Source organism: Camelus bactrianus, chromosome 11 (genome assembly GCF_048773025.1).
Source record: "Camelus bactrianus isolate YW-2024 breed Bactrian camel chromosome 11, ASM4877302v1, whole genome shotgun sequence".
In the NCBI taxonomy this organism is placed as follows: domain Eukaryota; kingdom Metazoa; phylum Chordata; class Mammalia; order Artiodactyla; family Camelidae; genus Camelus; species Camelus bactrianus.
Genome location: NC_133549.1, coordinates 24,305,097 through 24,434,436, shown reverse-complemented (window position 1 = coordinate 24,434,436; position 129,340 = coordinate 24,305,097). Strand labels below are relative to the sequence as shown.

The window sequence follows — 129,340 nt, the reverse complement described above, 5'->3', positions numbered from 1 at the left end:
ATTTGTCCTGGCAGGGCGTCCTCCTGTTGGCCCCTGGCCTTGGAGAAAGGAGGACGGCATCGGTGCAGCCGTGGCTGCAGAGTAGCGGACGTGCGGGGGGTCCACGGATTCCACGGGCTTCCACCTGCTTTGACCCCATCGTCTGGCTCCCGCACTCATTCCATAGCCCGGGAGCTGAGAAACAAGTGGCCTCAAGAACAGCCACCTCACAGGCTCTGACTTCTTGCCCTTGGCGTTCACATGGTCTGACCCCCTGGAGCTCAGCAAACCCACAAAACCTGCCCCCCATCCTCCTCCAACCTCTCCCACAAGCTCCCTTCTTGGGTTTGTTATGCAGGTACCCCTTTGAGACCCTCCAATCTTTTTTTTTTTTTGAAAGACATTTTTAATATTGTACTGTAACATAAACCATATGTGGTGACTTTTTTCCCTTCTAATTTTTTTTTTTTTTTTGCGTTTTTTTGAGACCCAGTCTTATTCACCAGACTCTGGTAAAAGTCCTACAATCTATCAAGAAGGTTTCCTGTTGTTTATTTTTTATCAAAACTTTCTTGGTGGTCAGTAACTCTTGGTTAGAAGCACAGGGCTTTGCAGGACTTGCCTGTTATCCTGGCCTGAGTGAGCCCCTAAGGCTGAGAGAAGACACCTTGATTTCCTCGCCTCGAGCTGTTAACCCCTAGGCTCCTGCTGCTTCATTCTGGAAGAAAACCAGGAACACAGGCCTTATATCAGCCACAAGGAGGATTCAGCGCGGAACACCTGCATTTGGCTTCATCCAGATGAAAGTTACTTTCGACCTTGGATTTCTTCGTTAATCCCACAGCTCTTCCTGTTGTTCCCAAGTTCCTCTTCTCCCCTTGATGAGAATAAGCAGACTTCCAAGCACACAGCCTCGCTATTTTTCGTTCTCCTTCTGTCAGTCCAGCAGTTGATGATGCAGGTGACTAGGCACCCGCCCGGGATGCTAGAGGCCAGACAGCACGTTGGATTCCTCTTACAGGGGTGATGATTGTTTGGATCCTGAAGTGCTGGGCTGAGAATGATTGTGATGCTGGCCTTGGGATCATCCAAAAAAGTATATATATATATATATATATATATATTGTGATTGGTTAGTAATGCCTGCCCTGAGCACAGCCGAGAAAAATAGAGGCCAGAGTACAAAATATCGACGGTGGAGGAGCAGGCAAAGGGCGTCCCTGCCCCACAGAAGCACGCGGTCTGGTCTTGGGGACAGACCTGCCTGGTGACAGTTACAAGGAGTGAGCACTGGCGCACGTTGCTACGGGAACATACACGGGGGAAATGTAAGTCAGACGGCAGAGGCAGTTTCCCACAGGTGAGACTTGACATGTAAACAGGAGTCATCGGGCGCCCAGAGTGGGAGGACCACATGAGGAAGAGCAGCGGCCCCCAGGAGGAGGGAGGTGGGGCGGGGGTGACCAGGCAGGAGACGGCGGAGGAAGCCCAATCGATGGCTCGGCTCAGACCAGGAAGAACAGCACCACTTCCTCATTGTTGTCATTTTGGGGACTCTGTCCTTCCCCCTGTGGTTAGCGGTGAAGAGCCTAACACAGAAATGTTTGTGAGCTTCTGGATCAGATGTTACCAGGAAGGAGGAAGTGGGGGGACCTGCCTGTCATTTCAACAGGAGAGGTCCCAGGTGGGAAAGTGGGTGATGTCAGTGGAGCAGGAAGAACACAAGGGGACCACAGGCCACCTGCCACCACTGTGTGGGTCCTTCAGCACCAACACCCCCACCCGGTCCCAAGGCCCTTGTGTCCCTGGCCCTTTATGAGACCCTGTTCAGGGTGGGCTCTGTCCTGTGCAGAGGGTGGGGGACCCACCCCTCTAACAGCATCTGCTCCCCCTCAGAGGGTGCACTTCCCCACCCACTGGCTAGAAGCACCTGTGTGAACAGCATGTCTGGGTGCAAGACCAGAGCTACAGACCCCCAATTCCTAAAAAAACTGCCATTAAGAACAACAGGAAGAAAGGGAAGCCCTCAGCACTGTGCCCTCTCCTCCTCCAGAGCAGCCAAGGGCAGACTTGGGAATTCCCTGATGGAGGCCAGCCCCTCCCTTTAAGGGACCAACCTGGAGACTGAGCCAGGCTCCTGGGGAGCCTGGGGTTCTACTGCATACTGACCTGGGGTACCAGGTGGACCCCCCCAGAGCAGATACCTGCCTTCAGCTTCTGTCCTCTAAGCCCCTTTCCCCAGAGGTTGGCTCAACTCACAGACACACAACCTGCCTGCTACCCTGGGCCCTCCCATCTCTGTGGGGTCTCTGACCTCTGAGCCCAGGAGCCCCATGACCTGGGACAGACGTGAGGGGCCAAGAGAGAGGACTGAGGGCCTGAGTGGGAACAGCTTGGGAGCTGTGGCCTCCCCACCATCGCCATTGGCTTCTGGGCATCAGGTCCCAGAAGTCCCGGTGACCATGTTCCCCCTACAGGTGTCAGACTGACCCCTAAAATCTAATTTTACTGTTACTGAGTAACACGACATGATTGTTAGCCATTGTTACCATTGTAATAGCCCTTTGGGCACTGGGTATATGATACTTAGCAACGTCACAGTGTCACTCAGCTCTGCTCTCTGAAAACCTGTCTTCCCAGCCAGGTTACAAGGCTCCCCGCCCCACCCCAGCCCCGCCACACTTGAGGACCCGGGCGAGTCTTGTCCTTTCCTGCAGCTCCTCTGTACCTGCAGAGCCTCAAGCAGAACAGGTGCTCAGAAGGGACTGGCTGTTGAAGGTGGATATCAAGACAGCCCCCCACCCGTCTTTCCAGGGTCACCGACATCCTCAAGTTGGGGACACTGAGGTCCAGAGATGGGAACTGACACACAGAGCCAGGCCAGTGTCCAGGGCAGTAGAAACTGCCTCCCTTCAGAAGGATGCAGACCAGGAGGGCTGATACAGCTTTCTGCTCATCAGTGTGCCGTCCAACTGCAGAATCTTCTAGCAGCAAACACAGTCCTCTAATGACCCTTATAATAGAAGTCTGATCGCAGTCCTCTCATCTTTTTTCAGAGTAATGCTGAAATCCCTCCCCATGGTTTACAAGGCCCCACTCAATGGGCCCCCATGGCCTTGCTCCCCCCAGAGCACTCTAGCAATCATCCAGCCCCACGGCCTTTGCACTTGCTGTTTTCTCTGCCTGGGAGAATTTCCCCCAGAGATCTAAGAGTTCATTCCCTGCCCTCCTTCACACCTTTTCTGGAGTATCATCTCCCTCTGTGCTGCCTTCTTGACCACCCCAATCCCCAGCAACCCCTCACCTCTTCCTGGTTTTACCTTCTCCACAACACTTCTCACCGTCTGACCTCCTCAAACTTTACTTCTTTATTCTTTGCCTGTCTGCTCCCACTAAAACCCAAGCTCCAAGAGGCAGGGATTTTTTTGTCTCTTTTGTTTATGGCTGTATCCCTAGAATCTAGAACAATGCTTAGCACATAATAGTTGCTCAAGAAATATTTGCAGAATGAGTTGACTGAATGCGTGTGAGCAGATCCGGAAGAGGAGCACCAGGACTTCTCACCCAGACGGTTCAGGTGAAGTTGACAGTAACTGGGCGCCAACCACATGCTGGGGATGAGGCTACCCATTCATCTGTTCACTCAGCAAATGTGTGCTGAGCGCTTACAATGTTCTGGGCGCTGCTCTAGGTAATAGGGCTACAGTCCAAAGTCAGATAGACTTGACCCCTGTCCTCCTAGGCTTTCTGGGCTAGGACAACACAGACACTAGGCAAGAGTGTAACTATCTGGGGAGAAATGTTTCAGGTTGGGATAAGAATTATGAAGGAAATGAACAGGGTGATAGAGCAGGGAGTACCTGGGGTGGGAAAGGCCATTTGGACAGGGTGCTCCGATATCTCACACTAGCTCAAAACTGCTTCAGGGGCTCCTCGTCTGAAGCTCAGAGAGGTTAAGTCACTTACTCAAAGTCACACAGCTAGAAAGGAGCAGAGCCAGAGCTTGAACGGAAGTCTGAGTCCAGCGCCTGGTATTTTTCCACTAGACCCCAGAGCCTTCTCTTTCTTCGCAAAAGACCGTGTTTCCATTCAAATGGCAGGCTTGTGCCTTAGTGCCCTCCACCAAAGGATGCCTTGCTATTCAGAAACATTGAAAAGAACGGGGAGAGACGGAGAACTGGCTCAGGTCGTCAGAGGAGTGTAGGATTTCTGGACGGACGCCCTGTGAAAGATGCGAGGTGGCTTGTCCCCAGAAGGGTGGAGGGAGGGCATTTCTAAAGGCAGCACTAGCTCTAGACCAACGCGGCTGGACGTCGTCCAGGCGGCTGGCACCGCGCAGTCGGATCACAGCGATGCGGGGAAACGCAAACCGGAGCTGTGGTCGTTTCCCAGCGCTGCTTACTCCTTAACTCCTTCCCGTTAAGGCGCACGAGCGCTGCCTCTCCAAGGGAGCTATTGCAACTGAGCAGGGAACCCTCGAGAACGAACGTCCAACGACCAAGTGAAGGAAGCTCAGGGCGGTGGGGGACAGTGGGGGGGGGGCTGTTTCAAGGGGAGCCTCACTCGGGGTGGCAGCATCATACAACGTTAGCTTTTCAAGTTCAATTCGCCCCTGTGCGATCAGGTTCTAGGAAATTCAGTTACACTAATTACAAATAGGTAAGCCAGGAAGCCGAGTCATTCACTTGCAATAGGGGTATACTTTGACTCAAGAATTATTCTGCTTGAGAGATCAAATTATACACCAGGAATTTGCTTGGGGAACAAAGAATGAGAACAAGGAAACTGGATGGTGTCCCAAAGAAACTCTTATCAAGATAATAGAGCCTGTCATTGTCCCTTCTTGGGAAGTGTCTGTGTAAGGAACTGTTCTGGGCACCTCTAAATGCTTGTTTCTCATCACGACTGCCCTCCCAAGTCCCAGCCATGGGGCTCCGGGAACATAGGGGACACAGGAGACTCAAGTAGGCCACCTCCAACCGGAGCACGTGTGACCTTGGGCCACAGTCAAGTTGGTTTGATTCATAGTTGTTCATGTTCAATTCAACTGCTTCAGAAGGTGGCCTATGACAGCATTTTTGTTAAATTCAGGGACTGGAGCTCAGTTACTTTAGGAGAGTCCTGTGATCCAAAGGGGCTGGTGATGGGTGAGTGTCTACCTGGCGGTGTCCTGGGCTGTAGGAGAGCCCTCGTCCCCGCCTCCTTCAACACCTTTACCAGGACTGGGGAGCGACACAGAGGGAGGCACGGAACAGAGACAGAAGACACCACCAGTACGCATGGCAATCTAGAAACACTGAACAGCTGGCCAAGCCACACATGGCTGCTTGGGATGATGTCATGTGGTCACTTCCCCCAGAGGCCCTTCCCTGGGCACGGATGGCCCCTGCTCACTGACCTCCAGCCTCGCTGGCTCCCTTCCCATCCACCAGGCCCGAGCTACGGAGTCCTGGAGATGCCTCTCCTCTCTAGCCTCTCATTCTGCCACTGAGGGCAGAGGCAGTGGCTCCAAACTGTAACCAAGGGGACCACGCAGAGTAGCCCAAGGGACTCCCATCACCCAAAAGGAAAGGTCACCTGCTGCCCACATTGGCTGAAGAGCCCGCTGTAGTCCCAAAGTAAACTCAGGTGGCAGCTGTGACCTGGAAGCCATCACCATGGCCCCTCGGCTCCTGAGAGCTGGGTCACATCGAGTTCAAGGCAGTGGTTCAAGTCCAGTGCTTTGTTCACCAAATCAGTCTTCGTTGTATCCTTGACAGGTGGTGTTGACGTAACACATAGTATAACTCCAAGGAAACTGGAACCAAAAAAAAGAGTCTCAGATAGGTACAAGCGTGTAACACGGAGCCAAACCAAAGAAAACAGAAGTGCGTTGAGAGCAGCGTGGCCATAATGGAGTCTTGTGAGCAGCCAGCGAGGAAGGAACATGATTGATGGCGTTCACGAACGTGTCACTGACTCTCATGCTAGTTCCTTGAGTGAAAATGTTTTGTTCATTATTTCCTTATTCCTTGTTACAATATGGGACCCAGAGAGCCAGTGCCTGTGTATGTGTATGTGTGTGTCCTGCACACACATGTACGGGCAGTATCCCCCAGGAGATGCCTGACCAACCATGTGGGTGGATTTAATTGGATGAACACACTTTTTCCACAGCCTTTGATCAGGCTGAGAACTTAGCACCAGGGGTTCCAGCCCAGCAGGGAGCTGGCCTCAGGTCAGGAGAGCCAGCCTGGCTCCTTCCCAAGGCTGGGGCGGAGCTGCCGAGCCCTCCACCACCTCTGGGGTCACTCCCCAGACATTGGAGTCTTGGGGACCTCAGAGAGGCTCTAGACTGGGAGGCGAGCCAGCACCTAATTCTTTCCCCTTCCAGACAGTGGCAGGGCCTGGGGACAGCTTTACCCCTTTCTCGCTCAGCCAGAAGAGATTTATTCAGAATTCTCCCCACTCCTCTGTTGTTGCCTCACACATTCTCAGAAAACTGGATTAATCCCCTTTGTCTCCCTCCACGGAGCCTTTTCTCTCCACACCCATGAAGTCATAGCCCCGCTCACTCTCCGTCTTCCCCCAGTTCACATGCCGTGTTGCGCTGGGCTCTCACTGTCCCCTGCGCCACCATTGTGGGTCCTCTTTGTGAAGTCAGGGGCCGCAGCTCCTACTGCCCCAGCTCAGCACACCCAGCAAGCTCTCAACAGCCCTGGAGGACGTATTGCAAGTCTCTCACGCTCTCGGCACCTTGTACTTGACATCAAAGCCTCACAGACACTCTTCAGGCAAGACTCAGCCCACTTCACAGATGAAGAAAACTGAGGCTCGCAGAGGTGAAGTACTTACTCCCACGGTCACGGCTAATAAGTGTGCGGAGTAGGGAGAGCTCAGGACACAAACCCATGACTGCCTGACTCGGCTCCTATCAGCTCCCAGATGACACTCACTGCTCTTGGCTGTGACATTTCTGTCATAGTTTGTTTGCACCCTGCCTTGCTGCAAAACAATTTGATGCAATTTCCAAAACCACATACAGTGCCACAGCAAAGAAAGAAATGTTTAACTAGACCATGAAAAACTAATGGTAAGCTAGGAAAATAAAGTCCAGGAAAAATTACAACACAAAATTGAGAAGTACCATAAGGCCCTCCGCTAGAGGAACTCAGTTGCTAGAGAGCAACTGGAATTGTAGCTCTAAGCTTCCTAGCAGCCAAAGCAAAGAAGGAAACAAGATCAGTATAAGATTGAATCCATCTGTTGTTCTTAGATGTGGGAGCCCATGATTGGGTTAATAAATTGTAACAGATCCCAGCCACTTATCTCCTTAAAGAAGATGTGCTTAGTAACTGCCTTGAGGTTTTAGCAATGACCCAGGCCCCCGGCTATAAATGCTGAGTGTGCCTGCTGTTAGTCTTCTATCCCCAAAACAGCCTTGGGCTGGAATGGTAAAAAGCTGCAGCCTCAGAGGTGAGAAGGCTGGTTAGCCAATGACGGGTAAGATCCCCTGAGGGGGCAACCTGAGACTGGCACAGCCGCCTGAGTCCAAGAAAAATCTTGTTAAGCAGCTGATTCTCATATGTTCCGCCCTGATAAGCTGAAAGGCTCAACACGATTATGATTCACCAAAAAGGGTCTTCTGACCTTGAGCCAAACACCAACAATAAACAGAGCCTTTGTACTCATTGTGATCCCACCCTGTCCTTCCCTAAATTCCTGCTTCAACTGTACTCGGTAAACATGAGAGATTTGAGAGGCTCGTGGAGTTGGCTCCCGACTCCCTCTCGCTCTCTTGACTTTTCCCCAGAGTCTTGAGTAATTCGTTCCATCTTGGTGGGACTTCTGCTGGCCAGAACCCACAACTGGTGACGAACCCACACTTAGAGGCATTAGTTTTCTTGTTCCCAAGGTCTGAAAAAATGACTCTCAAATGGCCTCATGGGCAGACTGCCTGGGTGAAGGACAGCAGTTTTCAAACCATATTCCCACATCCCTGAGGTGCCACAGGTGTGACGAAGAGGAGGTGAGGGGCTTGGCTCCGTACCCTCCTCCTCCCCACCAACCTCAGCTCCAGAGGAGCTGCTCCCCTTCTCTGGGTGACACTTAGAACGCTCTGGTGGCCTGTGAAGTCCAGGGAGAGGCAGCTCCTGCGTGTCACTTCATGGCCGACTGGAATTTCAGCTTTGACTTCATTAAAATCTTCCATCCTGTCCTCTTTTCTGGCACCCAATACTCCCAGGAGGTTTTCACTTTTCGCTGCAACAGACATGCAAGGGTTTCAATCACACACAAGAAGCCCCACATCTGGGCCCCCATCCCTTCCTCCCCTTCCCCCTCCTCCTCACTGCTAGCAGCCCGGGGGGAGGTTTCTAACCTTCCTGGGCTGACAGACCTCGCTGGAGGTGGTTTTCCCCTAACGTTGTTATTCTCTCCAGATTCTCCTGTAGAGCTTTTGTCCCTTCTCAGAGGGCAGGGAAACGGCGGAAAATGCTGCACTTGCCACAGGGAGAGAAAGGCTGTGTCCCCCACAGAAAACATGCAGAGTCCTTGATTATAGCATGGCGTGGACTACATACAAGTCTGGGTTATCAGTCGACCTGATGGATAACCGCACTGAGAGAGAAAGAAGAAACAGCGCAGTGAAAGTGTCTCAGCTGAGAGACAGTTCCCAACTGCGGAAATGTTAAAAACAGAAGCCAAAACGTGTACGTTTGAGTCAACAAAATAGTTTGATTAGAAAGGATCATTTCCTGATATTTCTTCCCAACACAGAATGAGAATGTAGAGGTCACCTACTCAATGTCCCTGAAGGTAACGTATCTTCCCCGAGGCTCCTGACCCTCCCTAGTCCAAGGTCCTTCCAGTCTTTCTGCCGCCTCCTTCCTGTCCCTCTGCCGCCTCCTTCCTGATTTCTGATGGAAGGTAGAACCTTGTAACAATTTGATAGCAGCTGCCTCTCCAGTAGCAGACTGCAAACACAGCTCCTAGTAGAGATAAGAGAGACAGATTTTTGGAACTTGGCTTCCTGGTTGAACCTGAACTCACCTTGCTTTCAATGCCCTGTGGCCCAAAGGTGAGGAGGGCCCTCCCTGGGGATGGAGACACCGGAAGCTGCTTTCTCCTGGCTTTACTGGAAGCTGTCCTAATTGACCCATAGAAACTTACCCAGGGTGAGGTTCATTCAATTTCTGGGGGTTTTTTATTAACTAATTAATTAAAATATAGTTGATTTACAATACTGTGTTAGTTTCAAGTGTACAGCAAAGTGACTCAGTTGTACACGTGTGTGTGTGTATATGTGTGTGTGTATCTATTCTTTTTCAGACGCTTTTCCATTACAGGTTATTACAAGATATTGAATATAGTTTCCTGTTGTTTTTCAGTAGAGCATCACGCACTGGCAGGCTGATGGTTGCTCTGGACTGATTCCAAAATCAGAGTCCACTGAGCTGTGCTGGGTGAGTGGGTTTATAGAATCATGAGGGGGATCCATTTAAAATACAGATGCTTGGGCCCCCCACCCCCAGCAATCGGGCACACAAAGCATGCTGCATTTAATTCAGTGGCAAATGGGGAGCCCTGGCAGAGTTTTGAGGAGGAGAGTGGTGAGGGACGTCTTTTATACAGACCAACACAAGAAGAAGAAATGACAGTGTGTCTATATGAAGATACAAGGAGGTGCACACACATTAATTGAGCACAGCCTACCCGACACACTTCAGGGGTCTGAAAAGCTACCAGGAAGGATAAATCATCCCTGCCTGAAGAAAACCCAATCCTGCTGGAGATAAAACCCACCGGCTCGTCAGTAAATAACAGATGGAAACCTCCCAGCCCCTTTAAGACTTTAGAGACCTCAGAAGACTTTAAGAAAAAAAACTTAGCTGAAATCAAAGACCTTTAAAAGCTTGAATCTGGAGAACAGATAAGAGTTAGATATAACGGTGAAAGATTTGTGAGATGATACCTGGTGGGGCCTAGGCATGTGTAGAAATTCGAATCTTCATTTATATTAGATATTTACTTTTTTATAACTAGAAAATCACTGAGTGCTTTGAATTATTATTTGCACTAAATTTTTTATTTAAAAGATAAAAATGGCATGACTGAACTATTAATGCTGTCTGTACACCAGAAATTGACACAACATTGTAAACTGACTATACTTCAATTTAAAAAAAAAGGAGTGGGGAGGGCATAGCTCGAGTGGTAGAGTGCATGCTTAGCATGCACAGGGTCCTGGGTTCAATACCCAGTACCTCCACTGAAAAGCCAAATAAATAAACGAATAAAACATAATTACATTCCCCCTGCAAAAAAAAAAAAAAAAAAGAAATGAGGCAAAAATAAATCAGTAAAAGGTAAAAATGGAATCCCCAGCACTACGCAGGCCGTCCATGCTGTGTCTGCTAAGTGGTATGTGCAGGTGGCTCTATGAAGATGAGACAGGAAGGAAGGGTCCAGGGCACAACCATTAAAGGAATGTCACAGCAGTTAGCACCAAGGTGGCAGAAAATTCAGTTCCCAGTAGAACTTGAGGCCCAAGATGGGGGAAGATTTGGCTTCCAGTAGACCTTGAGCTTCATTATATGCTCGCTGTAATATATTAGCATGGTGAATGGCCCTCCCACAGGTGCCATGACAGTTCCGAGGCTGACCATAAAAGGTCAAAAAGTGGGCAGTGGCCCATTTCCTGGGAATCCCCGCCCCTTCCCCAAAGAAGTTGGAATAAAGCTCCTACTCATTAGCATATGAAATTACCAAGCCCATGACAACTAACAAGTCTGCACCTTCTCTTGCCTTCTGAGACGGCCCACACTCTATTTCACTTTAACCACCCCTTCCCGCAACGCCTCATGGCCTCTCTGGCCTTCTGAGATGAGATGGCCTACACTCTGTCTGTGGAGTATGCATCTCCTGAATAAATCTACTTTAACTCAACTATGGCTCTCTCTAGCATTCTTTCCTGCAGGAAACCAAGGACTCTCAGTTGGTGGGGAGCATCCCAGAATCCACTAAGTCCTGGGACACGGCCATCCTCTTACACCCCAATTTTTCCTGTATCAAAGACAATTCCCATGAATTCAAGGGATCCACCAAGACAGAAGAATTAGGACTTCAGCTGGACTTTACAGAGGCTGTCAAGGAGATCCTTGACATTTCTAGGGGGTAGATCTTGTCAGTGAGCACAAGCCACTACAGAAAATTCTAATGTATTGACAGCACAGCAGCCAGAGTGTGTTAAGCTATAATTGGAGTCAAGAGTTATTATTTGTGTTTAGATTAAATCAGTCTCATGGACAAATTGTGCAACAAGTGATCAAAATTTAATTTCCAGGTCGTTTTTAATTTTGTAATGGAAGAAAAAGCCCAATTTTATCTTCAAAAAGGGATCAAATGTTTCATTTTGTTACAAAGAGCAACGTGTCTGAAGGTAAACTCTTTCTCTTTACATTTGTATAAATACACCTTCCAAATAAATATTTTTAAGAAGGATAATAATATGTTTGTATCTTTATCACAGGCAATGGTGAAAATTGCCCCACAATATTCAGATGAAAGGCATTTCACATTAATTTTTCTTAATCCAATTACCCTGCCACAAGCCTCCCATTCACCAAAATTGACGAGAAGGCCAACTCCCATCACTCCTCGGGTGTCCTCCAGCCTCCTAGGGTGGTGTCACGGCCCCAGGATCTTCCCAGACAGGGGTCTCAGGGCCCCACCACCCCACCCCACCTCTCATCCCTGCCCTGGTTGACTGATACTGTGTTAATCCTGGTCCTCCTCACGCATCCATCATGACGGCTTTGTAGAATCAAGTCTTGCTTGAGCTGCTTCTGGCTCAGGACGCTGGCTCACGCGGTGGAGGGTGACCCTAGTGTCAAAGCCCATGGGCTTGGTCCCCAGGCTTCACTGGCCCCCTAGATGGCAGACCAAATACTGTGGCTTGTGATTTAAAGCAACCATAGCACTTCTGAAGAACACCAGCCTAGGTTTTCTTCCTGAAACAGGGGGATGTTATCCCCACTGACTAAATTTTTTAGGGACGTAGACAAAAAATAAATCTGTGCTTTGATTACACCATGGACTATGTTTATTCAATGTACCAATAATACTAGCACATTTCTTAAGGACAAATACAATTTTTAAATAAATTACAAACTAATAAGATGAATGGATCCCTATCATAACACAGACTCCCATCTAGTTCCCTAAAGGATTTAGGAGTCTCAAAATGGCCCCAGTAAGGACCTTAATTCTATTTTCTTTACACAATAGATCTGTTTTTGAAACTTCATGAGTAACATTGTGTGAGTGGAATTTATATGAAAACTAAGGAAATTGGTCGTTTAAAGGAATCCATCAGGACCCCACTTGTACATTGAAAAATCATTTGCTAGTGATTTGAAGGATAAATTAGGCTCGGAAGCATTGGGTGGCTCAAAGGTTTAGTTCACTTTTCCAGGTTAGTTAAACTGTTCTTTCCATTTTGGCTGAGAAGTGAAAATTAAAGAGGCAAATTGGCTGTCCTTCTAACAGGAGGGCAGGAACGCCCAGTCTTAAACCCATAGGAAGGCGTGGCTCCTTCACACAGGTTGTCAAGATCCCTTCACTTCCTGGCTTGGAAACTGCCCCCCCGGTTTGAAGGTCCCCTCAAGTCGCAGGCTCCCGGCACTAGCAAGGACCACAGTCACATCCAGTCCTCCTCCTCCTCCTCCCATTTTATAGATGAGGAAACAGAGCTTCAAGGAGATCAAACCACATACTCAAATTCAAAGGAGTGGGTCCAACCCTTCCTGCTTCCTGCTGGTCACCCTGCCTCCAAAAAGCTCCCCCCACCCCGGAGGGGCAGAGCTGATGTCCTCCAGACCATTCAGCTGGGGGACATGTGTGACAGGAAGACAGAACGCACAAGGATGCCGTGGGGGAAGGGGAGCATCTCACGCAGTTTCCGAGCTGTGCAGGTCATTGCAGGTTCCAGAAGGACTGAGCAAACTCTAGCAGCCCCCACCGCAGCCCCCGCCGTGCCCCGGAAGTCCCAGGACAAGGGCCCGATTACTGAGTACTCTTTGTGTGGCAGTGACTGTGGCAAAGGTCACTCAGGGATAAAAGCAGCTTCCTGCTCCTGCTGCCAACACAGATTGCCCAACTCCCCTCTGTCACCTCGGCTCTGTCTCCTGAGCCATCAGCGCCCACGGCCTGTCCTTCCACATTGTGGGGCCTCCATCTTTTCCAAGCTCTTCCTGGTCAGTCGTCCTCATTCTTTTTGATCTGCTATCCTGGAGCCAGAGCAGCTGGTCTCCTAGCCGCCCCTTTGCCTTGCTTGCTTTCCGGGCCTTCGTCCCCACCCTCTCACCAGCCCCCTCTAGATCCGGGCAGCCTCATCTCAGAATTCCCACTTTGTCCTGCCAAAGAGCCGGCACTGAGACTGCCCTCCCCACTGGGACCTGCCCGTCTCTGTCCTGATTACTTTCCTGCTGGCCCGTATCTGCAGCAGGACCCTCCCCGAGGGGCTCTTTCACAGTCTCCCACACCAGTCCCACTCTGTGTCTCCGTGCCTGGGGCTGTGTCCAGAGTGTGGCAGCCATCCGTCATCGTGGGCTTGGGGACTAGCACCCAAGTCTGAGTGTGCATTCAGGGGGCCTCTGTCAGGGCAGCTGGCTTGCTGGCCACACCAGTGGGGATTTTTGGACAAGAAGGAACTCACTGAGAAGCCAACCTTTCTGCCCCTCAGTCTTCAGCCTAGAATGTGGTTGAACCACCCCTAGATGGTGAAACCTTCATGCTTCAAAAGACATTCACAAAATAAGGCTCCACTACTCTCCAACCAAACTTTTGCATAGGAAATGAAGCACAAAAGTCATGAGAATAAAACCCTGTTAAATATTGCCCCAAATAGGGAAGTGTCCCTTTGTCCCAGTGCTGCTCTGTCTTCCTCCGAGACCTGCAGAAACAGGGATGGGCTGGAAGAGCCCGCATTCTGGCTGCATCACCTCTTGCCTGGCTGAGAGGCCCCGTTGCCCTAAATAAGCATATGTGCGCAGGCGCACAGGCACAAGTCCACGCAGAGAACAAAAAGAGATTCAGCTGGAAGCCAGATATTGAATTAGACCTGTCACTCAGAAATTTTTCAAAATTCACTTTGAATATTATAGGTGGCATCATCTCTCAGGTCCCCGTGTTAGATTAATTTACCTCCTACCACCTGACATCTTTCATGGTTCTTTCCCTTGTTCTCCATGGACTGCTTCCATGGACTTTAAAGAATAACTCACTTTATCATTTCATCCTTTCTAACTTCATAAACTTTTCTCCAATCTCATTCCAGCTTCACCTCTCTCTCTTCCAAGGTGTCTTCTATGTCTTTTTCCAGATGGCGGCACACCTGTGCACATGAACATCCTCACCTCCTGACCCCACCCAGCCCCACTATTTCTTGAAAGGCAATGATTACTATTCCCAAAATCCTTTTCTTAGGTCCTCACAGAAAAGTAGAACTCATACGTCCTTTGGCCATAAAGGGCCACTTCCTCCTTAAATGCTATGTGTTCCGCTCAGTCACCTAGGCAGTCCTGTTTGCTCACACAGCCTCCCAGAGCATCTTGCACTGTCATCTCCTGTTTCCTTTCCTGAGAAGCCAGTGTCATTCAACTGTTTGCCTCTTGGAATGTTTTGCTGTTTTCTTCCTTTTCTTCCACGGCAGAGCAGAGAAATCGTGTTGACAGAGCTTGGGCCATACATGAGCCATCAGTGTCTATGACTGGAAGGGATAAGCCCTCTTTTTTCCTGCTCCAATTAAAAAAAAAAAAAGCAGGGAAGGATTCTGATTGGCTAATTTAGATCTGATGCTCACCCCTAGCCAATCAGCAAAGACCAGTTGCTGGGATCCTTAAGAACATGGCAACTCCCACTCAAGTTTACAAAGCAGTTTCCAGAAGCAAAAGGAAAGCTGTCTTCAAAAAATTTGAAGATAAAACAGTCGAAACAATAGATACCCACAATAAAGTACTTATAAGTCTGCATGTAGGAGTGGTGAGCAGTGACAACATCACAGCCTGAAGACACGTTTACACATAATAAATACATTGAACAGAAGCTATCAAATTGCCAGTTGCTGTTACATTAAGATGGTAGATAGTAGATACTGAATACCTTTACACCTTTCCAGAAAAAGATAGAATTACATATAAAGTTTAAAGATTTAAGGTTAAGAGTTAAATTAAGAAATGCAAATGTATAACTTCCACATTAGCAAGAGGTGAAAAGGGGAACATGAGAAAACTTCATCAATCTGACTAAAAGCAGGGATGGGAAAAAAATGCAAACAAAAAGGATGGTAAGCACAAAATATAAAAAAAAAATTAAAATAAGTTTAAGTATAAGAGAAATCACAATAAATGTAAATAGATTATGCTTACTTTTTAAAAGGAACAGACTTTGCATTTGCATTTTTTGAATCAAGCTATATCCTGGATATAAAAGTCATGCATAACTGAATCACTATGCTGCACACCAGCAATTAATACAACATTGTAAGTCAACGTTAGTTCGATTTTTAAAAAGTTAAAAAGAGAGGAGTGTCTAAAACAAAATGACATGGAAATATCAGGAAAATATATACTGGGTAAGTACTAAACCATAATTTACATCGTGGTATTAATTTATAGTAAAATATTGTATAACTTATAGTAAAAATCATTAATATAGATAAAGAAGAATATTGCTTAGTAATAAAAGTAACATTCTCCCAAAATTTGATTGCATCTACCAAAATAACCTTAACACATATTAAGCAAAAACTAATACAATTGTAAGGAGAAAGTAATAAAGCCACAGTTACAGTGGGGGATCGTCGCAGGTTTGTCGCAGGTTTGTCTCAGACCCTGACGGACCAAGCAGGTATGACAGTGTTAAGAGTGTAAAAGGGAGCTATCAGTCACCAAACTCTGATTAAAACCCAACAACAAATGCCGTTTCAGGTAAATCAGAAAAGGCCAAAGTTTTCACACTGTAATTCTCAGTGTCCTTTCACTTATCAGCCTGAAAATTATTTAGGAGTGAATGGCATGACTGAAAAATGATGGCTATTGAAAAATGACTATTTAATCATTAACCGAATAAAAGACACATTTGTAAAACTTGCCAAATGGTGACAGTTTCTTAAAAACAAGAGCAAGGTGGTCCTTAATTTTTTATCCTTTCACTGGTTTGAAAAAATGGCATCAGGCTAAGAGGACAAGAAGGCCACTAATATGTCCTATGATCTCTGCTCTGCCACCTGCTACCACCTGCTACCACCTGTTACCTATTGACCGGTGGCCTGGTTTCCATTCAGGAACTCTTTCTAGGGCAATGATTCCCAGCTAGAATTTTGGCAGAAACTGGAAAAATAAGACTCAGAACAGCACCAAAGATTACAACAGAATTTCCACGCCATCCATAGAAACATCCACGGGTAATGTGATAGTCACGTGATTGCCTTTCACAACCATATCTCTGTTGGGTCAAGAATGTTTGTTGCCCTGATTGTATATTCCCTTATGTGCTCATGTCCATGTCTGTCTCAGACTCAACTTTCACGCTAAGCCTCGTAACTCTTCAGGGGAAGAGCTACCTCGCTTCAAATGCCCTGCTTAGTTCAATGCGAATGTGATCAAACCACCACCACAAAATATATCTTTTATTACAACAAAAATGCACTTGAGTGTTTATCTGACTCTTATCTAAGAGTTCATAACACATTGAGGTTCCGCAGCCAAAACCCTGGCGAACCACAGTTCCAGGGTCTCATTAGCCTTACATCCTAGAAGTTTCCCTCTACAACATCTTGCTTTCATTTCAGTCCGAGAAGGAAAAAAAAAATGAAAGTTAACGGGCAAGATTCATTTAATACGAAAGTATAGAGGGGCCTGTTCCCTGTCAGCTCCTGAATCAAATGTTGGGATTCAAACTGAGTAATACAAGGTCCCGGCCCATAAAGAGCTTATGATGCAACAGGGAGACCTATAAAGCAGACAGTAACAGCACAGGGTGATAAGGTAACCAAGGAGGCTCTGAGGGCACTAACGAGAGGCCACTTGCTGGAGGGATTGTCACAGAGCAAGAGCATTAGTCATCAAGGCGATGTCTGAGCCAACTAGTGAAGGAAAAGTGGGTAGGATGGAGGCAGAGGTGGGGATGGAGGGTGGGGAGGGCTTCTGGGACAGGAGGATTAGTATCGACAAGGTCACGAAAATAAGAGAAGCCCTGGGTACCCTGGGAGCATTGTCAGGGAAGCTGAATTGGGAGGAGGCATGTGGTGAGAGGGGATGCTTTGGAAGCAAGCCAGAGCTGGGGCGGTGGCTGTGGGGGGTAGTTGTGTGTGCACCTGGGTGCAGAGACTGCGTCCGTGGCTGTAGATGAAGCCTCGACTGCATCCTTCCAGCAATTTCTCATGGATACAGAGGCCTCTTTGCTTTATCTTCTTTGGGTTCAGGTCAATTCTTTAGCCTTTTGACCTGTTTCCAGCTACCACGGGACAAATTTTCTAGACACCTTTCATGCCCATTGTCTACAGGACAGGCCTCCAAGATTGACCTTCAAGGCCCTCCGCCATCTCCATCCAATGTACCTGTCTCTGCACACACTGTCTTCTCCAGCCTGCCCGTATCGTAGTTACAGGCCTCACCCTTCTTCACCTCTTCTCACTTGCTTGCAACGGCCAGCTCTCCCTCTGCAAACTTTTTCGTCCCGCGGCACCCACCTCAAGCTGCCATCTTTCGTGGAGTCTGAGGAAACGTCGACCCACTAATCTGGCATTTCACGTACGCCATCTGGCATTGTCCAGTTTCCTGTCAGCTCGCTTCTCATCTCCTGAGCCAAACTGTGAGCTCCTGGAGCCAGGGGATGTGCTCATAGAGACCTGCTGTGCGTTCCCAAAAGCAGGTTGTGTTAACTCGGAGCAGAACTTGAGTGCTGCTGTCTCGTTCTTAAAAGGGAGCTTGAAGGCTAGGGAGTGCTAAAGCCTAGCACAGAGCAGAGACACCTGTACTTCACAGAGTGCGGGAGAGCGGCCCAGGGCCCGTGTTCTCACTGCGACGTTCAGGCGCTTTCACAACGGGGCCCGCGCTGCCAAGAGTGTGACCTGGCTTATCAGCCAGTGCTGACATCCATAAAGGCCTGGATCACTAAACAGCAAGATATGGAGACTATTTATCTCTGAAAGTGGCAATGTAAATCTGTGAAGGGAATTTCCCCTTTTACTGTGTACTATTTGGCAGTGTTTGGATCTACTGCCAATACATAAGATACATTCACAAAAAAAAAAAAAACAATTGTTAATGTTTTTTTTTGGTGCAAAATGGCCAGGGAGCCTATGAAAAACACTGTCCTAGTTGGATGTTGTGTTCTTGGCCAAGAAATCAACAACAAATTAATCATGGATTTAGCCAATGCCAGTAAAGCAAAGTTGACCATAATAACCACGAAGGGAACATTTTAATTAGCATTGACTGTGTCAGCCCTGTCAGAATTTATAAGGACTTTGAGAAAGCTGTATTGGCTGGCTCAGTGCTCGATACGAACCTGCAGTTTTTCTCTCAATACATTTTTCTGCAGCAATGGAGAAGTCAAAATCACTCCATGGCGCTTCGGTCCTTCAGCAGACCCACGGCAGCACCTCTGCTGGTTGACGGCAGCTTCCACCCAGAAGAGCAGTTTGAGAATCAAGAATTGTCACTTATTCCACACATATTTATTGCATCTCCTGGTTGCGAGGCACTGCGCAGTGAGCAAAGAGCACAGGGGCCCTGCCTTCCTGGGGCTTCCAGGCTGGAGGAGGAACAATAAACAAGCAAACAGCTGAGGAAAGAGGGACTGAAACAGCATTCTCCCCTCCATCTGCGCCTGTTCCATCCTATTTTATCTGAGCCACCTGAGGAATTTATTTGGATGTCTTCAACGACCACCAGAAAAGAACAGTGTATTAATCTGCTCGGGATTCGCCTCATCCTTTCCTATAAGGGGCTCATTGGACTGGCTTGCTTGAACCTGACCACAGAAACACTTCTTACCTAATTATGAGCCGTAAAGGCAGTTCTCCCTAGTATGGTTATTGTAATCTGAGCAATGACCTTGCCCTGGGAAAGACAGCCAAGAGACGCTCCCCTCCCAGATTCTGACCTTGGCCAAATCTGTAATTCAAGGAAGAAGACTGGGGTCAGCCCACTGGACACTCAGCTTTGAAAGAGTCAAGGGCTGGTGAGCAGTAGGAACCACCAGTGCTGACCCGGAGCACGACCCTGTGGGGCCCTCCCTGCTAGAAGTCCTTTCCATGTCCCCTGTTTCTTTTCTTTCCCCATTTTTTTTAAGTTTTTTTTTTTTTTATTGAAGTGTAGTTGATTTCCAATGTCAGTTTCAGGTGTACAGAAAAGTGATTCATTTATATATATACAAACATATATGTATTTTTTCAGATTCATTTCCATTATGTTATCAGAAATTGTTATATGGATAAAGTTCCCTGTGCTATACACAATAAGCCCTTTTTGTTTATCTGTTTTATATAGAGTAACGTGTATTGTTAATCCCCAAATCCTAATTTATCCCTCCCTCGCCCATTCCCCTTTGGTAACCATACATTGTTTTCCATGTCCCTGAGTCTATTTCGGTTTGTAAATAAGATTTGTATCATTTTGGTGAGAGTCCACATATAAGTGATATCATATCTTACTCCTTGTTTGTAAGAAATAGGCTTCACTCAGCCTCCTGGACTTTCCTGAGTTCTAAAGGGCAGGTTCAAACAGTTGCTGATCAGGGACCTGAGGGAATGCAGAGACAGGGCAGGACCAGTCAGGAAACAATAGGGCAGCCCTGGGGCAGGGTCCTGGCTCCTCCTCAAGGACACACATAACAACATCTTTGAGCTCCTCTGCAGGAACTCAGGCCCCCACCCTGGGGGAGGATGACAGTGTCAGGCTGAGCACAGGGCTCCTGGGGCACCGCCCTGTGACCTCATCGCCAAACAATCAGAAGAAAGTCACACACCCTGCAGCCTCCACCCCACATTTTGCCTATAAAACCTTTCCCTGGAAAACCACGGGGGGGGGGGAGTTTGGATTTTTCGAGCAGGAGTCGCCCGTTCTCCTTGCTCAGCCCTGCAATAAACCTTTCTCTGCTCCAACGTTTCGGCTTGTTTGGCCTCTGTGCGTCAGGCACACAAAATCTTTTTTTGGTAACAGTGCCCGTTTGCCTCCTGCCAAACTTAACACGTGGCACGTTGTAAGTGCTCCCTGACCCCTTTGTTATGCATTTCTTCTGAGCCCTGGGTTCCAAAGCCTGGGCCCGTGGGCCTGCGGGCTGGCGGGCCCCACGGGTCTGTAGCACACAGGGCCTGCGTGCTCTCCTAGGGGCGGCGCCCACGGCTTTCATCCGGTTCTCAGACATCCAAGCTCTAGAGCTGATGTTCTCATCTAACCACCCACTATGAGCAGAGGCCCCAGCGCAGGGCGCAGAGCCGGGCAGGCACGCTCTGCTGTCACGGTCGGTCGCTCACCCCAGGGCTCCCTCCTGCTCTGGAAGAGCAGACAGCAGTGACCTCAGTCAGCTCTCCTGGGCGCCACGCGTCGTGCCCAGCACCTCAGCGGCAGTAGCTCATTTGTCCTCCCCGAGCCCGTGAGACAAGTGCCAGTGTCATCACCCCCGCCTTACAGATGGGGAAACTGACTCTTGGGAAAGTTCAGTAAGTCGCCTGTCACCGCAGATAATAAGCCCAGCGCTTGGATTCAGTGCCAGGTCTAAGTGGCCCCAGGCCCGTGTGCTTAACCACCACCTCTTACCTGCTCTTCGTCTGGTGAGAAACACTCACCATCTCCCTTGGGAACCGAAGAGCACTGTGATTACAAAGAGCCTCTGGCCATCCCCCTTGCTGTTAAAATCAAGTCCAAAGCCTGGTACCAGAAGGCGCCAAAGGTGTCTCCAGCAAAATCTGATCTGTAAAAAGCAGGGAATCCAGACAGGTTCCCAAGACCTCACAATGCTAGGAGCGCTGATGCCGGTGCACGCATGTTTCAAAGAGCCATTGTGCATCTTAATTGTAGGTAAATAAGAAGACATAATGTTCTCTGTTGACTCTTTACAAGTCTAACCATGTAATTATAGTCTGCTCAAGGGTGAAAAACCCAAGTTCCCCACCCTCCTGTCAAGATGGCTTTGCCAAAATTTATAATTCAACTCAATTCAACAGTAATCTAACATAGCTCCTACAGCTTACAAGGTAATGAGCCCCCAGGCAACTGGGGGAGGGTAGGTGGTCACAGAGATGAATGAGACTTCATATGTCCCTCCTGGCAAAACATAAGGATGCAAGAGGCCTTTTATGTAACCAGTACAGTCCTAAAAATTAAATGTTTTATGGAGTCAGATTGAAGAATGATGACAATGATGAAGATCACTGTCACTTTCGTTTGAAAAGGACCAACGTGGGGCTGGCATGTCCTACACAGTGTCTCAGAACTCCACAGCGGTTCTACAAGGCAGGTTTTACTGACCCATGAAATGGAGAAAGTGGCCTAGCGGCACAGCATGAAGACTAAGTGTCCAAACAAGAGCTTGAACCCAGTTCTGTTTGCCTCTAGAGCCCCGCCTACTTCCAGTCAGCTCGTCCTGCCAACAAACCTTCTGCTGTAATGTGAATACACTCTGGTTTATCTGTTTCATGTACTTAGTCTTCCAAGAAGCATATTCAAAATAGTAATTTTTAAAATACAGTGCAATTCTTCTATATACAGTAGCCAAAACATGGAAGCAACCTAAATGTCCATCCACAGATGACTGGATAAAGAAGTTGCGGTATATTTATACAATAGAATGCCACTCGGCCATAAGAAAGAATAAAATAATGCCATTTGCAGCAACACAGATGGACCTGGAGATCATCATTCTATGTGAAGTAAGCTAGAAAGAGAAAGAAAAATACCATATGACATCACTCATATGTGGAATCTAAAAAGAAAAAAAAGACACTATGAACTCATCTACAAAACAGAAACAGACTCGCAGACATAGTAAACAATCTTATGGTTACCCGGGGAAAGGGGGTGGGAAGGGATAAATTCAGGAGTTTGAGCTTTGCAAATGTATATATATAAAAATAGATTAAAACAAAACAACAAGTTTTTTCTATATAGCACAGGGAACTATATTCAATATCTTGCAGTAACCTTTAATGAGAAAGAATATGAAAATAAATATATGTATGTATATGCGTGACTGGGACATTGTACTGTTCACCAGAAACTGATACATTGTAACTGACAGTACTTCAATTAAATAAATAATTAAGTAAGTAAATACATACATACATACATACATACATACATACATACATACATACATACAATTCTAGACTTGAGCACTACACAAGCATGGATCCTCGATCTAGGAAAAGTTAAGGGCTACATGCTGAATTTGCTTTTCAATGTCATTTTTAAGAAGAAACCATTCAGTTTCCCATTCATTCGATCATGAGCAACTCACACCTTCCACTCCAAGCCCGGGGCTAGTGTTCCAGAAGCCCAGCTCCTGGGGAGCTGCCTAAAACTAGCTGAACAAGCTGGTTTCCTTTGCATGTAAGTGAGCATGAGGCATCATACCAGCCTCCTAACATCCAACGCAGGGACATGATCCAGTGTGTTCATCCTTATGCTGTAGTTAACCATTTACAGTGTTTAGTCACAGTTTAGACCGTGTCAGTAATGTACTGCACAAAAAAATCTGCCAGAAAGATTCATTTTCATTACTCCAGTATGTTATAAAAGAACCACATTGCTGACATCTAGGTTATCAATCGCTTAGATTGTGGGAAAACACCATGTCCCAAGAGTGGCTTTATTATTATGAATAACTTTGATTCCAGAAAGTTTCCCAGGCCAAGTCCAGCATCCTCTGTTTTTCAAACATCAGGCTCCAAATGTTGCCAGTAGATGTAACCTGTGTCCAGTTTCTTGCCCTATCCCAGACAGAGTTCAGAGACAAGACTCAGAGGTTAAGAAAGTAAAGTGAAGATTTATTAAGGGATGGATAGTACACTCTCAAGGGGAGAGCAGGTGGGCTCAGGTGAGCAGCTGCCCTGAATTTTTTTTGGCAAGAAAAAATGAATGGGTGGAATATTCATTGGGGAGGGAAGGGTTTGGGGTCATATTCCCTGATTTTTATCCCAATTCCACCTTCCTGAAGGGAGGAGGGATTTTTGTCCTTATTTAGTCTGGATGGGAAGTGTCATAGTGTCGGTGCATGATGGGTACTTCTAATCTGCAAGGCTAATTTTATTGAAACGAGGGTATAATGAGCAAAAGTTTACATTAGGACACTGGAGAGTCCTGCCTTTTCCCACCTTTCTTTGTTGGCCTCCAGGCCGCTTGTCACCCCAAAATTTCTGACCACTTACCAACCCAGAGGTTCCTGCTTTTCTTTCTCTGCCCAGGGACCCCTGGTGTTCACATGATGTATGGTTTCCTGCATTTGGCCTGTGCCCCTCCTCTCAGCCCAGTCCCTGCCGGTTGGTCTGCATCCCCCTTTCTCTGCTCATATCTAGCTGTCTGCCTGCTCTAACACTAAGAGCCAAATATCATACTCTCAAGTAGTACACTGATGACATAATGAGTTGAACAGATGGAACAATATACTTTCATTTAGGGAAACTTACTGTTGTTACTCTTAATTGTTAATAAGGGGCAATTAGGAGTTTTTTTTAATCTGGACTTTCTGTACTCTATAGAACTCTAAAAGGAAAATCAATCAGAAGAATTAGTTGGTCCAGCCCAGGTGTACTACAGCCCCAAACTTCATGCTTATTAAGTTCATAAAATTGCTAAGATTGTTAGTATTTCAAAAAACGTTTGTCCAATAACCAGAAAAGTAACGCTGTTCTCAAATCTTAGGTAACGTCAAAATCAAGGGGTCTGGGAGGAGGTTAGGAGTCTTACTGTTTGCTCAGGTAATTCTGACACAGGTGACCTTTGAGACTGCACGTTGAAGGGATGTGGTTGACCATCTGAGTCCAGGGCGATCCCCGACCCTGGCAGGAAGCCCATCAGCGATGCCCTGGGGCTGACCCGCAGTCCGGTTTAAGGAACAATAATGCTGATAGTTCCCGGTCCTTGTTCTCCGCTATTCTTTTTAGAGTGGAGGGTTAAGGTCTAAGGATAAAAGCCATTTTAATTTCTGGGAAGGTGGCTAATTTGTTTGGTTAGTGTCAACGGAAATAAAATCACACGACGTAAGAGTTGTGGGTTAAGTTTTATTTGGGGCAAAATGAGGAACATGGCCCGGGAGACAGCATCCAAGAGAGCTCTGAGGAACTGTTCCGAAGGGGCGGGGCGATCTCAGTATTATACATGATTTCAGTGAAGGAGGTCCACGCAGCCAAACACACACTTAGGCAGAGGCTTGCTGATGGTCACGAGGAGCAGATGTCACCACTAATGATTTTAGTGCTTTTCTAGATAGGAAGAGTCGCAAGAATTTGGTCTCATGAAATCTTCTGAAAATATCTAACTATCTGAAGGGCAGTTCTGCTAGTTTTCCCAGAGCACATTTCCTGATCTCCACCCTGACCTCCTTTCAGGGGTGTGTTGGAGGTCAGCGGCTGCAGCAGCTCATGACTTAATTTAAGCAGAGTTAGATGGCAAGTGCCAGCATGATCCAATCCTTGTAGAGGCAGGTGATAAATGTCAGTTTATAGTAGGCACTTACAAGTACTTACTTAATTGGGAATTAAAGGAACTCTCACCCTGAAAATAACTAAGCTGGGGCTCTTTTGGTGCATATGCAGTTAAATTTTTTTAAAAAGCCAAAGCCGGCCTGATAAAAACATCTTTTCAGAACTCTGACCTTACAGAAATGAAAGTCCTTCTAGAGGGACCTTTTCTATTCCTGTGCCTTTGAAATGTAAACGTCCTATCTTTCTCTGGGTGTTGTGTGTGTGTGTGTGTGTGTGTGTGTGTGTGTGTGTGTGTGTTTAAAAAAAAAAAATTTGGTGTCTGCCATACAAAAGGTAGAAATATGGTGCATGTTTGGCAGCCAAGCAAGTGGATTGGGATTCTGAGCAATCCTTTTTCTGATTTTACCAATTCTTTCAGGCTTTTTGCCATCATAACCTTCATGGCATCAGCCTTTACTACAAAGTTCTTTTTGGGGGGAGTAAACTTTTGAACCCTATTTAGCTGGCACCCCTCACTCTCTTGCTGAAGTCTCTTTGTCCTATTGATTTTAAATCACTACTATTAAATACATATATCTCATTGATGGCCAGATGATTGATCCTTTAAATTGGAAAAACTTCTAAATTGGTAAAATTTTAGACAGCTCTCATTATAAACAGCTATTTTATTGGTACCCAGAGAAATCAATCAGATTTAAAGGTGGAAAAAATATATATCTAATGGTTAACCTAAGAACTACTTTCATTTAAAATAACAAGAAAAGCCGGTTTGGAAGACTTATTTGTGTACCCCCTTCCCTCAATGGGAAGATGCTAATAAAAACATTGGGATAATTAATGTTAATTAGGATGAGTAACTGGGAACAAAAAATAGAAACTGTAGAAAAAGTCTAAAGTTTTTTTTTCTTAACAAGATAAAAAAAATAAGGGACTTATCCCAAATGGATAAACATTTTTCAGATGGTCATTTAAAATGGAATAAATAAAATGGGCATTTATAGATTAAAATACAAGGTTTTGATACTACACTACGTAAAGTTAAAAAGGCCAAAGGGACCCCCTACTGGTCCCCAACACTGAAGTTCAAACAAGTCCGCTCTGTTTACCCAGTTTAAATTACATATATTTAAAAGGCTAGGGAAAAAAATTTACACTGAGATACTTGACCAAAAATTGGGGCAACAGTTAGACCAATTAATCAAGTTTAAAGATTAACAAGGGCCTCAGTCCCTTGGCTCAAACTCCTCTCTGGGGATCCCAGAAACTTTTATATAGAATTAAATAAAATGGACAGGGGAAAGAAAGAAAAATTTCTAGAATTCTTTCTAAAAATGACTTGCTGATTGAGTCTAATGAAAATTAAAATTAAAGGTATAAGAGTTGATAAAACTGAGATAAAAGTATATAGAAACTAATATACTTAAATTGGCTTTATAGAAATTTCTTTTGGTTAATTATATTGTGGGATAGCTATGTTTCAATGTGGAATGCTTCCTCTGCTTGGTATTGTAAGACTGGGCTACGCTGGTTATGTTAATGAAACAGATAGATGCACAGACATCTTGGAACACCAAGCAGTGGGGGCCGCTAGAATTCACCAGGCCTTGTAGGAAACCGAGGTCCAGCCTCACATCCCTTCCTGGCTGAGGACTAACTTCCCTCCCATCCAAGATAATAAGCTGTTGTGGGTCAAGCGAGCACTGAAGCCACACGCCAAGATGTGGGAAGGACCCTGGAGGCCGACTCAGGGTCTCGGCACATCTTGAAGCTATCAGCACAGACCTGCTCTCAAACCTTGAGACTGGGAGACAGAGGGGGACAAATTTAGGATTTGGGGCAAGCCTGACTGCTGTGGTCTCAGAGAATCAAGTCCCAGGGAGGACCCGGAGCCCACACCCCTGGGTGGAGGGGAAGACTGGATTTGACCCCACTTGTCATAGGCACATCCGTCCCAGGGCCTGAAGAAGCGGGAGTTGTGCAGGCTCGGAGCTGCCCTGACTCAGTCCGGTGCGTCTCTGTGCTGAGCACACGCCATCCTGGGCAGGGGCAGGGATGGGGCTGGGGGCAGCAAGGCATCCAGAGCCCCGAGATGCCAAGACCCAAGAGGTGGGCCCTCTCCTCACCAGGAACAGTTTTCCATTGACCCCCTCTGCTCTGGGCCCGAGTGGGCTGATTACGCCAACAAAGCCTGATGGATCCCCAGTGCCCTGTGAAAGCCAGGCAGAGTCAGGAGCCCCAAACTAGTGATCAGACCCAAACTGACAAAAGAAAGCCAGCTCCCATCACCAGGGCTGAGGAGAGCAGGGCTGCCATCCGGGAAGGCTCTAGGTTCTCCTCCCTCCCTTCCTCCCTGGAGCCAAGCAAACCTCCGAGTTCCTTTCACCTTTGTTCCCCAAGTCAAAACGAGTAGCTGCTCCCAAAAACAAGGCCCAGCCCAGAAAGCAAAGACCTAGCCCAGGCCTCATGCTAATTGCAAGTGTCTTCATGTTTGTCCGCCTCGAAAAAGAAGGAAAGAGGAGAGGGGGCTGGGAGGGTGGGGTGGGTGGAGCTTAGCATCTGCTCTGCCGGGGGTGGAGCAGACACCAGCTGATGGGGAGATTACTGAGCTGGACTTCGGTGGACCTCCAGCTCATGAGCCCATTTAGCTGATGAGGAAGTTGAGTCACAGAAAGACTCGTGGTCTACCCGCCCCTCACAGCTGGTTGGTGGTGGAGCTGCAAGAACACTGATCTCTTCACTTCTCATGCAAAGAACTTTCTACCACACTGCATAGCTGATCTTAAGCAGTGTTTAGGATCCAGCTTTAGTGTTTTTTCAAACTGGTTTGCGTTTTCATGTGTTGCTTTGATCTTCACAATTTTATATCCATTTGGGAAGTTATATCAACATGTGAAAAAATATTTTCTTTCTCCCCAATTTTCAGCTTTGCCCCAGTTAAGACGTTGGCACATTCCTCTGGTTTATACTGATTTCTTTCACTGGCGACTTCGGAACGATCCTACATCTCCTGGAATCACTGTGGCATCGACCAACACAATACTTCAAATAATGCTTTTCTCTTACCCTGTGGCTGTGGCCAGTGGAGTTACCCTGGAAAATGGGAGAGGGTGGGCCTCCTGCCCATAACAACCCCTCTGCTTGGAGGGGTCCGTGGTTCTGAGAGAGCCGACTATGAAAACCCTCAGAGAGAAGCAATCTAGAAAGAACGCTGGCCTGTCCCCTGTGGACAAGCTCAGGGCCTTTCCAACTGTGGGACAGGTTGCTGAGGACAGAGTGTGATTCATCGAGGGGTCCTTCTGTGCTTCAGATGTGGACAAGAAATGAGCGTGTCATCTTCTCATGCACGTCTCCTAGACCTGCCACCTTGGGGCCGAGGCGAGGCCTGAATGGGAGTAGCAGTGACCGACCTCAGAGGAGCCTTGGACCGTCCTCGTGTCATGCCCAGAGGAACGGTGCCTGCTACAGCCTTGCCTACCCTCTGCCTGCGCTCAGTGATGGGGAAGGTGTCGGTCGCCTGGCTGCACGGACAAGGAAGGCAGCAGAAGTGAGGCCAGGAATGGGCTGGCTCTGCCTGTGAAGGTAGAAGCTGCAAACCTAGGCAAGAAGCGAGGGGCATGGAACAGGTCTCTAGCCTTTAGGCCTGGGCAGCCTCCTTCCTGAGTAATGTTCTTTCCCCACAAATAGTCCCAGCTTCGGCTCCAGGTGTTGCAGGAAAATGTGGCATGAGAGGATGGTCATGTCCCAGGTCTCAGGCGAGTCCATGGGACAGGCCACCAAGTGAGGGTCATTGGCTTCACACGGGAAAGAATTCAAGAGCGAGCCACAGTAAAGTGAAAGCAAATTTACTTTAGGGAGATACACACCCCAGAGTCAGAGTGTAGTCCATCTCACTCAGAAGGGAGCCCAGGGGTGTTAGTTTTTAGGGGCTGGGTAATTTTATATGCTAACGAGTGGGAGGATTATTCCAACTATTTGGGGGAAGGGGTGGGCATTTCCAGGAACTGGGCCACCTCCCACTTTTTGGCCTTTCATGGTCAGCCTGAGAACTGTCATGTGCCTGTGGGAGTGTCATTTAGCAGCTAATGTATTACAATGAGTGTATAATGAGGCTCAAGGTCTGCTGGAAGTTGAATCTTCCACCATCTTGGGCCTAGTTGGTTCCAACCAGTTTATGATATATCCTCAATGACTGTCATTCTTTTAAAGGTTATGCCCTGCCCCCTTCCCTCCCATCTCACAGGGACTCTGTGGTAGATTGATTGCAGTCACAGTCCTGAGTATACCTACCTCTCTGAGTTCATGCCCTTTGCAGGATGACTTTGTACCTCCTGTCATCAAGAGATGAAGTCCATTTACCCACCCTTGCATCTGGACTGGCCTTGTGTCTTGCTTCAGCCAACAAAATGTGGCAAGTGACGGTGTGCCAGTTCTGAGTCTTGGCTTCAATAGTCCTTGCAAACTTTCACTTACTCTCTTGGCTCCTGTAATGGCCTGTGAACAAGCCTAGGGCAGCCTCCTGACGCTGCTGGAGAAGGAAATATGTGGCCCATCACTCTCACTGACCCAGCTGATAGCTGTCAACCCCCAGAAGGAGAGACCTGTGGTTGACTGCCCATGCATGAGAAACCCAGCTGAGACCAACCTAAATTGCTGACCCATAGGACGATAACCTAAGGTAGTGATTGTTGGCGTAAGGCACTAAACCTGAGGGTGACTTGCTTCACAGAAATAAGTAACCAATACAAGCCCCATGGGAGCAGGTGAAAAGGAGGAGCCTGCATCTTGGGAAAGCCTGGGCTGTTGGGGGAACAGGGGAGGCAGCTGAGATCCACGAGTTGCCTGAAACCAGGAAGGCCAGGCAGCCAGGTCTCACCTTGAGGGCCCCCTGGAGACCAGGTCCTCATAAGGCGACAAGGAGTGAAGCCACCTGGGGCAGAGCAGCAGGAGTAATAAGGACCAGGGCACTTGGTTACCATGGGGAATAAATAAACCTTTAATGATGATGGGAAACCACTTTGCGTGTGTACTCTTCCCAGGCACTCTCTTCTTCAAGGCAGTTGGCCTTCGGCACATCACAGGGGTGGGCTCCCCGCGATAGAAAATCCTGATTCATGAGCATCAGGTCTCCAGGGAACTCGGCTAGGCGCAAAAGATTTCTGTTCGTTAAGCCAGCAATGGATCGCTCTTTCTTTGTGGGGGGGAGGAAGGGCTTTAGATCATTTGGATGGTATGTTACACTTTTTTTTCGTTCTTCTGACTTGAAAATCACATTCATTTTTATTTCCTGTCTTGCGGTTTTGCCCTCCTCTTCGTCTCTCTTTTCTTGATGGGCATCACCATAGTCATCAGCGTCCTCATCATCCTCATCTTCCCCAGCCCTGTCCCTTGCCGTGGGGCCCAGGCCCCCTCCAGACAGAGGCGAAGAGCCCCTAAAGCTTTTGACATAGGGTAAAAACTGCTTACTTCTCAGGGCTCGAGCCAGCTGCATTCGTTCTATGTGCTTGCTGATGTTCAGCCTCTCTCGCCGTGGGATTTTGAGCTCCTCCACAGGCACTATCACCTTTGCCGTCCAAATTTTTTCTAGGGGCCCGCAGGTGGCACAAGGAGAGGAACGTTGATTTTTATATTCCATCGCCCGTTTGTAGTCTGAAGACAGCAAGTGCAGTTCCTTGAGCATTTTCTGTTCTGCCTCTTGCTTGTAAGTCAGAAACCTTCTGGCTGCTACAGTGTGAACACCGCCCAGACGCTGACCAAGGGGAGAGGATGGTTAAAATCTCCAAGGGACAGGAGCAGGGGACACACACAGGAAGAATCATCTAGTGGCCCCTTCACCCTCCATTGCTGAATGTGCCCATGTAGGGAGAAAGAGGGCAGATCTTTGCGGTCAGACGATCCTGAGCTCAAATCCTGACTCTCCTTCTTACCTACTATGAATTCAAAAGAGTTTTACTGACCTTAAAAGGGCCACCTTGAAGCCACCATAAAACAATAGATGTGGAAGCAGCTAGGATAAGGAAAGGGCTCAGGAAAAGGCAGCTTCTGTCCTTTCAGTCACTCGTAGTTATGGTCCTACTTGGGACTTTGAGATAAGGCAGGATTTTACTATGCAAGTGCAGAAGCCACTGGCTGACTCAGCCAACTCCAGTCGACTGTTCAGGGGACTTACATCTCTACTGTTAGTGGTTTGGGACCCTCTGGTTCCCCTAGCCTAACTGCCTGGCTTCCGTGGGGCCTCCCGGTGTATAAATTTCAGGGCACTTACTATGATCTCTTTTTCCAAAGGGGAGTATTTCCCGAGGGCAATGCGTGGGTCTGATTTGTAGAATTTGGTCCATATCCTGGAAGACAGAGAGGCATATTAGAACTCAGAAAGGGTCTTCTTGGTTTTCCCTTTTTGAGTGGGAAATCTCACAAAGGGTGATTCCACGTTCATCAGGATGGGGCCATTGTGACCAGGGTTTCTATGGCCACAGGGTGGGCTCCTCCAGTTGGCTTCGTTCTGAGATGGATGGAAAGGAATGGACCAGAAGCACACGTCACACTCACCCCAGTGGTGAAGCAGGACATGGATCCCCTTGGCAGCACAGGGAGCCTTTATCCTGAAGGGAATGGCTTATACTGAATACTTTGACTGGTGTTCCGTCCTTATTTGACTTCCCCTCTGTGGTCATCCTTCCTTGGGCTCTTGAATCTCCAGCCCTCTGTTTTCCAGTCTTCTGACAGCCATTCTCCCATTCTCTGATCATACTCTGGCAATAGGCTAGGATGGGAAGTGTCAATGCCTGGAGGCTTTTTTTGTAACACAGTTTAATGGGAACTCAAGGGACAGTCACAAACTCTTCTTGCATCATAACTGGCTTACTTGGGAGTGATTGTGAGGTCTCAGTTAAGGCATTAAATGATCCCCTGAGGTGAAACAGACACACAGGACTATGCTTCTGGTGTGTTGGAGTCCAGAGGAATAGAGCAGGCAGAGTGTGGCTGGGAGGTGATCTGACCACGTCACTGCCACTTATGACCCCATAAAGCCTGCCCGGTTCTTTTGGCATGAAGCCTCAGTCAGCTAAAGCCTCTCGCCCTGGTACTCACTTGCCTCTCCAATCTTAGTTCCTCATGCTCCATCAATGCACTCTACCCACGGTTCTTGGACTCAGCTTCTAGGCATGCTCCCCCTGTGTCTCAAATACCTGTCTCCTCCTTGGCAACTTGCTTGTCTTTCAGAGCCCAGTTTTACTGTTTCCTCCTCTGAAGGTTTCCTGGCAGAATACATTGTCCCTTTGTCCACGTTCTCATAGCCCTTCCTGTATCATGCTATAGTGCTTTGTCACATATTGACCTGTTGTCCAGTAAGTCTGTCTCTCCCTCTGCTCCAAAGCAGGTGCCAGGAGCATCTCATTCTTTGCAATGCTGTTGTTTACACGGGATCTGGTATACAGCCGATGCTCAGCTTGTTGACTCATCAAGCAGTCATCTTGGGTTCCTGCCCAAAGGCGGGGTCAAGTATGTTGCTGGTGGAAACATATATTGGTACAATCCCTATAGAAAGTAATTAGGCAATATGTATCAAAAGTTACAAATGCATTTACCCTTGGACCCAGCAATTACGTGTACAAAATAAAATATCCACAAAGTTAGTCGACGCAGCCTTGTTTGAGATGACAAACCTAACGGCAAACTCAAACGTCCATTAATTGGGGGCTGGTTAATGAGTTACCGTCAACCATACAATAGAATACTCTATAGGAGTAATAGGACTAAAGGAGTAATAAAAAGACCTCTATTTATTTGGGAATAGCGCTGAGAAATATTAAGTGCAAAAAGCAAGATGCGTATTTAAATTGCAGGGTACTTTTTTGTGTTGAAAAGGGAAAAATAAGCATGTATATTTGCATTTGCATAAAGAAACTCTAGAATAATACAAACCAAAAAAACAATAAAAATAGTTGCCTGAGGTGAGAACCTGGCAGATGAGGAAGTGGTGGAAATGAGCCTTTTCAATGTATACGTGACTACATTGGAGGGGAAGGGACAACTGAGGGAAAAGCTGCTTCTCAAAGTGTTATGATATGATATTTGTATCACATATATAGCATATATACCAATATACCAGTTACCTGGAACAGCTTTGAACCTGGAAATCAGCCACAAGCCTCTCTGAGCAGTATAGAAACTGCCTCTTGCCCCGTATCTATTAATTAGCTCACTTATTTGTTCAACACTCAGCTGTTAATTGAGTGACCTTAAACAAGCCACACAACACCTGGCACATTGTATGCACTGAACAAATATTTATGAAACAACCCAATGAATAATACCTGATAGAATATTATGTACCTATCAAAAATCAAGTCTTTGACAAATTTCCAGTAATACGGTCATGATGTAACGTGATGGAAAAAAAAGACAGAATATGAAACTTACATGGAGTATGATCTGGATGCTGCACATATACAAAGAGGCAAGAGGGGAAAAAAGACTGGAAGGAACTATAGAGAGACATCAGCAGTGGAATGTGGGCTGATGGCGAATATTCTAGGAGCCTGGTCACTTCCAGGTATATAGATAAACTATAGCCTTGTCCCAGTGGGTGCAGGTAGAAAAAGGTGACACTGTCAGGACCTATCCCCTCCAGACAACAGAGAAAAGGAGAGTGAGAAAGGGCACCCTACCGCTCTGCCCAGAAGTGATGTCACCATGGCAACAGTAGGTTTGGGGTGGGACCAGTAGAGAGAGATTTATTTTAAAGAATTGGCTTACATGACTGTGGACGCTGGAAAGTCCAAAATCTGCAGGGGTGGAAACCCAAGAAAGAGCCCATGCTGAAGTTCAAGTCCCCCAGCAGGATTTCCTCTTGCTCAGGAAACATAGTCTTTGTTCTGTTTGGGCCGTCAACTGACTGGATGAGGCCCACCCACATTATGGAGCAACAGGCAATCTGCTTTACTCAAAGTCCACAGATTTAAATGTTAATCTCATCTAAAAACACCTTCACAGAAACACCCAGAATAACAGATCAGACAAAAACATGGCCTAATCTGGCTGACACATAAAAGTAACCATCAAACCGACTTAGATGTATTAAGTTTTAATAATTTTAAATTTTTAATAGTTTTTTTAATGTCAGGTTTTTAGTTTTTATACAAAGTTTTGCCCATTTTTGAGCTTTATAGTAACAGATTCATATGGTATGCATTCTTTTGGGTCTGCATTTTTTCCCTCAACATTATGTTTTTCAGAGTCTTTTACTGATATGCCTGACTTTAGTTCAGTCATTTTCATTGTTGTTTAGCATGATTGTCTTATGATTTCTCAATCTGTCTTCTGTTGCTTCCATTTAGGTTGTTTTTATTTGGGGAGCATTCCTGTACGTTTCCTTGGGGTTATTGCCTGCTTTTCTGTTGGGTGTACACCTGGGCGTGGGACTGCTGATTCCTAGGGTTTGTAGCTTCAGTTTCCTGCAGAATTCTCAGCTCTGTTCCACAGTGTCCCTGCAATCCACCAACCCACCAGTAATGTATGAGGAGTCCCCCAACACTGGGGGGCATGTTGTGATATCTCAATGTCACTTTAATTTGCACTTTTCTGGTTCCAAGTGAGGTCGAACACTTTTTCTGTTACCCATTAAGATGACCCTTTGTGAAATGTATGTTCAAGTCTTTTGTCCATTTTTTTCTTATCAATATATACACGTCTTTATATATTCTTGATATTAGCTCTTCGCCAGCAAAATATGTTGCAGATACCTACTCCTCCTCTTGACTTGTCTCTTTTCTTAAAAACATCTTTTATGCCAGCTGCACTCCAATTTATGAGTCTTTCTCTCAATGGTTAGCATTTTTCATGTCTTGTTTAAGAAACTGTTTCCTATCCCAGGTAGGAATGATACTCTGCTATCATATCATCCACCTCTTTTTTCTTTAAGTACATTTTCCAACTTATTTTTATAATGGCTATTAAAGAGTGAGTGCATATGTGTGTGTTCGTGTGTGTATATGTGTGTGTGTGCGTGCGCAATCCCCCCTTGCCACGCCTGGCCCTGCAGTCACCTCCTGGGCTCTGGCTCCCTCTGGTGGACCTTGCGGCTCATTGAAAGATGGCTCTCCAAAGCCCCGCTGACCATCTCCCTCTCTCCGGGGCTAAGATTCCCTACAGTGATAGGTTCCCTTGGTTTATGGGAATGGTGCTCCTTTCTAACACTGCATAATATGCAGACTTTATATGAGAAGCTGTGTGTTTTAAAAATCACAAAGACATTGGCACTAGGCAAACCAGCCTCCTGGAAAGATCTACACGTAACCCCCCTGGAGGTCTTGTTAAAATGCAGGCACTTGGTAGGTTTGGGGCGAGACCTAAACATCTACACCTCTGACAACTTCCCAGGTGATGCCAATGCTGGTGGCTCAAGAGAAACAAAGTTGCAAGTCAACATGTGGGACCACTCAGCACCCGGTGCTGCTCAAAGTATGGTTCGGATAATACCACGGCTGCTGGTATCACAGTCTGCGATCCGTCAAGTTCCCCAGGTGAATCCCACGCACAGTAAAGTGTGAAAGGCAGCTGGTGGGCCCTGTGAGGAATCAGATGACATACCACCTCCCCACCGATGCCCATGGGGTCAGCCCAGAGGGCTTGCGGCCAGGATTCACCTGCTGTGTACCAACCCGCATCCAAAATCCAGTTTCCAGCTCAGACAGAGTTGTTACAAATAGTTGCTTAGGATCAGGTCAGCTATATCCCTTTGGGAGGAAGTCCACCCAGAATAGTGGAAGCTAGAGAAAAGGGGAGCCTGCTTCACATCTAGACCTCGGGGAAATGCTGGGCTACATCGAGGTTTCAGAAGCAGCGTCTCTGTTTCTTTTTTCTGCCAGAGGGGCAACAGATTATTATCCAGGAAAGGTCAAATCCCAGAAGAGTGACTTAATCAAACTTCGGCAAGATGCTGGTATTCCTGCCTACGTGTGTTTTTTCTCTTTCCCCACCAGAATTTCTGTTGGGTTCTTTTCAGGCCCACCAAGGAAGGCTCCCCTTCCCAGACAGAATCTGTCCCATTGGAGATGAGCTGAACAAACAGACACCGGGGCACAAGTAGGGGGATCTTTGCTGGCCCTGCCCTCACCAGTAAGTGGAGACCATGGTCCAATGCCACATTCTCATGCTGAAAAGAGATCTTAAGAATTCTCCTTTGGCTGCCTGTGTAGCTATTAAGATCCCACCCCCAAGAGATTCTGATGTGATCTGTCTGGGGTGTGACCTGAGCATTGGGATGTTTGAATGCCCTCCAGGTGGTCTGACCACGCAGGTTACGAGCCACTGCCTCATAGCCTTCTTTATTACTGTTTCACTCCTCCTATTAGAATGTAAACTCCAAGGGCCCAGAAACTTTATCTTATTTATTGCTATTCTCGCAGACCCAGCGTGGTCCCTGATACACAGAAGGTACTTAATAAATACTTGTGGAATGACAAATGATAAATGCTGGAGAGGGTGCGGAGAAAAGGGAATTTTCCTACACTGTTGGCGGAAATATAGTTTGGTACAGCCACTATAGAAAACAATATGGAGATTCCTTAAAAAACTGAAAATACTTACCCTATGATCCATCAATCCTACTCCCAGGCATATATCTGGAATAAACTAATTTGAAAAGATACATGCAGCCCAGTGTTCATAGCAGCACTATTTACAATAGCCAGGACATGGAAGCCACCTAAATGTCCATCAACAGATGACTGGATAAAGAAGTTGTGGTATTATGTACATATACAATGGACTACTCCTCAGCCATAAAAAAGAATGCAATAATGCCTCAGCCATAAAAAAGAATGCACTTGCAGCCACATGGATGGACCTGGAGATCGTCATACTAAGTGAAGTAAGCCAGAGACAGAAAAATACTGTATGATATCACTTATATGTGGAATCTTAAAAAAAAAAGGATACAAATGAACTTATTTACAAAACAGAGACAGATTCACAGACAGAAAACAACTTATGGTTATCAGGGGGAAAAGGAGTGGGGGAGGGATAAACTGGGAGTTTGGGATTTTCAGATACTACTATACATAAAATAGATAAATAACAAAGTCCTAGTGTAAAGCACAGGGAACTATATTCAGTATCTTGTAGTGGCCTATAATAAAAAAGAATATGAAAAGGTGTGTGTGTGTGTATATATATATATATCACTATGCTGTACACCAGAAATTAATACATTGTAAATCAACTATACTTCAATAAAAATAAATAAATATTTGAGGAATGGGGGGGAAAGAACTTCGCTAAGCTAGCACTATAAAGTGAACCAGGAAGCTCTGGGCCATGGGTGGCATGATTCACTCCCGCTGGCTGGGGAGTAAGAGGGGGCCCCAGACTGAGCAGAAACTACCCTCAGCTCCTGACAGCGCACGTGTCTGGGGTTGGTTTCCGGCCGCCTGGTGGAACTGCTCAGGTGAGGCCGCAGCACTGTGATCAGGAGGTGGAGGGCCTCCCTGAAGGCAGCAGGGACGAGCCCAGTCCTCGGGCAAGAAAAGGGCGCCTGGAAGAAGGGCTTGAAACTAAAGGAGAGGGAATTATTGCCACTCTCTGGGTCTTAACGCTCTTGCGTCTTGAAAGGTCTAACCATTCTTGCAGGTGGCCCTGGTGGTGAGGGAAGGGTGGCCTCTACACGTGGAGTAGGCCAGGGGCAAAGTCAAGAGCCAGGAGCCAGGCCCGGAGCCCCCACCCATGGCGGACCACAGCCGGGGAGGAGCTGAACCTTGTGACTTCCACGCGCTTTACTGACTGTGTCTGCTTCCCTGAAAGGCGAGCTGCGCTTCAACTGCTCCAGTCTGGTCTGAGCCTAAGGTTACATTGGGGCTGAGCAGAAGGATGGTGGCAGGGGGAGCGTGGCTAGTGCTCCTGAGGCCAGGACCCTGGAATCAGCAGCCCTTAGTGAGACCCCCCACCAAGGGGAAAGGGGGTCCCAGGGAGGAGGGCTTGGCTGAGGTCCGTGACGTCCAGCACTCTCCATCTTGGTGAGTCGCTCCCACACCCACCTTAACAATCCAGGCTTGAGTTGCTCCATCTCTGGAGGAAGTGACATCTGCACTAACTCATTAAGGACAAGCCAGGTGGGCAGGAGGGGTGGGCATTCCCCACAGAGGAACCAGCCAAACAGCCGTGGAAGAGACAAGTACCACGACTGCCTGTGAAGGAGGCGGCGTACTCAACAGCTTAATTTTTTAAAAATAGCTTTATTGGGGCATAATTTACATACCATAAAATTCACCTGTTTTAGACATTCAGTTCAATGATTTTTAATAAATTGACTGAGCTATACCATTGTCTTCACAATTAGGTTCTGGAAATATTTCCCCCTAAAAGCTCTCCCACGCCATTTGACAGTTGATCCTCTGGCAATCACTAGTCTGTTGGTCAACTTTCTGTCTCTACAGATTCACACTCCAGTGTTTTCTTTTTAAAACAATCCCTTTCTAGCTTTTAAATTACCCTCTCCTCCTCGGCTTTTTGCTGCGGAGTGTGTTGGGTTCTTTGCAGTCTGTCACTGGAGGCACTGCTAAATCCAGGCACATGCAACCTGCCCTCTCCCCGGGGGGCCAGAAGTACCTGCCTGAGCTTGTATCTGGGATAAAGCCTGAGCTCACTGAGCTTGACTGCTCCCCTAGAGAATCCGGCTGGAGATCCTCTTAACTTTCCAGAGGCTAATGCGAAAATGACTTAGCAGTCCCGAGACTCCATCAGATTATGGAGGGAGGGTGTTAACTGTGGTTTCCCTTATCTTTAAATAACAACTTCCTGTATTAGCCTGGCGTGAAGATGGCGCCGGGCAAACCAGACCATGATTCCGCTGGTCCCACTGCAACCAGACAAGGCAGGAGACGAGGGGATGGGCAGCCTTCCTGAATTTGGAAGGCTTCTTCCTGCATGTCACTCCTTGTGAAATCTGGACACAGACAAAAGAGGAGAGAAGACCCTCCTCTCTGGGGCCGCACCAAGCCAGGATTGTAGGGTGGTGGTGTTATGTTCCTTCTCATGATGGGGAGGAATGGGAACAGGGATGGGGGCAGGATGGGGAAAGGTCTGATTAGGCAGGATCCAGGCTCCATTCCTGTTTCGTGCCTCATGCGTCCCTGACCTCTGAGTTCTGTCCCCTATCTGGGTTGCTTCATACCCTATCTGAAAAGGAAAATACCAAAAAGAAAATGTGAGAGGACAGGAGCAGTCCCTGTCTGAGAGGTGCGTCCCAGCTCGGTCACCAGACGCAGGGCTCACCCGGGGGCTCTTTCAACCCGGAGAGTTAAAGAGCAGAGATGAAGAGGGGTCACTCAGGATCATGTGATCCAGTGGCAGATCTGAGTCCCCGCGACAATGAGGAGCCGTCAAACACAGAGGCAGAGACTGGCACATTTAGGGTCAGGACATAGTGATGGGGTAAGCCTGACACTTGACTGGTTGCTAGACAAACTTCACTTTTTTTTTTCTCTCTTCTCCACAGAAGCACTCTAGGGGATGGATTACCCATTGAATGTTTGTTTTGCATATTTTGCAAGGATCGAGATTACTGACAAAACCTGCCAGTACAGAAGCTTGTCATAGGGGTGTTAGAGTAGGCTATTTCAGTCTCCTTAAATGCAGTGCTCTGTAAGGGGAACGTTTTCTCTGAGTGTGCTTTCTTTAGTACCCACACATTCATACATACATGCGGGCGTGCGCGCATGCGTCCACTCTAGCATGCCATGCACTCGACGCTCTAGATGTTGAGGATACACAGATGAACAAGAAGGATCCCTCCCTCGCAGGAGATCTCACAAAATGGGGTGAGACAGGTCTACAGAAGATCAGCGTGCAATACAATGCACATTATAACCGGAGAAGGAAAGAGGGTACCAGGCAACACCGGGCAGAGACTCTTAACTGCAAGGGGCTCGGAGAAACTTCGAGGCAAAACTATGGTTGTTCAGACATAAGGTGCATGAAAATCTGGGGAAGGGATATACAAGCTTATTCACCTCCCTGGTTTTCTGCAAATCTTTGGCCTGGAATAGACTCTGCAAACTGCCATGGGCCTGGAGCAGTAGGGGTGATAGGTGAAGAGAGGCAGGTTGAAGACATTTTCAGTGTGGAGTGACTCAGGATTGGCGAGGGGTCTCTGCTTGACAGCGGAGATGCAGGGCAGGGCTGATCTCGCACACGGGCCTCTCTTCCGCGGTGGAACAAAAGCATAATGAGATTTGCCAATAGGAGGAAGTACAATTTATCACTGTCCCACAGAGGCTCCCTTCACCCTGGAATCCCAGAGCATCTCTTCAGTGGCCTCTCTGGAGCACTCCCCTGCCATTGGGCCCCAGCACCAGCTGGAGACACCAGGTCTGGCCACTCAGCTCCTCTCTGTCCTGTCCCTTCAGAGTAGCCCCCGGGGCCAGAGCTCTACCCTCTGCGGGAGGAGCGGGGGGAGCAGACTTCACGGTTGAACCTCCTGGTTCCCAGCCTGACCTAGACAGGGAGCAAGCCTCACTCCCTTGTGTCCAGGATATAACTTCATGTCAGGAACCCACAGAGACTGGGTAGACCCAGGGGTATGTGGAGCAAGTTGGAACCAGAAGAAGGAAGAGCACTGAAGGCTGCTCCCTGCTCCTCTGCATTGTCTCTGTGACAGAATTTGCGGATCCTGAGTTACTCTGAAATGTAATTTATCTGAGCGGTGACGTGTCAGGGTCCAGCAGGTCTAAAATATTAGACAACAAAAGGAGAATAAGCCTTCAGCTTCTCTGTATGCAAACTAACATCGCTAACAGGTTTTTCTGGCAGGATTCTTGTTCTTTGTCCCTGTGGCTCACAATGATGGTCTTATTATTAATGAGTTTTTTCATGTGACATCACTCAGACGGTACCTTTCAAGATGGCATGAAAACAATGTGGCCTTTGGAGAGAAGTGGTGACTAGAAACAGGCTTTTTAAAAAGTATGCATACATATAGCAGGTACATAGTTTATGTGAATTTAAATTTTGACACTCAGTGAGAAGACATAAAAATAATCATGTAAGTAGTGCAAAAGATTCTGCCTGGCCTCCGTCCCCATTTTATTCCCGTTTAAGGTTTATGATCCACTTCAAGTTTATTTTGAATAAAGCAGACATAAGGGTCAAGGGAAGTAGTGAGAGCAGACAGAATTATCTTATTCCCAACTATAAGGAAAAAGCATTCAGTTTTTTGCCTTTAAGTTGAAGTTCCTTTTATGATAAGTAGGTATTAAATTTTGAAAAAAAATTTCCTACATCTATTGAGATGATCAAATTTTTTCCTATATTCTGTTTCTAAATGAATTACATTGATTTTCAAATGTTAAACCAACCTTGAATTCCTGGAATAACCTGGAAATCATTTGACCATGAAGTATAATCCTTTTTACATATTGATTTCAGTATGTTTCCTTCATAGCACTGACTACTCTTTAGATTTTGTTTTGTTTTGTTTTGGTCTTCTTTAAAAAAAAAAATAAAACGTATTTATTTTCTCTCTTCTCCTATTACCGTGTAAGTTCCAAGGAGGCAAGACCCTTTCCTTTCCTGTGCAAGACTGTACTGTCAGCACCTCAGTGATAAACTGGCATTGATGAACTACTGAATACCTTACCTTCAGGTGGGATACACTCAAAAGGGAAAACCAGTCTCCATCTTTATTTTAATAATTATGAATTAGAAAGCAATATATGTCTGTGTTAGATGTGATTTAAGCTGTAACGTAGGCTGAAGTCTTGCTCATTCTGTGGTTGCATAGACTGTCTTTCCTTCTTTTTTTCCACTTTCACATTCCAAGTCATGTTCAGTTTGGATCCCAGTTCTCTCAGGCTGAATACGGGTGGTTCCCATAAAGAATTTTATGGATGACTCTTTACACACTTACTAAACCACCGCAGCACTAACTTCAATCAGGTCTTCACTGTCTTTCTCCAAGAATCGTGTAGGTGTGTGGACTTTTGCTACAATTCATTGTGTACAAACAAGGTTTGCTTGGGAGGAAGGGGACTTTAGAGAAGACCCACTGAAAAATAACTGCACCTGTAAATGGAGACCTGGCTTTGAGTTAGCTTAAGCCTAGGCAACTAGTAAGATGATTAAGCATGAAAAAAATAAAAGAAACCTACGTTAGGTGTAAAAGCTACCAAAGCTCTACCAGGACACTCCTCTCCTTAAAAAAGTTTTCATTTATTTATTTTCACAAGTTTCTCCAAGAATTACACACTTATCTGTACTATGTCCTTATGTTGGAATTACTGGGGGAAAATAGTCAACTATTTTGAAAGATAAGGAAGCAGAAAAGAATGTTCACTCTTCCTAGGCCAAGAAATAGACCTCGGTGGTGTTCTCCAAAGTTTCACAGTTTATACAAATGTTTTCTGTTTTGTGAAGTTTAGCAAATTCCTTCCCATGCTTAAGGACATTGGGTTTTAGTCAAATTGAAGCAAGACAAGTTTTCTTTTTTAAGCGCATAGAAAAAATAGTGATTTTATTTGACTCTGAAAGTTTCTAAAACTCTAAGTAGTCTTTTTAATTCTTAAGTTTTAACTATCACTTAAAACATCAGTATTAGAAAGTGATATTGAACCTGCTTTTCACCCCCAAATGGAGACAGGGAAGATAAAAGGCGGTCCAAGCATGAGCCAGTGTCAGCTGCTCAGAAAAACTTGGGATATAGATTTTTGTCCTCTTCTGCCAAGACTTGATACATTATGCTTCAGAATAAACCAGTCTTCTAATTCTTAAGACCTATCCCCATTTCTCTCTAATGTCTAATTTAGGTATAGTATTCCAGGAAGTGATAATAAAAGATTATCTGTTTTATAGACCACATCTAGACACAAATTAGGTTTAAAAAAAAAAAAGATGATTAACTTTAAGTGCAAATAGGAAAAACAAATCATTTTAGTCCTCTAACTAGGCACCGTGCACCCCAGCAGTGGAAACCCCATGCTGCTGGTGTGACCGAGGCCCTTAAGCCAGCTCAGGGCCCTGCTCACATCAGCAGTGATCTATACAGATGAGGCACAGTGAGCAAGAAGGAAAAGAGCTCAGATGTCTTCATTTTGATATGGAATCTACAGTCTCCAGTGAAGGGATCTGTTCTGGATTCAAGCCTCAGCTCAGCCCCTCGCAATCTGCGGGAGCTTAGAGAAGTCAAAAGTCAGAAGTGGCTAAGATGCAGCAGGGAAGGAATGACGGGGAAAACTGTATTGGAATCAAATTGCAAAGAGAGAGAGAGATCGCTTAAAGCAGAGAACAAACAGCTCCATGTATGCAGTGAGAAGTTACAAATAAGAGTGATTTTGCATTTATACGGTCTTGGCTTCTGGGAAGTCTCATTTGTGAATCTGTAAAAGAAGATGCAGGGAAGGACCCAAAGAAGCTGCAGGAGCCTGCACTGAGGCCACGGCTGCCCCTCCCAACAGGACCCCACAGCTACTGGGGCAGGGATCTCTGGGCACCACTACTATTCATTCTCTCCTAGGAGGTCCATTAATGGAGTTTTACAAAGAAGCCACCTACGGAGGGAAAGTTTCGAGGACTTGCCCAAGGTCACACTATTTAAAACAAGAAAAAGCAAAACAAAACAAAAAAGCACCAATCTCAATATAATCTCAGGTTCGATTTCCTCCCAGGAAATGATGTTGTGACTGATGCAAATCGGTCTGATAAGGAGATTGAAATTGAACAGGAAGCTAAAGAAATTCACACAGGAAAACACGGGGAGCAAGGGTTTGGCAGGGCCCACTGTCACCAACCTTAAAGGACAGGTCTGGTCTGAAAAAAGGAATGCCACCAAAAGTAACAATAATAATAGCTAATACTCACTGAGCATTTCGTATGAGGAGGCACCACTCTATGAACTATACTTGCCTTAACTCATTTAAATATGCATATGTATTTTAAACAATATTAATAAAAGTTCTAGAAAGCATCTGCTTCCAAAACAAACCAGATGAAACAGCTTTAATATTCAGCTCTGCTAGGCTGGATATTAGAAATGTTAAAATAAATAAATAAATAAAATAATTTTTAAAAGAAATAAAAGAAATGTTGCAGTTCTGCTACAGGACAAATCAGAGTGCTGACCAGACTTACTGCTTTGTTTACACTTGATGCTGGGAAGGTCTGAATGCAGGAAAAGGGCTGGGGTTCCAAGTGGTTATAAGGGTCGCTCAGGAAGCTCGTTACCCCCCCCCCCCGCCCCGTAAGAAAGAACTGCAATCTTTTTAAGATGGTAGAACTACATAGAGCAACGTGCACTGGCTGAAGACCAGCCCTGCTGGCAGGTCTCAATTCTGAACTGTCTTCAGTGTTTCAGGAAACCTCACGAGGCATCACCATCATCTAGCAGTGGAATCTCCCATCCGCTTCATAAACTGCAGAGGAGAGCCCCCAACTAGCTCTTCCTGCCTGGAAATGTGCTGTGTTCTCTATCTGGAGCTTCCCTGCTGGCTTCCCCTGGGCTTGCAAGTGTCTGCATGAAACCCAGGCCTTTTCTACAAATTGAGGTAGAGCTTAAGAGTTGTTTTTAAAGGCTTACGCTTCCTCCACATCATGGAAAGATGGGCTTCCTCTGAACTTCTCCTGTAAACCCCTTGCCCCAATGGGGACTCAGCCAAGGAAGAGTCTCGTTCTTTTGAGAAGGCTGAACCCAACTGAGCATGCATAAAAAGACTGTGTGGGTTATGGTACACAAACATGACACCATCTTATCTTAAGACCCTAGCTGGCAAAGCGTCTCCTACAGATACCAGAACTCCTGTGGAGTAAGAGGGAGGGAGTTCCAGTTTATCTTATTTGGGATCTAACGCCAGAGAGAGTACATTTCATGCTCTTTCAATTGTGTGCCTTGGAACAAAGTCCCAGGAAGAGACCAGAAAGGCCAATGTCGAAAATCCCAAATTGGCAGGACGAGCTCTTCCTTGGCTGTGCAGTGTTATTCCTCTTTTTCATTCAACAGTCCATTGACTCTGTAAGTAGAAAATCAATGGTTCTATTTTTAATAGTGGTGTTCAAAATAAAAAGCCATCTGTTAGCCTTACAGCTGCTGCTGGGTTCATTGTTCACTCCTGCACTGAGCCTCCCACCCCTGCAAGTCACAGGCAAGGCTGGAGGTTCTGTGCCATCTCAGCCACTGTCACCCACTGAGGCCCCCTCGTGGCAGCCTCCACCAGTACCTCCACCGTCATCTCGGCTCTACCTCCTCGGTCAGTTGTGGTCCACCCAAGAGCAGCTATAGCCCCTGCCCCCGAGCATGGTCACCTGGGGGAGGGCAGTCACTGTCATCTTCACCAGCTTTGCTGTCACTGTGTCCAACTTCAGCCACTATTGGTGGGCAATTGAGGTCAGGCACATCTGCTGTGGCATCAAGGAGGTGAACACACTCAACCAAGGAGCCCAACTAGCTGTGAGGCATGAAGGTTGAAGAAAACGGAAGGGGAGCTTTGAAAACAATGATGTCAAGAGATCCATCAGCACTGAGGGAGCTGAGTGCACTTGTCATCCTGATAGCCCCAAGGAGGCAAAACCTGCCTCAGGAGGAGAGATGAGGGAATGAGAGGGTGGAGACTGGGATGAAAAGTCAGAATATGGTGGTGAGGGAGCAGAGCATGCTTTGGACTCTCCATTTTGCCTTTGGTGGGTTTCACTTTGTCATTTAGGATTTTGTGTTTGCAATTGCACGTGCTGACTCTGTTGATGACGATGTCAGCCTTGTCTACCGTGCTGAGCATCCAGTTAATGCCGTATGTTGAAGTCCTGACCACTAGCACCTCAGAAGGCAACCTTATTTGGAGTTAGAGTCTTTGTAGCGGTAATCAAGTTAAAATGAGGTCATTAGTGTTGGTGCTAATCCAATATGACCAGTGTCCTTATAAAAAGGGGAAATTTGGAGATAAAATAGAAACACAGGGAGAATCCCAAGTAAGGATGAAGGCAGAGACTGGGGTTGTGCTTCTACAGTCCAGGAACAACAAAGACTGCCAGCAAGCCACCAAAATCTAGGGGAGGTTCATGGAATAGATTCTTCCTCACAGCCTGCAGAAAGAAACCTACCCTGCCAACAACTTATCTCAGATCTCTATCCTACAGAACTGTGAGACCATAAATCTCCGTTGTTCAAGCCACCAGTTTGTCGTTCTTTATTATAGTATTTCTAGCAAACTAATCCATCATTAAATTCCTCCACACGGAATGTACCCAAATAAAACCCATATTCTCAAAGGAAATTATTAATCTTGGGAAAAGAGTGTGCTTGTTTCTATCAACCTCTGTTAGATAAGAGGTATCAAGTCTTCACTGGAGCAGAAGAGCCTGGAGAAGACAAAAAGAAACCAAGAGTTGAAGAGAGACCTGCTTGACGGAACGAAGGAGAAGGCAAAGCTGAGGAGGTAAAGTGTGAAGGACACACTGATCTCACGGCAGTGATTTTTGACCCTGGCTGTACGCTGGATTCACCTGGGGAGGTGCAGCGATGCAGGGGGCTTTTTATAAATCTAGATGGCCACACCAATCACATCAGAATCTGGGGTGTGAGATCCAGACATCAGAATTTGGTAAAGCTCTCCAGGTGATAACAGGCGTCTGGCTCAGGTTGAGAGCTACTGCCTAGGGAGTTCCTTGTTTGGGGTGACTGTGTTCAAAAATGTTCCAAAAGACAGTTCTGAAACATGCTGAAACTATTCTAGGGGCCCTGAATATTCCAGAATAGAATCAAGTTTTCAGATGTTGATAAGCCTGTGAATTTTACAATGGGATTTCCTCTCGAACCTAATGGTATTTCACAAATGAGGTGCTGACATGTACAAGGAGGTCAGCCCCTGGTCCCGTCTTCTCCAGGGGGCAGACATCAGGCTGAGTGGTGCATCAGCCCACACAGGAGGAAAGGAAAGAATGCCACTCTGAAAAGTAACAGGAAGCAGTAGAGATGCAAGGGATATGGAAATGTTTGAACAGTGGGCAAACCAATTCCCATTTGTTCTTTCTTCACTTACTCTTGACAGTGGAGACCTGGATGCTTCTTTTGAAGCTTCCCTGTTGCAGATTACAAATCAGGGCACTTTCTCCAAGACTATATAGTCCTATGATGATATCTAGTTCACAGGAGAAGATTCAAAAGATAACTGTATTCTATGTCTATGAGTCTGTTTCTGTTTTGTATTTATGTTCATTTTTTCTTTTTTAGATTCCACGTATGAGTGATCTCATATGGTATTTTTCTTTCTCTTTCTGGCTTACTTCACTTAGAATGACATTCTCCAGGGACATCCATGTTGCTGCAAATGGCATTATGTTGTCGTTCTTATGGCTGAATAGTATTCCATTGTATAAATATACCACATCTTCTTTATCCAGTCATCTGTTGATGGACATTTGAAAAAAAAAAGGAACATAAATACAAAACAGAAACATACTCATAGACATAGAATACAAACTTGTGGTTGCCAAGGGTGGGAAGGGACAGACTGGGATTTCAAAATTTGTAGATACTGACAGGCATATGCAGAATAGATAAACAAGATCATACTGTATAGCACAGGGAAATATATACAAGATCTTGTGGTAGCTCACAGTGAAAAAAAATGTGACAGTGAATATATGTATGTACATGTATAACTGAAAAATTGTGCTCTACACTGGAATTTGACACAGCATTGTAAAATGACTATAACTCAATAAAAAATGTTTAAAAAAAAAGATAACTGTGATACAGAAGCTCAAGATGCTAGAGACAACTTAAATGTACACCAACAGACGACTGGATAAAGAAGTTGTGGTATATATATACAATGGAATACTACTCAGCCATAAAAAAGAATAAAATAATGCCATTTGCAGCAGCATGGATGGACCAGAAGATTGTCATACTAAGTGAAGTGAGCCAGAAAGAGAAAGAAAAATACCATATGATATTGCTTATATGTGGAACCTAAAACACACACACACACACACAAAAATGAACTTATTTACAAAAAGAAACAGACACACAACATAGAAAACAAACTCATGGTTACCAGGGGAAAAGGGGGTGGGAAGGGATAAATTGGGAGTTTAAGATTTGCAGATACTAACTACTATATATAAAATAGATAAACAATAAAGTTCTACTGTATAGCACAAAGAACTATATTCAATATCTTGTAGTAACCCATAATGAAAAAGACAGGAAAAGGAATATATGTGTGTATGTGTATGACCGAAACATGATGCTGTACAGAAAGTGACACAACATTGTAAACTGACAATATTTCAACTAAAAAATAAATAAATAAATAACTTAAGTTTAAAAAAAAAAAGATGCTGGGGATGAAAAAGTGGAGAGTGGGGAATAAAAAAAAAAAATGAGGGACCAGAAAAGGAATAAAAATGTTTCCACATCCAGCAGAGCACAAGCTGTAGTGAATCAGAGTATGTATATATCCTTGATGAAAACCTTGAATATTATAGCCTAAAAACTTTCTGTGACTTAAAACCTATGCATTAGATTTTCTTGTTTAAGAAAAGCAAGCTTTTTGCTCAAAAAATGAATGAAAAAAAAAAAAAAAACAAGAGCAAGCCAGTTTATCCCATTTTGAATTGAGATCTAGTCATTCTGGACCTAGTCAGTTCTATAATGTCTGCTCACCATCATTATAATTTCATCTGGTGAGTCCTTTCGTCATGTAGGAATAGGCTTAGGGTTGTGAGGTTTATTAGAATTATACCTGAAATTACTATTTATTGAGAAAAAAGTTTTTCCAGAGGGCCAGTTAAAGTAGTTCTTAGGTCATCTTCCCTTAGTGGTGACTTTGCCACTTGTCATGGAAACACGATCTCTGCTCTATTTGATTTCAAACATCTCTGAAGTAATAAAAGTTTAAAGATCCAGTAAGTCCACGTTTCATGTTCATAACATCAGCTGTTTGGTGATTAAATGACAGTCAAAGAAAATATAGTTACAGAAAGGTCATCTTTCTATCACCAAAGGACTACAATCTTAACTTCTTAAAAAAATTAATACCTACAGTACAATCTCTTTATACAGCTGGTCTGGGACGCAAGGTTAACACCTACTTCACAGGCTGGGCAGGGCACAGGCATGCAAGAGGGGTGGAAAGTGGCGGGGTTGGTAGAGCCATGTAACATGACCACCATACACTGCAGTTGTATCTACCTAGAGTTTTGACATTAAAGCCAATCCCAGAAATTATAATACAATTCTAATACATCTTAGAGAGAGAATATTCGCCCATCTCCTGTGGCTTTTTCAGGACAGAGACAGAGAACATGAGACCCAACTGAACTGAGTCCTTAATCCTACGGCTTCATTCTCTCACCTGCCACTCTCGGGAATGACAGCCCATTTCTCCATGCCTCAGTTTCCCTAGTCATAAAATGGAGGTGAGACCATCTGTTCTGCTTACTCACAAAACTATTAAAAGAATTAAAATGAAATAATGAATGTGAAACACTCAGAGTGATAAATACATACTAGGCAAAAGTAAGGAGTTACATGACTATTATTCTACTTTACTCATGTAGCAAACACCCCTTTTCAAATTTAGTTTATTCTTTTAGTCAGTTTTCCTGCTTCCAGTGACTCTCCTCCCTCCCTCACTCCCACTTCTGCTTTCTTGTTCCCCAAAGTGCTTGCTTATCCGCAATGACATGCTGTAAGATCTTACTCGATCTATACCCATTGTCTTGTCCCACTAGAACACAGAGCTCCACAGGGACAGGGGATGTTGTCCACTTTGTTGAGTGATGTAACTGCAGTGCCTTGGGATGGAGCCTGGCATGTAGCAGGTACTCAGTAGGTATTATGGGGAGGATGGTAGAAAGGAGGGAAGAAAAGAGGGAGGGGGAGGGGAAGAGTAGATGTGAAGCATGGGTCGGACTTTCCCCCATTACAGCAGTAAACGGCAGCCCGCTCACTTGAAGACCACTGCCTTCTTAGAGCTATTTCCAGAAATCGCTGAGCCCTCCCAGGCTGGCCATTGACGTTCGGAGAGAATGGGGTTCCAAAGAGTGGTTGAGTTATAAGAAAACAAACAGAGATTCACTTGTGGTCTGTGAAATATTCGACCAGCTATAGTTACTTTTGTTTCTGTAACATTCTCTCTCCCTCCATGCCTCTCTTTTCCCTGCCTTGGCTAAAGCTGACTGGCTTTATTCTGTGACTGCATGGCACTGAGATTGTCAGGAAAACTCTAAGTCTCTGTCACAAGGACATCTATTGAAAAAGAGTTATCTTCTTGTGGTATATTTATACAATGGAATACTACTCAGCCATAAAAACCAATAACATAATGCCATTTGCAGCAACATGGATGCTCCTGGAGAATGTCATTCTAAGTGAAGTAAGGCAGAAAGAGAAAGAAAAATATCATATGAGATCGCTCATATGTGGAATCTAAAAAAAAAAAAAAACAAAGCATAAATACAAAACAGAAATAGACTCACAGACATAGAATACAAACTTGTGGTTGCCAAGGGGGCGAGGGGTGGGAAGAGATAGACTGGGATTTCAAAATTGTAGAATAGATAAACAAGATTATACTGTATAGCACAGGGAAATATATACAAGATCTTATGGTAGCTCACAGAGAAAAAAATGTGACAATGAATATATACATGTCCATGTATAACTGAATAATTGTGCTCTACACTGGAATTTGACACAACATTGTAAAATGATTATAAATCAATAAAAAACAAAGTTAAAAAAATGAGAAAACAAAAAAAAAAAGAGTTATCTTCTTGGTTGTAAAACCGACAAATCTCTTATCTATGCCTAATTTGACTGAATCATCCCCCAAATCTTCTAAAGGCGGACGGATAGTATTATCTCACTTTATTAGATGAGGAAATGAAGGCCAGTGCAGCTGAGTGCATTCCCCGAAACCACAACAAGGAAAACCAGGTCCAGGCCCTTTGAGCTCCAGCCACAACTCTCCCCCGCCCCCTACGCATGATCCTGTTTTTGCCGTCGTGAGTGGGTGGGGACCTGACCGATCTTCGGTGTCCTGTACACAGAAAAGCCCAGAAGCCGCTCCTGCAGGACATGGTGACCAACACACTGGATTCACCCAACTTGCAGAGCGGTCGTGATAAGTAATATTATTCAGTTGGGAAAAAAAACCCACTTTTTTCCACCTCCCTCTCACAATCCAGGGCCCACTGAGTCTACCAAACCTTCCTGCCCCTTCTACGGTTCCATTCTATCCACAGGGACACAGAGTTAGACACAAGCTTCAGAAGATGTGCTCTCTGTCAGAAGACCATTGTATCCCAAGGCTCAGAACAGAGAATTCTTTGAGAATATGGGATAATTTGCTACCATAAGCCAATGATCTAAGTAGAGAGGAAATGCCCACTAAGGAAGCGATAATGTGAAGAACATCAGGTATCAGTGAGCACTTCAAAGTTTAACAGGTGTTTCAGCACAAGGCATCATGCAAAGCAAATTACAAGTAAGCAACAGCATAAGTAGGATTATAAATAATATAAAGAGAAGTCCTTCCCTCCAAGAGTTCAGAAGCTAATGGGGAGAAGAAGAGAAAAACGCTGATAAGTATAATTGAGGCAGAATGTACTGAGCGTTGTAAGGGAGATACCAAGTGGGCATTGTGGTAATTCGAGGATGCAGTTGGGAAATAAGGGGAAACTCCAAGAAAGGAGGAGAGGCAGATGTGGGCATTGAAAGATGAATAGATTTCAGCAGCTGCTCCTGCTAGGAACTGCCGCTTGGCCAAAGAAACGATGCCTTCAGTGAAATCTAGAGCTCCTGGTGGCCTCTGCCTCCCGGTAATGGACTAGCGGGTCCCACCAGCCTAGCCAGGCGTCCGCACACAACTTGTCTTTTCCTCGCTCTGATTTCACCTTCCTACGGTTCCTTGAAATGCTTCCAATAAGTAGACTCACCATTTGCCTATAGCAGACACACACAAAATGCCATAGCAAGGTGCCCTAAAAGTCTGCCAACCCAAGCCCGAAAAGAGCATCAGATTGCACTGGCCCGCCCCCACCCGCACCCCGGGGAGCCTGGAGAGCATATAAAGCTGAAACTCCACGTTTCCCAGCAGCCGGAAGCCTCCCCATCATGGGCTGCCAAACCCTCCTCCGTTGGCTGCTGCTCTTCCAGGCTGTTTTTCTACAAGAAGCAGGTAACGCAGCTGACGCCGTAGGCCACTTTGTTCCTACCTTATTCCAAGATTGAAAGGGAAAGTAGGGTTATTTGTATCTAGTTCACCAGCACACTGTCAGAAAGTTTAGGATTAAATCCAGACATTAAATAGAGCATTTACCATGTTTAATGCAATCCAACCACTGTCGAGACGTTACAATCGTCATCGAATGCATAATCATGATTGATTAAAGGAAACTGGATCAAATGTTTTCTGTAAGATTTAGTTTCTGTGGGCAAGGGACTAGCCAATATTTTTTCTTTAACAGCATGTCTCTGTTTTTAAAATTCTGGAGAGAAATGGATAAAGAAGTTTTAAAATTCTGGAGAGAAATCGATAAAAAATGGATTAAAATGGATTTAATCATCTTACTTGTCTGTAAGATGATTAAATAAGGGTTATGAAAATGTTCTCTGGCTTATATATTGATGGTTAGTACTAGAGGTATTGGATCACTGTCATGATTTCTTTACTCTTGCTGAATGGAGTTGAAAACAGTAAAATAATATCGTAGCCTGGGATATTCGACTTGACATAAAACTATCTGGACTTGACTCGTGAGGTCTTCTAATTTGAAAATCTGTATCTTCTATACCAATTTTACATTCTTAGTCCTAATCTGTACTCCACATCTAGTCCTCTTAAGGGAATTTTAATTTAATTTGGAACTAAGGTAACTTAAAATATCTATATAATTTCAATTATTTTTATTGTTATTTTATGGCTCTGGGGGAAAATATTAAAGTACTTTATTACTTAGCTTTCCCACTTAGACTAACAAATGAAAATTTGGAAATACACTTGAGCAACAAATAGCTGGCATATAATTATTATATATAATATATTTATTATATATAGTATATTATATATAGTATAACACATATAATAAAGAAAAACAACTCATCAACCACAGAATAATGTCTGACTGTAAAGTTTATCCTCAAATTTTTTTATCCACAAGTAATTGTAAAGATACATTTATGTCAGCTGCTCAAACATTTATTAAAACATACTGGGGTGTTAATAAGGGTTTAAGTGATTTCTTGACTCCTTTGGGATCCTGGGCCTTATTTCTCCTTTATATGTCTGACAAGGCATGAGTTTGGGAATATGGCTTTAACGCCAGAAATGTCTGCATAATTCAAGCCCTAACTCTGCACTTCCTGGTCATCTGAACTTGGGCGAGTTTTTTCATCTCTCCACACTGCTACTCCTTCTCACATAAAAGAGGGGATAATTCCCTGTACTTGTGGAGGAAATTCAATGAAATAATGTTTGTAAATTACTTGGAAGAGTGCCTCTGGCACAGAAACTGCTCGCTCGATGTTAACTTTTATTATAGATGCTGTATATTCTAAACTGTGTACTGTAAACTGAGGGGAGATGAAAACATAAACTACCAGATTCAGATTATAACATTTTACCATGATGTTTCCATTCCCCCACGAAACCAAGAATTTCCCCCTTTCAGTATTTCCGTGGTAGGTTTCAAGTAACAGATTTAGTATTTTCAACATGCATAGCGGGCAAACGGTTCTTTTCTTCCAGCATCCATACTATGCTGGTAGGTGCTCCGGGGATTTATGAACTAGACCAAATGTATGTGGGGAAATAATGGGGCTTTCTGAAGCGTAACACTTTCTGAAACTTCTGAGAAAATGCAAAATTTAAATTCATATTTGCTCCATTTGTGGTGAAGATGATGCTGAATTCAACAGTGCTGAAAGTAACAAGGTATGGGCTTTGGGAACCGAGTTACAGGCAAGGCTGAAAGCGATCCCTGGAACAATCTGGAATGAATCTCAATGAGTTCTGCCCCCAGGGTCTTAGTTGAAGTGCACTGCAATTCTTGGGAAGCAGAACTGGACTCTGATCTAGTCTGTTTGGAATCAGGTGCTCAAAGGATTTAGGACAGTTGTGAGGAGGGAGAAGTGGAGAGACCACTCCCAACAAATGGGATAAGCCTGTTCAATGGTTTCTGGGACCTGAAAAACAAAACAAAACAAAACCCACCACCATAAAATTCAGTAATTCCCTTAACACTGCACCCTGAGAACTACTTAATAATGTACTGAGAACAGTAGATAATGGATCCCTGGGGCCAAAATTAGCCTCAATTCTGCTCCCACCCTCTCCTCTCTTAACACTGAAAACACAATTATCAGTGGAAAAATCAGCCCAAACGAGGGCCATTTATTACACTAAACTGGGCACTTTGATTACCCAGTTACAACAATATTGTCTTTCCTCCTCCTCTGCCTTATCTTGCTTTCCTTGATATTTGAAAACTTAGCACCAAATACTAGTGCTCTTTGCCACCCTCAGGGCACTCACTGTTACCCTTGGGGACCCATTTCTTAGCAGAGTTCCTGGCACAATGGAGGACACTTTGTAAATAATCTGAATAAATAATGAACAAACAATGAGCAGAATACTTGCAAATCGTCTGTAAATTCTCCTGATGTCCGCTTACCAGATCTGCTCCAAATAAAGGCAACAGGAGTGTAGGGTTGTTTCCCCAGCATTACTTCCAATCTCAGGATGTCTGAGAGGCTCAGTGGATCTTACAGACACGAATTCCAACTGTGAGTTACACGGGGCCACTTTCTTGTGGACTCCCTGGCCCTCCTTCATCTGTGCCCCCTTCTCCAGTCTTGTGTCTGCGCTCATCCTCCCCCCAGGACGTGCACATCACCCCCCAGTCCGCAGGCGAGTGCATGGATCCGTGATACGACACGGCCTTACAGGCTTCAACAGGCTCCTCGTGTTGACTGCACAAGTCACACAGACCACAGGGCCCGTGAGCCCTTCTGGGAACAGTCACCCAGAAATACAACTGCGGTTCAGCACGGGACGCCCCAATACCGGAAGGGATTTGGGGGAACTTGCAGACCACGGGAGCTCAGTTGACATTAGCATGAGTCACACGGAAAATGTGAGGACAAGGGGCAGATTGTTGACCACCAGAGAAAGAAGAGCTCTTTCTGAAAATGTGATTGTTTCCTGGTGTCAAATTTATATGATCAACACAATCCAAGTTAAACAGTTATAACAGTCCCTGAAAACCACACTGTGATCAAGTTACAATCCCGTCAGCCACGGGGCCATACCTGCTCTGCCGCCAGGCCTGACACTCTGACCGCAAGCGCGTCTTCTTCCCTCCCTCCCACAGACCCTGCCAGCGCGCTCAGCCCTGCCTGCCCTCGCTGTTCTCAGACCCTGGGCTTCCATTCCTGGCACCATGGTCGGACTGGATATGGTGGCATCAGATCCAACAGCTGCCACGGCAGCCCTGCTCTCTCATTCACCCCCGGTCAAACTCTCAGCAGATATCACACTGTCTTACACTGCTTTCCAGGGTGACAGCTCTGAGGGCCAACCCTCTCCTCTGCTGACACGTGCACGCACACATACATGCTCAAAACCAGCTTGCTCCCCCGACGTGTGCACGCGCGCGCGCGCACACACACACACTCAATACCAGCTTGCTCCATCACCCTTCTCTCCTTGTTCCCAGCCCAAAGGAAGCCCTGTCTGTCCTCGGCCCCTGTCCCCAATGCCATCCGCTCTCTCACTAGGCTATCCATTATCTCCTTGTTCTAGTCTTAAATCTGCCCCTCTCCCTGGCTCTTTATCTCACAAATACTCCCCCCAAAACCCCCCAACCAACAGACCAGAACACTTCAGAGCAGCTGCCCACCCTGGACAAGGTACCACCTCCCAGACCCGGGCCTTCCTGCAACTCCTGGGAGGAAGAGTGGCTTCAGGCCCGGACGTGTCACGACCGTGTTGCACTGCGCCTCACTCAGGAGTGAGAAAACGTCCATTGTCCCCATCAAAGGACAGGGGCTGGGTTAAGTCCCCTGCCCCCGCCACTCCCAGAAACTCCCTTTCCTCACAGCCATCTGTCGCCACGTTGGTCGCGGCCCCCTCTTCTCACTCCTCACCTCCTAATGACGCACTAGCTCGGGCTCCAGCACCTGCTCCTTCTGAGGCTGCTCTCTGGAAGCAGAATGTCTCCTGGCCTTTCCCTGCCAATCCAGAAGCCTCGGTCTGGTCAGCCCCTTCACAGCAGGCCACACTGACCACTGTCACTGTGCCCAGACCCTCCCCACTCCTGAGCGCTGTGACGCGGCCTCCTGTGTCTCCTCGTCTTGCTCCTTGGCTGTGCCTTCGCTGGCCAGCTTCACTCCATCACCTCCCTGAAGTCTTCAGCCTTCTCTCTGCACCCTCCCCTCCGGGAACTAATCTGCGCTCTGACTTCAGCAATGGTTTCCGATCTCGTTTGACCTTTCCAAATGGCCTTTCCAGTCCTGTCACCTTGACAACACTCTGCCCTGCCTGCAGGCACTGCCGTCAGTCCCGCCTCAGCTCAGCACCACTGGCGCCTACCCTTCTGGCTCTGTCAGTGGACTCGGAATCCTGTGCTGTGACATCTCCCCATTCACAAACCCTTCCTCTGCCTTGTGAGTTGACCAGTCCCGTTATGGCCACCTCCCAAATGTCTTCCACACCCTTTCTTAATCTCCTCCTGGCTTAGGATGCCATTCTCTCCCCTTAACTCTCAAGAAATCTCCCACTCCGAGTCTCTCCCATCCTTGAATCCATCCTACACGTCAACTTGAGTTTTATCCTCCTGACTCCTCTCTTCAAAAACCTGATCAGCTCATGCCCTTCTTTAAAATTTCCAACTTCTAAAGTTAAGTCTAAGACCCTTGGTCTGGCGTTCAAAGCCCTTCACGACCTGTTCCAACTTAACCTTTCTAACTCTGTCTCAATATTCCACTTGTCACACTTCCCATTTCCAATCCTGTGGACCACCCACCCGGTTCACAGCCTTGGGAAACAGACCTGAATAACACAGCATGAAATACTGTCAGGGACGAGGAAGTTCTCTTCCCCTGCCTCCCACCTCCCCACCCACAGGAACACCCTCTCTGGGATGCCCACGTGTGGCAAAGAGCAAACGATGCCTATTTTATGTGGACGAACAACCACTTTTTGAAACTGCCTTGTTTGCCAACATCGCTCTCCTGGAGACTCGCTCCACTCCACAGTCGGTCAGCCATTCGCCACACCAATTGTATCAGGTGACAACTGAAGTCCTGTGGTGGTGGTACCACTGGGACCTTGGTGCTGGAGTTCCCCATTTGCAGTGAGTGTGGCTCAGAGCTCTTAGCATCAGGGACAGCACCCGTGTGTTTGGCTGGGAGTCATTTGCACTATGATATCTTGCTCCATTGCTTGCTTGGATCCGAAATCACTGCAGAGGAAGGGCAAGCTTGGAATGGATTTTGTCATCCGAAGGTGCATATCTATGTGGTTTGGGGGGATCAGCCAAGCAGGTGCACAGCTAACAGCTAAGGTGGCAACTCCACAGCAGCCTGATGCTAAGTGTTAGCGTTTTGCGGCCAAGACAGAGAAGCCGGGCCTCACCCTCGGGGACTGATCGTCTTCCAGGGAGACATGCACAGAAGTCCCCTTGACTCCCTTGTAGCCTCCTTCACACTTGATAGCTCCACGATGACTGCCGTATAGAGTCCAACCCCCACGCTGCTCCGCGCCCTCTGCTCTACTCCCCCATGGCTTCTTCACCTTCCTGAGACATCCTGCCCAGGCAGTCCCAACAGCCTCGAGACAGGCTCCCCGTCTCCAGCCCCAACTCCACGCAGTCCCTCCTCCAAGCTGCCATGAGCATTGCCCTTCTAACCTGCAGCCTAACCCCCGCATCACTGCCTGTGTTCCCTGAGAAGCCAGACCCCTGTGTGTGACGTGTAAGGCCCCTCGTGGTCTGGCCCTGCTGACCTCTCTAGCCTTGCTGTGCTGGGTAGCCTCCAGCCTCCTACCTGCCATCTGATCTCACCTCCCTTTGAGTGATTTCCTGAGCACGCCTGGAGGTTTCTGCACAAGGGATACCTTCTGGCAGCCACACTATCGTCCTGTTAGCCCTGCAGGGTCTCATCTACGTTTAAGACTCAGCAGGAGACCAACAGTGGTGGGAATCCTTCTCCTCTGGGTCTCCTGTTTCTCCTACACCTACACAGTTTGGCACCAGAAAGTGCCCAGTAAATGTTTGTTGGATTCAATAGCATCCCTGGACTTAAGCCAGGGTTGCAAGAGAGGAACGAGTGACGTGCTGGGAAGGAAACAGCCCCTCACTAGAGACGACCCAAGAGCAGGTCCGTGGGCCAGTGTTGTATTTGTTGAATTGCCCGAGTATTTACTCACCTGTTCATGGGAGGTGATTTGCGCACATGTGAGTGTGGGGCCTATTTGCACTTGGGGGAAAGTTCCCAAAAAGGGCCCGAGGCTTCCTCTTACCCACACTTTCACCTGCTGTTACTCTGGGGGTAAGTCCTCATTCAATTTCTGCTCAAATGATATCCGGAAAGTTTTGATTCTCAGCCTGATTAAATATCAAAATCCATTAAGAGTTGAATTGCTAGTCATGCCTGTCTTTCCTTCACATATACAGTGATTTGTGACTCTGCCTAATGACAGACCAATTTTATGCCTTCCTCTGGTGTAACTTAGGTGTGGATTCCAATTTCACAAACACGTTTGGATAACCACGGATACTCAAGCCTGGTATCACAGGCTTTAGAAGAAAGACTGGAATTAAAATGTAAATAAAATTTAGTTCAGGCTGGATCATCAGAGCTGGGAAAAGACAAAAAAAAAAAAAAAAAAAAAAAAAAAACCATAAAAGATCAACCCTGCTCCCCCTTCAGGCTGAGAGACCACGGAAGTCACATTTAGAACCTGACTCCACTAGTAAGGAGCTATGTTGACCCAACAGTCGCTTAACCTCTTAAGGTCTCAGGTTCCCCAGTGAGTCAGGAGCACCTGACTCGCAGGCTTGGAGGGCTAGCTGCCTGCTCTCAGATGCATAATTGCCTCAGAACCTTGCAGCCAACCTCCACTTTCATTCTCTTCCATTTCCTGTCTTCCATGGGTAATCAAGCCACAGATTTGTGTGTGTATAATAATCACCTGGGAAGTTTGTTATAAATATGGACCACAATCCTACAGATCAGTAGGTCTAGGGTGAGGCCAAGGATTCAATATTTTATGCAGTTTCTTGGGTAATTCTGATAAAGACCATTGGGGGACCGACCTTGAGAAACACTTTCTTACATTTTGTCTTCCTTCTTTCTATATCCCTGGAACTACCATCACAGGCCAAGCCCTCGACGTCTTCCGGCTGGTTCACTAGAGTCACCTGCACTGCAGCTTCCTCCCTGCGCTTGTCTCTCACTCACCTCTAGCCACCCCTGCACTGGGTTGTCATGTCTCTTCTCTGAGTGAGAACCCAAAATGGTACCTCCACTGCCACTTAAAAAGTTCAGACTTCTCTTCCCAGCATTCAACCCCCTAAAATATCAGTCTCTCCTATTTATCTGTCCTTGTGCCCACTCTTTCTCCAACACAGAGCCACCATTCTAGTTCAGATGGCTCCCCTGCTGATTCCTGTATTTAAAAAATGGCTCATTCTCGGTTATCCACTTCCTCTAAATTTAGCCAACCCATTTTCCAAGGCCCACCTGGTATCCCAGCCCATTCATTCATCTGCTAGTCGTTTAGTGAGCACCCAGTAGGTCCCAAGGGAGGATGGTCCTTTCCATCCAGGACCTTCCAAGCTGGTGAAGGAGACAAGACATGAACACAGGTAGTCCCAAGTCAGTGGGAAGCCAATGAGTTATTAAGACACTATCATTTGCCACTGGATCCCCATGCCTGGCACATAGCAGGTGCTCAGTGATGTTTGTTAAACCTGAATGGACTAAATGTAAGTACTGTGGGAGGTTAGGTTTCCAGCTGGGGGAGTGAGGAAACATTCTATAAGGGTTTCCAATTTGACATTGGTCTTGCCTAGACGGCTAGGATATCATGTTGCTATAAGGGGTTAAAACATTCCAGGGAATGTTGATAACTCAAGAAGAGTCATCGAGGTGGGCAGTATGAGCTTCTTTCTGAGGGCAGGAGAACAACATACCAGAAGGAGAGGAGCTGGAAAGGAAGGTGGGAATCTGACTGTGGAGGGTTTTGAAATTCAGGCTAAGAACTTTGGCTTTTATCCAGTAGATGATGACGATACAGGGTAGGCAGGGAGAATGACACTAAAGTGGCTTTTTCAGATGTGTAGACAGGTGACACAGACTAGTGAGGAGAGACTGAAGTAGGGAAACTGGTTAAAAAATGATTATGGTGGGGAGGTTATAGCTCAAATAGTAGAGTACATGCTTAGCATGTATGAGGTCCTGGGTTCAATCCCCAGTACTTCCTCCAAGAATAAATAAGTAAGTAAACCTAATTACCTCCCTCCACCAAACAAACAAACAAATAAATAATTATAGTATTTCACTCATAAAGTAATTTTTAAAACCTTAATTCAAAATGGCTAGGGTGGGGTTGGGCGGAAGAAGTAGAGATCCTGCTGTTTTGAATGACTATCCAGGTCACCTGACCAGCACATATCAGAGATCTTCTTTGATACTATAATGAGATGATGGGCGTAGACAGTGCTTTGGAAAGGGAAAGCTCTGTATAGACATAAGGAAATTCCTACCAAGGAAAAGGTGAGTGGAGGAACTGACCTGATGTGGAGGTGGGAGGTGGGAGTGTGAAGGAAAAGGAGAGGGAGTACCTGCAAGCGTGAGAGGCTGGGTAATTTAGTGGCTGAGTGTCTAGATTCCGGAACCCCAATCCCCGCATTGCCTCTTATTAGCTGTGGGGTCTGGGAAAGTTACTTGGCTTCCTCGTGCCTTGACTTCCTAAGCTGTAAAATGGGAATGGAAACAATAATAGAGTTATTTTCAAGTCTGTTCAAGGCCATATGGCATGTAATTGCTTAGACTCATGACGGGCACATAGTAGGTGCTGAATAAGGATTAATTATTGTATTAACAGCACCAACTCAGTTGACTTCCAGAAGTCTCTCCTCCCCACAGGGAGACCTCTCCTGGGTCTTGTAGCCCGGACCACACATCTAGTCACTGGGTTATATCCTGTCTGGTCTAGTGCTCAACTTGTGCAGAGAATATAGACTTTTTCCCAGCTATAGCACCAGGCTCTGTAGGTCTCTGTATGGCCCCAGGACCTTATCCACTGACAAAGCATAATAGGTCTTCCTCAACAGATGTGTCCAGTTTAAACGAACTACTGTGAATCTACAGACCCCCGACAGCATCACGGCCTGTGTCCACGGCTGGTCTGTCTACAGAACATGACGTTACTTCACAGTGGCTGAAAGAAATGGCTGGGAGTTGAAAGGCAGATAGGTTCATAATGCAAAAATCTGTCAAAGGGGCCACTTTGGAGGATATTTCTTACCTATTTGGTCAAAGTAATGGTTAGACCAAAGTCACTATACCTAACCAGAAAGAGCTGAGAACCAGGAAAAAAAGATTACTGTGTTTATGTTGAGCACCCCTTACCAAAGCTGCCTTTAAAAGACAAATCCAAACATGTAAAATTGGTTAACTTATATTGATTAAACAATCCCCCAATGGAAAAATCTATATTAAAAATGAAAATAGAAAAACAGAGAACAAAAAAGGGAAATAATTGTAAAAAGACAAACTCAGGAGATACTAGAAAACATCAAATTAAAACTAAAAAGCATGATTGAATTTACACATAAACTGTCGCTTAATGAAAGCAAATGCCTCAAGATTAACTACAGACAGCTAAAGACATGTAATAAAATATACTGGTTGACAAAAAGTTGGAATAGCTGGTAAACACACTTACCTGGTTAAAAGGAATAGTTATAAGACCTGCTACTCCCCAGGGCATGAACTTAAGGAAAAGTAATTCCACCCATGGATTCCCAAGTTGGCCACAAAACAGAATCTCTTGGATTGTCAAACATTCAGATTCCCAGGCCCCACTTTGCTAGGCCTGTGAGTCAGTGGGTTCAGGAAGCTGCTGTCTGATGCCAGGCTGTGATCCCTGCTGGGAGGTCATTTTCTCTCTCCGTGTTCTGAATACCCAGGTTCTAACATGGCTCATGTGTCTCAGTTTGCTCCAGGGGGAATGTTAGAGGACCCCAAGAAAGGCCGTGGAAGAGACTCCTTAAGAGAAGCCCCAGACCAGTCACATCTGTGGAGCAGAGAGACGGTGAGTTGGCACCAGACGATGCCCAGGGCCTCAAGTAAGGTGAGGGGTGGCACCTGCAGGGCAGAGGATTTGGAGAAGGTGGGAAAGCCCCTGGGAATGGATGGTCCCCATCCAGCAGGGCAGGCTGCTCATCCCCGGAAATAAAGCACCAAATTTTATTTCTGCTTAACAAGACAGGGATGTCCTTGGATCTTTATCTAATTTCATGGCCCTTATACATTAAAGACTGGCTTAAGTGTCTCTATTTCAGATGCTCTTAAATGCTGGGGTATAGGATAATCATCCCCAAAAGCCTTGCTGAACGTGCAAAACTGCACCCCACTCCCAGTCAAGGGGTGCGCTCCAGGGATCCGTCTCCCCAGAGATTCAAATGAGGGGGGTTGTGGGAGAGCCATACTTTGAGAAGCACTTCTCTGGGGCACAGAGAAGACAGGAAGCCAATCTCCTGGGGGATCCCCAGCAGCCAGCAGTGGGAATTTGTATTAGTCTCCTCATCTCTCTAACTACTCGTCGGTAAAGTGGAAATAATAAAAACAGCGAGCTCCTCGGGGTTCGACTGTGCCAGGCACCTTATATGTATTTGAGGCAGGTACTGTTATCACCGCCCCCACTTTGCTGATGAGGAGAGTGAAAGGTTAGGGATCCATACGAATAGCATAGCTGGTGAGTGGCCGAGCTGGGAAGCAAATTCAGAGTTCGCTGGGTGCTCTGAGGCTCCACCCTACCTGTCCCTGGGAATGATGGGGAGCCAGCCAGATGGATGGTCGAAGCAAAGTCGTCGGAGAGGTGAAGCGCGCGTGGCAGCTCATGGAAGAGCGCAGCAGCCTCTGGGACTCTTACGCAGGCGAGCGTGCGGGGCGAGGGGTGGGGGGAGAGTAAGGGAGCGCGCATGCGCCGCTGTGCGCGTGCGTTCTCCGATACCCTCAGCTCAATGCTGACAGTGACGCGGTGCGAAGTTTCCAGGAATCAGGAGATATGTCTTAAGCTAAAATACCAAGGAGCCCAGACCCCGAGAGTTTCCATCTTCTGGGATGTAGATATTCTTGCCAGAGCAGGTGGGCGGATCCAGCAGGAAGTACTTTTGAAAAGAACAAAGCGAAGCCAGATTTCCCGCCACGAGGCCGGCTGGAACCGGTCCGGTGGACGACACCACCCTTCGGGGAGGGCCCTGCACAGACCTGCCCGAGGACCAAGCAGGAGAAACCGAAATGAGCTGGGGGTCCCTGCCTGCCCCTCCTGCCTGTGGGGTCTCCGGGAAGCTGCTGACATTATCCGTACCCGTTTCCCCCCTGGCACAATGGGGCCAGTAATACCCGGGGAGGTAGGCGTGAGTCGTAAAAAGATGTCGGTTGCAAAGAGCTTAGCCCAGTGCCAGGGACACAGATGGCCCTTAATAAACAGCGGTTATTTTCTGGTGGTGATGGTGGTGAGGAAGAGGCTGACTCCATTCACCAGCGCTTTGGTCGGGGCTGGGGGCTGCGTTTCTCCCAAAGACTGGCTTGCTGTGCGGCTCGTGGAAGGTTTTGGAAGGTGCTCGGGCCGCGTCGAGGTGTATTTCGAAGGCGTGTGGTGCACGGTGTGCGACGACCTGTGGGACGAGCGTGAAGCCCAGGTGGTGTGCCGGCAGCTGGGCTGCGGGGCGGCCGTCTCTGCCCCTGGAGAGGCGCACTTCGGCCAGGGCTCCGGCCCCGTTCTTCTGGACGATGTGCAGTGTTCGGGGACTGAGGCCTTCCTGGCGCAGTGCTCCCACGCCGGCTGGTTCGCCCACAACTGTGGGCACAAGGAAGATGCTGGTGTCATCTGCTCGGGTAAATTTTTTCTCTTTTCGGAGTTGATTTTTCATTTTTTCCCAGTCGTTTCCTCAGTTTCTCCCTGAAACACCAGGGCACCCTAAATTTAACCCCAATCTTCTTGTGTGTATTTGAGAAGCTAGAGGTAATCATTCTAGGGGAACATTTTAGGTTTGAAGTGAAAAAAAATCAGCCCAGTTGCAGTATTGGCTGCATAACTCCAGGTCCTAGATAAAAATGTCTCTTTTTCAAAAATTATTAAGAATTTCAAGACAGCAGAGCATTGAAGCAAGAGCAGGGCCCTTCTGAGCCAGGGGCCCTGTGCACTGCAAGTGCAGCTGGCCTCCCTGATTGATGTTTCTCTGATTCCCACTCCCTCTCCCTCTTTATGTGGCTTTTTGCACATCATTTGGCTTTTAGCGAACACAGCAGAAGTGATACCAACCAGAACAACGGCTGTCCTCCTGCTCTCACTGCACTGCTGTAAGAAGCACCTGTTAGTTCTGATCTACTGACCTGTCCTTCCATAGCCGGAGAAGCAGGCCTCCTCCAGTGATGCTGCGCCTGACATTTCTGCTTTTGGAGGAAATCTACCTCCTGGAGACCATGCCATCATGGCTCTGATAAACTGACTGGGTGATAGGGCCAACTCGAGTCAGGAGCCAGAGGAAGCCGTCCCCTTGCTCCACAGCCTTGGTTCTGGTGGAACTGGGGGGAGATTGCTCTCCCACTCCCAGATCACTCCCCCCACATCTTTGGTGCCAGGAAGCAAGACCTGAGCCATCACCAAGCGCCCAAGAGCCAAGCACACGTTCATGCAGCAAATATTACTGCAGAGGACTTGGCAACCCAGCAGTGGACACCATGTCTCTGAACCGTGGGATTGACTTCAGACTCTTCCATGTGCCAGCCTCTGTCACTCAGCACTAGACTCACCTCTCTTGGTGACGGCAGACACCAGACCCTGCCCTTTTGGGACCTTTCCCACTGCAGGCGGCTCTGTCTTGAGAGCAGGTTAAGGGGGTGGAGCAGAGTTCTGGCCCATTAAACCACAATTCCCAAGGCCTACCCCCAGCCTGCAGGGTAAAGGCAGCACTGGCCCCTCAACCTCCTGGACCCTTGGGACCTACCTTACTGTCGAACCATGCCAGACACTTTCCAGATCCTTTCCTGTGAGTCCTCAGGACAGGCAGGACTGGGCAGAGGTCACCTTTGCCTCGTCTGGGTGCTCCAGGCAGCCTGGGCCAGTGGGAAGAGGACTCTGCTAGCCTCTTAGGCAGCGTGTCCTTGGGCCAAGTACTTTGGGGGAGAGGGAGGGGCTGAGACTAGTCCAGTTAGCAATCAGTAGAGCCCATTTTAAAGCACTTTTCAGGTATAAATTTTGAACAGTTGTTCTCAAGCAGGGGTGATTTTGTCCCCCAGGACATGTGACAATGTCTGGAGATATTTTTGATTGTCACAAGTAGGGGGTGCTGCTGACATCTTACGGGTGGAAGCTAGGGATGCTACTGAATACCCTACAGTGCGCGGACCAGCCCCCACCCCAGAGGATTTTCTAGCCTGAAGTGTCAGTAGTGCTGATGTTAAGAAACCCTGCTTTAAGTGGGGAGGGTAGAGCACATGTGTAGCATTATATAAGGTCCTGGGTTCAATCCCCAGTGCCTCCTCTAGAAATAAATAAGTAAATAAGTAAACCTAATTACCTCCCCCTCAAAAAATAAATAAATAGATAATAAACATAAAAATCGTGCAACACATTTTTAAAAAATAATTTAAAAAAAGAAAGAAACCCTGCTTTAGAATTAGGCATGTGTGGTTGAATTTGTTCATTTTAATAGGGACTTATTCAGTTATAATTAATTGATGGTTAATAATTAATAATTGCTTTACTAATGAAGGCAAAGTTTTCTACAGCTCCTTCCTCAAGTGTCAGCCTCAGTCCAGATACTTTCCCAATAATTCCTGTACGGATTAAAGTTGACTAAGTTTACTCCGTCATTTTTCTGGGGAGAGGAATAATCTAACTTCTTTCAAATATGGTATTTTGACAGCCTTTCTGAATCTTTATTATAATCTTAGCACTCCATGTGTTCCAAGTCCAGGTATATTGAATGTCTTGAGTGGTTTTGCCTGAAAGGCTGCCTCGAAGTGCGAGTGCAGTCAGGTCACGGGGCACGTCACAGTTTTCTGGCACCTTCCATCCATTGGCCCACTCTGTCCTTACACAACTCAGGCGGTTTGTGTTACGATCCCTGTTTTACAAATAAGGAAACTGAGGTTCGGCAACAAGGTTAAATCAGGGCCGAGTGCCTCAACCAAAGTCACATGGCAAATATTCAAGCCTCTGGACTCTGCATCTGGTGCTCAGGCCCCTCCACCAAATATGCCTACATTCAGGAAAAAAAAAAACTGCCCTGAGCCTAAACAGAATGTACAGACGTTCAGAGTTGCCTTTGATGCTCTGCTGGTGACCTCATTCTTCTCACCTACTTGCCCCCAAGGAAGCCTGGCACGCTCCCCAGAGGCAGCTGCCCTAATTTATTTAAACCAGAGCCTCCAGACCCACCTTCCTGCATCATTGAAACTCACATCACCCTTGTTTTGTTTCCTGAAGTGCTCTTCCTCCAGTGATGTTGAGAGAAAGCTGCTGTGTGTTAACTGGGGAGATGAGTGACTGACTATGAGTGAGAGAACCAATGTTAGCAGGGTAGCCAGTTCCCACGTTTCTCAAACACGTGCCCCCAGGAGCACGGCCTAGGGTTGCCTTCCCCAAGCACAGACCCTTCTCCTTGAAATCCTTTTGTCTTAAAAAGTCACATGGTGTTTGACTTCCAAGTTAATATAAAACCACTTTATTTTAATGTGAAAATAATGTTTTAAATACCTTAGGAAGATGTATCTGTTTAGCCTGGAGATTGGGTGTCTCCAACCCCAACTGCAGGTTGAGAAACAGAAAAAAAAAACCCCTGTTGAATGTACCAGGCTATTGCTGAGTATGGGGTTAGGATCAAGATGTTTGTATTTTCCGAAATATTGAAAATAGTCAAAAGGTCTTTCCTTCCCATATTCCTTTTTGGATTAATCATATAAAAGACTAATTCCAGGTTGAACTTTTTCACTGGGGTCTTAGCAGTGGGACAACTGCTGACGCTTCCATCAAGTTCAGGGTATTCCAGAATTTTTAATATCTCTAATAGACTCAAGTTACATTCAGCTTTCTTTTCTTTCTCACAGAATATGAATATGAAATGTCAGGAGCTTTTGGTAAGAATCACACTTTAGTATATCTTTAGTGGAACACCCACGGATGCCCCCAGTCCTCTGATTATATTTGCCAACATAACCTGTTGCAGGAGGTGGGGCGGGGGAAGAAGACAAATAGTGAATTTAATCAAAAGGGCTCAGCAAAGGAAAGGAAAAAACAGTTGCTTCCTGGCCTTTAAGCATGGACAGAACATTTTCTCCCCAAACTGTTTTGTTCTCATTGCCTGAATGTTTTTTAGAAAATTGTGAAGTGAGAATATGAATATGACTTAATAAATTATCATTCAAGGATGTAATTGAAGTAAAACCAGACCGAAGAAAATCCTAGCTTCAGACACCTCGCTAGTGCCTGTGACCTGATGTGTGGCCCTGGGGCACTGAGCACCTCTCCATAGCCATTTAGCACATTCAGAGATGAACGAAGAGAAGCTCATTCTCTCTTGTTAACTTGAGCTGTTAACAGCTTTCTTCCTTAGCAGTCCCTTTATGAGTGACAGAGGAAAACACTTCTGTAAACGCTTGACCGTTTGCCTTTCTGGCATGTTCATGGCAGAAGGCATGTTTTCACAAGTGATCCAGTTTAAAAGAACAACGTGTGAGTGACTCTGAGCTGCCCCAATGGACCATCAGTCTCTCACTTGCCACCGATCAGAAAGAACCTGCCTAATATATTCCCTGAGGCAGCCCTTAGCTCAGTGTCTACTCCACGGTAGGAGACTTGGGTGGACGACTTTGCACAGCAGTGGCACGTTCTCATTTCTTTCTCTCTGCTCCTAGACGCTGAGGTCCTAACACCATTTCCTGGTGGTGAGTCAGGGTTTTCTAACTCCTCATGTGATGTGGTTTGGTGGGTCATGTGCTTCTAAGTGGTGAGTAGGACTCCAGCTTTATAAATACTACCAAACAGAACAGTGTCACCTGGAGACTTCCATGCCTTCGCCTCGTTCATAAATCTCTGCCTTTTCCCAACGCGCCATGGAAGGCACTACCTCTCCCCCATCCCTCTTTGTCTGCTTACCTCCTTCCTGCTCTTCCTCCAAGCCTCAGGACCATCATCACTTCTTAGAAAAGATATCCTGGAACCCCCAGCCCCTTATGCTCTCAAAACATTATGAGCATCTCCCCATTTGCTTCTTAGCACTTTGCAGAATTGTAAGTTCAAACTTAATTTTGGAATCATGTGACTGCCTCCTCCAGTCTCCTCAAACTAGACTCTAAACCCCATGGCAGAAGAGACAGATTTGTTCTCTGAACCACAGGACCCCAGGGCTCTCTGCTGGGACGCAGCATGTGTTCAGTAAACCCTTGTTGAGTGGCTAAACAGAGGGGTTGATGCAGAATAGATTCCTTCTCCTAACACACCCTATTTTTGTATTTTTGAAAGACTGGCCACAGTTGCAACTAGTGAACGGGTCAGACAGATGTTCCGGACGTGTGGAAGTTTTCTACCATGGCCGGTGGGGCAGGGTGTGTGACGACCTGTGGGACATGAATGACGCCGACGTGGTGTGCCGGCAGCTGGACTGTGGGCGTGCCCTCGCAGCCCCTGGGGAGGCCCGATTTGGTGACGGGGAAGGTGATTTTCTGCTGGATGAGGTAGACTGTACGGGAAGAGAAAGTTTTCTGGGCCAGTGTCCTCATGCCGACTGGTCCCTCCACAACTGCGGTCCTGGAGAAGACGCCAGCGTCGTCTGCTCAGGTAACGGTCACCTCTCCCTCCTGGGATGCACATCTCACCATCTCTGACCACTTGTATGAACCAAAAGTGAAAAAGCATTTGTAATTTGAGAGCTTCAACTTGAGCACAGGAATTTTCTAGCGACAAGATGTTGAAATGGATTTTATACAGACAAACGTAGTGGAAGACATTGGCATTTCCATTGCAAGGACTAGGCTTCAAAATGACTGGTGAAAAGACCCCATCAGTCAACGGTGACATTAATCACTCACGGAGCGCGTTCGACCTTTGGAACACTGTGGGGCATCAGAGATCAGGTTTTTCCAGTAGAAGTTTGCAGTTTAATGAAGGTCAGGAAACCAGGAGTTTATAAATTGGAATAGCACTGAGTTTTGTCCTGTTGACTGTGAGTCCAGGTCAGGGACTGCCAATCTCAAGTCCAGTTAATAATTACCATGGTCATTCTGGCGCAGGGTTTCTCAGCCTCAGCGCTACTGATGTCAGGGCCGCATAATTTTTTTTTCAGAAAAGAATGCACCAAACACATTTAATTTACATTTCTTTTCTTTTTTTTTTTAAGCAAATGACAAAGACCCGATCTACCAGCTTTACTTTTTTAAACGTAGGCTTAATAGTACATATTTAAACAATTTTCAAAACTTAACTTGCCAGCACTCATGCACATCTAGAAAACATCTTCAATTTATACTAAACCAGAAATGTGTCACCTTTAATGAACTGGTATCTTTCACTACTGAAAATACATCACAGAGGTGATGGGGGCTGTCCTGCACACTGTAGGCTGTTTGGCAGTATCCTTGACCTCTACCCACTGAACGACAACCCCCCACCAGCTATTACAACCAAGAACGTCTTCAGACTCTGTCAAATGTCCCCAAGGTGAGAGTAGGGGAAATTGCCACTGATTGAGGGCCACTGGTCTAGCCATACAAATGAATTTCCACCCAGCACGGCCCAACATGTGACTAATATTTACCACACTACCAATGCTAAAGGCATAAATGCGTGTGCCAACTGGGAAATGATTTAGTGGAAATAGAGCAGTGAACTTGGTTATTTGCTAAAACTTCAAATTGCATTCGGCCAGAAAGGCTATCCATATGACAATAAGTTTTTAAAGTCAGTTCAAACAGCTCAGATGTTGGGTGTGTCTGTCTGTGTGTTTTGGTTTGTTATCATTTATTTTTTGTTTCTCTTTTTTTTCCCTTTGATTTGCCTTTGTCTTGTTTTGTTAGTTGAGTTGTTGGTTCAGAATTCCATACAAGCAGGCTGTTCTCTGTACAGCCACTGGGTTCTACTGTTTTGTGTGTGTGATGAGTGTCTGCCTCCTGTCTGAGATACTGCAGTCCTCTGGGTGGAAACAGCCCAGCCACAAGTGGGTGGAACGTGGTATGAGACACACTGCACCACGACACAAGCGCATGCTTGCTGGCCAACTGAAGTCATCTCAGCTAAGGCAGGGAGCGTCAACACTTTCGTCTCTGGGGGGAGTCATATTTTTTCCTTCTAAAATTCATATTTAATTGAAACATCTCTAGATGGACCCTTTTCTAAAATGATCTTTTCTTTCCACACACATTAACAGAGACTGAGTATTTAAAGCTCACGTGGGGTCCATTCATGCTTTTATTTTGCCAACCTGAACTTTTTCATTCTATGGGCTACCTGGGTGGGTAAAAGGTGGATCATAAAGGGGAAAAAAAAAAGGAACAAGTAGTGGGAGGGATTGGACTGCCGCTTTTTGACTAACCATTATTTGCCGTTTCCACATTCCTGAGCCATTACGATGATTTAAGCTGCAGATGCTGTTGGACCACTTTCTTCCCTCCACAAGGGTTTATTTTCATTTCAATCATGAGGGTTTTACATTATTCTCTAGTATTGGTATTTTCATTTTTTTCAGCGGAATTGCTATTAAAAGCACTATTGCTATCGCCATGTGAAGGGAAAAGCTTGGTAAATTATTTGTTTAGCTTATGCAACAGTTCAGCATACATTCCTTCCCGCTATGTGGGCTCAGAACGAATACTTTACATCCTCACAGGTGCTGAAGTCTCAGCCCTTCCCTCTGCACAGGATGCTGCGGAGTCACTGCTGCTGCCACCAGGTAGGGAGTATTTTCATGTTGAATTGGCAGTACTTGACGCATATTTTCCTTTTGTTTAAAAACTAAAAGTTTTGTTTTGTTTTTTGGTCGGAAATGCAGAGCCACATTTGGAGGGGAGAACATATTACATATTTTGTACATGAATCATCAGTTTATTGGTGTCTAGAAACCTGTGAGTCCTGAGACTTGTAAACCCAGTGGGAACATGTGAAAGACAGGCATGTAGATGAGCCCAGGTGAGCTGTGGGAGGAGGGAGAGATGATGGGTTTGGCAGCAGAAGGTCTGAGTTTAAGTTCCGTCTCTGCCATTTATTTAGTGTGGCCTTGGGCAAGCAAGTTACTCTCCTTTTTAAAAAGGGGATAAAAACACGCACTTGGCAGTGCTTTGTTGGGGTTTAATGAGATGTACATAGACTAAGAAGAGTGACTTTGATGGAGCGTCAGTGATGTTTGAGGCACTGTTTAAAGACCTTTACCTGCAGAACTATTAGTTACCTAATTCCCTGATCCAGGGCTCAGCAGACCTTTTCTGTGCAGGACCAGATATGATTTCAGGCTCGGTGGAGCAGACGGCCGCTGCAGCACCTGCTCAGCGCTGCTCCGGTGGCATGAAGGCAATCACAGACAATTTGTGAACTGACGGCCATGCCTGTGTTCCAAGAAAATCTCCTTTACAGAAACGAGCACTAGGCTGGATTTCAACCACAGGCTTTAGTTTCCTGACCCCTGCTCTAAAGAATTAGTTAATTCTGAGCACTTTGCATGCATGACATTTACTTCCCACAGCAGCCTTATGAAGTAGGTACCGTTGTCATTCCCACCACACCGATGATGAAACCGAGGCATAGAGAAGAGAACCAGCTTGCTCAAGGCCGAGAAGTCGGCGAGGAGCGCAGCTGCCCATCTGTTAGATATTGTGATACCTTGCTTGGCTTTGATGGAGAGCCAGCGTTTAAAATGGACATATTTTTCCCATTTAGTGAGTTTCTCAAATCAGAAGTCTTTGGAGCCATCCCTGTTCCTCCCTTTTCCTCACTCCACACGTCCAGCACCATCAGAACATTCTCTGGCTCTGTTTCTGGAATACATGCTACACCCATGAGCGTCTCCCAGCTCTGCTGTCCTCTGTCATCCAGACCCCGTCGTCTGTCATCCTCATCATGGCAGCAGCCTTCCAAGTCTCTGTCTCTTGTCTTTCCCCCTCCAATCCACATATAATCTGTTTTTGTCACAGAAACTAGAACAGGCTGGTCAGTTGTAAGTCAGACCACTCCCCTGTACTCAGAACGCTGAAAAGGCTGCTCTGTTTGGAACAGCATCCAAACCCCTCCTGTGGCCTGTGCAGCCCCACGTGACCTAATCCTCATCTGCGCCTCTGATCACCGAGGAAACACTCGGCTTGCACCGAGCTCCCCACTGCCTTTCTCTCCATCCTTTGCAACTGACAAGGTGGTTCCCACCTTGGGACCTTTGTACTGGATCCTCCTTCTAACTGCAGTGTCATTCTCCCAGATTTTTTCTTAGTTGACTCCTTGTCATCAGGTGTCAGCTAAAATGTTGCCCCTTCAGAGAGGATTCCCCTGAATATTCAATCCAAAATAGGCTCCCTGTCAGTCATGTTTGGTTTTTATCAACCTGCTGTTTATCTCTCCGTAGCGGTTGCACCATCTGCGATGGTCTTTATATTTTTCTTTTGTTCACCTGCTCATCATGTATCCTCCCCTTCCCACTTCCCAGAATCTAAGTTTTGTGAGAGCAGGAACTTTGTCTGTCTTGTTTATCTCAGAGCCAAGGACCTTTCCTGTGTATAATAGGTTCTAAATAAATACTTATTTATTATTAATAAATGAAAAAGAACAGATACATGGTAGCATTCTGCCTCTCTTACAAAGTTGCTGTTGAAGACAAGGCATTAGTCATTAAAATGTTCAGTGATCTTCAAACAAAAACAGTAACTTCCTTAAGGAAAAGACCACTTCTCGGGCAATGAGAATTTCATCGTGCAACGTGATTCCTGTCTCCCTTCCAGTTCCAGGAAGTGCAGAGATTAACTGAATGATCAGTCCAATAATTAGCGAAGGGTTTGGCTGGCTGGCTGGTTGGTTTTCTACCTATTTCCCTTCCATTCATATGGGCATTAGCTTTGTGTTTCTATTTTTCTGGTCTTGCAATGCAGATACATATATTTTACTACCAGTAATTTGAAATCTGTCCCAGATATATATTTATATATAGCAGATTCATAGAAACGTTCCTGAAAGTTCAGGAAGAAGGTATAATGGCCAGTGGACCCTGAGGGAGACATGGGCTGAGAAGACAGCTCCAATGTGGACCTGCCATGGTCATCCTGCCTTGTTTTCAGTTGGGAGCCACCGTGCCGGACAGGCTGAACACCAGTGGTGACTGGCCTGCTCTGTGGGTAGCGTTCCGTGGAGCCAGTACCACAGGTTAAAGCTGTTACCTCTAGGTCCCTGCAAATCAATCAAGTCAGCAAATCCTTCCAAGAGCCTGTTATGCCCAAGGGACTGTATTTCACCAGGAGTTCACTATATTTCGCATTTCCTGTTTTTGACTTGTCATGTTATAGATTTGGTAAAAATCAACAGGTAGGTGAGATGAAGGTTATTGCATTTAATTGAATAAGAAATATTTCCATTTGTTTATACCTAATAGGTGATGGAAATTCAGCAACCGTATTGTCAGGTAAGAGAACATTTTTGTGCTGTCTTCCCTGGCACAGTTCTGATTACCTGTCCAAATACAGGAGAGAAATGCGTGGAAGAGATGCGGTGTTTTGCTGAGCGCCTCATTGTAACCTGCCCCTCATAATGGAGTTTGTGTGGAGTGATTGTCAGGGTGTTGCCCCAGTCGATTCACTAACTTCCAAAATAAAGAGAGATAATAATGCCATTGTTTTGAAAAAATACTGGAAACTATTTTGAACATAGCGATTTTATCATTGTTTTTAAGCTTCATGTTGGCTGTTGCTCTGAGAGTGTTCAAAATGTCTCAGTTTTTATAAATGACAAGTTTCAAATTTTCTTTGGAAGAAGTGTCATTTGATCTCATGGAATATTTGCTTATTGTATGAGTTTCTTGTTGCTGCTGTAACAAATTGTCATAAACTTAGTGACTCAAAGTCAGCAGTCAAAAAATGAGCCTCACGAGCTAAAACCCAGGGGTCAGCCAGGCTGTGTTCATTCTGGTGGCTCTACTGGAGGATCCATTTCCTTCCCTTTACCTGTCTAAAGGCCACCAGCATTCTTTAGCTTATGGCCTTCTCTCTCTGTGTTCAAAGCCACCAGTGTAGTGTCTTCAAAATTTCTTTCTGACTCTCTTCTGCCTTCTGTTTCCACTTTTAAATACACTTGTGATTACATCAGGGCCATCTATAATCCAGGATAATGTCTCTACCTTAGCAGCTGATTAGCAACCTTAATTCCATCTGTAGCCTTAGTTCCCCTTTGCCACGTAATGTACTATATTCATAGGTTCTGGGGATTAGGACGTGGGCGTTTTTTCAGGAACAGTATTCTGACTCTCACACTTACTTATGAAGTATAGTTCTGCAGCTGCTACTGCCCAGTGGCTCAGAAATGGACACATGACTCAGGACATACACTGAAACATGGTGACCCAGACAGCAAGCTGAGAGAATAAAAGTGTGACAGAAGAGGGCAGGCATCTACCCAAGTTAGTGCAAAGAGATAAGCAATGGCCGTTCACCCACTGGACATTTCTTATGGATATCATTGAGTGATTTCCGTGGTCTGGTGCAGCATGGAGTCGTGTCGGGAGAGCTGGAGAGAACATGGGACACTGTGGGGCCGTGGGGTGGTTTCCTGCTAGGGCAGCACCTCCGACTCAGAGACAGGCCAGTAATAAAACAGATGGAGAAACAAAATAAGCAGAACAAGTGAGTTGAAAATACCAGGGGGTCCTGATGGTCCAGACCACCAAGTCAACTCTTAACAGAGAATATTTATTAAGACTCAAAACATGTAATTAGTGTCAGCAAACACCAGACACCTGCAGGTGGACATCGAGTCTGGGAGAGAGAGGACAGGGATGGTTGGGTCTGACAGGCCCTAGAATCAGTGACTCAGAGATGAGCTAGTGTGTCTGTCACCTCGCAGAGGTCACTCCAGAGTGGAGGCAGATTACATCTTGTGAGCTCACAGGGGGCCCCTGGCTGGCCACACCTGTCTCCCATCACTGGGAGCAGTTACTTACCATTAACCAGTGTTTCTTTATCACAGTTCTGCCTGCCGCCTCGACTCTGCTGATGCCTCTAACGTCATCAGGTAGGACCCCCTTTCCGGGACCCCTTCCTGGGACCCCCACCACAATTACCCAATTTATCGCAGCTCCTGCGTTGCACTGTCGTGGTAGTTGGTGGCTGTGCCACCATCACTGGACACTTCTGATGTTCCCTCTGAGACAGGCTCAAGAGAAGCCTGTGAGGGTCTGGAGTTCATACCGTGCAGCTCCACTTTCTGTGTGATGATCTGTCGTTTTACTGTCAGAGAACATCACAAAGCAAGATTCCGCACTTCACATCTTCCCAAATGCAGAGAGCAGGAGGAAAAGAGGTAGAATTGTGTGTCTGTCTGCGTGTGTGTGTGTGTGTGTGTGTATGCGCGCGCTTGAGAAAGAGAGAAGGGGAGATTACTAAAGAGTCACCTCCTGTCTTTTGAATTTAAGAAATAAATCAGAGCATCTGGCCTGATGTCTTGGGGGTGCCGACCGTGGAAAGATTTCATTATTTTCCTGAGTCCCAGGAGGAAGGGTCGCCTCTTCCTAGTGGTTGGTGGTGAGCAGTAGTCACCGTTACGGGCCATTGTGTCTTGTCCTTGTGCTGGTCAGTGTTGTCCTCACTCCATCGCCTGTAAAGCCTGACTTTTCAGCTGTCCCAGCGTATGATCCGTGTTCTGACAGCACTGGTGACGCCCTCAGTGAGCCCTCACACCACCTGCGTGTCCGTGTGGCTCAGCAGACCTGCTGTGTGTGTCCGATACACCCCAGATCTTTCAAAGACTTGGTCCCATAGGAAGAATGGAAAATTGCTTCATTAACATTATTTGTATTGAGTACATGTTGATAATATTATTGGAGATAGTGGATTAAATAAGATCTACTACTGAAATTAATTTCACCTGTTTCTTTCTACCTTTTCAAACGTAGCTACCAGAAATACTTAAGTGACCGCCGAGGCTCATGCTCTGTTTCTGGTGGACGGCACTGCCTTTCTCCCTGTCAGTCCCGACTGCCTCCGTGGATTTTCTTATCTCATCCTCCCAACAGCCAGATGAGGAAACTTCGATAACCCCCACTTTCTGAACAGGGAAACTCATACTCAGATAGGTTAAATCGTGTCCCCAAGGTCAGTGGAAGGAAAACACAAGAAATCTGACTTCAGAGGCCTGGAGCTTATTCTCTGAACTATTTCCTCTCTCTAAACCACATCAAAATCTTGTTAACTGCTGAAAAGATGACTCGACGTGTGGCCTGTTCAGAAACAGGATCCATGTCCTGAGATGAGGGAAGCTGGGAGTGAAAAGCTGAGCTAATCTCTGAGCCTGGCCTGAGTTTATTTCCTTCCTCCTGCACTGACTTCTCCTAAACCCCATGTCCCGTGGCCTGTAGGGCACCCATTAAAGCACCAGCCTCAGCCCCCAGAGTGCCTCGCCCAGCCCTCCCAGCCCAAGTTGGTGACAGCTATTCCCTCTCTAGGTGCCAGGATCTCTCCGTGTCCTCATGTTTGGTTCCTTTCCTTTCCGGTACATTGTGTGTGTGGCTGCTTGTTTCTCTATGACATCGTCAGCTTCTTGGAGGAGAACCCATATCTTTCTCATCTTTGACATTGTCCCCAACTCCACTAATCCAAACACACATACACACACACACACACACACACACACACACACACACACAGTGTCTGTGTGTTGAGAACAATGTCAGCTGTCTGGTGGGCGTTCAATGATCATAAAAGAAGGAAATATGTAAGTGCTTGAATAAATGAATACTGCTCCGCTGATCCCAGTTTGCACATGTGTGTCCACTTCCAAATGGTCAGAAAAAAGAGAGGGAACACATTCAATTCTTAGATCTCATGTCTAAGTGACTTAAGGATCCTTCTGAAACCTGAGCGGCGTGTCCCATGCACTGGACAGGACAGTGCTTGGGGCCAGTTTCTGGTCTGCTGGATTGAGAGCCCCTCCCTCCTACCTTCTGTTTTTTTCCCCTGTGTGACCCCCACGGGGTGTCTTTACCTCTCTGTGCTTCAGTTTCTTTATCTGAAAACTGGGCTGATAGCTATGTATTTCAAGGAGCTGGCATGAGGATTCAATCAGTGAGTTAGAGTAAAGTGCTCAGCAGAGGCACAGACACGGGCCGTGGGTGTCCGGGCCTCGCGGCAGGCCCATGGGGCAGCCCCATTCCGGGGCAGGGGTTTGCTCCTTGGCTGTGCCGCTCGGGAAGAGGTGCAGCATCTCTGTGCTTTGCTAATAGTCATTTTGTCTCCCCCAGCGACTGGCAGTCACCAGCTTGCTCTCTGGCTCTATAAATGTACCTATTCTGGACATTTCATGTAAATGGAATCATACCACATGTGGCCTTTTGTGTCTGGCATAATGTTTTCAAGGCCGCTGGTTCCTTTTTAAATGTTTATGTTGAATGAACTTGTATAAAGCTACCTGAACTTCTTCTCGTGGAAATGTGAAACAGGTGAAACAAGTCCTCTTCCCTCAGTATTGAATATCAGAGTCGCTTCCCTGATACTGTGTTTTCCCCATCAGCTCTTTCAACTTCCACCCACCCGGAAGATGTTAGCCACCCAGCCACGTCATCGGGTACGTCATTGAGCTGTGAGTTAAAACAATGGAAGATGGGTGTGATACATCGTATGCGCCATTTAACAGCATTTTAGCCCATTGGAAGGATGAGTTGCTGCTCAGGGCCGGGGAGAATTCACTACGCAGGGATCTAGGGACAATGTGATGCCCAGTATCACCTTCAGAGCCAGATTCTTAGCTCCAGAAGACAAGGGTTTTATCTGTGTTTCTCTTCACTGTATCTCTAGCACCTCCCGCAGTGCTGGGCACATTACAGGCACCCAGGGAAAGTTCTTTGAATCAGTAAATGAACACGCAGGCAGTGCATGTGTGGACAGGCTGTTTGACCCCTGCTGGGGCAGCTTTGGTCTTGGTTAAGAACAGTCCTGCTAGACAGTGCAGAGTGCATGGTGGAGGCAGATCCCTCTGCTCACGAGACAAGCATCCCTCTGGAAAACAACAGCAGCCCCTCTTTGTACTAATATTGCTCCTCAGAAGGAAGTGTTGGTGTTTCACATGGGAGCAAACTAAAGAAGCCAATTTCTAACAAGTATTTTTATTTTTTCAGTCTCAGCCGAAGATGACAAGTTACCGACCGTCATATCAGGTGGGGCAGCGATTTCATCACTAGTCCTGTAGATACAAAGCCTCACCATCCAGATGGTGCAGATGGGAGGTGCACGGATGGTCACGTCACTAGGTTATAGAGTGTCTTCCGTGCGGTCATCCAAGATAATCAGCACCCACAATGAATACTACGGTTCTTAAAACTTTAGCCCCATTCTTCAGTGACTTATTTTTGTACTGCTGAGCCCCCGTATAAAGAACCTGGAGTTGCTGGAGGGTTTGAAGAGGGGCAAGGCATGTGGGGGGCAGCAGGGTCACATTCAGGAGCTTTATTTATCTACAGTAAAAATCATCATGTAGTTCAAAGAAATTTGATAAATGGTTACACAACTGTAACCATTACCACCATTAAGATATAGAACATTTCTGTCACTCTAAAGAGTTCTCTTGTGCTCCTTTGTAGTCGATTCCCCCTCTTGACCCCAGATCCTGGCAACCACAGATACGACTTCTGTTCCTATAGGTTTGCCTTTTCCAGAATATTGTATAATGTATTAAAACAATATGCAGCATTTTGTGTTAGATTTCCTTTCTTAGCATAATGCTTTTGAGACTCATCCATTTAGTTCCATGTATCAGACATCCATCCTTTTGGGGGGGGGGGCGGGACGGAGGTAATTAGGTTTGTTTGTTTGTTTGTTTATTTAACGGAGATACTGGGGATCAAACCCAGAACCTCATGCATGCTAGGCACATGCTCTACCACTGAGCTATACCCTCCCCCCAACACATCTGTCTTTTTTTTTTTATTGCTGAGTAGTGTTCCACTGCAGGGATGTACCAGAATCTATTTATTCACTTACCATTTCATGGATATTATTTCAGTTTCTTACTGTTGTTAATTAAGCTGCTAAAGACATTCACATGCAAGTTGCAAACTATTTTCCAAAGTAACTGTACCATTAGTCATGCCCATCAGCAACACTTAAGAGTTACAGTTGCTCCATGTCCTTGTCAACAGTTTGGATTTCCTGGGTTTTGTTTGGTCATTATAGTCTCTCCACTATAATGAGGTAGTGATGTCTCTGTAGTTTTAATTTGCCTTTCCTTAGTGATTAAAGATACTGAGGACATTTTCATGTGCTTATTTGGATCTTTTCTTTGGTGAAGTATCAGTTCAGATCTTTTATTCTTTCATTTTATTCTTCTTTTTTTTTTTTATAAACTGAGTTGTTTGTCTTAATTGTGTTCTAAGATGAATCTTTATATATTCTGGGAACAAATATTTTCTCAGATACATGTTTTGAAAATATTTTTTTCTCAGTCTATGACCTAGCTTTTCATTTTCTTAGTATTTTTTGAAGAACAGAAAATTTAAATTTTAATGAGTCCAATTTACCAAAGTGTTTTCTTAAATGAATTGTGCTTCTGTGTTTTATCTAAGAAATCTTCATTTAACCAAAGGTCTCACAGATTTTCTCCTGTTTTGCTCTAGAAGTTTCATAGTTTCAGGTTTTTCATTTAGCTCTGTGATCCATTTTTGTCGATTGTTTTTATCATGGTTAAGGTATGATTCAAAGGATTTTTTTTTCATATGAACATCTAATCATGCCAATGCCGTTTGTTGAAAAGACCTTTTTAACTTCACTGAAATACTCAGACACTTTTGTCAAAAACAGAATGGCCATTAATACATGGTCTATTTCTAAAGTCCTTCTTTTGTTCCACTGATTTATAAGGCTGCTATTATGCCTATAACACGTTGTCTTGATTACTGTAGCTTTTAGAGTAAGTCTTGAAATCAGGTAATGTGATTGCTCCAACTTTGTTCTTTTTCCTTCTTTTACAAAATCGTGTTGGCTAACCTAGGTTTTTTGCTTTCAGAGATATAAAATTTTAGAATCAACTTGTCAATTTCTACCAAAAAAAGTCTGCTAGGATTTTTAATTTGGATTGAGTCTATAAATTTGGGGAAAATCAGCATCTTAACAGGATTGAGTCTCCTGATTCATCAACACAGTGTATCACTTCATTTACATAGGTCTTTATTTTAATCTCATCAATATTTTGCATTTTTCCATGTAAAGATTTTACACATACTTATCAGACTTGTCCATAAGAATTCCATGATTTTTGATATTATTGTAAAAGTTATTTTTAAGTTTTTCTATTTCAGTATTTTTGTCGCTAGTGAGTTAATTTTTCCCAAAATAATCAAATATTTATTGAATTGGAAATATTATCATAACTTTTTAAATTTATTTACTTCTTAGTTTATAAACCTCATCCTATCTGTTATCAGATCTCATTTCTAATTTAATAGATCAGGAAACTGATGTTCATCTGTACATAAAATGTGGTGGAATATGAGTTAGACCCAAGGCTAGAGCAATCGCATCTTTAGGCTGGAAATGCACTAAGCCCTTTAGAACTGACTTCTTGTAATTCACAGAGAGATACCAGGGATGGGTCTGGAGGGCAGGCAGCACTCCCGCCACTCAGCTTTAGTGTTTCTATTGATATGTTTCGTACATTAATCACTAATGGCTGTTTTCTTTTCACTGCAGCTGCTGAACTAACAATTGCACCCATCACCTCTGAGGAAGAACAAACACCAATAGGTATGAAAAATGCAGCTTTTTTGAGTTTACATCGAAACCATATATTCTATGTATTTATCCAAGTTTACAAGTTACTTCATATTTCTAGAAATAAGAACAAAAATGGGAATTTAATAACAAACATTGCTAGGAGTTTCCAGCTCCTATCAGGATCTTTGAGGTAGTCAGATAAAGATGTTTCTCAGACTGTGCTCCCAGAACCACTTGTTCAGTGAGGTGTTAAGATGAATCACACGCACAGATTCTGTGTCCCACGAATTTAGGAAACATTACATTAAATAAATTAAACAAGTTTCTTTACTACAGGATGTCTAGGAGCCTTAATATTCACTTAACTCTATGAAATCCCTACGGGAAGTCATGGGATGCCACGCTTATAAAATACACTTGACCCAAATCCCCTTTTCTTCACGTACCATCTGTTGGGAAGTTTCCTGCCTAATATGAGTAAGGAAAATGTGAAATCCAGGTGTTTGGGATTAATGCATATGCCACCATGATATTCTAATCCGATTAAAATACTTAGACCCTTATCTCCTTGCGTGTGTAAATTCAAAGTGGCTATCATCCAGTACCCGTGCCTGAAACGAGCTCTCCCCTCCTCCTCCACCTGCTGAAGTCCTGCCGCAGCTTACTGCTCCACTTCTCCAGGTAGCATCCTCTGGTCTCCATAGGAGACGTAGCCTCTGTATTTGCATCCTCTCTGTTGACGTCCCTCATCATCCACTTCCATTCAGTTAGTTGTGCACTCATTCTAGCCTCTGACTGAGCTATAAAGCCTTTAAAATGCAGGCACTTCCTTTGCGTTGAATACATCATTTTGAATGAATGATAGCATACAGTGTTACTAATTTGTAAAGACTGCCTTCATTTCCTTTAGGTTTTCTTAAATACGATGTTCTTAAATTTGCCTTCTATTTTTTAAAGCTTTACTTCTACTGAGCCAAAGATTTAAGGATATGTTTTCCATGAACATATAATAGAGGAGGGAAAAATTAAACAGTCTTGTTTGATGGTGATAATAACTGACTCAGATGAATCAAAAGAAAACAAAAGGCGTCAGTAGGGTCTTTTAACGAGTCCTTCCAGCAGCGCATCTACTTTATTCTTTTCACTTTACGGATGGATGGTGACCTAGCTTTGTTGTTCCTTCTCAGAGCCTTCTCTGGCCGCAGCCCCTGACGGCTTGGCACATCCACTTGCAGGTATGGGAGCAGTTCCTGAGAAATTAAAGGCTAATGGGGAGCGTGGAGAGGGGCCTTTCTCCAGGTTGGAGGGAAACCATAGGCAGAGTTAAGTGGGAGATAGCCCAGTCACAAGCTGTGGGATTCAGAGTGATTTTCTTGACCTTTCTGAGTCTCAGTTTCTTCATCTGTAAAATGGGAACCCATCCCCTACCCCATGGGGTTGCTGTAAAGAGTAAGAGAAACGGTTAAGCTAGTGGCACTAAACCCCCAAGCAGCAGATGCTAGTTCTGGTCCTCAGTCTCCTTTACATAGTAAAGGCATTAAGACTTATGGGACCAAAGAGAGCTAGTTGCTCTAAGACTCATATGGTTCTGGATGACATGGGGCCTGTTCAGCTGTGATCTGCCTATGGATGGTCTGGTTTCTTGTTTCATTAGAGATACTGACATCTCGTGTTTCTGTCCCTGTCCATGGTAGGGGAATAACAGAGCTGCTTGTTAGGAGAACCTAGGAATTCTGGGAGTTCCTGAAAGAGTTTCACCTTTTGGAAGGGGAGATAAAGTCTCACTGAAGAGACTTGAAACTGAAGATTATTCTGCCTGTTCTCACTGTGTGGGGACATGAAGCCTGTGTGATCTTGTATGTTCGTAAAATGGGGATATAACCAATGAAGGACTTAAAAAGATGAAGGAAACCTTCCAAAGATGGGAAGGCCAGTCCCCCATTTCTCTTCTTGTGCCTTGCCAGGAGGCTGGGTGGCCGTGAGGCTGGTGGATGGCCCGGGACAGTGCTCAGGCCGCATGGAGGTGCTCGTCCAGGGCACGTGGGGGACTGTGTGTGATGACCTCTGGGACCTGGCCGAGGCCAGTGTTGTGTGCCGCCAGCTGCAGTGTGGCCAGGCCGTGGCAGCCCCCCTGGCGGCCCACTTTGGTGCAGGCTCTGGGAAGATAGTGCTGGACGATGTGCAGTGTGCGGGTAGCGAGAGCCACCTGGGGCAGTGCGGGCACAGGGGTGAGGCTGGGCACGACTGCAGGCACCTAGAGGACGCCGGCGTCATCTCTGCAGGTGAGGGGCTGTCCTCTCCCAGGAAGTTGCTGCTTGTATGCCCCTTCAGGAAACGTCAGTCCCTGTTCCCACCAGTTGTTAAGCAGTTTATTGAATAAGCCTTGTACCATAAGCCTTATTATAAGAAGTCTGCTGATATCTTTCACCCTCAGGTGCTGACGACCCTCCGGCCCCCACTCCTGCCCCAGGGTCAGAAGCCACTTCCTCAGTGTACATGCCCACAGGTAAGATCCTCCCTGCTTCCTACATTTGCTTTCGGTTCCAGTCACCCTCTAGAAGACACTTTCTCAGTCTGTACTGTTGTAAGGATATTTAAGGGATAGTAGATACCCAGTTCCTCTTTGCTGTGCAAGGACTGCTGATAAGAATAGAAGAGGGCAGGACATTTCTCAACATGAGATGCTCATTCATCAGCTAAGATTTTGAGTGTTTCTTTCCCTGTTGGTGTTACTTCTAGAAATCCAGATTGTATCCCACTGATTCAGGAGTTCAATCTGTTGTTAATTCATCAATCTGAAAAGGATTCAAAGAGTTTGAAAGCATTATAAAAAGCAGTGTATTTGTACACCCATCAGGTAGCTGGTAGTGGGGTGGGCTCCCTCAAGTTGATGTTCACAGAGCCTACGAGGATGAGGAGGCAGCGGCGCTCCCAGTGCCGGGACACCTGTGTGGGCACCAGTCCTCCCACACCTGAATCCCCATCCACCCCACCCCGCCCCCGCAGCAGCCACGGCTCAGGCAGGTCATCATTGAAAGTTACGGCCAACTCTGTCAGCACCAACTGAAAAACTAAACCACAAATCAGTTCTCTACACTAAAAGTCCAGTTTGCAGGGTTAATGGCTTTTTGACATTTTTAACACTGCTTTGGTTCACCTGACCCCAGAATGAGACGGCAGAGAGATCATTTGCTTGGATTGATATTTTAGGAGGCAAATGAGGACCGAGAGCTGCTCAGGGATGCTGCATATGTCTTGCGTTGTTAGGTAACACATAGTCTAGGTAAATTTGCCAAATGACTAGGGAGAGCCTGAAAAGTCCACATCTCCAAGATTGCAAAAGCTGGTTGTTTCCTAAAAGGGAAAGAAGAGATGGCAGCAGAGAGATCCCAGGATGGACTCATGGGCATTCAGTGAGCTCAAATCTCCGGACCACAGGGAGCATTCCAAAACCTCATCTTAGAGACAAAATGACAAAAGATAGTGGGAGGGGAGGTCTTCCCTGCCTAAAACTTTGTCAGGGGAAACCAATGGGAGACCAGATGTTACAGCTGAGTCTGACTTTTCAGAATGTTCTCGTTGCAAACATTTTCCTTTCCTCCATGGGGTTGGGAGGCTCCTGATCACAAGCAACGTTCCTGTTTGTACCTGTTTACAGGTGATGGACTGTCAGCTACTGTACCCACAACAGGTCCTCCTAACCTTCACTCCACACTCAGGCCAGCAGGTAATGCCTCTCTGTGACTTGGCCAGTGTTGTGCTTAGTGTTTTCTGAGCATCTTCTATGTGCCACATACAGAGTTAAGTACACTCCACAGTAGCCATATACCATAATCTAGTGGAATTTTTCCTTGGGATGCAAGGCTGGTTCACCGTATGCAAATCAATGAATGTGATATACCAGGTTGATAAAATTAAAGATAAAGCATCATGCGATCATCTGAATAGATGCAGAAAAAGCAATTGACAAAATTCAACATCCTTTCATGATAAAAACACTCCAACTAGGTATTGAGGGAATGTACCTCAATGTAATTAAGGCTGTATATGACAAGCCCACAGCTAGCATCATACTCAGTGGTGAGAATTTGAAGGCTTGTTCTCTAAGACCAGGAACAAGCAAGGATGCTCACTCTTGCCAGTTCTATTCAACATAATACTGGAAATCCTTGCCAGAGAAAATAGGCAGGAAGGAAAAGGCAAAAGCAATCCAAATGGGAAAGGAGGATGTAAAATTGCCTGTTTGCAGATTACATGGTCCTTTATGTAGAAAACCCTGAACACACCACCCGGGGTAGGGGGAAATGCTAGAACTAAAAAGCAAATTCAGTAAAGTCGCAGGACACAAAATCAGTGTACAAAAATCAGTTGCATTTCTTTACACTAACAAAAAAATACCAAACAGGTTATTTTTTAAAAATCCCATTTACAATAGCGTCAGAAGAAATAAAAAACTTAGGAGTAAACTTAACGAGGTTGGTGAAAGACTTGTATGTTGAAAACTACAAAACACTGTTGAAAGAAGTCAAATTAGGCGCAAATGAATTAGACATCCCATGTCCATGGTTTGGAAGACTTGATACTGTTAAAATGTCCACACTACCCAGAGCAACCTACAGGTTTAGTGCTATCCCCCTCAAAATCCCAGTGGCATTTTTTACAGAAACAGAACCAACAATCCTAAAATTCCTGTGGTACCATTAAAGGCCCAAATAGCCAAAGCAGTCTTGAGAAAGAAGAACAAAGCTGGAGGCATCATACATCCTGATTTCAAAATATATTATAAAGCCACAATAATTAAAACAATATGATACTAGCATAAAAGCAGGCCTGTAGACCAAAGAAACAGAATAGAGGACCCAGAAATAAAGCCACACGTAAATGGTCAAATGACCTTTGACAAGGGTGCCAGCACACAAATGGAGAAAGGGTAGTCTCTTCAACAAATGGTGTTAGGAGAATGGAATATCCACATGCCTAAAAATGAAATTGGACTCCTGCCTTATACCACATACAAAAATTAACTCAAAATATATTAAGGACTTAAACATAGACCTGAAACTGTAAAATTCTTACAAGAAAACATAGGGGAAAGTCTTTTTCACGTTACTTGTGATAATAATTTCTTGTGACACCAAAAACACAGGCAACACAAACAAAAACAGGTAAATGGGACTACGTCAAAACTGAAGAGCTTCTGCACAGCAAAAGGAACAAATAACAGAATGAAAATGCAGCCTATGGAATGGGAGAAAATATTTGCAAGCCATCTACCTAATAAAGGGTTAACTTCCAAACTAAGGAACTTCTACAACTCAACAGCAAAATAAAATAAAATGAAATAAAATAAAATAACCCAATAAATAGACAAAGGACTTGAACAGACATCTCTCCAAAGAAGACATACAAATGGCAACAGGTATATGAAAAGATGCTCAATATCATTAATTATCAGGCAAATGCAAATTAAAACTACAATGAGATATCACCTCATATCTATTAAAATTAAAATTAATAGTAATAAAAAAGGTAACAAGTGTTGGTGAGAGTGTGAAGAAATCAGAATCTTGTGTCCTGTTGTTGGAAAGATAAAATGGTGCAGCCACTATGGAAACCAATGTGAAGATTTATCAAAAAAATTAAAACTAGAACTACCATATGGTTCAGCAGTCAAGCTTCTAATTGTACGTCCCAAAGAATTAAAATTAGGATCTTGAAGAGGTATCTGCAGTGTTCATTGCAGTGGTATTTACAACAGCCAAGTTAGGGAAACAACTCAAATGTCCATTGACAAACGACTGGATAAAGAACATGTGGTATATACATGTAATGGAATATTATTCAGACTTTAAAAAACGAAGAAAACCCTGCCATTTGTAACAACATGGATGAACCTAGAGGAATTATTCTATGTGAAATAAGCCAGACATACAAGATAAATACTGCGTGATCCCACTTATATGAGACCTCTAAAATAGTCAAGCTCATAGAACCAGAGGATAGAAGGGTGGTTTCCAGGGCTGAGGGGAGGGGGAAATGGGAAGGGGTTCAACTGATATAAAGTTTCAGTTATACCGGATGAACAAGTTCTAGAAATCTGCTGAACAGCACAGTGCCTGCAGTTAACAATCCGATACTGGGCACTTCAGATTTTAAGAGGCTAGATCTCATGTTAAGTGTCCTCACCAAAGAAAGAGGGGAGGAGGGACACAAAGAAACTGTGGGTGGAGTTGGATGTCCGTTACCACAATGGCGGTGGTGGTGACGTCACAGGTGTTTGCACACGTCCAAACTCAACAAATTGCACACATTAAATATTTGCAGTTCTTTGTGTATCAGTTATACCTGGATAAAGCTTTTTTTTTTTTCAAAGGAAACAATACAATACTTGATTGCCGTTTTACGAGTTCATGAGATGAAAACAGGGCTGCCTTAATGCCCTATGGAGACTCACGTGGCTTAGGCTACTCAGAGCCCAGATAAAGCCACCAAAGATCTAGCTGGAAACCAGAACGTTTGGCCGTTTAATTGACTGCATGTCCCTATGGTAAAACACATTTAGATTGCTCTTAAAAAGAGGAAAAAATCCACAGTTGGTTTAGTGGGCAACACTTGGAGAGCTGGAGTGGCCGAGCCAAGGGCGTATCCTCAGAGTAGCAGGAACTTCCACCCGCAGCGCGGTCTGACAGCCAGTGTTGGAAGGGAGCAGACCGAAACCCCAACAGGACAGACCTGGGTCCAGCACCGGCTCTGGGCTGGTTGTGAGTTTACTCTCCCACCGTGTGCGGAGGTGGTGCCTTGGTGAACCGGCCTCTCTGTGTTTCACGTCTGCAGGTCGAGCGTTGTCAGCAGCCGTGCCCACCACAGAGCCGGCGATGCTTCCCACAGCTCCCACCCCAGCAGGTCAGTTGGCATTAGTTCTGCGGGGAATTGGGGAAGGGCGCCGTGGGCTGAGCTCTGGGCTGGCCCCTTCCCAGGCCTGACGCCACACTCGTTGTTGACCGTATCCCTGCAAGGACTCTCTGCCTCTGTAGGAGCAGAGTCAGGAAGTGACATTCAGATTTGACCTTGACCTTCAGGCTGGCTCTGTTTTCAAACCTTAGTCTTTTTGAAGCTGGGATTAGGGGATGTCCTAGTTACTGGGATGCCTCTTTTCGTCTCTGCTGACAGGTGACAGATCTGCAACCGTAGCCCCAAGGGAGCCTGCAGCCCTGCAGTCCACACCCATGCCCCCCGCAGGTAAGTCCTTGAGAAAATGGGGGAAGGGGTTAACATTTGTGGAGAACAAAGTGTGATCAGAGGGAACCAGATGCTCTCCCATAAGTAACGCTTCATTTAATGTTGTTAATGCTCACAACAGCCTGCACGCACTGTTCTCCCACCCCACACCCGCATCCTTACTTTATGAGATGAGACACAGAGAAGGTCAGCTTCCTAGCATCACCCAACTAGAACATGATTCAGCCAAGATTTGGGCACTTACCTGTCTGTGTGACGTCTAGCCTTTTGGAGGGGCCGGGGAGGAGCTGTGTGTTCGAAGCTACCTTTGGGCTGCTGGGAAGAGAATATTCTCACAAACCTAACTGCTTAAGGTCCAGGTACATCCAGACCATCACCAGGTAACTGGGGAGTTGGCTGTGGCTTGTAACCTACTTTGGGACTTTTTAGTATAGAACTCCTAATGAGAAAAAAAGTCTTAAATTTATATTTACCACTAAAACAATCAGGCAAAATTTATCCTTCCTTCTTCATCCTGGTGGAGCCACTGCACAGCTGCTTTACAAAGAAAAGAAACTCGTACCATTTTTGGCACCTTAAGACTGGTTCTACAGTAACTCACATCAGTGGTAACTCACATTCCTAGGCCAAGCCTAATCGTGTGTGGGCTTAAAAAAGATGCTGTGGAGGATCCTTCAAAGTTGTGCATCAGCCCGACCACGGCCTGACTGCGGAGATGGCCGAGTATGCCTCACAGGTTGGGTCCTAGTTCAGAAGTGTCCTGTTTGGTTTGAAAATATAAGGTGAACTTGAATTCAGCCAAATCAGTATTTGGCCTAAAAATTCAAATGTTTACACTTTGTGGAAAAAAATACAAGCAGAAGTTCAGCCTCAAAGCAGCAGATTCTTTTCTAACCGGCTGCATCTGGGAGAGAGCTGCCCCCCGGACATGGAACAGCTTTTCAGTTCACACGGCTCCCACCACTCAGGTCGCTCGTTTATCTTACCCGTGTGGCCCTCAGGAACTTTAGAGTTTATGACCTCTGGGCGATGGAATTCCAGGCCCTCCACATCTGGGCCTGATAACCTCCCCAAACCTGTGTGTCCCTCTGGTTGACTCTGTGCCCCCACTGCTCCCCGATCTTTCCTGATTCTGTCCCACTGGTGGCTGGAATGACATCTCCACGAATGACAAGCTCTCAGGCTCCTCCAGGCCCATCCTGACCCGCAGCTCCTCAGCGCCTGAGGCCCCCGGGGGAGTACTGACTTCCGAAGCTCTCCTGAGACACTCAACATTTGCTGTCTGGTCTTGTGTCTCAAATCCCCAGCAAGTGCCAAGTTCCTCAGGGGCAGGGGCTCTGCTTCTTCTTCTGCCCCCGACAGCTCCCTAAATGTGGGACTTCCCGGTAAACATTCACCCGTGAAGACAGTCAGTCTTCACGTTACAGGTGCCAGTTCCACAGCTGTTGCGCCTACAGGTAGGACCCTATTGCATCCTGCATCCGGCACTAGACTCCGCCTGATCTGCAAAGGTCATGAGGTGTAGAGTCAGATCCTGGTTTGATTCCCAGCTTTGGTCTTTCACTCATCCGTTCTCTCAGTGGATATTGACTGAGTGTCCACAGTGTCCCAGCTCTGTGCCGATAAGCACTGGGGTCACAGCAGTGATCAAATCCCCTTCCCTCCCTTCTTTCATGGAGTTTGCACCTGAACAGAAGAAACAGACAGACGTGCCACATAATCCCCTCGGTTATGTGACCTCAGCCTCGTGACGTCATCTCTCCACCCCCCTTCCTCTCAGTTCCTCTCCATTGACCTGGGAATAATTAGAGGATTGAGGAAGGTTGTGAATGGACAATGCCTGAAGGTTCCTGGCGCCTGGCAGGCAGCCATACAGCAAAGGTTCCTTCTTTGGGTCGACTGCTAACCTAGGGGAGGCTGTGTGCAGAAGGGAAGGGCCCTGAGCTGTAAGGATCTGATCCTGGCTGTTCTCTCCAGCTGAATGACCTTGGCCCTCAGTCTCCATGTCATCAGGACCATGCACACTGGAGTCCACGCTCCCTAGAATTCTATGCCTTTGACATTCTGTGATGGACAAGGAGAGAAATGGCAGCTGAACTAAGCGTATGCCATGGAAAGCAAGAGGTTGTCATCCAGAAACAGAGCTGCAGGTCTTATAATAGAAATTGAGGGACATTTTACCCCCCAGCATTTTATTGTGAAAATGTTTTAAGTGTGCAGAAAAGTTGGAAGAATTTGACAGTGAACTCCTATCTAGACTCCTCAATAAATTTATCAGTCGATCTACCATCCTTCTATTCATCCATTGACTCATCTTATTTTTTTTAATTTTATTTTTTATTGAAGTGTAGTTGATTTACAATGTTAGTTTTAGGGGTACAACAGAGCCATTCGGTTTCATCTTATTTTTTATTAAGGTTTAGTTTATGTACCATAAAATTCACTGATGTTAAGATCCAGTCTGATGAACTTAGGTAATTATACACACTTGTGTAATCACACTGCAGTCAAGATTATAGAACAGTTCCCTCACCCTCAAAGGTTTCCTCAAGCACTTCAGATTGGATGCCCTCCTCCCTGCCTCCGTCCCGAGGAACTGCCAAAACTGTGACTTTCCTTGCCATGTTCAGGTGAAGTTACTGCACACCGGAGGAGAGGGTAGCAAAGAGAGAGGTGATGGCCAACTCAAACGGCAGGGCACTTGGGGCTACTTGTCCATGATCTTTGCTTTTGCTGACGGCCTTGTGATGCAGTCACACCGTGTTCTGTCCTAAACGGGGATCTCGGGGATATGAGGTCTCTGGCCTGCATCAGCATTATTCCTGCTGGATCCTGGGAGGAGGCAGGTGCCCCCTTGAAGCAGCTGTGTATCTTCTCCCAATGTTCCGACTATTTCCTGATGACAGTCCTCCCTTTTTACCCATCAGCAGCCTACGAGAACCCACTTCCCACATCACCAGTGATACCAGCGGCTCAACACCCACCTTCTTCTGCTCCTCCAGGTAAGGCTGGGTCTTCTTGTCTTATGTCCTCTGAGGTGACAGCGGTGACGAGGTCACATGTCCTTCACCGCCCAGCGGGCTACCCAGGCTTGTCCACGTGACTGTCTCAGAGTTCCCATGGAGCCTGTCCAGCACCATCGCTCCTGCCGCATCCTATTGGCTCTGTTGGCCAGAGCAAATCTTGGGCCGCCAGCCCAGAACCAGGGTGTAGGAGGATAGGCCCAGCCCTTCACAGCTGCAGGGGCATGTGGTAAAGAGTGAGGGAAGATGGCAGAGAAGAGACCACCGCAGGCAAGTTGTCTGACACGGTGTGGGGAAGGATGACATTCTAGGTGTCTGAGAGCCACGGGTCTGGGGAATGGCGTGGGGTCCTCCTGGCAGCATGTAGGGTTTGAGCAGCGAAGTCATGGGACATAAGGAAAGCTCGGTAGAAGGCAGCCAGTCATCAACAGGCCGGGGGGGACAGCTGTCACCCATGACCCCTTCTCCTCCCCAGGAGGCTGGGCGCCCGTGCGGCTGGTGGACGGCCACAGGAGCTGCGCAGGCCGTGTGGAACTGTTCTACCAGGGAGGCTGGGGGACGGTGTGTGATGACCTCTGGGACCTGCCGGAAGCCAACGTTGTTTGCAGAAAGCTGGGGTGTGGCTGGGCCGTTTCAGCCCCGGGCGAGGCCCACTTTGGGGATGGTTCTGGAAAAATCCTCCTTGACAACGTGCACTGCAGAGGAGACGAACAGCACCTGGAGGAGTGTTCCCACGCCGGCTGGTTTGCCCACAACTGTGGGCACCAGGAGGATGCCGGCGTGATCTGTTCAGGTAACCCCCGCTCCGTTCCCAGGCAGAGCCCAGCTCTGGCTCTTTCTGAGAAAGTCCTTCTCAAAAAACAGCATAAAAGTCACACTTGAAAATGAAGCAGTATGTTACTCACTCACAGCAGATCCTTCCATCTCTCACTCTTGCAGATGCTGAAGACCCAGCGGCCTCACCAACAGGTAGGGAAGGTGATGTTTACAGGTGTGGTTTATCAAAACCTGAGGAAGAGGTTCTGCTGGAAATTGGTAGTGTCTTGTTCTCCAAGCCGATGGAGTGATCGAGAGATGTGGAATCACCTGACCGTCCAGTGGGAGAGATGGGGAGAGAGCCCCTTCGAAATCGCTTGCTCCAGCCTCACTTCCTGCTTCTCCTCCTACGCAGTGTGCATTTCTCACTCTGGAAGCAGATTCTCAATTTCTCAGACTTCTGCATAGCACTTTTGGTTTGTCAGCCCTAAGGGTTGCGAGGGGATGGCAGTGAGGTACAGGTAAGCGGGGGTTGAGGGATGAGAGGCAGATAAGGACACTTCCTGCCCAGGTGCAGGTGGCTGGGGAGTCAGACCCAAGCAGAGTCTAAGTGAGCCAGTTTCATCCCTACCTCTCCTGGACATGTGACGAGGTCACATGTCCTTCACCGCCCAGCGGGCTACCCAGGCTTGTCCACGTGACTGTCTCAACGCCTTGTTCCTGGTGCAGCCCTGGCCCCACAGAGCTTCCCTTGCTGATGGAGTTTTCTATGCCAGTGCCCTCTCTCCTTCGTCAAACCCCCAGGTCTCTAGATGCCTGGCCCTCAGCCAGCTCTCAGCCAGAGGGTGAGTTGTGAATAGAGCTGAGGGGACAAGGTCTGGCAAAGCTTCAGTCACATCCTCGCGTGGACGATCAACTCTAGCAGTTGGGAATGGATTGGTCCTCGGAGAGAATCTCCAATAGGAGGTTCCAGGCCATGTGTCTCTGGCTGGAGAGATGTTGGGGGCAGGAAGGAGGAGCCACAGGACCCGTAGATCCTGACTCATCTCTGTGTAGCACCAGGTCAAAGGAATCAGTCCATCAGTGCCTCTTCCCATTCCTGCATCAAAGCCTTGTAATCCAAACCCTTGGGCCACTGGGATTGGCTACAGGAGCCAGAATTTCACGTCTTTAGTTTTCGTAAACCCCCAAGTTTAAAAATATCTCATTTGCATGTGTGGCAAGAGAAGAATGCATGGAAGTGTGAGCAGATCTAGAGCAGTCCGTCTTCCCTCCTGCACGTGGACGGCCCCTGCGTGCTCTGGCCTCGCCCCCAGAGACTGACTCAGTAGTTCTGGGAGGGGCCCCGACAGCCTGTCTGTTACCAGCTCTTTGGAGGCTCATGTGTGGATGCGTGGATCTCAGTCCCAGCTGACAATCCCATGTCCTTTGTGTGTTTGACAGATCACCCTTTGGCTACGGCGGCAGGGACAAAAGGTGCAGGTGAGACTTGGGTGTCCTTGGCCACCCTGATCATCACCGTCTAGCTCAAGCCCTGAAGTGATTCTTCAAGGAAATTGAGCAAAATACTGCTGCCCTGAGTCACTCTCTGAGCCTATGTTCTGCATGAAGAGTCCAGTAACGAAGGCCAATGAATTTATGGTTCCAGTTCCATTTCTATTAGCCAAAGAAGGAAGTCCAGATAATCCAGTGGTGCCAGCCTTCTTGGTGTCCCAGCGTGGACACCACCTGTGAAGGGCAGGCAGGCGGCCATTAGCACAGCAGCATGGCCGGGGCACTGCCCAAGGGCATGGCTTCAGAGGGCTTCCACCGTGAGGAGCGCATTTTCCTCTCTGTCCTTTCTCCTTCTCTGACTGTCTGTGTCCTTTTCCATCCTTCCTTTTTCATTCTCCATTTTTTTCCCCTCTTCTCGCCTATACGCTGGGTTTCCAGAAGCTCCACTGAACACTTCTTAGCACCCTTGGAGAAAAAGGGCTAACGTGACATAATGCATAGAGCGCTTGGCTCGTCCTTCTAGGGAAGAACCACAGCTAAGTGACACGCTGAGTGTAGATCCGATTCTTACCCAGCCAGGTCATCTGATGGAGGAAGCCATTGCCACAGGTGTCGCCTTTAGTTTTGGACTGAATATTGGACAGATGGCTAGACAGACAAGCAGGTGGAGAAACAAATGGACAGGGAGACACAGACAATATCAGTGTTGGAGAGTGTGGATGACTCAGGGCTACTTCTTTCCACTTAGTAGTGGATTTTCAATAGTGTAACTTGAAGAAATTACAAGTGATGGCAGGTGGGACACGCCGTCCTCATATACATAGAGGCTCCTAGTCATTCCAGCCTCAGCTGTGAAAATGAAGCAGTCTGCTCGTTTCTGCTGAGGACCTGACAAAGTCGAGGCTCTAGGACCCAGCACAGTAATTCGAGAGGAAGGTTTGGGCTGCTGCTGGATGACTCCTCCATCCAGCAAGCATGTGTCAGTGGCAGAATTCTCAAAAGAAGTGAGAGCAGCTTCAAAATTCAGACACTTTCATGCCCTGACGGCCTAAGTTGACCAGAGGTTTTAAACTATACCTCTGATCCATCCTAAGACATCCCCACAAAGTAAAACCTTTCAAGGAAAGAGAACGGAAGGAACTGTAAAATGAGTGAAGTGAACAATGGAAAAAACTGCAATTCTAGAATATCTTTCTGCTTTTAGAAAAAGCTCAGTGTGGCAGCATTATTACTAACCCATCTGGAGCGATCAAGAATCCCCCTCGGAATGAAATGCACGACAACATAACGTGTGTGTGGCAAATCAAGGCAAACACATCGGACCACATACTGCTGGCGTTTCCGAAACTCAGGTAAGTCAGAAGTACGTTGCTTAAGTTCCTGCGCCATTTAAATTTCTAAGCATTTACTCCCTTGGTTGGTTCTCGTCAACTGAAAGAGTCCTTTGTATCTTGTTTAAGTTTCTATCTTGAAATAACTATGGACACACAGGAAGTAACAAAAGTAACACAGTCCTGTGCACCTGTCACCCCGTGTCCCCCATTGGTGGCATCTTACTTAATTGTAGAACAGTGTGGAAAGCACAAAGCTGACACTAGGACAGTACCATTAGCTCGAGTACAGACTTACTCAGTTTTCACCATTTTTCACCTGTGTGTGTGTGTGTGGTTCTGTGCAATTTTATCCCGTGTGTAGATTCACGTAACCACCACCACAGTCTAGAAGCAGGTAGTGTGTTCCACCACCACAAGGGAAGGACCCTTTATCCTTTATGTTCACGACCGGTCCCCACACTGTCCCTGGCAACCACTGATCTATTCTCCAGCTCTAGGGTTTTGTCGTTTTGGGACAAGATGTTATGTCTGTGGGATTACACAGAACGTATTCTTTTGGGATTCGCTTTTCTCACTCAGCTTGAAGTCCATCCAGGCTGCTGTGTCTATCAAGAGTTTGTTCCCCTTTCTTGCTGAGATATATTCCATTGTGTGGCTGCCAGAGTTTGTTTAACCCTTTCCTCCACCAGAGGACACTTGTTTCCAGTCTTGCTGTTACACACAAAGCTTCTGTGAACATTTCATACACAGGTTTTTGCCAGAACGTGAGTTTTCATTTCTCTGGGATGAATGCTCAAGAGTCAGCTGCTAGGTGGTTGTATATAGTAAGCGTGTGTCTAGCTTTTTAAGAACATGCCAGACTCTTGCCGAGTGACTAGCATTTTACATTCCCACCAGCAACATGTGAGAGACCCAGTTTCTCCATATCCTGGCTAGCATTTGCTGGTTTTTTGTTGTTTTTTTTTTTGTATTAGCTGTTCGTCATTTTTAGCATATACATCTTGGACATGTTGTGTTAGATGTGTCTCTAAGGGTATCTTTTTCATTTTTTTTTTTGGAGTGACCATAATTGATACTGTTTTCAGTTTTGGTTTCCATATGTTTGTTACTAATATATAGAAATATGATTGATTTTCACGTGCTTCTATGAATTTGTAATTAAAATGAAATTCATCTGACATGCTTTGCACAGGTGTGTGTGTGAAAGAGAGGGAGAGGCTGAGAGTATGTGTGTATGCATTTCAGCTTGCTGGTTAAAGGTGCAGATTCCAGGGACCCCCCCAGACCTAATAAATCAGGAAATTTTAGGTTTTAATACTGTAAACAGAAGGTTGATGTCATTCATAGGTGAATGTCTTACAGAAATTAACCTTCAGGAACAACTTAAATTTTTGTTAATCAAAATATGACTTGGAACAGACATCTTACCAGGCTGAGGCATGAAGATGGTTTTCTGATGCTAGCATTCCAGACAGAACTTCACAGTAATGAACAGCAGAATCAGACATCCTCCCCAAAGCAAGCTGAGCAGATTCCATCGTGCACGTGCGGCGGTGCACGTCCCTCTGGGCAGGTCGGCTGCCGAAAGCCTGTGCACAGGAGGTCGTTAGGAACTTGGAGCCATGTTCTACTGGCCGGCAATTGCCTGGCCCTGCCCTTGACCCTGGGCTTCGAGGTCCGCTGCAGTCTGGGGCTGCTCAGGGCCACAGCAGGGGTACACGTGGTGCCCCAGACTCCTTCCCTCTTTCAGGTAGAATCCCATCCCTGAGGCAGTGGCTGTCTGTCTGAGAGAAAAAGAACCGGGATAAAAGGCACCCCTGCTGTGTTTGAATGGCAGGCTTGTAATCTGGGCCCAGCCTCTTTATAGTAACAAAGCAGAGTCTGCTTTACCACCTCCCTCTGAGATCTGCTGACCAGGAGACTAAGAGGCACCCACTGGTGTTTGCTTCCGCAGCCTTGACTGTACCAATGAATATTTTGAAATCCTGGACGGCCCTCCATCCTCAGCAAAGTCCCTGGGGAAGACCTGCTTTGGTACCCACCTCACCTACGTGTCCTCCTCCAGCACAATGACCCTTGTGTATTTTCGAAGCTTCAACAACATAGGGAAAACCTTTATTGCCTATTATTATTCTGAAACCAAAGGTAAGAGTGGTGGTTAAGAGCAAGAGACCTGGAGCTAGACCGTCTCTGCCTGGGGACTCTGGGACCTTGGGCAAGAGACTTGGCCTCTCCGTGCCTCAGTCCCTTCCCTGTGCAATGGGGGTAATGAGAGAGCCTTACTTCTTGGGTTTGTTGTGAGGGTTACCTGCAGTGATGCAAGTAAAGCACTCCACGTAGTGATGCGCATGGTAAATGCTTAGTAATTGGCAACTTCATGACAGGCTGTTTATTTTCATAGAAACATCTGGTCGCAGGTGACCCATTCAATAGGAAGCCATTTCTGAAGTTACTCTGAATCTAGTACTAGGTGGATGTTTTAGGACCTACAGGAAAAGGTGTGATCCCATCCGTAGAGAGGCTCATGCACAACCCAGAGGGAGTCCAGGGTGACGCACGTGACTCAATTAGAGGACAAATGGAAAACAGCACGTTAAGGCAAACAAATAGAACACACTAGAACATACTACATTAATGCACACCTACATCTCAGCAAAAGGCATTAGGAAAGACGTTGGCTACAAGGAGTAAGGAAAATGCAGGAACCAGCCTTAGACTTGGCTTTCAGCCCGGCTAGGCTGTGAGCAGAGAAACAGAGAAAGGACATAGCGGTGAGAAAACAGTGTGAGCCTAGAGGTGGGGTGTGTAACGTGTGTGGTGTGAAGGCACACAGAGCTAAGCCACGGGTTTCTGGGGAAGTGCAGTGAACGCAGTTAGGCGATGACAACAACGGTGATCAGAATAACAGCGGGCGTTTGTTGAGAGCCTGGTTTTTTGAGCACTTCTGTTGTCTCCTGTAATGCTCATACAGACCCACGGTTCTTCCCCTTTCACAGATGAAGAAACTGAGGCTGGAGAGGTTCAGTCATTGTCCCAAGGTCACGCAGGGCTAGGGCTGCACTGTTTCCCACTGAGAGAAAGAGGCTGAGCCCGTGGGGAGTTCTGGCATCCACCTTTTTCAAGGTGCTGTTCACGACACTCTCCTGTACTCTTAGCAAGGGCCAGGGTGACCCACTGAGCAAGCCTGGGGAAAACGCTGTGAAATACAGAGGAGGTCCACTGTCACACGGTGGATCCGGGAAGTCACTGTCATTGACATTAAGCAGTTACTGACAACGGCTCCCTTGTATTTGCAGAGGCTGTTTCTCGGACCCCGCGCCTTGTCAGTGAGTCACGTGTGCTGTTGTTACTTCATCTTTGTTCCTCATGCATGTTTCCTTCTCCGGCCCACTCCTGGTGCTCGTACTGTCATAGTTTGGTCTCTCTCATGTATGTTTCCTTATTTCCTGTGTAAGCCCGCTGTGGCTGACAGTCTGCCCACACTCATCGTGCACACGGATGGTGCCCATTCATAGTGGAACCAAGTTACACATGTCAGCAGTTGGGTCACTGCCTGTTGACAGTTGTCAGTCTGATTTCCTAATCCTTCATTTTTATCAAAGACAGTGAAACACACCTAATCAGACACTCCACATTTATGGAAAGTTAATTACCACCAAAAAAGGGGGCAGAAACATGCAAAGGAAATGGCTATTTTCTAGAAGGACACTAGTTGTGAACGCACTTTAACACAGAGTGGCACAATTTAAATGTCCTGTTTCCAGTGAGCAGGCAAAAGAATGGACTGTTATTTCTGTTGTATCCTGCACACGAGAGAAAGGTCAGGACTGACATGTAAAGAGAGTTTGATTTCCAAGCTCACTCTTATTATAAAGATGACATGAAGAGGGACTCAGCCAGAATTTGGGCATTTCATGGAGGCTGATCTCAGGACACTGCCACTGTGACTCGCCCGAGGCCTCCCTTTTTATCTCAAGTTGTCTTCTTGTGTCCACAGCCGTCCCTACAGCAACACCCAGGATGGTAACAGCAAGACCAGGTAAGCCGTGGAATGCATGCTTTTCTTACCCACTGTCCTTTTTTTGGGGGGAGGGGTAGTAATTAGGTTTATTTATTTATTTTTAACGGAGGTACTGGGGACTGAACCCAGGGCCTCGTGCATGCTGAGCACATGCTCTACCACGGAGCTGTACCCTCCCTGTCCTTTCCTCTTGTTACCGGCATTGGTACCTGTTTCATGGGCAGAAACTGGACCAACTGTAAGTGGTCCATCTGGTTGCAGCAGTCCGGCTGGCTCTGAGCCAGCTCTCCAGGGCCGTTCGGAACGCTTGGGATCTTTTGGGTCTAGCGTCCCATGGTGAACAGAGTTCATTTTTTTCAGTGCCTTTCAGAGTCATCAAAGTCTGAGTGGCTCTCAAGTGCCCTCTAGTGGGATTGTATCTTTTCTTTATATGGCCTGGCCTGATCATTGATAACCTCACAACTGCATCCTAATAGACATTTTCAAAGTGGAGTGTCAGAGCCATCCTAGAGGCCATGAGGTAGACTAGGAGAGAGAAAAAGAAAACTAGTGATGTTTGGAATCAGGCAAACTGAGTTTGGATCTGCTCCTTCGCAGATGTGGGATTTGGGGTGAATCACTTTGTTTCTCCAACTGTTGGTGTCCTTGTACTTAAAACTGGTATAACAATACTCTTCTTTCCTGAGTTATCATAAAGGTGAAGGCAAACACACACACACACACACACACACACACACACACACACACACACACACAGAAAGCACTTCCCGAAATCACAGATCATTCTGCAAATTATGATGTTTTTTAGTGTTTAGCCAAGACAGGTTGGCATACACTCCTAGCCCAATAGATACTCATTTAGTGAACAGTTTAGGTTAAGTGTTGTTTTGGCAGTCTTAATGACTTATCAGCTGCCAACTAAGAGGTTGACTAGTTGACCGACCTTTTACCGAGTTCTCCATCCCTAACTGTGGCGTGGGGGTGGGGAGTGCAGCCAGCTCAAGGGAAGTGAGCAGAGCGCCCAGAGGCCACAGCCACCAGGTCTCTGTCTGCAGGGGACTGGCCAGAGCTGCGGCTGGTGGGCGGCTCAGGACGGTGCTCAGGACGCGTGGAGGTCCGGTACCAGGGGGCCTGGGGCACCGTCTGTGACGACCTGTGGGACCTGAATGAAGCCGAGGTCGTGTGCCGACAGCTGGGCTGCGGTCGGGCCGTGTCCGCCCTCGGGAAGGCCCACTTTGGCCAGGGCTCCGGAGACATCTTCCTGGACAACCTCCAGTGTGCGGGGGTGGAGCGCTACCTGGGCCAGTGCGCCCACTCGGGCTGGTCGGAGCACAACTGCAGCCATCACGAGGACGCCGGTGTCATCTGCTCAGGTATCCCCTCCCCTCTCAGGCAGTAGTTTCAGACGTGCTGGTGGAAGACATTTTGAAACTGTGCATCCCAAAAGGATTTTTCTTCCCTCCATCCACTCACTTATTCTGTCGTCAACCAGTCCTTGAGCATCTGCTCTGCTGGGTCCTGGGCTCAGACACACGCCCTGGCCCGGGCAGCTCCAGGCTGCACACAGGAGGTCTCGAATTAGCAGGCACCCCCTTCCCCAGGGTGTCACGGTGCAGAACCCAGGGCCCACCTCCAGAGAGTGCAGTGAGCTGGGTTTGGGAAGAGGCTCTGGAATTTGCCTCCTAATGAGTATTCCAGGGGATACTGTGCAAGGGGAACCGTGAGTGATCCAGCTCTGGCCACCAAGAGGCGGAGCTGACCCAGCTGCTATACCCCGCTTACCAAGGACAAGGACCAGGCCAGAGGAGGGGTGGATTTGCCCAGGATGCAGTGCTCTGAGTCCTGTGCCCCAAAAGGCCACGGTCCTCTCCTCTTCATTCCCCACCCCACACCCTGGTTACCCCACCTCCTCCACACTTTGAATTCACTAAAGAGAGTGACCTGTTGCCTTTCTTTATGCATTCAGATGCAGAAGACCTGCCTCCTCCTACACCTCCAGGTATGCCGATATTTTTTTTTAGTCTAAGTAACTTTATAATAATATTAACTCCAACAATAGCATCAAATACTTACAAATGCTAAGAACCAGGCACTGTTCTGAGGCCTTTGCATATGTAACTCATTTAATCGCTATGATAATCCCACAAGGTAAGTACTTTGATTATTCCCATTTTCCAGATAGGTAAATTGAGATACAGAGTTAGTAACGTACCCAGGACTAGCCAGTGGATTTGAACCCAAGCGGTCAGCGCTCTTAGCCACCAGTCTTTTACTGCACCTGTTAATTGGCCCCAGCGACACAAAGACCAGGCAAAACTAACACAAAGAAGGGAGACCTTTTGCTCAGATTATTGCTAATCTTCAAGACAATCCTGGAAAAAAAAATTACAGAGGAATTTGAGACGCGAAAGGTTTATGTAACTTTCCTGAGATCACACAGCAAGTATATGGGAGAAGCGAGTTTTGACCCTCATCTGTAGGACCCCGTAGTACGTGCTCTTGGGGATCTTACGACTTTTGCCTGTTTTCAGAGATCGCATAAATTAATGATTGATTGACATTCATCTGTAATAAAAACCAAAGATTTGAAAAGTCAGGTTAACACATACAGTGTAAATTCTGAAATGAGGCTGAAGGTAAATGAAAAGACATTTTGTTTCATTGCAACTGACATTTCTGAGCATCTGCTCAGCAGCAGGTGTGAAGCCAGAGTTCCTGCATAAGTATTCGATCCTTGCAGCAGAGGATTAAGCAGATCAAGAAACCTGCCCAGGAGAGCTCAGTTAGAAAGGAGCAGAACTAGAATTTTCAAGCACCATCTCTTTCCCTCTGAACGCACCTGGCTGTCCTCACACAGCCTCAGAGAACATGCACAGGTCACAGGTCACTGACAGAAGCACCTCTCTGGACACTTGGCTGCAGGAGACCTTGATGTGTTCTGGGTATTCCTGCGGGGCATATGTGTTGGGGTCATGAGTGAGAAGAGAAAGGCCGTCTGAAGTTAAAAGACCTTCGATCGGGGTAAGGGCAGTATATGTTCAAATCAAGGCTTATCTGTAGTTTTCTCGTTTGTGTAACTCGGCTAAGCTGGAAATGACATGGATGATGGGGAAATGAGGAAGGCCATGTCACGTGAAAGGAGTCCTTCTGGTCATCTGCTACTCCAGAACGTAGTGGTTTAAAACAACAACCATTTAGTTACAAGTCATAGTTTTGGGGGTCAGGGCTCTGGGCTGCGAGAGTCTTCTGTTCTACGTAGCATTGAGCAGGGTCACCTAGTGGCTGGTCTGGAGAGTCCAGGATAGCTGCACTCACACACCTGATGTCTTGGTGGGGACAGCCGGGTGAATGGGCTCAGCCAAGGGCTGTCTTCCTTCCCAGGTGGTGTCAGGATCTCTTCACATGGTCCCTCCCACACGGCAGTCAGATTTCTTCCAGGGTGGCTTGTTACCACGAGCAAGCCAGTATTCCCAAGACAGAAAGTGGAAGCTGCCAGTGTCCCAAGGCACAACATCGCTCCTGCCGTATTCTGTTGTCAGAGCAGCCACCGAGCCCACTCAGGTGCAAGGGAGGGGACCTAGACCCCCGCCTTGACACGAATCATGTCCAGGCATTTGTGGCCTTCCTTCCTTTAGTCTGCCACAGGACCATAGGGAATATTCACTCAGCACCTTCGCACTTTTCTCAGTATTCAGTACGTTGACTGATTTCTCAGGAAATCCTTTGCTAACTTATAGATGAAGCTAAGCGATTTCTCCCTGGATGTCATCAGTATCTCCCTTTTTTTCCCTTCTAGGTCTTTCCACAGCTTCTCAGGATCATGTGACAGGTAGCTGTTGTTTTAAATTGAAATGGTAACTCCTTGCCAAGAGAACCATCACAGTAGATGCCCGGCATTGTGCCCAGGACCTGACACTGAGAGGCTGGTGCGGCTTCTCTGCTGCCCAAGCCAGTCCTGCCACAGCCCCTTCCAGAGAAGGCAGAGCATGCAGCACAGGGAACTGTGTTCAATATTTTGTGGTAACTTATGGTGAAAAAGGATGTGAAAACAAATATATGTATGTTCATGTATGACTGAAGCATTGTGCTGTACACCAGAAATTAACACATTGTAAATGACTATACTTCAATAAAAATGCATATATACAGAGAGGACAGGGCAAGCCAGCCGGGGCCTCAGCCGGAGGAGCCCCTTAGTCCTCACCACTGCCTTGCTGAGGGGCACTGCATTTGTACTTCTAATGCTTGTCAATGCTGACTTTTTCACCAAAAGAGCAGGCTGGGAAGGGGGCACGTGGATCTGCCCAGGTCAGAGTAGGCAGGAGGATGACAAGGGACTTGAGGAGAATGTGGCTCAGTCCACCTGGCCGTCCTCAGCCAGCCTCCTCTGGGTACAGCCCTGCAGGGGGCACCCAGGATGGGCCCCACTCATCATCCCTGCCACGTGTAGAGGCTTCGAGACACCCAACTCCTGGGGGCTTCCGTGTCAGTCTGACGAGGACCACGTCTTGTAAACTACAGACGCCATCAGCAGTAGCACTCTGGGCTGACTGTCACCTCACCACTTCCCATCACCCGTCGTAGGAAAGACCAGGAATCTGTGGGTTTCCAGGAGGATTACGAGGTAGTCGGGAAGAACAGAAAGAATTAAGCAACTTCATAATTTGGGCACAAGGTCAACAAAACATCATGTTTTCAAATTTCCTCTGAAATAATTTGATGATTTCTAATTTTTGTACTTTTTTTGTGTGGCATGCTCCTTTAAATATATATGCGAGTGTGAAAATGTGTGTCTATTTATACGAATAGGACAAGTAGTATGGCAGAATTAGATTTGACTTGTTTAAATCTTATAAATCCAAAAACCTGTAAGTTCCAGTCTCAGTAGATACTGAGCTAAAGGAAACACAACCTACCCAGAAAAAGTGATGAAAAAGTAGTTAAAGGGAGGTCCCAGTCGTAACTGCCCCAACAGCCCACACTGCCCCCTTTCCCTTTGTCTCCAACTCCTTGGACCCTAAAGTTGTTCCAGAGCCTCTTGTTCCCCAAACCTCCTCAAACTCACCCCTTCCCAGGGCGCATTCAGCCTCTGTCTCTTTGTCTCTCTTCCCCAAACTCTCATGTAGATCTGTTCTGCCTCTCTCCCAGCAAGCAAGAATCCTTCCACTTAGAAAGACGGTGGGGAGAGTAACGGACAGGACAACTGTGACGTTTTCTTCATCCAGAAAGAGGAGGAGAGGGAAAGGCAGGGAGCTCTCACACATTAGTACCTCTTGATCTGCCAGAGTTAGGTTGCATGGACTCTCCTTCCCAGGAGATGTCTGGGCAAAAAAATCTCTTCAGGCAGCCTTGTGCGTCCACCCAGGCGGGCTGCAGCCTGACTCCACCAGGCCACTGGGTGGGAGCTGGTCGCTACTGGGATCACACGAGTCACATCAAGGGGACACATCCTGATGTCCTTCTTCTGTTGTTGCAGGAGGAAGTAACTCCTGTGGAGGGGTCATTTCCAGTATCTCCGGCTCATTTTCCAGCCCGCTGTATCCAGAAAACTACCCAACAGACATCCAGTGTGTTTGGGAGATCCATGTGGCTAAAAAATTCCGCATAGAGCTCATGATCCCAACTTTAAAGTAAGAAAACTTTTTGATGAGAAAAGTCTATCTAAATAAGAACACTGGTTTGTGAAATCATAATGGAGATATTTCTGTTAGTGAGGAACATGTAGGGGTTAAACCTGAAGAACCCAAAACTCTTTCTAGTTTGAAGCTTGAGTTGATTTTGTAGAGCTGCCCAGTGAGTTACTTCTAGCTTGAAAAATTCAATACGTGGTTTATTAACATATTTGACTTAATCCTATCATGATGCCTTTTCTTTTCTTTTCTTTTCTTTTTCTAAAAATGTGACAAAAATCCTCCTTATCAGCTTTGCCATCGCTATATACTGGGTACTAATCTTCACCCTCTTAGACTTTCTTTTTCCTTTATCTAAATTTTAAGTAAGCAGTACAAGGCTTTCCATACACATCAGTCAACTACTCCAGCCTTGAGCCCTGCATTCTCTAAAGGTTGCCACAAAGTAAAAGATATTACATGGATGTAATATCTCATCTGTGATGTAAAGAGAATAGAATTTCCAAAATCACTGCCATTTTTTATCTTCAGGACATAAAGTAGTAGCTGACAATGATTTAGTATTGGCTGTGTGCTCAGGCTCCGTACTGTGTATTTGGTATGCTTTGCCATAGTCCAGCGCCACCATAGCCCTAAGATAGATGTCCTTGTCTCCCCAGTTAGAGATGAAGAAGCTGAGGCTCAGAGAGGTTAACTTACTGGCCCAAGGCTTATGTCTTTAGTCCTGCTGAATGTCAGAGACCCAGGTCTTCTGGAAGATTCTGTAAGCAGAGTCTGTACAATGCCATTCTTACTGTGTAGGACACACACCATGCTCTAAACACAGCCATGCTGTGAGATGCCATGAAAATCCCTCTTCAATGCGCACTGAACTGTTGCTCAGTCCAGGGTGTCAGACATGCCTTATACCGAAGAATATTCTAGAAACATATTGTCTTTGTTGACTAAAACCCTAAGGACACAGATCGCTCACAATGAAGTGAGAACCTTGAACCGCATCTCTAAATCCTGTCATGTTATCAGTTATCCTTCAGAATCAGGCCTCACCCACATCCCCTTGAGTAATTACCACAATGCAGATACTCTTCTACTTTCTGACATTTTTATTTTAAAATCGGATTTTTTTCCCTCCCCAGGAATTTGGGTATGAAAAATGTTGTGAAATACATAGGTATGAAAATCTGGTTGTGATGTTGGCTACATGCTGATCATTGGGGAGGATTTACTGTTAATTTATTTGCAGTGTGCATTTCCTACTGTTCCATGTAAGTTGTGATTGGCCAAAACCATTACGATTTTGAAATTTCTGTTACTGAACTGTAACCACAAGCCTCACACATTCCTCAGACAAAGATAGTAAGAGTTTATCTGACGGTAAGACACCTGCAAAAGTTAATTGATACTTTATGTATTAATATACAATTTAAAGTATAATTCAAATATTTAACCTGTGATTGTCAAAGTTTTCAAGCTTTAAGATCTAGGAATCTCTGACTTGCTACTAACCCTGCACTGAACTTCGCCCAGGCTGGAAGATATCCTTGGATGCCCCTACGACTCAGTTGAAATCTTCGATGGCCCCAGGATTGCCTCGCTGTCCATGGGGAAATTCTGCGCCTCTGCAGCTGTGATGTTTTTCTCCTCCTCACACATCGTAACTGTGGTGTTCCGGAGTGATTCTGTGATCACCAACACTGGCTTTTATGCTCAGTTCAATGCGATTGAGCAGGGCCAAAGAGAGTCAGGTAGGAAGCTTCAAGTAGGTTTTTGCTCTTGAAAAGACAATAATTTTCTAATTTAAGAAACTCCCCTGTTAGCAGAGAGGGCTGGGATTCAGTTTTAAAAGCCCCGTACACACTTAGCTCCATAAGCCCTGCTGCATTGCTGCTAGATTTTTTTCACTAAGAGGGCCACGTGGGCAATTGAAATAAAGCAGTGATGTGCAGCCTGTTTATAAATGAGCAGGTTGCTTCTCCCCCACAGCAGCGACTAACACTGCCTGCCCCCCCCCCGGGAGCTGTCCAGGGTGCTAGAACCTAAAAGCCAAATTTTCGAGAATTCTCTTCCCTCCACCAGCTGGCACACTTCCCACCTTGCCTGTATTGGACCAGAGATTCATCCAGATAAGCAGAGGCTTGGGGACTCCTTCAGCCATGGCCCTATAGGCAGTCGTAACAGAGCCAGGTCCAGTTTGCGCCCAGTAAGCGTACTGTCTGCCAGTTGTGAGACCCCTGATTCTCAGGGGTCCCTACTCTTTCAGATCACCAGTAACTCTTTCAGATCACCAGTAAGTCAGGTGGTAACTCCCTGGTTGTATTTTAAGGCTGGGGGTTGGATGTTGGTTTCTGAGTAAAGGAATTTCTTATATATTTGACCTTCAAAGGCAGATTAGAGACCTTACTTGGAGAGGCTCAGTAAGGTCCACCATTTGAAGTCCAAGTCCATTCATTGGCTCAAGGTCATCATTTACTCATCCAGTAGTACTTACTGAGGTCCTCCTGTGCACTAGGCCCAGTTATAAGTGCTGAGGACACAGAAAACAGTATCGTGCTTTTTCCTCATGGAGTTTACAGGAGAGTGGATGTGGGTGAGTGAGGAAGGATCAGGGCACAAGACACAAGTAAATAAACAAGATGATTTGCATGTAGTGGTAAGGCTGGGAATACAGAACCAGGTGAGATGAAAGAGAGTGCCTGGGGTGGAGGATGTGCTACCGTGGATTGAACAGGAATGGACAGCTTTGCTTAGGAGGTGATGCGCAGTGAATGACCGTGAAAGGACATTCCAGGCGGAGAGTGGCAAAGGTAAAGGCTCTCAGGGAGAAAACAGTTAGACGTGTTGGAGAAACAGAAAGGCCAGTGTGGAAGAGCCTGTGGCGACAGTAGGAGAAACCCATCCCTAGGGGGTCTTCCAGAGACAGCAGGTAATTCCAGCTGGCCTGTTGGCCCAGAAATAGCCATTCCTTGGGGTTTTATGAAACCATAGACACCTTTGTGGTCCAGTACACCCTAGTGGCCAGGCACCTTTAACGGACTGTACCTACACTTATCCAAGCACTTGCACAAGTTGTGTCCAGAAAACACAGCTAGGAACCTATTTCTCCAGGAACCCAGGTTTGTGAGCCAGAGAACCACACAGCAAGATCTGCAGAAACCACAGTGTGCTGGGGCTGAGCACTGTGTTTTATATTCATGCTCCAATTGGCTTGTCACCACAGCCCTCTGAGATACATGCTGCTAGACAGTCCATTTTACAGATGAGGAAACTGAGGCCCAGGGAGGCGAAGTAACTTGTCAGAGGTTACACAACTGAGGACCAGTAGAGCTGGGATCCAAACCCACCTGTCTCACTCTTAAGCCTAACATATTATGGAATTAAGACAGCATTAAGGCTTTGCTGTTGCATTTATTTGCCTTAGCCACCAACATGGGAGATGGAAATCCTTCCTACTTAAACCCCAAAGTCAAAAATAAAATCCCACTTTGTTTAAAAGATGGACCAGAGCTGCGGCTGGTGGGCAGCTCAGGATGGTGCTCAGGACATGTGGAGGTCCTGCACCAGGGGTCCTGGGGCACCGTCTTTGACAACCTGTGGGACCTGAACGAGGCCAAGGTTGTGTGCCGACAGCTGGGGTGTGGACAGGCCATCACTGCCACTGGAAAGGCCCACTTCGGCCCAGGCTCTGGAGACATCCTGCTGGACAGCATTCAATGTTCAGGAAGCGAGAACCACCTTGGCCAGTGCCCTAGCTCTGGCTGGTCAGACCACAATTGTGGTCACCATCAGGATGCTGGCGTCATCTGCTCAGGTACATCTCCTCCCATGGCGGGTCCTTTCAGCCAGCAGCATCTCAGTGATGGAAGGAGTGTGTGCACAGAGCAGGGCCAGGGAAGCTAAGGATGGTGGCCTGACAGATGAGCGTGCCTTCAGCCAGGTTGACAGAGCATGCTGAGAGCTGGGCTCCATTGTGAACCCACACTCCAGGGCTGCACAACGTCAGGTCCTGTTCTCTGCAGCCTCTCCCAGGTTCAGAGCTGCTTCTGCAGAGTCTAAACAGGCCCTGCTCTCGCTTGTGTAACACGAAGCCTGCCTGCTTGAGGTCTGCCCACACTAGAAAACCATCACTTGTCTTCATAAAATTTAACTTAGATTTCCTAAACACATCTCTTTTTTAATCCATGCAGATGCTGGGGACCGGGCTCCAGATGTGATTTCTGCACCTCCAGGTAGGTCTGACACTGAATTTCCAATATCTCTGCAAAGTGAATAAGAAATTTAACCTCAGTTGTGACTGAGACACAGGTAGACAGTGACCTAGACATTAGAAGCACACAAGGAGGTTTTAAAATTCCTGCTGCCCAAGCTGCACCCCAGATCAGTCCCATCAGAGCCTCTGAGATCACACCCAGTCATCAGTAATATTGAAAACTCTCTGTGTGATTCCAACATGCAGCCAAGGTTGAGAACCAGTGACTTGGACAACCAGCTAAGAGTCACATTTCCCAAATGAAATGACATCCTGAAAGCTCCTCCCTGGACAGCAGAGCAAGGAGGGGAATGAAGGAAGGTGGTTCCATCATGTGGCTGAGAAGAGGGTTGGTATGGAGAGGGGAGGAAGGGGAGAGGTTTGCGCCTCAGGGATATGGATTAGAAGATGAAAACCTACGAGTCAGCAAAGATGCCTTGAATGTCGAACTCTCCCAGTGGGTCAGGAGCAGACTGGGGGTAGGAAGTGAAACCACTTGGGGCTCCTCTGTAGGCCAGCACAGCAGGAACAGAGAAAGGGGACACCTTCTTCAGGTAACCTACTCCAAGTCGATGTGCAGCAGTGACCCCCCAACTCAAGATTCCAGCTGATTATATCAGAGCACATGTGGTCCTGCCTCTCCAGGACTGGCTCTCAGCTGCCTGCTTCCCTGCCAGCTGGTGCCCTGGGCACCTCCCTCCAACTCCTCCCCAGACTTACCTAGTGATTACTGCCACTTTTTCCCCTCAGTAGGGTCCTGGATGTGGGGAAGGTCCAGGGTGCACCCTGCAGTGTTTGGGGGCCAGGCAAGGTGGCTAGTAGCTGTCCTTATCCTGGGCTGGCAGCACTATGCTGCATTTGGAGGGACACTAGTGGGGGCGTCTTACCTCAGTTCAGGTTCCGAGAGCGTCCCAAGTGGAAGTCGCCGCCCCTGGTATGGGTTGCAGAGGCGGGCCTGTGGGAAGAAGCCCATCTCACTTTATTGGAATACTTGTCCAACCTATCTTTCCCCACTGTGGTGCTCAGCTTTCCAGTTTCCAGCATTTGCAGCATTTTGGCATCTCTTAAATTTCTACTGACACAGTGGCATGCTCATAAGCCAAGTGATGTTACTGTGGGTGATGCCTCATGAGTGGTCATTCTCAGGACAACCCTTGGGTTGGAGGACCCAGAAAACCAATCATGTAACTTCATTGTCTGTGATTTCCTGGTAAATCACTGAGAGAAGGGGAGAGGCTGCCTCTCAGATCAGGGAGAAGAGAGGGAAGAGTTTGTTTACACTCTGCATTAAGACTCAAGAGTAGTGGCGGCTTCATTCATTTGTGCTTACATATAGGATGATTTTTATCATGCTAAGCTCTTGCCTGATTTTGTCTGGTTTTGATTTTTGCAGCTGCCATTTCTCAAGCACCTATCCCACAAGGTAACTCTCTTTCATTGAAAATATAACCTGTAAAGGATGGAATCGTGGTGATAGTTCATAAAAGGAGGACAGATGTCTCCTGTTCTGGCCTGAGGGGGAGGAGTTGGTGGGGCAGAGCCTTCGCAAGTGGTTGGATTGTCTACATCTCAGTTGAGCTGATTTGCATGCCAGGAAGCTGGGGAGACCATTGACGCCCTATCGCTGGACACCCCACACGTGCCACATCCATATCCACATTCATTTCCAGTCTAACCTGCAGTTTTAAGATTGTGTCTACCAGTTATACATCTCCCCTCCTCCCTTACTCCCTCTCAGGGGTATAGTCACCCATCCGCCAAGCCACAACTATGTCAACACCAGCACGGTCCTTTCCCTTTTGTGATTCACTGTTGAGCTTGGAATTCTGGATTCTATCCCTGGGGAAATGCCAGGGATGGGCCCAGAGAATCCAGCCCCAAGTCTCTTATCTGCTTTCACAGGAGGAAGTAACTCTTGTGGGGGAGTCATTTCAAGTCTCTTGGGCTCCTTCTCCAGTCCTTGGTATCCAACAAACTACCCCACCAATGTGGAGTGTGTCTGGGTGATACACCTGGCTGAGAAGTTCCTCATAGAGCTGACCATCCCCAGCCTGAAGTAAGCAACTTTGTCTTTCTCCACTTCAAAGGCCAGATGGGATTTGAATCCATGCCTTGCCCAAGAGGGCACCTTTCCAAGTTTCTGAGTCATTTCAGCCATTGTAGCAAGAACACAATGAACTGGGTAGCTTAATAAGCAGCAGCAGTTTACTTCTCACAGTCCTGCAGGCTGGAGAGTCCAGGACCAGCGTACCAGCACATTTGATGCCTGGTGAGGACCCATGCATGTCCTGGTTCCTAGGTGGTCGTCTTTCACCATGAGCTCGCTGGTGGGAGGGACAAGGGATCTTTCTCAGGCCTCTTTTATAGGGGCACTGATCCCATCATGAGGGCTCTGCCTCATGAACCAATCTCTTCCCAAAGGCCCCACCTCCTAATACCATCGTATTGGGGGTTAGGTATCAACACAGGAATTTTGAGAAGACACACACATTCAGCCAACAGCACGATGTGACAGATCCTTTCACACTTTAGGTGAAAATTGGTCAGCTGAGCTTGGGGAGTCTTATAATCACTGAGCCCAACTTCCTCTGCAATCGGAGAAGACCCCATGAACATCCTGACACCATCCCCAAGGGACCCACATGTGAAGACCTCACCCCTCCACTCACAGCCAGCTCCATTTGGGGCTCGCCTCTTCCTGCAGCTGAACTTAGATCTCATGTTCTCCATGACCATTTTCTGATCTTCAGTCTTCCCTCCGATGCTACACAAAACAAATCTGCTTCCTCTTCCCTTCAAGAATTTCTATCATGTTATTTCTAAGGTTTTTCTTTTACAGATCAAATAGCGTCAGTTCCCTTATTCCTCATATTATGTACATTGGGTTTCCTACTTCTTTCTCCAAACATCACCCATTTTTAAAGGAATTTATCCCATTTCAGTGCATATTCGTATGCACGTATATGTATTCATATTCACATACATATAGATGAGAAATTTTTTAATGAAAATACTACTTTTCCTGGTAACGTTTAACCCTGGTTTCATCTTTCTACACTGGGTCGCATCTGGGTCATCCTCTCTCCCTGACTTTGTCGCACAGTCTGTCCAGACCTCTCCCACTGCTTTCCATCTGTGTTCATTGGCCGCAGCAGTCCAGGATGTGAGTGGTTAAATGCTGCCTTCAAATGTAATGGGTAGGCAGCGGAGTGTTAGTTTTACATGATGCCTAAACTTCCTTTCAAGTGGGAAGGACGTGACTAGTGTTAAGCAGCTTTATGTATTACAAGCAAAACACATTTATTGTTTGTACATTCCACACCCATTTATTTGTTGAAAGCAATGTGAGAAGACTTGTTACCATATATTTCAAATCTGTGAACTTCATAGCTCTAACATTTTTCGGGGCACAGAGTAACATTTCATCACTTCTGGAAAATGGTTATTCCGAATAACTGTAATGACCCATACGTCCTGCAATCTCAAGGGAAGTATTCCAGTGGAAACGTTCTACAATCATTTCAGAGCACACAAACGAAAGACTGTTTAAGATGTCGCTTAGAGGTAGAGCTTAGTTGCTGATTTCTGGGTTTTGATGTTTTTAAGTCTAGATTTATCGATACTTGCTTTCTGTTTCTTAGGACATAAAGTTAGTTATTACTTGCTCCAGTAAATGTCAACTGGGAATGATTCTGCCTCCCCTCAGGACATTTGTTATGTCTGGAGACATGTCTCAGTTGGGAGCGCCATTGTCATATAGTGGGTGGAAGCCAGGGGTGCTGCTAAGATTCCTACAATTCACAAGACAGCCCCCGGCAGCAAAGAATTATCCATCCCCAGTGTCGATGGTGCTGAGACTGAGAAACCCACAGTGAAGGTGTAAGGTGTGCCCTGTAGTGTCACCTGTTACTACCACACTGTTGTCACATCACACACAGATGTTAGCACTTCTTCGTAATTTAAAAAGAAGTAATTTTGAGGCACTTGGCTCTTATTTCATTGGAAGAGATGTTTTCTGCAACAAACAGGTTTCCAAATTCAGTAGTCTGTGTACTAATGCCATTGTGCCCATTGTGTTATATGTTATGCAATGAGCATTTATAATGCCTGTGTCAGAGGCCACTCTTGTTCAGGTAAAACGTGCCTACCTCACGTTTTCACTGTGTTAGGTAAATGCTGATGTTCTTTAACATAGATTTATTGAGCCCACTTTCTGCGCAGGTCCTGGTCTAGCAATGGGTTTATAGTGCTGAAAAAGACAGATAAGATCTCTACTCTCATTGCGTTTGCATTCCAGATGGTACTTGAGAAAGCCAATAAGTCACTGGACGGTTTCAGTTAGTGATAAGTTGATAAGTGCTATGAAGATATACACACACACACATACTTGGTAACAAGATAGTGAAAGGCATGAAGACAGCTTTCGAGATACAATGCCAGGGACAGCATCTCTGATCACCGAGGTTAGATGGAACATGCAGGAAAAACACTTGATTTGAACTGAGCAGTTTGGGGCATTGGAGGGAAGAGTCCTACTCAGTAGGCCCTCAGAGCTTTGACAGCTGTCACCATATCTCCCTGCACTGGCTCTTGAGAGTTTCACTCAGTGAGACCCTAGTGGACACTTGCCACCACCCCAGGAAGTGGCAGAGTTTGAACGACAAGTCAGGAGACATCCTGGAGACACTCAAGGTAGAGGGAAAGACTGAAAGCCAGGATACCAGTTGGAGGTTCCTGAAACAGACCAGGCAAGAGGTGATGGGAGGCTGACTGACCGGGCCCAGTCCGAGTAGGGGAGGACAGGAGGGCAGATTCAGGCAGTACTTGAGGGGTGAAGTCCCCTAGTGAGATGTGTGGTTGGAAGGAAGGGCAGGGATGATGGCAGTTTCTGGCTGGGTGTGATGCAGGGTGTGATTTTTTGTAAGACGTTTCTGCAGATTATCTTGGGGAGCTTAGCTCTGCCTTTTCCGCCTCAGATTAGAGCACAGCCATGGGTGCCCTTATGACTTCATTGAAGTGTTTGATGGACGGCAAGTTGCCTCACTCTCCATGGGCAGATTTTGTGCTGGGACCAAGCTCACCTTCCTCTCCTCCTCAAACATCATGACTGCAGTGTTCAGAAGTGACGCCATGATCACCAGCACTGGGTTTTATGCTGTGTACAGCGCCATCCACCAGGATGAAAGGGAGAGTGGTAGGTATCCGAATGTGTGCCTTGGAGGGACATTAGATCCTTTCCCTTTAAGAGAGGAGATCTTTCTAAATCTGCCCTGCAGGCTCCACCCACACTACCAACACCCTGAGTGACATCCACACTGACACTAACAGGGCTGGCTGGCAGCCCGCCCCACCCCCTGCTCTGCCATTCACTGTCACCTTCCTCCACCAGAGCATCCTGGCTGAAGAGACAGATGGCCAAGCCTCACGTCTTGCCTTCGCTTTGTGTGTAGAAGAGAGATCCAAACAACAGACTCTGTCTTCTTTATAGGAAGGGAGAGTGCAGTCGGGCAAATCCTTCCGGAACAAAATCGTCTCAAACTACAACTACCAGCCCATCTGCTTCCAGCTGAATTCAATACAAAAACCATCCAGAACACTTACTATGCAGACCTCTTAGGTCCTGCAGCAAGATACGGGGAACATTCCAGAGCTCTCAGTGGATAAGGGTTAGGGTGACTGTAATTTATCCTTCAGTCGCAGTACTTTTGAGAATTTAAAAGGGACTTTAAAATAATTAACAGGCATAAAATAATACACCAGTCATGAACCAGGGCTATCCCTGGCACATCAGGACATAAGGCCGCCACACCTAGAGTCCAACTGCCTAACATGGGAAAAGGTGCCCATATTAGAATGTTTGGCATTCTCTGTCTGCACAGAAGGTCCTCGAGTGTGGGGACAGCACCACACCTCGGAGTCACACCACCCCCACCCCGAGCAGCCTCCGGGGAGGGAGAAGCCAGTTACGCAGGAAGGAGCCGTGGGCTTCAAGCCCTCTTAAGTCAAAGTCAGTGTGCCCTAAGGTAGTTTTCTTTCTTTTAAATTGTTGTGCTTGTAGAATGTTCCAGATCCTACTTTAAAAGTTGTGATGATCAAATAGAGGCTTTGTATCACCAGGCAGCCCTTTCCTGGGTGGACATGCCATGGTGCTGGTGACAGTCCACTGTCTTCTCAGTAGGACTAGGGGCCAGTGTCCAGAGAGTGTTAAACACATGCCAGGCTCTGTGCTAAGGCCAGTGCTTCCAGGCTCTCGCTGACTCCACAGTCGCGAGTAAAGTGAAGGCCGTCGGCATCCACGGTTACTGACAAAGCAGCAGAGTGCGTCTAGGATCACACACAGGCCCGGGCTCCACGGTGCTGTGTGAAAGGCTGGCCTCAGCTCTGCGGCTAAAGTTCCTCAGCCCCATAACAGGCCAAAAGCAAGTAAATGCCATGTTTTCCGTTTGCTTTCAGTTTTGGCGCTTCCAGCAATTAGATGAGCCATCAGGAGACTGGAAGGCAGAGGGTGCCCCCTCACCCTGTAGGCACTGACTGGGCTGCCAGTCTCTCACCAGCATGGGTGGGTTTTGATACTTCACTCCCAGCTGCCCAGAACAGAATGTTTCTGATCCTTAAAAAAACAAACAAACAAACAAACAAAAACTTGATTTCCTTTTCTGACTTTTGTGGCATCTTACTCAATCCATCTCTTGTTCTCTTTTCTGTCTTGGAGCAGATACCGATGACAGTCGGAAAGTAGAACCAACAGGTACTGTTCTTGCATGCATTTCAACCCGTTGCCAGGTCCCTGAAATAAGCAAATCCTAGCTACTCTCTAACCCTGTAATTGGGTCACAGTCCAATTAAATTACCTGTTGTCAGTTAACGAGCAGTGCAACCCATTAGCATTGGCAAAATGATGGAGCTGAGGGGAGCAGCAATGGGTGGGGAGAGAGATCAGGGGGAAGGAAAATTCAGGAGTAAAGGGTGACCTGGGGACACTGGGGGACTGGAGATGCCCACCATAGCTCCTGTCCGGAAAGTAGGAAGACAAGCCAGGCCAGTCGTGCCGTTTTTACATCTCCCGTGTCTTGTAGAAGCATGTATGCCTGATAACAGCTGTCTTACTGCTGCCTTGTTTTTGTCCATCTGCAGTGTCAGTCTCAACCACTGTGACCACCGCACCAGGTAAAACGCTGTCTGCCATCCTGTAAGTGCCTCTTCGAGTTCCATTTATCAGACTAGGTTGTTCCACAGATATTTTGTCCCCAGCACAGCCTCAGTGAAAAACAGAAACCCAGGAGTCTTCTCCACTGGTATTTAAATTTTGTCTTCTCTCTTTTCTATAGCTGTCTCTTCAGCCTCAATGGAAAGGACCTCTCTACCTGGTAAAGGCTCTCTCATTATGGCGTTTCAATGAATGAGACTAGCTTCTTACTTAGCATGTTCTATTTAAAAACATGAGCCCATGTGGTCATTAGACCACAAAGTAGACCTCAATGAAAAGACACATGGAAACATTTTTTTCTCTCATTTTTAAGCGTCCTATTTTCTTTGCTTGTACAGATGTAGCTTCAACCTCAGCAGAAGTGGACACCCCTTCTGGTAATGTTTTCTGCCTGTCACATTTCTTACGTTAAATACGGTCAACTCTCCCTCTATCTGTTTAACAAATGAACATATATGCTGAATATTTTGTCTACAGAATAAGCCCCCATATAAACAGAAGTCCCAGCAGTCTTTTCACAGAAATTTAGCCTCCTGTTCTCCTAACTCATCCTCAGACACAGGAGTGGTCCCTCCGCTGCGGAACACCTTCTGCTTGTTGCACTGGTCTTTATCATGTGCGTGAGAGAGGCGAGGGCTGGGGTCCACACTGCCACCGGCTCGGTGGTGTGTGTGATGTTTCAGGTGATTCTGTGGCCCGTCCAGCACACCCAGATGCACCCACTAGAGACCCAGCTTGTGATAGCATTGGTGCTTTTCATTCACTTTTCTGTCCACCCGCACTCACTGTGGCTGAAAAACAATTCCATTTTCTTTCCCCTAATGTCAGAGTTTGATTCTTCTTTGTTTGTTTGCAGATACAACTCCCACTTCAAGCGAAGCACCTTCCTCACCAGGTACCTCTCTGCCCTTTTCAGTAGCTCTGGTGAGGACTTTCTGAAAAAGCCCAGCCCATCAAGCACTTGCCCACCCAGAGTAAACCCTTCCTGTTTCCCCAGCAGAGATTGGGAGAGAGGGGAGGGGAGGCTGGGGAGGCTCCAGGCCACTCCCCCATCACTGGTGATGGTTCTGACGTGGTGAAGGCAGATCTGGGCACACGGTAAATAGGCCAAAATAGCATCACATGTCAACCCTGGGGGAGACCTTAGCAATGACCCACCCCACTGGTTCCCAAGTATTCCTGTGCAAGTGAATGGCCTGGAGAACTTACCAAAATGCAGAGTCTGATTCAGTGGCTCCAGGTAGAGCCTGAATTCTGCATCTCTCACAGGCTGCCAAGTGATGCCCATGCTCTTGGTCATGGACCACATTCGACGAGTAAGCTGCTAAACCACAACCCTTGTTTTGGAGGCAAATGAGGCCCAGAGAAGGAAGAGGCTTGCTCTAAGTTCACTGTCTTAGTCAGCTAGTGCTGCCATGACACCACAGGCCGCATGGCATAAACAACAGAAATTTATTTTCTCACAATTTGGGAGATGAGAAGTCCCAGATCAAGGTGACAGCAGTGTCGATGTCTGCTGAGGGCTCTTCCTTTGGGTTAGAGAGGGCCTCCTCCCACTGTGTGCTCCTGGGGCCCTAGCTCAGTGTATGCTAGCGGAGACAGAGAGGGCGCTGGTGTGTCTTCTTGTAAGGACACTGATCCTGTCGGATCAGGGCCACAACTTTATGACCTTATTTAACCTAATTACTTCCTTAGAGGCCCTGTCTCCAAACGCAGCCATGCTGGGGGTTAGGGCTTCAGCATATGAATTTCGAGGGGACACAGTGCCGTCTGTAGCAGTCACAGAGCTAGCGCAAGGCAAGGCTGGGTCTCTCACTCACATCCAAGGTTCTCTGTTCTCAGGCTTTGCTGATAAATCCATCTATATGATTCTCCCCAAACCCCTGATCTTTTTGAGGCCTGCTGCTCTCTTCTATTTAATTTAATTTTTTTTCAATTCCTGGTTCCATTGAAGACATTTGAGGTAAGACTCAATGAAACCAAAGTTTAGGGCTTTCTTTTCACTTATATTGAGTTTTACCTGCCACCCTTCCTGCCTCCCATCCTCCCTCCATCCTTCACTTCCCTCTTTCCCTGCTCCCACTGAGACTCCACTTGTGAAGGATTCCTTCATTTGTGATTCTCTCTGGCTTTTGATATCACGTAAGGTGAGCTTTTCTTTGTAGACCTGGTTGATGCTCCCTGGGTTGCTTTGCACACAGATGAGACAGCACTCACACATTTTACTTCCTTTATGAAAGCATGACAGCCAAAACCACTTCCTGCAGGAAGTGCCTCTTGGAGCATGAGGACAGATATGATGGCCATTGAACCATTACCTTCCTTCCTCCTCATCCTTAACTCACCTCATCAAGCCCAAAGTGAATGTGAGCCCCACGTCGTATGCCCCAGAAAGGCAGAGGGTGTAGGAAGAGTGTACGCGTTGAGGCCTCACAGATTCGTACTGTTGATGACCTGGACCTGGAATACAATTTCTCTCCATCATGACACCTTCATCTCTAAAATAGCATTAACACTTACCTGGCACATGTGTTGTAAGGATTAGAGATGCAAATTACGTGAAACATTGTAGATGCCCATAACGGGAACTGTTCAACTACCTTGTGGAAGACCAACTTCTCATTTATCATTTCTCCCCTGAATGTGAAAATCCACAAGACAAATAAGCAGGGTGGATTCTCTTATACGCAGCTCGTGGAACAGGCTTGTTGTCATAAACTTACAGTTCTACAGTGTAAAATGTCATGAAGTCAGATGTTAATACTTGCTTTTCACTGGAAAAAAAAAAATTTTTTTTTTTGGCAGCCACAGATCTTATTCCAACAGAAGTGACACCATCACCTGGTAATGATCATATGACTGTTGCTAGATTAGCCCTTAGTTTTACGGTAATTTGTACACCATACTCTATCAGAAAAGTCCACTGTTACTTTTCTTACCTTGCTTCCTTCTGTATATTTTCATATGAAATTACACTTCCCAGACATGATCTTTCTCTTACCTAAAAATATTTCTGGAATCTGACTTGGTTTTCTTCATTTTCAGCCCCTGTAAAAATCGAATGCTTTTAAATTCTTCCTTTCAAAAATTCAGTACATTTATAAAGCTGCTTTTCTGACCATTTAATAACAATAGTTGATTTTGGAGAATAAACAGCACACAATACCACCTGTTATATTTTGAAGCCAAGAAAATAAAACTTAATAGACTGCTTTCTGCACCCAAACCAAAGGAGAAACCTAAACAAAAGCATTAGTGTCTAAACTCAGAGGAGATGTTTGGTTCTTTTTTGGCTTTGAATATAAATATGTGACTTCGAGGGTCTGCATTCTTTAAGCTTGGTTTTTCTTTTTTACAGTTTCAATTTCAGTTGCTGAAAAAATGGCCCCTTTACCTGGTAATTTTTGTTTGTTTCTAAGCACTAAAATGATCATATCATTAATACTGTTAAGATTGTGTTTCTTTTTCATTCAGATTTCCTACTCTTTACAGAAAACTTTTATAGCTTTTAGGTGTATATGTGCAGACAGAGATGTGTGCGCACAGACACTTTTGGGGGTTGGAAGCTCCTAATTCACCTCCTGAGGCCTCACTCAGGAGATATATGCCTTTATTCATAGTTCAGATAAGAATGGTTATCTTTCTTCTGGTACCACAGCAACAAATTAGATGAGGAGAGACGCTGAGGCCATCCTGGCCCAGGATATTTCAGTTTCAGAGAAACTGACGCCAGGGGTGCCTCTTATCATTCACTGAGCATCTTCTATGTGCCGAGCAGAGCAGGAAATTGAAAAATACTCTCTAGCAGCCAATTTATATGAAGATAAATAATTTTACACATTATGTTGGCACCACCCACATAAGATAGGCTTTATTTTTTAAATTACTTTTATTTTTAAAATCACCTTTTTTGAAGTATAATTATAAACAATAAATTTCACACATCTGTGAGTTTTGTCCAATGTATGCAACTGTGTAACCACCACCACGGTCAAGATCTAGGGCATTTCCATCACCCCAGAAAGTAGTGCCCTCCTTCACCCCTTGCAGTAAAGCCCTTCCACTTGCCCCAGCAACCACTGACCTGTTTTTTGTCACTGTGGACTAGGTTTGTTTTTCTAGAATCTCATATAAATGAAATCAAATCATTGTGCTCTTTTGCTGACTTCTTTTGCTCAACAAATTGTTTTTGAGATTTGTCCAGGTGGTTCCATATATTGGTAACTTTATTTCTTTTTTTCCCTTAGTAATGTTCCATCATGTGGATATACCACAATTTATTTATCCATTCTCCTGTGGATGGACATTTGGATTATTTCCAGTTTTTGTCTATTGTTGAGAATTCTGCTATATGCAAATCTTTCTGTGGACATATGTTTTCATTTATCTTGAGTAAATACCTAGGAATGAAACAGCTAGGTTACATAATATAGGGTTTTTTTTTTAATTATTGAGATATAATTGATATGTAACATTAGTTTCAGGTATCAACATAATGATTTAACATTATATATATATGGAATGATCACAATAATTCTATTTAACATCCATCATCAAACATAGCTATAATTTTTTTCTTGAGATGAGAACTTTAAAGATCTCACTTAGCAACTTTGAAGTACGCAATACAGTATTATTAACTATAGTCACCATGGTGTATGTTATTACATCCCCCGGACTGACTGACTTTAGTACTGGAAATTTGTACCCATAGAGTTCTTACAGTTATAATGTTGACTTTATTCATCAAGAATAAAAGAAATTTCATTGGATGAATTTGTTTTGGTGAGTCAGGGCAGTGCCATATTTTAGAACAATTGTCTAAGCAAAGATTTCTGGGGGTGGGGGGTGCCTCTTTTGTTTGGTTTTCTTTGGGTTTTTAGTATTTTTATTTAAAGATTAAGTTCTTGAGTATCCGGAAAATTAGGCTGCCTACAATGGCCATTCCTTGAGAGACTCGGTTAATAAAGGTTTTACTTTCGAGGAAAGAGTGAGTGTGACAGAGAGGAAGGTAGGGGGAGAGGGAGAGAAAACAGACATAGAACTCATTTCAGTGTTTTTTTTCTATTGCAAATGGCAAGTGACACCGGAGATGCTGACTCGCTTTCTTGCCTCCCGCAGACCCGCCCCTGCGCCTGGCAGGCGGGCGCAGCCGCTGCGAGGGCAGGGTTGAGGTCCGGCACCAGGGCGTGTGGGGCACGGTGTGCGACGATCGCTGGAACATCAAGAACGCCCGCGTCGTGTGCCGCGTCCTGGGCTGCGGGCGCGCGCTGGGCGCCCCGGGGCGCGGCAGCTTCGGCGCGGGCTCCGGGCCCATCCTGCTGGACAACGTGCGCTGTGCGGGCACCGAGGATGCGCTGGAGCGCTGCGCCCACGCGGGCTGGGCTCGGCACAACTGCCATCACGGGGAGGATGCGGGCGTGGTCTGCGCAGGTACCCGAGCTCCCCCCAGCTGAGGCCAGGCCCTCCCTGGGGTGTTCCTAAGGCTCCGTCCCTTTTGGTCTCTCCAAGCATTCCTAAGGTTCAAAGTAACACCTCGAGGAATTTCAGATTGGCAAAGGCCCCAGATTCTAAGATAACAAGGGCGTATTTGTTATATAACCGTTGTGGTAAATGTTTTAATCATACAGGCGTGGTATTTTATTAACCAGTTCTAATTCCAATTCAGCGCAATAATTGTCCAGAAATACAGCTAAAAGATTATGAGGCCAAAGAAAGGAGCAGCAGTGTAATAAAATGATGACGGCCACACTCATGTTTGTGTTCCCGCATGAGGGTGGCATCTCAGCTTTGAACCCTGGGCTGGTTCCTTCGTATTGGTTTTATAAAAGTTGCTGCCTTTTTAATCGACTGCCATTTTCAACTACCCCTCCTCCAGGCCTTTGCTGGAAGGGGATGGAAACGTGTCATTTGTTAAAAAAAAAAAAAAATTAAGGAAGGAAAAAAAAAACATTGCATTTGTTTGGGAAAAAAAAAAAAGACAGAGCTAGAACTTGCTATCAGTAAGACTTGCCTGCCTCCCTTCAACCTCTGACAAGGCCAGCAAGGGCACAGTGCTAGACAGACTCTCTTTTCCACCTTGACCTGGTCCTCAGAAGTCAGACCCTGCCCTGTCCTGGGTTCCCCTGGTGTGCCTCTCATCTCATATTCAGCATATACCTGGAATAGTTTTTATCACCAAATATGTGTCTTGGCATTCTGAGGCTGACTTCCTTCTGTGTGGAGTTGTACTTCCTTATATCTGTCCTAAATTTACCCACAGAAATCTCATGGCGTGATGGAATTCTAAGATTAGGTGAACAAGTCTAAGCTAACCTTATCTCTTCCATTCTTAGTTTTCTACCAGTCAATACAAGGGATCATTGCTGTTCATTTTACCTTTATGGGGGAGTTACTCTTGTTTTGCATAGAAATGGGGCCCAAATAGAAAAGCTCTCTGAGACCCTTTGAGACAAACATTAATCCCACAGAGCTGTGGAGTGTGAGTCTGCCTGGGATTATGGGGTCCTTATCTTCCAGATCCTCACTTTTACTGTCTCATTCCTCTTGCTGCCGGGGGCCCCACTGAAAATGGTAATTCATTTTCCATTCTTGGATTATACACCAACGGGTTTCCATTTCATCATGTGCAGCAAGCAAAGGACCAGTGGTCTGGGGCTGACAGTGTCTGCAGGGCCGAGTGAATCTGGCTGGCCGTGCTTGCTGGCCTGGGCCCCCGCCCTGGGTTACTCTCTTGCTTTGCTTCCGGGTCGGGAGGCCTTTGATAGCCACAGACCGCATAGTCCCCAGCCTGAGCTGCCAAGCATGCCATGTGCATAGGAGGGGACACCACGCAGCGTTCACCCATGTGACAGTGTTTATAACCTGCAAAGCCCTGTATTTACTGTTCTCTTGCTCCAACAGATCTTGGTATTGATGACACCATATTCTCAACACTGCATCACACATTTCAGAACCCCTCCCTCCAGCTCCATCAGGAGGCCCTGAGCCCGCCCTTCCTTTGCCTTGCCCTGGAGTATTTTCATGCCATCATGCTCCAGCTTTAAGAGCTGAATCAAAGGAGCCCATTTGCCTACCATTCAAGTCTCTTGCTGGCTACATTGCCCCCTCCCAGTGCATCTGCACAGCTGACATTTGCTTTTCCTTGTCTCCCCTACCAGGTCCAGCTGACTCTGTTGTACCCAAGGACAATGGTAAAGTCTTCCCCTCTCCTGGGTGTGAGGCTATGGAAAGGGGAGCTAAGAGAGCCACTGTCAGGGGAAGAACAGGCTGTGAGGGGGGCCAGCTCCTGTGTCTTCTCTGAGATCTCTTGTATTTCCATCCTCTTGCTGAGCTTTAGGAAGTTGGGGAAGAAGCTCCTTTGTACCCTGCGCCTCGGCTTCCACTCTCTTTTTCCACCCTACCTCTCATACAAAGGTCCAAAGAGACACATGTTCAGGCTCAGGTGTTCTCAACATGTGAAACGAACTATCCTTTAAATCCTCAGAAGGGGCTCTGACTCAGGGCCCACGGGACATATGCTGTGGGTAGGATTCCCCACGGACATGTTGTGACTTTTGGAAAGGTGGAGGGGATATAGATAAAGAAAGTCAAGTTGATGGTAAGGGGTGATGAGAGCTGAGCTAGCCCCAACGTAGGGCACTGTCCGTGGTACTTTTAGAAAGTAAACACTCAGACCCCTGAGTACACTGCATGTCCAGTGTACCAGGTTCTCTTTGTGAGTTTCTCCCCATCCTCCTCCTCCTGCAGCCCAGCTCTCCTGCCTGCCTCACCTCTTCCAAGTCGTCATTGACCGAGGCTACCTCCGGAGGCTGGGCTACTCCTCCTGGGACATCCATTTAAATGATGAGCTGTGTCGCCCCCAACTCACAGGGCGCTACCTGATCTTCAACATTCCCTATGGCCACTGTGGCACCATCCGACAGGTATGAATCTGACAAGGTGGTGGTACCCTTTTGTGGATGGAGGTCAAAAAGAGAAGTTTGGAAAATTCAACCACCTGTTAAAAACCTGAGCAGAGACAGAGGAAAGGCATAAGCTGTGACTTTGTTTCTGAGTTCAGTGAGACTTGGAGCAGCTCACTAATTTGTCTGAAGCTTTCCTTCTTTTGGGGAATTTGGGATACATTCTGAGTTTGGAATACATAGTAACAAGTGTAGACGGCTGATGGACTAATGTATGGGTTGATAGATAGGTGCTGTTCTCTTAGCTGCAAAGCCAAAGCACTTTTCACAACATGCTTCTCTATTCAGCATTAGTGCACACCTACCATGTGCAAGCTATGGTGCTGGGAATGGGGGAAGACAGTCTCACTCCCGTGTTTATAACCAAGTAGGGAGCTATATTTCCCAATCTGGAAAGCAAATAACAGGACGTTTATATGTAATTGAATGTATATGTCTATTTCACTTTCCTTAACCACCTGCTTATTTCACAAAATAATATCATTGAAGTTAAGGAAACAAGTATACTAAATATATAGGAAGAATGTATATAACCACAAAATTGTTTTGGTCTATACATTTAATAATGTAACTTGTTCCAAAGCAAGATCCCCATGCCATTCATCTATTCTTTCACAACCCTATTTAGACAAATGCCAAAACACACACACACACACACACACACACAAAACACTTGGTATTGTTGGAGGTTGAATTTATTCAAATGGTCTGCATGATGGCAAATAACCAATTCAGCTCCATACTTCACACTTTGTCTGTTTGGTTGTGCAGACCACAGTCATTCTTATCCTCTTTGCTCTAAAAATTCTACCTTTTATCTCAGAGGTTTCTGCCCCAGGAGCCACGCTGGAAGCCCTCCTGTGTCTGGGAGAAGAGTAGCCCCCAGATGCTTCCAGGCCATCGGGGAGGACCCTGCACTGTCCTCTCTGGCCCTGGCTGGGCAGCTCCCCCAGCAAACCTCATGTGCTGACCACAGTGCTGGGGCCAGAGGACATAGCAAGTCAGGAACCACCTGCAGCCCCAGGCCACCCACAGGGGAAACACTGTCACCAAAATGTCCTGTGTCTGATTTCAGACTCTATAAATGAGCAACCTTCTAGGTGCTGAGGACACAGCAGCCAACAAGACTGACAGGGCCCCAGCTCTGTGGCTCTTACATTCAAGAAAGGGGAGATGGGCCCCGAATAAACACACAAACAAGTCCTTTACAGTGAAAAGGGCTAAGAAGGCAATCAAACAAGGAAGGGGATAGAAATTGCTTTGGGGTGGAAGGAAGCCACTTTGAATAGGGTGGCCAAGGAGCTGAAGCCTGAATAAGGAGATGGAGCAGGTGCAGAGGAGCAGGAGGAGGGCTCAATGCAGGGCGTCAGCCAGTGCGGAGGCCCCGAGGCAGCAGCCCGCTTGGAGGGCCTGCAGGAGAGACTCAGGCCGGGGAACAGTGGGAAGCCCAAAGTCCTGGTTAGAAGGGGGCAGGGCCACCTGGTCTGGAGTTTAGCTTTCCTTCTAAGCTGTGCCTTCTCCATGAAGGTGACACCACCCTCAAGGGATAGAAGAGATATTGGTTCTTGTGGGGGAAAAGAAAAGAAAAGAAGAGAAGAGAAGAGAAAAGAAAAAAGAAAAGGCAGACCAGGGAGAAACACTGCTCTAAGCTGACAGGGCAGACCTTGGCAGGTTTCAAGGCAGAGTGTCACTAGATCTGAGTCACACAGGCCGAGGCTTCCTTGAACAAACGTCCCTGGGAAGGATGACATACTGGGCTGTGGGATGAGGCTGCCGGGGCAGTGGCCCCCTGTTCGTCAGCCTTCAGTGCCCCCTTGGCCCCTTTAAATCACATTGGGTTTGAAGGAGCAAGGCTGAGGGCGAAGGTCAGCAAAGCAAAGCCCACAGCTCACAGGGAGTCAGGTCTAGTCTGGGTCAAGAGCAAGGAGGAGCCAGAAGAGAGGATAAGAGCTTGGATGGGGGATGGTCAGTGGTGGCCTGAGAACACCAGGGGCAGAGGAGTGGAATGTGTGAAGGGATGGGGCAGCCAGCACGGACTCCCACCCCACCTCATATCCCACAGCTTGGTCCTCACAGGAGGGAAGGAGGGAGCCCAGGCTTACACACTGGGGGATCTCTACATGTACCCCAAACTCCAAGAAGCAAGGACATTGCATCACCCCATCATGGCCTTAGGTACCAGAGAGGTCAGGCCCAAGGCCTCCTGCCCTCTAGCTTGTCAGCAAGCTGGCATCTAGCAGGGGGCATGAAGGGGAGATCTCTGCTCCTGAAAGAAGTGTTAGGTAGGAAGCCAGGGGCACTGGCCACCAACTCTCTTCTCTTCTCCCAGGAAAGCCTCGGCTCCCTCAGCTACTCCAACTCCGTCAGAGGCCGGACACGGGGCCATCCCGGCCGAGTCACTGTGCGGCACAAGGTGCCTCAGCTCAAGTTCACCTGCAGGGTGGACGGCCAGTCAGCAGTTGAAATCATCCCTGGGGCTGACATCCCAAGGGAGGGTGCCAGCTATGATGTGTCCATATCATTCCTCGAGTTGCCCATGTCCCAGCATACTGGGAGCAGGGGGCCCTACTACGCCAGCCAGAAGAAAGAGGTCTTCCTCCAGGCCACACTCCACAGTGCCAATCCCAGCCTGAGGCTCTTTGTGGATACCTGTGTGGCTTCTCCAGACCCTGGTGATTTTACAACTGTCAAATATGATTTGATCCGGCAAGGGTAAGGAAAGTGGAAGACCCTCTCTGTTTGACCATTCTATTTATGTCGCATTTCTTTGGGGGACCTGTGTCTTCACAAGTGTAGTCCTAAATCATAACATTGTGCAAAGAGTCTTCATCATGCCCCAGAGACAAAGGCTGGGCCCTCACCTACCCTTTGATCCCAGGTGGGGACAGATAGTTACAGGAAGTCTGGACAACTTCCCTTGAAGAAGGAAGGGGTCCTGGGCAGAGCCCGTGCTGTCTCGGACTCTGCTGTCCCATCTCACTCTTTCATATCTGTGCCTCCCTTACCTTCTCTTAAGTTTTATGACTGTATTGCATTCCCCATTCCACAGGGCATCTGGCCTACGTGGAGGGGCTTGTGGGTTATCCTGGGCTAAGCTCCTTTATTATTTATTCCAGCTCCTTTGGTTGAACAAAGGATTTGTCAAGTTAGAATTCTGCCTTTATCGCTCCTTTGTCCCCTGACAGGGGCTAAATGCTATGGATGGGTAACTGGCAACCAGTGTGAAGACAACAAAAACTTATCACTTACTGAAGGCAGCTTCAGAGCAGTGGGAGCCACAGCAGCCTAAAGCCCATGAGAAGCATCATGGCGCCTATTTCCAAAAGCTAGGGGAGGGGCAAGAGGCAGCTGCTGGTTTCAATCCCCAGTACTTGAATTAAAAAATAAAAATTAAAAATAAAGGCGACAAAATGACATAGAACTATTTTTTTAAAAAAGTAGGTAGTGGGAAGAACTCCATTTGGAATTCAGAGGTCTGGGTGCAAGCCTGATTATTTGAGCCAGAATTAATTCACACTATGCTTTAAGTTAATCCTCTTGGCCTGGGGTTTTTGTTCCCATCAGGTGCATCAAAGACAATACTTATGTCAACCTCCGTTCCCACCAGAAGAACGTAGCCCAGTTCAAGTTCAACGTGTTCAGCTTTCTCACCAGCTACGATGTGATCTATCTGCAGTGTAAGGTCGCTGTGTGCAAAGTGGGGGACCGCTCCTCCCACTGCTCCCAGGGCTGTGCAGAGTGGGGTAAGAGGGGCACAGGCCCCCTGGAGGCCACAGAAGAGCAGACTGAGCATTTCCAAACGGTGGGGCCACTGGAAATCCACAAAGGAACTGATCAAAGAAGGACCCTTGTGTGATTTCTCCAAGTTTCACATGAATCTGTTAGGAATTAGAAGCAAAGTCTTTTTCTCTTCAGCAAAGTAGTAAGTTTGACAAATTTGAGTCTGTCCAGGTAGAGACAGGTAAAAAAAATAACTAAAAAGGTTCTCTCTGAGGTTTGTTGCTAAATAAATCATCTCTGATTTCTAAACTTCTAAGGATGTCACTCTCTTTGTAGCTAAAAGTGTTGTGTTTTCTAATTCTTCACCGTCAAGAACTTGATCATTGTCTTAAACTGTACAAAATGTTAAGACAGTTCTCTCTCGGTACCACATTGCCAACCTGAAGATTTTTTTAATCTCCTTAATGTTCAGATGCTAGTCAGTGAATCTTTTTGATCCTGTCCTTTTGGTGATGTGAGAATTTATTTTCAGATCTTGCCAAGGGTCTTATGAAGAATAAACTAGTGTCTTTCAGAAAGTCACTGCTCTTTTTTTTTAAACTCTAATAATTGGTCAGTTGAATCAAACATGTCATTTACTCATTGTCTTTTACTAAAACAAGCTTGATTTTCCTATTTCAAAGGGAACAAATTGGGCTGTGGCCCTGGTGATTTGGGGTTAAACTTGCAAATGAGAGTCTGAATCACAATCACAAGAACCACTCAGACTGCTCTGTGAGCTACCAGTCTGTTTCTCGGGCCCTCAAAGCATTACAGAAAGACTAAAAAGCACATAAAGAAAGACTAGCATATTTCCACATCCTCCCAGAAAAGAAGGGCAGCACCCACTTTATCTCATCTCTGTATCTTACAGGAAGAGGCCTGTGCTAGACTCAGTACCCTCAAAGTTGTCTTTAAAGAAACAGACTTGGACATCGCCAGAATTTTTGGTTTGTTTTTCAAGAAATATACAGTAGCAGTATTTAAAATATGAACCCTCAATCCAGGAAACTGTTCCCATGCTTGTCGATAAATAGCATGTATGAGGTAAGACTACAGTATTGTCAGTTCCCCCAGGGAGGAGGGCAGGGTATGGTGGGGCCTGGGAGCGAACCCCAGAGTGCTGAGAGCTGAAAATCCGACAGGTGACCTGAGAAGGGACATTGTCTCTGAAGGGAGACATGTCAGTTTCAGTACAAGCATGCCCTTCACCAACAACTGTCTTGGTAAAAGTTCCCTGTGTGTATGTAGTAGAAGTTGATGAAATGTAATTACTGGTCAACTTCATGAAGATGGCATCTTTATATCAAGCGTAAGCTATCTGTCATGAGTAGCTTCATCCATAGTCACATGAAACAGTGATTTTAGCATCTGTCATCTGTTTCTTACAAGTGCTTCAAATGAAGAAAAAAATTTTTTTCCAAATTACTATGAGCAGCTAGTTTCTACTTTCAGAAGTTCATCTGCCCATTAACTACCCATCCGAATCATGCTGAGGAAGTGGGAGGCTAACAGCTTCCAAAATGGCTTTTAGCAAATCCCTAATGAGAAAAGTATTGACAATGAAAAGACTGAATTTTTAAGAATAAATAAATGAGTCGAATGAACTTCTAGTTCTGGCTCTCCAGGTGTACTTCAACAGATGGGAGCCAGGAAGCCGCCCTTTCCAAAAGCACTGAGGTGATTCTTAGGAACGGTGAAGGCGGTGGGGGAGATGGCACAGGATCAGAGGAAAAATAAAGTGCAGATTCCCGTTCAGTTTTGGAGAATTTCAGACCCTTAAAGTCCAGAGAGCCTGAAGCAAGCAAATTAAAGTCCCTCAGGCACTACATTTTGCAG

At 46.3% G+C, this 129,340-nt stretch overlaps 2 protein-coding genes across 6 annotated transcripts; one reads left to right on the top strand and one right to left on the bottom strand.

The window, feature by feature from the left end:
- Window positions 1–29,660: 29,660 nt before the first annotated feature.
- On the bottom strand, window positions 29,661–31,413 carry C11H10orf120 (chromosome 11 C10orf120 homolog). Its single transcript, XM_010963901.2, has 3 exons — window positions 31,214–31,413; window positions 30,930–31,005; window positions 29,661–30,413 (listed from the first exon to the last, which is right to left on the bottom strand). The coding sequence occupies exons 1-3, from the start codon at window positions 31,411–31,413 to the stop codon at window positions 29,661–29,663; spliced, it is 1,029 nt and encodes a 342-aa protein (XP_010962203.1).
- A 20,328-nt stretch (window positions 31,414–51,741) lies between these two features.
- On the top strand, window positions 51,742–127,778 carry LOC105075941 (scavenger receptor cysteine-rich domain-containing protein DMBT1). 5 transcript variants are annotated; one of them, XM_074373496.1, is made up of 45 exons: window positions 51,742–51,834; window positions 61,879–61,977; window positions 67,002–67,031; window positions 67,809–67,838; window positions 68,416–68,730; window positions 70,775–70,837; window positions 73,511–73,540; window positions 75,097–75,141; window positions 77,635–77,688; window positions 78,239–78,277; window positions 80,805–80,858; window positions 82,016–82,063; window positions 83,263–83,334; window positions 84,487–84,555; window positions 87,663–87,731; window positions 87,999–88,067; window positions 90,995–91,069; window positions 91,566–91,883; window positions 92,030–92,059; window positions 93,290–93,328; window positions 94,545–94,692; window positions 96,629–96,819; window positions 97,971–98,000; window positions 98,672–98,713; window positions 99,751–100,068; window positions 100,662–100,694; window positions 102,492–102,524; window positions 104,172–104,325; window positions 105,853–106,070; window positions 108,510–108,551; window positions 109,965–109,994; window positions 110,474–110,627; window positions 113,548–113,765; window positions 115,287–115,319; window positions 115,706–115,738; window positions 115,900–115,938; window positions 116,117–116,155; window positions 116,635–116,673; window positions 118,584–118,622; window positions 119,137–119,175; window positions 120,900–121,211; window positions 122,939–122,971; window positions 123,528–123,703; window positions 126,072–126,454; window positions 127,307–127,778. In XM_074373496.1, exons 1-45 carry the CDS (start codon window positions 51,771–51,773, stop codon window positions 127,596–127,598), a joined length of 4,680 nt encoding a protein of 1,559 aa, XP_074229597.1. In that variant the 5' UTR covers window positions 51,742–51,770; the 3' UTR covers window positions 127,599–127,778. The 5 variants fall into 5 exon arrangements, with proteins under 5 accessions (XP_074229597.1, XP_074229596.1, XP_074229595.1 ...); XM_074373495.1 differs by having other exon boundaries at window positions 77,635–77,703; window positions 90,998–91,069; XM_074373494.1 differs by having other exon boundaries at window positions 77,635–77,703.
- Window positions 127,779–129,340: the final 1,562 nt, after the last annotated feature.

Bases quoted from the DNA above. Each gene is read 5' to 3' on its own strand.
- C11H10orf120 (XM_010963901.2), bottom strand. From the start codon at position 31,413: ATGATCAGAGAATGGGAGAATGGCTGTCAGAAGACTGGAAAACAGAGG. The intron at 31,006-31,213 runs GTGAGTGTGACG...TCTGTCTTCCAG, and splicing joins TGTCCTGCTTCACCACTGGG to GATATGGACCAAATTCTACA. The intron at 30,414-30,929 runs GTAAGTGCCCTG...CCCCTTGGTCAG, and splicing joins CTTTGGAAAAAGAGATCATA to CGTCTGGGCGGTGTTCACAC.
- LOC105075941 (XM_074373494.1), top strand. From the start codon at position 51,771: ATGGGCTGCCAAACCCTCCTCCGTTGGCTGCTGCTCTTCCAGGCTGTT. The intron at 80,859-82,015 runs GTATGAAAAATG...GTTCCTTCTCAG, and splicing joins GGAAGAACAAACACCAATAG to AGCCTTCTCTGGCCGCAGCC. The intron at 106,071-108,509 runs GTAGGAAGCTTC...TAATCCATGCAG, and splicing joins GCAGGGCCAAAGAGAGTCAG to ATGCTGGGGACCGGGCTCCA.